The sequence below is a fragment of the Sitophilus oryzae genome, unplaced genomic scaffold (genome assembly GCF_002938485.1).
Source record: "Sitophilus oryzae breed Bouriz unplaced genomic scaffold, Soryzae_2.0 scaffold_1432_pilon_pilon, whole genome shotgun sequence".
NCBI classification, from domain to species: domain Eukaryota; kingdom Metazoa; phylum Arthropoda; class Insecta; order Coleoptera; family Curculionidae; genus Sitophilus; species Sitophilus oryzae.
The window spans coordinates 78,868-223,046 of NW_022146096.1; the positions used below are offsets into that span (position 1 = coordinate 78,868).

Sequence of the window (144,179 nt, forward strand, 5' to 3'; positions counted from 1 at the left end):
CATTTTGTATCAGATGAAATAAATATAGGCCAAAGTTGCCGTAATATAATATATTTCTGTAATAGCATTGTCTGTCATTTTAACTCATATGTAAATTATATTTTCTATAATTTTTTCCAAATTTTCCTCGGTGAAACAATACTCGTTAACTACATAAATATATTTTAAAGATTACATTTCCATTTCAAGGTTTTTATCCTTATACCTAAATGTAAATAGGTGTTATCGTTTTTAATTCCTAATGAATAAGTGTCACTCGTAATTAAGTAAATTATGCATGACAACTGAAAAACTATGAACGTGATACCCAAGCTTGCTAACTTTACTTTTTTAAATAAAATTAACTGATAATGAAACCAACTATAGTCTATCCAGCAAAAAATATTACATTAAAAATGTTGGCATATAATTTTTGAATGTCGTCTTTCCAAATTTTCACTAAAGCTTGATTTTCATGCATCCGTTGTCCCACGACAACTTGATACGATATTAATTTTACACCGTCGGACCAACGTTTCAACGTATGATGCATGAAATTCAAGCTTAAGTCGTTGAAAAGGCTTTAACTACATAAATATATTTTAAAAAGATTGCATTTCAATTTCAAGACTTTTATACTTATACAACAGACTAACCTAAATATTAATTTGTACTTATACACAAATAGGTGTCATCAATTTCAATACCCCATGAATAGGTGTGTATAGTAGTCAAGTAAATTATGCATTAATAACTGAAAAACTATGAAGACATACATGTGCGGTGATACCCAAGCCTTCCAACTTCAGTTTTTTTTTAAATTAGCTGATAATGAAACTTCAGCTATAGTCTATCCAGCAAAAAAGTGACGTGTACAATAGTTGTCTGTCATTTTAATTCAAATGTACCATTGTTTTTCTGTCATTTTTTAGATCTCTTTTGTTAGAATCATATATTTTCTCACTTGGCAGTCTATACTTGCGATGCCTATAAAATAAAAAATGGGAACAATAATGTACATAAATTTCAACTTAACTTAATATTAAAAATGTCGGTTTTCTTAGTGGTATTTAATTTTAATTTCAATTTGTCATTATTTTTTTTTAATATATTTTTGAATAACGACTAATTTTTGTTTCTGACGACACGTGAGGAAATATACCACCTGAAACGTTAAGTATTTTTTGTCGGTTAGGCATATTTGTTTTATTAGTAAAAGTCCACTCACAATCTGGTTTCCGTTTGTAAAAATAACTTTTCTTATTTGTACATCTTTCTTACACTGACGAAAAACCTAGAATATTTCAAGACAGGTTTGACTATTTATAATATTTTTCTGCGCATTATTGCCAAATATCGGCAGATTAATAAATTAAAATTAAGATTAATAATATAATAAGATTAAGATTAATAAAACAAAGAAAATATAACAACAAAAAAATTATTCGAAAATAGTTACAAATTATTTTCTAAAGACCGTTGCCTCAAATAATAATTCTTAAACTACTTTAATCGTTTCTAAGTCTTAAACATCTCTTTACAATTTAAAATTTGCATGGTATTAGGTATGTATGGAATTTTTAAAACCAAGATTTATTGTCTAATTCTTCTTAATTTGGAATAAAAACAATAAAGGATGTTCCATTAAAAAAATGTGTGCGCTATGTGCGCATATTTGAAGTGAAAGTTCTTCTTACATCGGTCTGTTTGTCCGTCTGCCCGTCTGTCAGTCTGTCCGTCTGAGAATTCCATTCGGCTACCACTATCCACGTGCCGTGTTTGGTTCCAATCGATAATTAAGGAAAATCCTGATGATTTCGTCCATTTAGAGGCATCGGTTCGAACCGTCGAGGGTGTCATCCTGTTGCCCGTCCTCAATTATGCCGAAATTTACCCAAATTTTTCTTCAATATCAAATCCTAAGTCCCACCCTGATTAAAATGTAAACCAAACGTCGGCGTCGCGTCTTATCCAACTTTACGGCGGGACTATGTGCACCGTCGCTCACATAGCCTACCCACCAAATTTGGTCGCGATCGGACATCAACTTATGACGTTTCTTACATCAAAACTAACTGTCAAAACTAAAGTAACACGTATCGTACACGGTCAAATTGACCTTGGTCCAATCTATCCACATACCAAATTTTATTTAAATCGGACGATTTTTTTTTCGCATCTACATTCCGAGTTTCAGCCCCCTAGCTTACATACTAATTTTTTTGTAACTTATTTTAACACCCCTTCAATTAACGAAGCCATGTTTCATTATACTGAAATATTCAACCAACCCCTTTAAATATCTCGACAAAATAACCCTTTTAGCAATATTTCTTTTTTTTATAAATTTGAACGCAATTTAAATCTTTTATAGTTTGTTAATCTCTTGAAAGCTATTTAACGATGTCGCTTTTGCATCGTTTAATTACTATCTAAAGAGTACAGACGTTACAGGTACACGTGATTTCAGTATCACGTGTACTAAATTTGTATGGGACTCTAGTTTAATGCCCTCAATAATTCCATTGACTCCTATTTTTGTATCTGTGGTTTAAGAATAATGAATAATGAACTTGAAAATGAAGAGATTGATTTCCATTGTGTGAATGTTCAATAAAATTGTATTTTTTTTGTTCTCGTATTAACTTTTTTTGACACATATGTGACTTTTTTATTAGCGCCATTACATGACAATCTTTGTGTCTATGTAGTTTTGTACCTGTTTGTCCCTTAAGAAAAGACTTCGACTATAACTTGAGAATCAGTAATTATAAAAATCAAGAAAATATATTTGTAGCTAATCGTAGTTCAATTAATTGCACTGAAACCCAAAAATTTGAGGGACCATTATTAACTTTCTTAAATGCACACTTTTGTAACTTACTCTTCAATATCCTTTATAACAAAAAAATAAATTATGATACAAAAGTTACAGCACACCATTTTTTTTAGAAAATCAAGATTGTTTGGAATATCTGAAACATCGTCATGTAATAACCACTAAAAAAATCATGTATCCGCATATACACCGGTGGTCTAAGGAGCTAATAGCAAATACTTACCATTGGTAAAATGAATTTTGCCCCCAATGGGAATTATAAATAACTAGTTATTCTGTGCAACTAACCTACGCTACTTTGAATGTGGTAGACAATAATTCAGTATTAAAACTAAAATAATTTCGGACTTCCATTGTTTATTTTGCTTACACAACGTTTCGGTCAAAAGTATTACTGAGTTCACACTTGATAACGGTCAGTGATACTTCTGACCGAAACGTTGTGTAAGCGAAATGCATGTCAAATACTCGTCAGCGAGTAATGGCAGTAAGTAAGAGAATCAAAATTCAAAAAGAATCAATTTTTTCCGCTAAATATTAAATATCGAGAACTATGCATTTTGTAAATATTCCTCTGATTTTAAAAGTACAGAATTTTTATCCTACAAAATTTTAACCCTGCTTTTAGAAAAGTTTATTTCGAAAAAAGGACACGTGATATCTACGCCACGTTGATCCACGTTTGTTCCTCATAAGCCTCGCGCTCTATTTGCGTCCGATTACGCTAATTCTCGTAATATCCTTCATTTTTCTTTCTTTTCAATCCGTACAAGTCTTTCGAATATTTTCGGACGGTCGTCGGTCGTCTGGAGCGCAAATTGTCGAGCAATCAGAACCCCCATTGATGAAAACAGACCTCCGTTTGTATGGTGGGACACGTGGAGACCACTGGGGTGCGTTTAAATAGGACAGACTACATTCTGAAAAAGAATGTGAAGGTCTTAATAAGGGGGGTCAAAAAACATAATGTGCACCTTTTTATTTAAAAGTACAGAATCAACAATTAAAAAATTGTATGTGCATATTTAAAGTGAGACTTCTTACTAACAGTTATTATGTTGATTTGAAGGACATGTTTGAAAAAGTAACAAATTAAAAATTAATAAATAATTTGATTCAATTTCAACACTCTTTGCAGATGACACTTCAATACTATGGCAGGCCAAGGACATTGAGCATCTTAAGGGAATCATAAGCAAGGACTTATCCTTCATTAAAGAGTGGTTTAACTCAAATCACCTTTGTTTAAATTTATCCAAGACGCATGTTGTTGGGCTTAGGTGTGACATCGCAAATCTACATTTCGAGGGGGGTTTGCTTGCAGGAATTCCTGCGACTAGATTCCTAGGAATTATTATTGATAGAAATCTGCGATTTAAAGACCATATTCTGGCCTTAAGTGGCAAGTTGTCTTCTGGATGCTTTGCTGTTAGGGCAATTAGGGAAGAACTGGGTTCACAAGTGGCAAGGACGGTCTATTTTAGTTTGTTTGAGTCTCATCTACGGTATGGAATACCATTCTGGGGTGTGGCTAATCAGGGTCTACTAAACATTCTTTTTATTTTACAAAAAAAGGCCGTACGATTAGTAGTACAGACTACAGGGTCCTATACCCAATATTGTTACCCGCCAAACCCTGAATCTGCCCTTGCCACTTCCAAAGAGCACATTGGTCAAAAGATCTATAATATATGAGGGCCGAAAGATCTTTAATCATCTGCCGGTTGCTTTAAGATTGGTTAACTAAGGTTCCCGCAATCCTGCATTGCGGCAGCATGTCGCCGCACATCCCGCAAAAACGGATGGTGTTACATCTGCCATGCCATATCATGCAATATTCATACCGCAAAAGGGGACCCGCATTGCGGGACCTGCAAAAACGGACCGTGTAACGCCGCACTTATGCAAATTCCTTCAGAAGATTTATATAACCATATCACCGGCTCGTCTTCAGAGAGTGCAGTTTGGAGTCGATATTCTTTAGTTAATAAATATATGAATTTTACATATAAAATTAGAGCGATCTCCATTTTTTTTCATTTCTGGTCTTGGGTGCCGGTTTTCATGTGTACGAAGAGTACGGTCAACACGCTTAGTAAAATAAGATATACTGAATAAAGACAGAAGGCGAGTATTTTCCCAAGCGCATGGAAACTAGCGTCAGATTAAGTAGTTATGTAATAAATACTCCGTATTTTTGCTCACTCCGACTTACTAGATTGCCATAACGACTCACTCCTGTACATATAAACGCCGACCCAAAGGTTCGCTTGCCAGCGGGGTATAAATATTCTGAAGGAATTTGCATAAGTCGCTCAGTCAGTGCCTTCTAATAAAAGATCAGCCTACGGGCGGACTTTTGTTTACTTCATCAGCTGTACATACTTAGATATTGGGTTAGATTCCGTTTCATATTTTGTCGGTTGATTTTTGGTTTTAACGTGGTTTTAACTCTTTGATTTTTGGTATTATTTATTATTGTAGTGCAAAAAACTAATTATTTTGGTGTTGAAGTGACATAAACTACTACCAGATATATGGTCACTCTCGGTTTCGCATAAAAAATAGAAATTTTAAAAATTACACGTTGTGCAAGTGATTTAACCTAAAAGTGCCCATACATTTTTTACTTATCGTGATTTTTGTGTGTATTTTTTATGACTCTAACAATTCATCAATAAAGCTTAAGTGGAGTGTGTTATTGGTGCTATGCCTCATCTTTGTTGTGTTCCTGGTGGAAAGGATAGTTACTAAGGATAGTTATTATACTAGGCAGCCTAAAGTGTCCGGAAGAGCAAGAAAAGTGGGTACGAGTTATAAATCAAGAGAATTTTATTGAAAATATCTTTAATAAATTTAAAATAATATTCTCCCATGATGGTATTAATGAAAACTGGACAATTATGTTTATTTTATTCATATTGTGGAATCTCCACTCCAAGTGTTGCTGGTTCAGCTTCGATAGATTCAAACACGTAGGTAGGTATTATGATCTAGGGAAAAATAAAGAATATGTGTATTAGAGATCATGAAAAAGATTATTATTTTGAGTTCAAATTTTAAAAAGATTTTTGTAAAGACAAGACTGATACAGTTTAAAAGAAGAATGTGTTTTGTTTGATAATATATAATGTATGTTAAGCATAACATATATTTGTTCAGTAATTTTTAATGAATAGTATTGATTATTTATAATACCAAATTAATATCAAATATTTAAGTGATGGCTGAATACAATATGAATAAAATAACAATAAAATTGGTATATTTGCATAATACAAAATTAAGTTTTAAGAATAAAGGTGTTACTAAAAATACTAAGAAATTCATATTTCTTTGTTTTAATTGGTCTAATGTTATTTACATTTTACGTAAGAATTATACCGTATCATCGAAAAAATCGGCGTCTAGTTGGCTTGGAAATAAACATCGATGACATTCCCTAAATAACTGTACACATAAAATAATTAACTAGAATTTTACAATCTTGGAAAATTTGATATTCTTGAACCTTGATTCTAAATATTCTAAATTTTTTTGATTTTCTTGGAATTTAGGTTCGGGAAAAACGCTGATTGATTTTTCATTTGGTTTTCATTATTTTTATTTGGTTTAAAAAACGGTTCGGCTAACATTATAGCCTCCATCAGTGTTGTGTCATATGAAAAAAATAGTGTCGAATATAATCCAAAAATTGCATATAAAATATTCACACCACGCACATAATGTTTACTGCGTACTCCATAGTCAATGTAGATAATTTTAGTGTTAAGAATAATAATTTTAAAAATATGTGGTCATCTTTTGATAAGTTTATATTAGTTTATTAATTGCAGTAAACATTATGAGGTGTGAATTATATTGTATATGTAATTTTTGGATTATATTCGACACTATTTTTCTCATATGACACAACACTGTGAAGGCTATAGTTAGCCGAAACGTTTTTTTTTAAACCAAATAAAAATAATGAAACCCCAAATGAAAACTTAATCAGCGTTTTTCCCGAACCTAAAATCCCAAGAAAATCAAAATTTTAGAATAATTTAACATATAAAATGCCAGCGATCTTCATTTCATAGCCATCGCTGACGCTTTTTAGATAATATTGTATTATTTGTAAATATAATTTTTCGAACATTGATACTTGCAAAATATACATATAAATTTTGTGAATGCAAATAATAATACATCACTATTAGTAGATATTAAATGTTTTTTGTTAAATTAGATCGATTTTCAAACCCAAAAATTTAAAATATATTTACATTTTACCCATTATCTTATGTACCTATACATTATTTGTACATTGTAAAACATTTGCTGCATTTGTATGGTTCATAGTTTATTTGTCAAAGTATTTATTACTATAAATAGGTATATATGTTGTAGTTATTAACTGTATATTATGTATATTTCATTTAAACTATATCATTTTTAAAATACAAACCAAAAATCTGAGGAATAATTATGTTTTCCATGTATTCTACAACATATTTATTAATCCGTTATATCTAACTAGCGTGACGTCATAAATCTCGCCCGTAGGCTGATCTTTTAATAGAAGGCACTGGCTCAGTTATGCCTGCTCAAGCGTAGTGCGCAAGCCTGGATTTTGAATTATCGATCGGATAACTAGACCAATAAGAGACTAGACGCTAGCACCAGCTGTTCATTCGTACGGCTTCGTCCAACTTCGTGCGGCTTTCGTTTGCGCTCCCGTTCGACAATTGGCTAATTCTCAGAGTAAGGCTAATCGATATTCAGAATTTTGGAGTTGCGCTATTGCGCCAGTGTCTGCCTACAGACGAACTTATGTGAAATATACATGGGCCAACTTGTCTCTAACTTGGCTTCAACTCCAACACTTTCCAAGTATAAACGATAATCTGTATATAGTCTGATATAGTTTATATGTATATGGTTTGAACTCGTAATGTGCAAGCGTGGATTTTGAAATATCGATCAGATAACTACACCAATAAGAGACTAGACACTAGCACCAGCTGTTCGTTCGTACGGCTATCGTTTGCGTGCGACGAATGGCTAATCGATTTTTGGAATTTTAGAGTTGCGCAGTACGCCAGTGCTTGCCTAACAGATGAATTTTTGTGAAATATACATGGGACCCGATGTACCTTGAGCTTCACTAGTGATTTTATAGTGTTTTTTTTTCTTTAAAACAGAAATGGGAAGAAAATTGTGCTTCTTGTGCGATAGGAAAAAGACTGCTGGATTAGCTTTTCACAAGTAGGTTTGTACAATATTGTAGAAAAATAAACGGCGTCAAAGACCGCTGGAAAATGACAATCGATCATAATTTTGGCGAAGTCAATCTCTAGACGTCATTTACTAAAAATTGACATAAAATTTGGCAAACATTAACACTTATAGAAAGGTTTATAAAGGACAGAACGTTTCCAGACTAAAAAAATGAAATCTATTTACAAAAAAAAATATTTTTTTCAGGAACTTACCATTTAAAAATCATTTTTACGCAATATAAAAATAATTACAACCTTCTTAAGGTCAACGGGCAGTAAGGGTCATTAAAAAATAAAGAAGAGTACGGTTCAAGCAAGTGATATCTAGAGCTTGGCCTCGGCAAAATTATCTTACCAAGCCGTCTGACGCTGTTTTTTTTGCATGGCTATACCGTAATTACCGTACGGTATTTTATTACTAGGTATAAGGTTACTATAAAAGAATTTTAGAAATATGTGATTTTATTTATATTTTATAAATTAAGAAATTATACCTATTAATGTCATTTTTGATTTAGGTTACTTTCCTTTCTTAAATACCTGTTTATAATATTAAATTGATTTGTTTGATACGGGGTGTTTCAAAAATTATGTGCCATCTCTCGTGGGGAGATTCTATTTATTTTTCATATCAACATAGGTCCGATTCCGATTCTGCTCTGTTTTGTAGCTACAGGGTGTTAAAGTCTTAATATTTTTTCGATTTATTACAATTTTCTCCCGAGTACTTTTCGAATTAAATTTTGAGCGTGAAAGTTACTATAAATGCAACATATTTTAGAGCTAAAAAAGTGTCGACATATTGACCAGGGACGTGCATATAGGTTATCACTGAAATATTTTTCTAAAAAAGTATGTGCGCCACTGACTTTTTTTTCTCTTGTTAGTGATATAGTGTAAGCAGTTTAATGTCGATTAAATGTTGTCTCGTGATATATTGTCGATTTCGGCCTTTTTTATGAGATAAACGCAATTTTATTAATTTGTGTTAATCCAAGTCTAAAAGCAACCTTAAAAATATTAATATCATTAACTTGCGAAAGTTTTAAATAACTACTGATTGATTCCTTATCAAAAAATATGAAAAAAAGTTCCTATAAACATGGGTATGGAAATGCATAGTTTTAGAGTTACAGGACGTTAATAATTTTTAAAATTAGTTTTTTTGTAATTATCTTAAATACCATTATTTTTCTATTTGAAATTACTGTAGGTTCGACTAATAGTAATCATAAATAATAGTAATAATACTTAATAATAAATTAACTAAAATATATAATTTATTAATTTAATTTTAATTTTATTAATTGTTATTAATAAAATTGCATTTATCTCATCAAGGAGGCCAAATTCGAGAAAATGTCAAGAGATAACTTTTAATTGGCATTAAACGGCCTACACAATTTCAATAACAAAAGAAAAAAGTCAGTGGAGCACATGTTTTTTTTTTGAAAAATATTCCAGTGATAACCCATATGAACGCCCCTGGTGAATTTATCGACACTTTTTTAGCATTAAAATATGTAGCACTTATAGTAACTTGTTAGGGTAAGTAGACTTTTTATTCTGATTGTGTACCTTTTGGGGAGTAGTTTTAGGGGGGAAACTTGTAACACTGTGTTCGGCCAGCTTTAGCCCCAAATGGCCAAGACATCAGTTTTTCGCAAACATCTGCCAAAGTATGCAATTTACAAAAATTTTCTTGGAATAAAATGGAATAATGAAGCTTAGGTAATTACCTATAAAAATGGTCCTTATTATTTTTTAGGTAGAATTATACTAGTTTTTGAGATATTCCGCCTCGAAGATCCCTGAATTTTCTCTCCAAATCTTAACGGCTCCGGAGTTTCATAAGCTAATTATTGATTGATAGGATAAATTGTTTAATAACTCGGTTAAAATTTAATATTTTTAATGATTCAAAGTTCATTTAAAAGGTAGAATCAACAGCTATCACTTGGAACTTGTTTGATTTTTCTCATATTTTGTGATAATAAAAAAACCGGGCAAACAAAAATATTCACATTTTTACAAACTTGTTCATATTGTCACTAATCATAGCTTATTTGTCAATATTTTTTTAACGGTTGTTCCTAGAGTCTCTTTAGCCAGCTCAGAAAATTTGGAGTATTTGTTTAATCACATTTTAATAAAAAAAAAACAATTATTCGTGAGTGGCTTCTCCGCTTTTTGGGGATTTCCGGAAAGTGTCGTAAACAAAAGAAAATTGCATAATAATTTTGTAAGTAACAAACATCAATATGGCGGAGTTGGAAAAAAATAAAAGTTCAAAACTACCTGCAATCATTTTTGCAACTCTTTTCCCGGATATAATGGACTACCTTCACCATTTGGTCTGAAATAGCATAAGAACAGCAAAATCGGAAAATCCCCTGGATCAGATCAAGTCCATATAGAAATCAAAAAACTTTTAGAAGAAGAGCACCACATAAAATTGTGTATGACAATGCTTGTGATATCTGGCACCCGCACAAAAAACCTTGACAAATAAGCTATTATAAGTGAAAATATGAAGTTGAATAAGTTGTTGATTCTACCCTATTCTACCTTTTAAATGAATTTTGAATCATCAAAAATGATACGCTGATGAAATCTATCTCCGAGAAAATTCAGGGATCTTCGAGGCCCCGGAATATCTCAAAAACTACTAATTCTACGACAAAAATGATAGGGACCATTTTTATAGGTAATTACATCACCTAAACATCATTTTACTTTTCATTCAAATTAATTTTTCGGCCATTTGGGTGTTATGGCCGAGCACGGTGTTACAATTTTTTTCCCTAAAACTACTCCCCAAAAGGTACACAATCCGCCTGAAAAATCCCGGTGATAGGTCCCGGTGGACGAATTGGGCCTATAATTTTTCGTGTATCTAAATGTGCATATGCGTAAAATTTTATTTTTTTGATTATTTTAAAATGTGGGGTATTAAAATATTTCTTTGATATAGGTATACCTTCTTTTTAAGCTAGTTTTAAATGATTTTTTTTTATTTAGTAAATATACACAGCAGTTCATTAGCTGCCCATACACGGAAAGACACCCAGGATACAACAATAAAAAAGGGCTTCTCACAAAACTATGGTATTTTGGAGAAAGACCAGGCCTCGAGGCGTATGGACAGCTATTGATTGTTGTATATTTGGCAGATTATTTTATTATGTAATAATTTGTTAAAATACCTAAATTGTTGTTACCTTATTATTGACCTATTAGGTAGATATAAATATAAAATTTTAGGCTTCCAAAGGATCCACGTACACGTATTGCTTGGTTGCAATTCTGTAAAATAGATTTTAATGTTAAAATGGAGAGTAAGGATTTATCAAATTTCCAAATATGCTCTGGACATTTTAAACCAAGTGATTACATTGAGCCTAGGGCATTCGAGCTTGGAAATAGATTGGCTTTGAAGCGTGGTAGTGTACCCTCGATTTTCGCAGTTCACGATCGTTCATCAAAATCAAAAAATAGCTCAGGTTAGAATAAATTTGACTTCCATAATTACTGTTTTTTTTTTATTTGAAACTAATTTAAATCTAATTAGTTTAAAAGTTTCAGTGTAAACTAATAAAGATTTGAAGAATGTTTTCAATTTTAGTAGTTCAATATTTGCTTCAGACTACATTTCTAATATTGTCATAACAATGTAACGAAATTCTTGTAATGAAACTATAACAGAATTATTAATTTTTAAATAGCTCTAATTAAAAAATCGGAAGGTGTAGGTATAGGAACATAATGTATCGTTGAAAATCAATTTTATTAATCCTTTCATTTTTTATAAAATATACATAGTATAGAATTTAAAATAACAAAGTTTTGGGCAATTTTATAACAAACAGAAATATTTTTTTTTGTTGCTGTTAGACATTAGACAGATCGAATAACCCAAATTTCAATTTTTAAAATGTTCCTTTCATAATTTTACCAATTTTTATTCAAGATCATGTTTTGCCAATTTTACACATACTTTATTTTTTACCTCGAATACTATAAGAGATAGGTGTAGGTTGGTATAACAGAAAAATTATGACATATGATAGTAGTTTCCAAAAATGTAATAATATTATTGGTGTTCCATTTAAAATTACAAAGATGCTATCACTTTTCAAATGATCTGGCAACACTGTAACGCTGATAATATATTTATTTGAAAAATGCAAATTTTCAAAAAAATCCCATCACCGGTTCTCCATAAACGTCTAACAGCGCTTTCAGATGGAGTGGACCGTCCGGGTCCACGCGGGCCGTCCGTCGTGTTTTTTCAAGATAGCCGTCGAACAAAATAATCCGGACGGAGCATACGCGACCCATGTGAAATTGTTCATATAAAGCCATGGTACGTGGTCGAAGTCGCGGACGGTCCATCTGAAAGCGGACTAATCCGCTCCATCTGAAAGCGCTGTAAAGTTTTGTGTCCTGGCTGGTTAAAAGATGCCCAAATCGTACCATCATCGCCGTGAATTACCCTATATATTGTATTTTTTCAGTTACATAATTAAAATAAAATTATTAAGAATTTTTGAGTTATTAATTAATTATTATCTGCTTTAATTATTATCGAGTTAAGATCGTCGCAAAGCAGTAGTTATTAACAGACTCATATTAGGACATTATAGGTTTTCTCATCAATTTTTGCTTAAGGGTCAACCACCGCCTCTATGTGATAAATGTAGTAATCCTTTAACTGTCAAACATGTCCTTAAGGAATGTAGTCAGTTAATTAACCTAAGAGAAGTCTACAGAGTCTTTCGTCAGACATGTCAGTTATTTTTTCTACAAGTGAGCAACCAAAACTTTTTGATTTTCTGGAAAGATCGGGATATATGTATATCTAAAATATAGGTATCTAAAAAACTACATTTTGGTTTAAAAGCAACCAATTACTAATTCAATTGTACATATTTTTACGCTTTATTGTTTTATTCTATGTTGTCTGTACCATTTACTTTTTATTTATACAAAATCAATGTCTGTACTGTTAACATATACAATCTGTCTATAAACATGTTGTTTAGTAAAATCTCAAATTTTGTACCGAACTAAAATAGCGGGTGGTACGCCGCTAAATAGCCTTTGATGCTGATGCGGCTTGAAAGCTAAATTTCTTCTTCTTCTTCTTTAGTTAATAATAAAAGTAAGAAAGATCCAGAAAAGATCTAGTGGTTCATAAAATTTAAGCAACAAATTATTTCTTTTTAATTCTCAAAATAAAATAACTCGGTTATTTTCGACTTATTTGCAGAACGTAAAGAGAAAATATGTTTCTTTTATAGAGATCTACCAGCCCTGAAAATATTTGCACTTATTTAAGACTCATCCTGTATACAGAGTGGCGCACCTCATTCGCCTCGGTTGATTATACGAAAACGGAAAAATGTAGAAATCAACTATTTTATGGGTATATGTAGGAAGGCAATGGAAGGCAATGTGCATAATTTAAAATTATTTTGAAATGTACAGGGAGTGTCAGCACTAAGATCTATACCAAAGTTATATTTTTTCTTATGGAACACGTGGTATTTTATTTCATTTTTGGATTCTTGAACATAAAATAAGGCATTTATTATAAGGGTTTAATATGTTTAAAAGCTTTGGTTGGCTAGGCCGTACCATACACGATACCGCATAAACAACATACGATGTCGTCACGTCACGTCAAAGGGCGGAGCGTAAAACTTTTCCAAACGCGAGTGCAAGACCCTAATTTATAATTTTAATTCTTCCATTTTCTCCGAGCAAATAGAGCTTTCAGATATTTACTAGAATTCAACGTATGTTTTAAAGAGATTTTCCTATAATTTGATAAAAGTAAAGTCTATTTTCAATTATATCTAATAATTTTAAGCAGTTTGAGGTTATACCCGTTGTTGTTTTTTTTTACATATCAAGAATAATGTGTGATTTTTATTGTATTTCTAGTTTCAAAAGTAACCAAGATGTGTTTTGCTCCTAACTGTAAACATTATAGCGAGAGACAAAAATGCAATTTTTTTATGTTTCCTGCAGACCCAGCGGAAAGAAGGAATTGGATTAATCTCTTAAGGTATTAGTTACAAATTAATATTGTATTATTGGGATGTTTTACTGTTCAAAATTTACAATAACTTTAAGCAGGTAACCCATTATGAACGCCCGGCCCGGCACAGAACAACACCGGTCAAATTCATAGGAAACATTATGCATAGTACACTAACCGGCACGTTATTTTTTTGTAATTATTTACGCACGTGCAAATGAATTCATTATTACTTATTTTATTTGACTGTATGAACACTCACGAAGTCTAGTCTGTCTGAAAGGAAGAGGTAAATTTATATTAAATTTTCCTAAATTTCACGCCAGACAGTCCATGTCCATTATAAGGAGTATCCGTTATTTAGAGGTGTACATATTGTAGTAGTGAAATTCAAGAAGTTCACTTCATTCACTCTGTTCTTTCAATTTGTGTATCTCTAGAATGGTGGAGAAACTCACCAGGGAAGAGACAGCCGAAAAAGTTCATATAATAGAACATTCGCCAAAGTTTACGGTAGACCTGATAAGCAAGGACAGAAAGACAGTCAAAGCTGTAGTGGGTCTACTAACAGGGCGTTGTAAGCTAAATAGGCACCTAAAGATAACGGGGTTGGCAGACGAAGCCATGTGCAGGTTCTGCCAATCTGATAACACTGAGCGGAGCGTTCGCGACGGACCGTCCGCGACTTCGAGCAAGTACCACGAGAATATATTTATATTTATATGAACAAGTAGCATGAGAATATATTTATATTTATATGAACGATTTCACATGGGTCGCGTATGCTCCGTCTGGATGAGCTATATTGAAAAAACATCCGCGCGGACGCTCCGCGCGTACGGTCTGCTCCATCTGAAAGCGCTGTAATTGAATAGCTAACCAAAATCCCAGCCTTTGGCCGTTCAGTCCGCCGGACTTAGCGCCTGTGGATTTTTATCTTTGCAGAAGAATAAAGGTTCTTATTTTTAAATTGCCCGTATCTAGACAAGAATTAGAAGTACTTACCGGTTATGCGAAGGTATCTTTCACATCTACTATAGAAAAGACTTCTAAAGACTAAAAGTCCCTTTAGAAGCGTCCAATTTGACCCGCCCTGTACATTCCAGGATAAAATATACTTTTTTTTATAAGCTAAGAAAATATTTTAATATCAAAGTAATGCATACATATTATAGAAAAACAAATTATTTTAACATAATTTGTTACTATTATATTATACCATACTAGTGATAAGCCAATGGAAAACCAAGACCCCCATGGTTTTGGTCTGGCAGGATCCAGCATTGGTTGTGGTACTTATTCTGTAAGGGTCTGAAAGAGAGCACGTATAGACATGGGTTTGTTTGCACATTTTTGATAGATTTCTAAGACAATTTCTACATAGAAGATCTTTAAAAAAATGTTTTTAAAGTATTTTAGAGCAAATGAAACTCTAAAGAAATAAATAATATTTGTATGTATTGTATCTGTCTTTCTATGTGCCAATAAAAAAGTTTTTGTGGTTTATTGTTCATGGCTACTAAAATCACCTATTCGCCGGCAATCGTTTCAGAGGAAACTTCTTAAATATTTGTTTTATTTAATAAATTAAAATTAATGGGATGTAATAAAATATTAGTATGTAATAAAAGTCTCTGCTTGCACTGGTTTGTCTTGCTATTAGTCCTGTAGATCGAACACTAGTCTTGACCAAGACCAGTCTTGCTCTTTATTAATTATTACACTCATCATTCTTACATACTACGTATTTATTTTTATTTTACAGAAGAAAAGATCGTGATCCATCAAGGTATTCTAGAGTTTGTAGCTGCCACTTCAAAGATAGTTCTAGACAAAATTGGCCCACAATTTTTGAGCATAACAGGTAAAGGTCTATATTAACTTTTACTTCTACTGAGGGAAAGTACCGCATGATTAAAAAAATGGCATCAAAGACGGCTGGGTAGTGACAATCTGTGATTTTGGCCTGGTCAATCTCTAGACGTCATTTACTAAAAATTGACATAAACTTTTTTTTTAATTTTACGTTGAGCATATGTTTGTTCAGATCACTGCAAAAATATGATCTATTAGAGAAACCGTCAAGGAAAATTCGTCTCAAGAAGATGATGTTCCATTTTTGAGTGACGAATTTAGAATTAAATTTTATTTTAAAATTAATAGGTGTCTCTACTACTGCTTTTTTAGACGACGACATAGTTTCAGTTCAATGATCAAATCTGAAATAGATGAATCTTCATTCAATTTGACAGTTCCAGAACTTATTGAGCTCTCATATGTATAAATAAACACAATGGATAATTCTGCAATTTATTTTACCGGTACAGGTAAAAATAGACCTGGGAACTTTTGATCACATTTATATTAGAGAAAATAACCATAAAAATTTACAATTGTTTTAATATTTTACTTATTTTCTAGTAATGAAGTCCAGCTGTACATTAACTCATTCTAAAACATCAATTAGGTTGTTTCCAGTGGCGTCGCCAGATATTTTTTTCAGGGTGGGCCAGCACTGGGACCAGGTTTTATTCGGGTGGGCCAGATAATTTACCATATCATAGTTGTTGATTATATTTTCTGGACATTGCGCGGGTGGGCCGTTAGTGGGCCCAAGCTAATCAAGGGTGGCCCACGGCCCACCCTGCCCCCCTCGGGCGATGCCACTGGTTGTTTCATTTACATTGAGTCAAAACTCTATTTCCAGTGTAGTTAAATTAGAACAGGTACAAGGTATGCAGACATTGATTTTTTACCTGTTTTGCAGTTTTTTTATATTTACTTCAAAACAAGCACTAGAGTAGATTTTTAATAATATCTGTTAAAATACTTATAACTATATTAAGTTATTATACGAGCCTAAGCTTACACTTCTTTTATTTCAAACATAAGTTTATGAAGTGGTATGATGATGGCTAAACGAAATGTTATATAAAATAGGTCTTTAAGATTAAAACCTCCATATTGTTTTTCGCAGAAAACATCCAAAATTCAAGTCCTAATTATTCATTTCGGTCATTTTATTTTTTTAACTGTCAAGATCAAAGTCCGCTTGATACTGAAACTTTTGGGTACTTTATATTAGAGAAATTAACAATTTACTTATTTATTTTCTAGTGATGCAGTTATTCAGACAAGCAGTTCATTAACGGACTCCAAAATATCAACTAGTGTGTTTGATTTAGGGCCTGTAAGTCAAGATCCTCTTTCCAGTGTCGTTAAATTAGAACAGGAGGAAGAAATACATACAAGGTATTTTTATAAGTACTTTTGCATAATAAGCATTTTTTGCAATAAAAATAACTAATATTTTTAAAATTTTAATAACTATTGCAAAATAGTTACAAGGCTAAGTTTAAACTTATTTTCTTGGAAGTACAATGTGATCAAAAAGTTTTCTAATCAAGTGTGCTGTGTGCTTCGTAGCATGACAAATAATAAATTACTATGGAAAATTATGTTACAAATTAACTGTTAATATTAATGTCCACTTTATCTTAATAGTTTTTGATAATACTGTCTATACTCCATATCAGGGAAAATAGGCTTTAGCCTGGTGTATCATAGAGGTATGGAGAAACATCTTTTATTGAACTGTATTTTAAAAACTAGTCCCAAAATGAGAAAAATAAGGGTTCACTAAATGACCACAGTAGCGTTAACAAGCAATAAAGGATTGAACTAAACTTAACAGTTATAAATAATGTGAAGTTAGTCAAAAAGCGCATTCAGAAATCACATATTTATCATCTCTTTTTAATTATTTTACTTTTTTTAAAAATTTTTAGCGCTTTTTTCAAATGTAAAACTTTTTCTACAGCAACGCCATCTTAAGTCTTCCCTCTTTGATCACCACTTTTGGATAGACGAAAGATATTTCTCCTTACCTCTACCCTTCATGTGCCGGTGTTTGCGGTTGCAGTAAAAACGCATGCGTTTTAACGGCACCGGTACCAATCTTATACATCAACCTATCATGTCATACTGTGTTGCATTATGCGTTTTTGCGGCTGCAATAAAAAGAGTTACGCATATACATATCAAATACTTATAATTTTTTACTTTATAAATATATGCAGTTAACATAAGGATATTCGTGTCGGCGCTACATTTCAGTGCTGCCGTCAAACCGATGAGCCGCATGAAATTGTGGGAGGGTTGGTGATGCGGAAAAAAAGCATTTACGTTTCATATAAGCTTTTTATTCAAAGATATAAAGTAATGTCCGATTAACACAGATGTATCAGAAGTGCCACATCTGAAAGTTCATCTGTGGTAATGTGTTGTCGTCATCCCTGGTCCCTGCATTTTTACTGCAGCCGTAAAACGCACTGTGTAACATCGGGCTTAAAAAATACAGTCTGACAAATGGATCTGAAACAATGGGGCAACGGTAAGAGGAACACAGTTTTCGAAAAACATGGCCGATTTTATTCATAGAATATTCAGGGGGTGTTTTATAAAAATTTATCAAGAATTTCTGTAATATTTTCCAGTAAACTTTATAATATTATTATGCTTTAAATGCATCTACATATTGTTAGGTGAATTTGTTAGAGTATATTTTCAATATCTTGTTACTATCTATTAAGTTATTATAGATAGTAGTTATAAGGTATACAGTCAGAAAAAGTATATTGTTAGATTGGACACTCAAACTGAAGGTCGAGATGTTTCTTCAACTTCTCGCCGAAGCGCTAATGACGCTAGCGCGGGCTTCCCAAATTAATTAACAATTTTACATTTAGTAGCTATAATTAAATTATTTAATTTTACATACACTGACATAATCTCCAGTCTTAGAACAATTTTTCAAATATTAATGGCGACTGGGAACATAAAGAAAATTAATTAACAGCGATATAATATTTATTTGTTTATGAGCCTTACATCCCTTATTACTCCTTCATGAACAATTGGGCACACAACAATAACTAGTAAATAACGGCTATAGCGTGGAATTATTAGTTTTTTACCCCAATACTATAATACACAAATACATATAATTCTAAAAATAGGCTTTATGAATATAATTATTACACTTGATTTTTTTTAACTACCAAGATCATAGTCTAACCATGAAACTTTTATGTACTTTATATTAAGCGACCCACAAATTATCAAACAAATTGCGCAACAAAGCGATGCCCAACGTTGCGTTGCACAACTTTTGTGTACAAAGTTGTGTATTGTTCGAGAAAAAAGCGACGTCGCTAAACAACTAAAATGTTGCACAGCGAAGCACAACACACACATACAATGCACAACGCGTTGCGCAAACAGTCCCGTTGCATAAAAGAATTCAAACATTTTGAAACTTTTCAAACAATTGCGCAATGCATCAAACAAGGCCATACATTAGCATCTCGTTGCGCAACAGCTTATGTTGCGCAATTTGTTTGATAATGTATGGGCCGCTTAAGAGAAATTTAACATAAAAATAAGTATTATTTTACAATTTACTTATTTATTTTCTAGTGATACATTTGCTCAGCCAAGCAGTTCACTAACGGACTCCATAATATCAACTAATGTGTTTGATTTAAATCCTATGAGTCAAAACCATTTTTCCAGTGTTGTTAAATTAGAACAGGAGGAAGAAATACCAACAAGGTATTTTTATATGTACTTTTATGCATAAGTATTTTTTTTTCATAAAAATAGCTAAGGTTTTTGGATTTTTAATAACTATCGCAAAATATTTACAAGGCTAAGTTTACACTTATTTCATGTAGTATTCATGTAGTGTTAGTATCATGTCTCATATAAAGTAATGTGTTGTCACCATTACTATTTTTACTGCAGTCGCGTAAAAACCCGCAGTGTAACATCGGGCTTAGAAATTAACAGTCTGACAAAATGGATCTGAAACAATGGGACAATGGTAAGGGAAACGCAGTTTTCGAAAAACATGACCGATTACATTCATAGAATATTCAGGGGTGTGTAGTGTTTTATGAAAATATATCAGGAATTTCTGTAATATTTTCCAGTATACTTTATAATATAATTTTACCTTAAACGTACCTCCATATTGATTTTTTTGCGAAAAACATCTGTAATTCAAATTCTAAAACTGGGCTTTATCGATAATTACACTTGATTTTTTTTTAACTGTCAGGATCAAAGTCCGCTTGATCATAACACTTTTATGTACTTTATTAAACATAAAAATTAAGTTTAATTTTACAATATACTTATTTATTTTCTAGTGATACATTTGCTCAGACAAGCACTTTATTAGCGGACTCTAAAACATCACCTACTGTGTTTGATTTAGATCCTTTAAATCAAAACCCCCTTTCCGGTGTGGTTAAATTAGAACAGGAGGAAGAAATACAAATAAGGTAACTTTATAAGTACTTTCATGCAATAAAGATTTAGATTATTTATTTTTTAGACCTGAATTTGCTCAATCCTGTGGTGCCTTAACCGACTCTAACAAATCGATTAGTTTGTTTGATTCGGACCCTATGAGTCAAATCTCTATTTCTAGTGTAGTTAAATTAGAAGAGGATCTAGAACAGGGACAAGAAATACAAACAATTACACGGTATTTTTTTCTGTTGGAATAAAAATATCTGATTATTATTATTAATTATTTTTTTCAATAATAATATCTGCGATAGTACTTATATATATACAGTGTGGTTCATTAAAGTATGCAACATATGGGATTTTTTTATTAAAGCCCTATCTAAATGGGAATACTGTCAAAAGTTAGTGAATGTGCGATAACCATATCAAAGGTACTTACAATGATTGCAAGTCAAACAACCTACAGGGTAGGCAAAAAACGTACGTAAGTTTCGCGGGTGTCCGGGTAAAAACGAATGAACGAGAAATTTTGTATAACTATTTTTCACATATTGAGCTTGAATTAGTGAATAATCTAGCATATGCAACATGCAATCAGTGAAATCGAAAAATGAACTTCCCAGAAGCACTGTCTTGGCTGCGTCAAGGCTACTCTCTACTGGGTGCCAGGCCACAGTGCCACACCACAATGTGGTGGGCAATCAAGAAGCAGACAGACTCGCCAAAGAGGGGACCATGGGAGAGGCCTTGGTAGATGACATATATACCACTTGTGACGATCAACACACTGAAGGAAGCTATAGGAACTACCATCAAGGCCAAGCAGCAAGAGACGTGGCAACACCGTGAGGACTGCGCTAGAGCTCGAAGACTATGGTCAGTTGTAGATAGCAAAAAGACAAAAGAACTTAGTACGCATAATTGTAGGTGGCATCACTGGAAACTGCCCCACGAGGGTAAACCTCGTGAGATGGAAGATTTCCAACGACGACTACTGCAATGCGGAGAGGAAGAAGAAACCATAGTGCACCTGCTGTACTACTGCCCGGCACTGGAATAACGACGCTTTAAAACTTTAGGGCATATATACGATCATACACGTTGCATACTTAGTGAACCACACTATATTTATAAGTATCTCAATAATTACAAGTCTATGCTTACACTTGTTTTATTTCAAATAGGTACCATATTATGGAAAATAAAAAACCGATTACCTTAAGCAGGGTCTCCACCAAAGCAACATAATGTCGACGACATTGTCATCAACTTTTGTTACTATTTTCATAAATATTTTCGAGAAATGTAGATAGTACCTACCAAAGAAATATTGTTGATCGACTTCATTTTTCGACTAAAGAGCGAAAGTTTATTTAGTGTTTATCAACATGTGGAACGACGAGGATGTAATTATAATCTCATCCGTATTCCTTATTATTTCGCGAAATGGAGCGTCGTCCAGCCAGACGGCAACGTCGTTTTTGGATACGTCCTAGCCTCCGGAAGAGAAATAGTGATAGTGACTTGCTCACTGATCTTTGTACAGATGACTTAAATCTGCTCCACAATGAAATAAGAAGTAGTTTCAAGAATTTTCTAAGAATGAGTTCAGCTGACTTTGAATCATTGCTCCAAATAATTGGTCCTAGGATTCGTAAAATGGACACAAATTATCGAGATGCAATTCCGATATTTTTCACCCTCTCCACTTCTAAACTAGTTGCAATATCATTCCAGGCATTATACTTTCTATTTCTGTTCTTATACCAAGTAGTATGCTTAGTGTCCCAAAGTTCAGGGTGGACATCTTGTTTTATCATTGCTCCACTCCATACCAAATTTATTTTTAGCAACAGAATAAAAAACAAACTTCTGGCCTTGTGAACTACACAAGTACAAATGGCGAAATAGACCCGATAAAGTTACTGATGGGAGTTGATTCGGTGGAGATGTCTTTCGACATGTTTGTAAACATTGTCGTCGACACGATTTTTCTTTGATGTACCGCTCCTCAAGCGAAACATGAAACAAAGTCGGCGACTTAAATCTGCGACATAAAATGTCGACGACTTTACTGAATTTTCAGCAACATTGTCGACAGCACTAGTCGGTGACACAGTCGCCGACAAATGTTGCTTTGGTGGAGACCCGGCTTTAGAAATGACGATCGATGACGGTCGCTAGTAAAACTTTAGATTTAAAATGGTCATCAATTCTCATTTCTAAGGTGACTTGATGTTAGTGTTTTTTTCGACTTTACAATAGAATATGATCAGTAATCAGTACATACAACTATTTTTATTATTATTTATTATATTTTTAGAGATACATCACCTTCTGCAATAGACATTAAGACTGAATGTGTATTCTTTATAGAAAACGATAAAATAATCCTAAACGAAACAATTGTAGAGCCTACGAAAAAAAAGAGGTATCTAGTAATTTCTTTAAATTATATTATTATCTTTTGGTTATAAAAATATGACTTAGGTGGCTTCTTTCTCATTGAGTCTTGTAAACATATTTAGGAGAGAATTGAGGCTGTAAGACGCAAATGAGTGTAAGTGCTTTTGATTTCAAGCATAATTTCAAGAAAAAAAGTTAAAGTGTTATAGAAAAGTCAATATGTACTATTTACTTTTTCTACCAACTAATAGATGTCGCTTGTGTTCATTTATTTATGATATATCTCTTTGCCACCAAATCAAATATTAATTACTTCAGGCCTGTGTCTACGCATATAACTCATTTTTTTTAAAGGTCACGGACACACCTTTGCATCTTACCGCCTCAATTAATTATTCGTTCACTCTTTGCTCCTCTCTACTACGTATTAATGCTAAACTTTATTGAAATTTTTGTCTTCAAAAATTAGTTTGACTTAATGAATGCAACTAATGTCTTTTACAAATGGTACCGTAAAATGGGGTGAATAGAAACATAGGGGTGAATAGAAACAACATTTCTGAAAAAAATCAAATCACGATTAAAAATATTCAAAGTAAAAAGAGTCGACATATCTAATTTTTCTATCATTGGTAATACACAACTTTGAATAAGAAGACTAAGGAAGGAGCATATTAAAAATCTTAGGTACACCGCGATGGGCCTCAAATATGGCCGACTTAAATTCCGGTTTATCAGTGTCGTTCTAATTTTATTTAAAAAATGTAAAACTATGATGTAGGGTAGACGTGGGGTAGACACAATAATTTGTTGTTTTATTTTACGTTGTGAATAAATGTTGGTAGTTATTAAAATTTTTATAAAAATATATAATTCTAATAAAAATAGATAAGTTATAATAAGTATTTATTAACACAAACATCCGATACGCTACTGAAGCAGGTAAGTCAAATTAACGTATCTAAATTCTTTGACAAGTAATAAATAAAAGCTAAAATGCAAGAAAAATATATAATTTAGTTAATTTAAGTGAATTTCATAAATGATCGGTTTACTACACGTATGTATATTATATAGTCACTTACTAGCGAAAAGTTGTTCCATTATTTCACTCAATTTTTGCCGAGATCTACGCACGCTAAACAACCAACTATTTTAGAGTCTTTTTCGATAAATCGCGATAGTGTCACTGTTAATTTATGTTCTGCCACAATTTCCATCTAGATTTACTACCTTTATACAACTATCAGTAGTAGAATAAATAATAAATAACATAAAATAAGCTCCGTAAAGACTGACAAATCCACAAAATTTCAAATCAAATTCAAATGTGTCAAATGAATCGTCAAACAGAACTGTCAAGGATCCCCACCCTAGAGAGCTTTTATGGTGCCTTTTCCGCCCACCATGCATGAATACATGGATAGCATTATGCTCCTTCCTTAGTCTTCTTATTCAAAGATACCATAAAAGATACTCAATAAAATGTAAAAACTATATTTTTATCTGTGGCAGCACTGTTTCTGTCAATCAGCTGATCAATAAATGTGAGATCGATTTATCACCTATTTTGTATGGCGCGAAAACTTTATAAATAAAATATTTATTTTTAAAGTAATACTTAAGCTGGTACATGTAAGTTGTTATATTATATGTTTTGCTAATTATTGTTAAACCTACTTAAATATGTAATAATTTACTGTTTCTAATCACCTTGTTGGAAATAGAATAGATAAAAACATTAACATCAATGTGTGTTTCTATTCTCCCGAACAGCAGGTGAATAGAAACACAAAAGTTATTTTTATTTAATATTTATATGCATATTTTTCAAAAATCAAATTATATGTATACGCAAAGAACAAACAAAGACCCATGTTTTAAAATATTCGGGAACATAATACCACATTTTTATCAACCGGTATATCGCTAATAGCCTACGAAACTGTTTCTATTCACCCCATTTTACGGTATGTCTTATAAAAGCATATTTTAAATTTAATTTTAGAAGAAAACTGATTAGGAAACATTATGTAGGAGACTTTACTAGAGATGGCTTACTGAAATCTAGAGGATATAAAAAGGCATTTCAAGCTGCTAGAGTTAAAATAGCAGAACAAAAACGACAAATGGAAAGATATAAGAAGCAAATTACAAGACTAAAATGTGAAGTTAAGGACTTGACTGCTTCACTTCGTCCTTCCTTAAAAACTGATGAAGCAAACATGGGGGTAAGTAAATAAATCTTATTTTTATTAAAAATTCATTTTTATGAAACTAATTAGTGTATTAATCATTTGCATAAAAAGACCGAGGAAGGAACATATCAACAAAATTAGCCCGACCGCGATGGGGGTTTAATATGGCCGAATTAAATTGCATAAACCGCAGTAGCATTTAAATTTTATTTAAAACGTGTTACAATATAAAGTATGATAGACTCAATAATTTGCTGGTTTCGTTTTATGTTGAGCCAATTACTTGTTAAAATTTTTAAAATATATATTTATAATAGAAATATATAATCTAATTATTTAATTACAAAAACTACAGATGTGGTACTGAAACATCAAACTAAAGTATTCTCATTATGTTTGACAAACGAAACTTCATAATTGACTTACTACTTATAACGAATATTGTTACGGGTAATACGCGAAATTAATTAATTCCCGAGTTATCCGGTTAAAACGCAACCTAGCCAAAAGCGATGGATAAACCCCGAATATTTTTTAGTTTCGCCCTTCAGTGCAAACCATAGACTTAAAATAAAATATAGACTGAGCATCTCATTCATAAATAGCTGGAACATGCGGTCAGACACTGTCTTGTTATTGTTGTGTTATTGTTTTAGGTTATAACGAGTGCGACACGAGCGATAGATAGGTTGTCTCTGTCGTAACGGTCGTTCCCTGACGACTGTGCCAAGAAACACAACACTGTCTTTCGTTTCTCAAGTACACCTGAACTCTCCCTATCATAGCCGGGTAATTTTTTTATTTTAATGAAGCTATAATTAAATTAAAAATATATCGTATTTAAACTTTTTTATATTTTATTAAGATTTAGGACAGGTTTTTTAAATAAAAGTTTAGAAAAAACAATTTAGAGTTCAAAAAGGATAAAAATAATAAAATACACGTTATAGAAAAAATTTTATAATCGAAATTAGGTAATTTTTGAAATTAATAATAAATTATTAATTTTAGTCAAACATTTACAACCCCTAATATTAATCAAAACAGGATCTATTCCACAGATATAATAGAATCGGCGACAGGGAGAGAAAAAAAAATATGATTGTTGTAATTTTTTTCTGGTTAAGTGATGTCTTATTATGTAAATTAGAGAAAACATAAATCTGTTCCATTAAAGCAAGGAAGGTGATAGGAAGTGGATAAAATAAAAACTACATTTATTTAACTCGGTACTGTCTTATTATCTTACTATCTATTATACCGGGTGCGTCTCAAAAGTGGCTCATCCCCATAATTTTTTTATATTTTCAAATAAAAAAACAAGATTTAGTATGTTAGTATATGAAATAAATTTGGATTGACGCATTCCATTGTTTTTGGTCACTTCCTGTTTCACCGGAAATAACTATAACTTTTAATTTTTAAACGGCACCCTCGGTATATTTCTACTTTATTCGATAGAAAATGACACTCTGAATAGAATGACATATCATATGTCAACTTTTGACATTTTCGCATATGGTTTAATTGTAATTGTAACACGCGGTTCATAACGACAATTTGACTCGAAATACCAAGTGTGTGGTATCATATATTCATAAAAAAATGCTTTTTCCAAATATGCTAATGAGTCACCCTTGTTCCATTTGAAAAAATTGACATATGTATGATTAAAAATACGATTTGTACATATTTTAACCGACTTAGACAAGACACGAAACCTATTAGACGATCAAAACTATTTTTCCAAGGCTCCTTGATTAAAACTTAGTGTTTTTAACAACACCATGGCACCCTGGATTGAAATTTAAAATACGATTTGTTTTTCAGCGACAATGTCAAAAGTTGACATATGATATGTCATTCTATTCAGAGTGTCATTTTTTATCGAATAAAGTAGCAATATACCGAGGTTGCCTTTAAAAATAAAAAGATGTAATCATTTCGGTGAAACAGGAAGAGACCAAAAACAACTGAATACATCAATAAATCCTAATTTATGTCATATACCTATAACATACAAATCTGTTTTTTTTATCTGAAAAAATAAAAAAGTTATAGGGGGTGAGCCACTTTTGAGACGACCCGGTATATTAAAAAATATTGTTTCATAATGTAATATCAATTTAAAATTCTTGTATGTTATTTTATATGCTCAAGATAATTTTAGAATAAACCATATTTTTAATAAAATCATTATTAATTATTAACAGGGTTATAATTATGACTTTGTTACAATGTAAGTAAGTAAATAATGTAATGAGAAAAAATTCAGATTTTACATTTTACTAAAATATTATCTAAATAAGCGCCTTTCTACAACAACGCCACTGGCTCCCAATGGGCAAATTGAGAGTTGTCTACCGGTCGAAAGTCGTTTCAAGACTTAAATGGATTATTTAAGTCAAATTTCTTGCAAATTTGGCACTGGCGAACCATATTTTATAGTTCTTGAACAGAAAAAGTCAATAAAATAAACACTTAAGGACTACAAACTAAGAAAATGCGTTAATACAGCCGGGGACATAGCGGCATCAAAGCTTTACCGCACACTTGCCACGCGTACTACAAGGTAATAAATGAATGAATAGGCTCCCTCGCCTCTAATCGGTGTTATCATATTGTAAAGAACTTATCCTTTTTAAACAGTATCCGACTTATAATTTAGTAGTATAAGGACTATTTAATACATCTATGGAATATTAAAACCTACTTTATTAAACTGTAGTATTAATATCTCAATATATGTGTATAACAAGAAAAAAAATATTGATAATATTAAAGACGTGACAACATAGGCTGGATGAGGAAGGCTCGGTCGACTGTACCCAGAAGTAAACATGTGTACAAAAAAGGTTGTTTGTCCGCGTTGAGATGTAAATAGTGTAGTCTATATTTTATTTTAAGTCTATGGTGCAAACAGATTAAAACGCGAATTACCCAAGAGCAACAAGAGAGAAAGAGAGAGAGAGAGAGAGAGAGAGAGAGAGAGAGAGAGAGAGATATTGTTGAAATGAAAATTGAGAGATTTTTAATAATCTTAAAAAATTAAAGTGTCACGTGATATCTTTTTTTTAATAGCAAATTAGTTTAAAAATAGCGCCACTAAAAATTAAGATTGACGTGTCCGAGCGTTTTCCAAAAAAAAACGGTTGAATTTTAAATGAATTTATCTGTTACTTTACGGACACACTGGATAATCTATTACTGCTGTAGTAAAATGAATAACTAATTGTGAAAAATTAAAGTTCCAACCCCAGATGCCACATTTTTCCTAAGCGCCTACTTGTGCGGTTTGATGTTTTGATGCAAAATTTGGCAATACCGCATAGAAGAAATGTATCAACCCAACTTTTATCTCTTTTTAATACATTTAATTTTTCATCAAGCTGTATACAATAGTGTACATCACTATCGGACACATTAAAATCCAGATCACGCTTTTACGGTGACCCGATCGGTATACATATAATTACTTACTAATGTAGAATGTAGAATTCTACACTATGTAGAAAGTCTACATTCTAGTACTAGTGAAAAGATATTCCATTATTTTTGCTGGGCAGCGATCGCATGCTGTACATACAGGGTGAGTCAACGATAGAGTAAAGTCCATTATCTCATTTGTTTCGAGGTTTACAAAAAAATATTAAATATAAAAGTTATAGGGACGGTTAAAATACACATTTTAAAATTATTACAGAATATACAGGGTGCTTCAAAAAAGTGTGGCGAATATAACATGTTTTTTTTAAAGGCAACACCCTATTTTTATATAATTTTTAGATTCTGCGTTAAATTTTATAACTTTTTTATATATAATGTTATATACCTAAAATTAATAGTTTTTGTAATATTTAAATTTGTTTAAACAAATGTTAGATTACAGTCTGATAAAAAATTGTCAGTGGTGCCATTGTTTCTGAAGTTGGAAAACTAAAATTTGGTAGGAGAATTTTATAGACATATAGAAAAAGACCTATGAAAAGATATTTTAGTTAGATGCTACAGGGTGTTCAAAATATATTTATGAATTTAAACTACTTAAAATTAAGAAATTTTAAATTTTTTAAACGGTATGCCCTATATATTATCATTTTTTCTGATAGATTTTACAAAACTCTTCAACTTTTATGAAGTATGTCATAGACCTATTTTTAATAGTTTGCGATTTATTCCAATTTTTTTTATTTTTACCCATATTTTTAATACAATTACGCTATAACATCATAGTTCCCATGACAAAAAGTAATAATTATCAAAATTTCATGTCTGTTAAGCAAGTTAAGAACAAAATTTGAGATTTAGTTTAGGTTCTTGTAATAAGTAGAAATGGTACAGATAATAGTTACAGATTTTCCTGAAATGAATTATACACTAACAAACCAAGAGAAACATATTTTTTGGTTCATTACTATATATTATATAGTACTTTGCTAAGTACTATAAGAATAGATGTAGATTATCATATTCAGTGTGTAATGGGACGGTTTCACGGCAGTAGTAATATTGGCTTTACGAAATGAATTATAAACTAGAATTACTATGAGAAAAAAAACTTTACTATATGTCGAAGAAAATTCCTATATCAGTAGTCTTCAACAAATAGGTAATCTAGTACTCTGTCTAGTATTACTCTAATATGTGGCTATTCGCCCCGACGGAAAATCCAAGTGTCAACTTTCATAATATAGAAATACACCAAGAAATTCAGGACTGCGATTTTAGTTTATTTAAGTAAAGTGAATTAATCTTAACTAATACCAGCAATTGTAACTAATTATTAAGCTACTTGTTAAGGATAAGTAATAAATAGTTTTGTTTTGTCATGGTAACTATGATTTTATAGCGTAAATATATTAAAAAATATGGGTAAAAATAGAAAAAATTGAAATAAATCGCAAACTATTAAAAATAGGTATATGACATACTTAATAAAAGTTGGAGAGTTTTGTAAAATCTAATAGAAAAAATGGTAATATATAGGGGGTACCATTTAAAAAATTTGAGATTTTTTAATTTTAAATAGTTGAAATTCATAAATATATTTTGAACACCCTGTATCATTTAACTAAAATATCTTTAAATATATCTTTTTTTTCATCACTGTAAAACTCTCCTACCAAATTTTGGTTCTCCAACTTCAGAAACCATGGCAGCACTGACAATTTTTTACCACACTGCAATTTAACATTTATTTAAACAATTTGAAATATTACAAAAACGAGTAATTTTAGGTATGTAACATTATATATAAAAAAGTTATGGACTTTTACGCAGAATCTAAAAATAAAATAAAAAATAGGGTGTTGCATTTAAAAAAACATATGTTTTACTCGCCAGACTTTTTTGAAGCACCTTGTATACTCTATAATAATTTTAAAATTTGTATCTTAACCTTCCCTATAACTTTTATATTTAATTTTTTTTTTGTAAACCTCGAAATAAATGAGATAATGGACTTTACTCTATCGTTGACTCCCCCGTACAAGCAAATATTTTTAAAGCCTTTGTTGTTCTAAGATTCGGAATATTGTATCTTGAATTCAAGTCCTGACACTATGTCTTTCCAAATTTGTACACAGTACATTTTGCACAAAACCACAGTTATAATATACACAAGAAATTAAGGAAAATAAATTCAAAACATCCAAACAAATCTTAGTCCAGCAAATGAAGGTTGAAACAATGGCTTAATTTGTCGACAAGATCTTTTCAGGATTGTGTACCTTTTGGGGAGTAGATTGGGGGAAACATTTACCCCCCAACCGAAGACTACTTCCCAAAAGGTACAGAAACCGCCTAAAAAGTCAATTTCGACCAATTACGCCGAGACTTGAGTCTTTTCCTGTCGTTATTTACTGGACTATCTGTCAAAGTTCAAATGTGTCAAGTAAACTGGTAAAATAAGCATTTATGATCTTGATTCCGTCACTAATGCATAAACAAATAAAAATGGTATTACACCTCTTCTTTAGACTTTTTATTCAATAGTTTTGACAGACATTTTAAAAAATAATAAAATCTTATAAATTAACGTTTTTATGTCATTTTTAGCCTGTATGTCCTGCTTCGTCAAGAGATCTTATAGATATATTAATAAAAGGTTGTAAAAACGAAAAGTTTACTCCTGGAGAAAGAGAATTTGCTCTAACCCTTCACTTTTATTCTCCTCGCGCCTATAATTATGTTCGACAGCAATATAACAAAGCATTACCTGATACAACAACTATTACAAAATGGTATCAAGAGTCTATTAATCATAGTGAAAAGTCTGTGATGCCTTGAATTATTTCTGATATAGGTGTGTCTAAAGAATGAAAGATTTGTAAATTATTAATTTATTTTTAAATTTCAGAAATAAATATTCTAATTACAAGTTCGAAAAAGCAACAGTGCACTGTCATTAGAAACTGAAAAAGACTTCTTTGGGTGCTGATTTCCATGTGTGCGAGAAGACCAAGAATATCGCCAAATGTATGAAATAAACGGTCGCATTATGGAGATATGTAATAAATATCGTTACATTTTGCACTCTCCGACTTGGAGAGATTTATCTCTAGACATCTATAAACATATGGTGTTCCAAAAAACATGTGCTATCTCTCGTGGGGAGATCCTCACGTAAAAATAAGGTTTATTTTTTATATTAACATAGGTACGATTCTGCTTTGTTGGGTAGCTACAGGGAGTTAAAATTTAATATTTTTTTTCATATGATTATAATTTTCTCCCAAGTACTTTTAGCGATTCGAATTAAATTTTGAGAGTAAAAGTTATTATAAGTGCGACATATTTTAAAATAAATATTCTCTACGTGGTTTGACTGCTGTATACAGGGTGACTCAGTCTTCCGAAAAAAAGCGTTAACCTTTTTCGCCAATCTACAAATTATTTTTAAAATGTGCGGACAGGCTCTATTTATGAAGTAACTTTGTATATGCGCTATATTTGCACTCATATTTTGTAGATGGAGAGAAGATCTCAAATAGAAAACTTCATATAGAAGTTTTTCGGACCAGTCTGTGCCACCCTGTATATATATAATATATATAAGGCGTCGCGTCGACGCACGACAAGATATTTACATTTCAGTTGTAAATTCGTAAACATTAATAACTCCTAGAAGATTAATTATCATGTTTTGTTAAGTTATTTTTTTTTTTGTTCATATTTAATCTTAGTTTCATTTGTTTAATAAATAAGTTTGTGTGATGAATTTGTTTAATTGAAGAACCTCTAACTCTGTATCTAAATGCTCATTTACATTTGTCACTTTGGATGTACAACTTGGATGAATCATCCAAAGCGATAAGTATAAATTGCCTTTCATCACTGTTTCATCCAAAGTGTACACTTAAATTGAACGATGAAACAAGTTGACGATCTTCCTACTTTTGTTGAAAGAAGCGTTCAATGAACCGTTGATTCATCCAGTGAACGGCAAGTGAAAAATGTAAACAGGCGACGCCGACCCGTGCGGCCATCCTCGATATAGAAAGCACTGGGAGAGGTGGCAGCCTGCAGAAGATGAAACAGTGAACTGGATGAATATATGTAAACATATGATGTAAACAAGGATGTTCAATTTGGATGAATTCAATCTGAGTGATTCATTTTGGTTGTACATCCAAAGTGACACAGTGTAAACCCTGCTTAAACTTTACGTTTTTTTAAGCGTCCGTATACGTTGATACGATGGTTCGACGGTGCTCTGATTGGTCATAGCGTTTTCGCTCCACTATCGGTAAATATTTTACTTCAACCCGTCAACGGACCCGTTCATACCATGATACAAAGAATACAAGGTATGATATTGCGCAGGTTGGTTACTACGTCACAGGTGATAAACGGCACCATTGGTCGGCAAGCTCCGCGCGCCAATTTCAAATTGTCAAACAGATGACACAATAAACGCGAAAATAATTTTTCAAATGTCAAGGTCGATAATTTGACATAACTTTTGGGGTTATGTCCTGATTCTTCCCTATTTTAGGTCTTTTTTTTATTAGTGGCAATTGAACAATATGGATATTTTTCTGTATGGCGTATGACGTCACAGGTGATATGCGCAAACTTAACGGAATTGGAGCCGCTATCGATCATACCTTGTTTTCTTTGTACCATGCGTTCATACGATAACGGACGTTTTGACACTTTTTTGACAAATTTAATCTAACCTTAATAAAAATATAAGTAAAATAGCAAAATCGTTATGGAAACGAAAATATAAAATGACACCAACGTATATCCGATAAACGGAGGCATGAAAATGCAATAAATTTAAAAACTGCGTTATTTTCTAACCAATCAGTCTTTAAATTCTACCAATAAAATTAATATCGTATCAACGTATCGTCGGACAACGGATGCATGAAAATCAAGCTTTATTTTACAATTTAAAAAAGGAACTATAGGTCAAAAACAAAGCTGTGAACGTATCTTTTAAATCAAATAGTAGACAAGGCGAACAAAAAAGTTTATTGATTGCCTTTTACAACCACATAACCGGTGGTCGCTTTTATAATCATTTTCACTGAAATGACGAATACACGATTTTAATTTAGTAATAATATTCAAAATATGCTTTGGAATTCCCCTTTCAATAGTTTTTAATTTTTCTGAATACACCATAGAACTGAAGGATGATTGCAAAATTATTTCTATTTTACAGCCACACTCAGAATCGGTCATTACGACGATATTTTTTATTTTATACACACATTAAATAATCGAAATTGAATTTAATTATTTGAATAAATTTACTGAGAATTTTAATTTATTATAGATCTGTGACATTTTTAAATAAAAACGTATTATAATACAATATTTTGAAGGGATGCGACGCATCACCCGCATCAATGGAAGCTTCGCAACTGTTTTTAAGAAATTTCTAAACAGTTGATCCAAAATATAAAATGAATGTTAAAAAAGCAGACTCTGAAGATAACTGTACTTATATAGGTACTTTCCTCTATTATTAATTACCATTGAATAAAAGTAGTTTGGCGTTCAAGGAATAATGTATCTATAATGTATCTGACAAAGATATTTTATTATTATTTTACAAATGCATTTATATAATTATAATTAATCTGCTAATTTTATAAAAAAAAATCAAGGTGCTATTTGTTAAAATATTATTAAGAAAAGATTAGAAAAATTGATGCCCAATCAGTTTTTAGTCTGTGTGCCCTATTCCTATTAATAAGAAACTAATAATATCATGGTTTTATTCCTGTTGTGTTTTCAATAATAATGCATATTTTGTAACACTAGCAATGCTAGTATATTGAAAGCTATTTTGAAATTCTTTCTTACTAGCAAAACAAAAAAAAATAATATCGGGTGTTTGAAAGTCTTTAAAAAGTTAAGTCTGTTATGTAACTTTTTTTGGGGACACCCGATAGATATCAACAAGGTATACCCCTCAACAATAATTTTCGATACTACTCTAATCTCAAACCAAGTATCGAAATTTTGTTTTTTATATGCAAACATCTCTACAAAATTGTTTGCTTGGAAACATTAGGCAACCAGAAATATACATAGTCCCAACTAATGATGTCAGAAAATGTCTAGAAACGTCTAATAACTAATAAGCATGTTAATGTAACCTCAAAACTTGTTCATTAATTTAATTTTTTAGATATTTAATATTTTCCTATTAATAAAAGTGTAACATATATAATGTCGTGGTTATTCGGTTATGGAAAAAATCGGGAACAGGGTCCAGACTTGGCTCAGTTGGGACTCGGTGTACCGGCCAGTGCCGGGGGTGGAGGATCCGATGATGGGGCTCCAAAAGAACCTAATTTAACTAAAGCCGAAAGAAAACAAATGGAAGCATATAGGTTTGATTCTTCTGCTCTGGAGAGAGCTGCCCAAGCTGCTAGGGAGTTGGAGAGATCTAGTAAGTTAGCTCTTAGGTTATGTAATATAAGCCTTATATCATTAAGAAGATACATTGTTTTAAAGATATTTATACCTGTATATAATTCTTAGAGCATGCAAAAGAAGCTTTGGAACTATCTAAGCTTCAAGAAACAACGAAGCAAACTGAGCAACATGCCAAAATTAAAGAATACGAGGCCCATATTGCCCAAATGCAAATTGATGCTAAAAGAGCTGAGGCAGAAGAAAAAAGGAAACTACTTCAAGAAGAAACAAGACAACATCAAGCCAGAGCTCAGTATCAAGATCAATTAGCTAGAAAACGATATGATGACCAGTTGGCACAACAACAGAGAATGAATGAAGAAAGTTTAAGAAGGTAGGTACACAATTATATCTAGTTTATGTATTAAATTAGTAGATCCTGTGTAGACAAGAAGAATCAGTGGCTAAACAAGAAGCTATGCGAAAAGCTACAATCGAGCACGAAATGGAACTTAGGCACAAAAATGAAATGAAAAGAGTAGAAGCAGAACTTAAAGCTAAAGCAAAAGTTGATAGAGAAAATAGAGATCTCACGCTTGAACAAATTAGACTTAAAGCTCAAGAAAACCGTGTTACTGTTTTAGAAAGTATAAAGTAAGCAGTGTAGTAACTTTAATTTTGATTTTAATTTTACTTTATAATGTACTTTAGAACTGCAGGTACTGTTATAGGGGCTGGAGCCCAAGCCATGCTTACAGATTGGAATAAAGTACTAACAGCTGCTGGTGGTCTTACTTTATTAGCTCTTGGTGTTTATTCAGCCAAAGGAGCGACCTCTGTAACAGCACGTTATATAGAATCTCAGTTAGGTATTCTTATAGAAATTAAAAAAGAAATGCATTACATTATTTAAAATGTCATATATTTACAGGAAAGCCATCATTAGTTAGAGAGACTTCCAAGTTTTCTTTGCTGGAAGCAGTGAAACATCCTGTAACAACTCTAAAAAAATTAAAAACCAAAGAGGGTGATGTACTTCAAGGTGTAGTACTTGCTCCAAAATTGGAAGAGAGGTTGAGGGATATTGCTATTGCAACTAAAAATACAAGACAAAATAGGGGTATGTACAGTAATGTACTCATGCATGGGCCTCCTGGTACTGGTAAAACTATGTTTACAAAGGTTAGATAAATAAGATTTAAACTAGACTAGATTAGATTCTTGGAGGTGGCTTTCAGCCTGATCCACTGCGACCTTCTCAGATCTATCGTGGTCCAAGATTTTAACTATGTCATTTAAATAAATAACCTCACATCTATAGATTCTTAAGCTGGATCTTCACTGGTAAAAATTTATGTCAAACTGTCCATCAGAAATAATTGCTTGCTCGAAATAAATTTTCCATAATAAAGAGTCGACAATGTGGACTTGGCTCCAGAATTTTTTTTGCTAGTTATTTATTTACACTATTATTCTCTTATTTATGCTTCAAAACAAAATACACAGAGGCGTATTTATTTATTTGTCATTAATTCACTATAAAAATTTTTGTTAAAACATATATTTTTACAGAAATTAGCCCACCATGCTGGAATGGATTATGCCATTTTAACTGGAGGAGATTTTGCACCTTTAAGGAAAGATGGTGTTACTGCTATACATAAAGTTTTTGACTGGGCAAACAATTCTAGAAAAGGTCTCCTGCTATTCATAGATGAAGCAGATGCATTTTTAAGAAAAAGATCATCTGAAAATATTTCTGAAGATTTGAGGTCCATGTTAAATGCATTTTTGTATAGAACTGGTAAGTTAGTATATACAAAAACACTATACTATCGGAAAAAGGGCGTCCAAGTTAGCTTGGAATTAACAATTGACTCATCATATAATTTTACATATTGTTACAGATCTTGTGAGTCCTTATATTTAAATACACGAACTAATTTATTAAACAACTACAATACACTACTTAATAACACTACATACTAGCTCTGGTCACTATTTCCGTGTTCTGTACTTTAATGCATATGACAGAGATAAATATATACAACCAGTTGACAGACAGAGAGACAAAATAAAAAACGGCATACAGTGTTGCCGGTTCATCCGAAAAATAAAATAAAGAACGAAGATAATATTTCTAAGCTATTCAATAATGCTCATTTCTGTTAGACAATTGTTTAAGAATCTATTATAGCTGCAGTAAAATGAAGTTTTTTAAGGGAGGTTGAAAAATGGGGAAAAAATATGTAAAGGGATCTGAAAGAAAGCCAAAAATGCAATAATATACATACAATAAATATACATTTAAAAAAATAATTCCGGTCCAATCACACTTTTGAGCCACCCTATAGAAATTAAAATATTTTCTTGAAATACAACCTCGTACATACTTTAGGTTTGCACTTAAACAAAATTCTCAAGTTTTTTATCCTAGGAGCTACAGATGCCCGACGCACTATTGCCGGACACTGTATACACTTTCGCTGAGAGATGTCGACGGTTCTACAGTAACAATATAAAATGCAATTAAACGTAGTTTCCAAGCCAACTCTGACGCAATTTTTTTTTTGATCATATGTTTTGTTATTACATAATAATCTTTAGGTGAACAGAGCAATAAAGTTATGTTGGTTTTGGCGTCCAATACACCAGAACAGTTTGACTGGGCAGTAAACGATCGTTTAGACGAAATGGTGGAGTTCATTCTGCCAGGATTGGAAGAAAGAGAGCGTCTGATTCGATTATACTTCCAAAAGTTCGTGTTAGAACCTGCTGCAGAAGGGGCTAGGTAATTTAAGCACTGGGCTCTAATTTAGAGTATTATTTTTAGTATTTTATTATACTACTATTTTTTTACTTTGTCAGGAGATTAAAGGTGGACAACTTTGACTACAGTGCCATTTGTTCGAAGATTGCAAGAGTAGCGGCAGGTATGTCCGGTCGTGAAATTGCTAAATTGGGTGTAGCATGGCAGAGGGCAGCATACGCGTCTCAAGACGGCGTTTTAACGGAAAAAATGATCTGGAACATTGTAGACGATCATATTAGGCAGCATAAACAAAAGGTAAACTCCAAAAAAATATCGATAATGTAGAGCGTTTCAGGATAACTAAGAACTAATTCGGAAATTTAAATCTTTATTTCACTACCTCTTAAACAGTTTTACAGCACCATTAGTAAAACAACACTGGTTTTACCAGTAATATCAATCTATGTGCTATCCAATGACTAAAGAAGTCAAGGATTAATAACATCAGAGACCAAATTGTTACCATAACTTTTTCATATTTTTATTTTTTAATCAAACTTTTTTTGATATCTGACAAATGTGACAATATTACGAATTGCTGGTATAAAATATTTTTCTTGTGTAATTATCGCATTTTTTCCTCTTTAGGTCAACTGGCAATCAGAACAAGAAAGACTTGAATCGAAAAGCATTTATCGCTCGGAAAAAGAAGAATCCTATATACCTGTTACACCAAAAGACGTACAAATATCCGAAAATAAGGAAACTAGCGAACAGAAATAGACTGAATAAATTGTAAGTTTAGTATAGATTGTTTAACAACACTGGATTTTTCACAGAACCTGTTTATTCAGAGTTTTTTTGGGATATTAATTTAGATACAAATCTCAATGTATTAAGTTAATGATATTTCAAGGTATACTTTCTTTTTATAATATATTTTATATATTTCTTTTTATAATCTTTTCCGCTTTGGTAGGTACTTCTAGTTTAACAAGAGCTTGTTTGTTAAATGGGACCATTTATAAATAACTATCCTCAAATGAGAGAATAAAAGGCACAAATACTCAATCTTATAAGATTGTGAGTAATAATTTTTATAGGTTTAAATAAGTTGCAAATTTAGTTTAATAACATTATTTTGAAAACCACTCGGTGTAGAATATGAGCCAAATCCACTGATCTTTGATTTGAAAACTAATTTGAATTGCCCTCTATATTGACAAAAAATGTAGTTGAAATGTCAAACGAGTCAGGAAGAATTTAATAGGTAATATCTATCTAAAACATGATAGAAAATACAATTTACCTGTCAGTAAAATGACGGGCATTAAGTGTTACTCATAGATAAAGGAAACAAGTTTAGATTGGAATGCTCGGCTTGCCGCCAAAACTTATAATTGTTTTGCAGCACATACGTTGTAGGGCGCTGCTGTAGCGATTGCTAAGAACAACCGCCAAACAAGAACAGAAATAATTTTCTTTTGTCAAAGTCAGAATCTTCAAAAATTATAAAATCTTTCCAAATTTAAACCGCCCTCATTGAAAAAATACCGAAAAGTTTTTAAAGCGTCCATTTTCAAAGTAATTATTGCTATCTTGTGAGTTTAATTTAAATTTGATTTACTCTAACCTGTAATAATTGTATAAAAGTGGCATTTTAAAAACTTAAAAAGTTGTGTGAAAAACTTAAGAGTTGTGTTCTGTGAACTGCAAAAAAACCATCGTGGATCGTGGCATAACCTCGGTTTCCAATGTTTCATAGCTATTTCATACATGCCCTTATATAAAATAAAGTTTCTTATATACAACTGTATTTTATTTAAAAAATTAAAATAAAATAATAAATTTGAAGAATTAATATTTGGCGACATAATTCCGGAAAAAGCCGAACCGCTCCGAAATTATCAAAAGCTTTGGAGAATGACCGTTGTAAGAATAGCATCAAATAGTATTTACATTGCCCTTATGGGCACTTTCCGATCTAAACTTGTTTCTTTTATCTATGCTGTTACTGTCGTGTATTCTCTTGGACAGAGTTTAGCTGTTTCCTATTAAACCAGAAGTGCAAAATATTTTAAAAAGAAGTACACCTCGTAGTATTTTTCAATTCAAACATTGATTTTTTTATCTAAATTACATACACTCTATCTAAAAAAACGTATTGTGTGAGAAATCCTGTAGATGTCATCTACTTTTAATACTATTACTAAGTAATAAAATATTTTTCAGGTATATATTCCATGTGTAAACCAAGTGATTCTTGGTCGGTTTACCTGAAAGACGAATACAACCTAGTTGCAAAGCAAATTAGGAAAAATAAAAGAGGCATTTACGTGTTTTTGTATGAATGAACTCTTTTTATATGTTTTTTAGATTAAAGTGGTTTTTATATGTACATTGACAAAATATAATTGTTATCCTCGGTAAAAGTGGAATTTTCAAATTAGAATTTACATTTTTTCTAATTATGGAACACGGAAATTGTTACAAATCTATTTGTTTAATGTACACTAGCTGTGGTCATTCCAATGTGATATTATCAGGGCAAGACAAGATGTTCTTGTTTTATAGTTTGCATAAACCGTTTACAGCGCTTTCAGATGGAGCGGAGCGTCCGCGACTTCGAGTAAGTACCATAAGTTTATATGAACAATTTCACGTGGGTTGCGTCTGCTCCATCTGAAAGCGCTGTTAGTATAACGTACTATATTTTTTTCCTTTCAAAATTATAATCATATGGAAATGTTGAAATAAATGACATTTAATTAATAAAAAGTTTCTGTATTTTATTTCGGAAAAAAATATGTACCTATTTATGATATAATAAAAAAAAAATTGGGCGTGTGCACTATGTGCGCATATTTGAAGTGAAACTTACCAACAGCTATTAAATTGAATGAGTTGAAGGACATGTTTGAAAAAGTGTAGTTTGGAATGTTGAAAAAGTAATAAATTAAAAAATATTTTTTACGCGAAAAGAAAGTTTTTTACGTGTAACAAATAGTTTGAAAAGTGTAAAAAATGTTTTTGTACGTAAAATATAGTTTTTTACGTGTAACAAATAGTTTTACACGTAATAATTTGATTCACTTTCACAAAATTTGTATAGTAAACGGCACGAATGTTTGGGAGTGATTCATCCTGGTCGCTACCAGGTGAACTAATCTGTTCAAGGTAACATAAAACTTAATTCCAGTGCTGTGGTGTTTCAAGTCATATAATAATCAATATATAATCTGTTGTAATTTGTTGTTTTAACTGTCAAAGTCTTGTCAAAACATATTTGGTTATAAATATAAAATGGAATGCCCCATTGGTCGCACTGCAAGCACACCAATGGACTGACGCACAAAAACGAATCAATCAAAGAAACGCGATATAGTATCGTCTTTGTCAATCATGCTAACATTTTAGAATAAGTAGGAGGAGCGCAGGTAGATAATTAGACCCGGCCTTTAAAAACCTACGTCTGCGGTAAAAATTTACGTTTTTAATGTAAAAATGATAGCGCGCGTGACGATTCTAACTTCATCAAGCGATGATTCACTCCCAAACATTCGTGGCGTTTACTTTATTAAAATATCAATATTTTTGAAAAACACGTGGACTGCTCACAAATACACGTCGCGTCACTACATATTTCTAAGCTGTAGGCTGTCCCTGCCACTTTTTCGATCATTTACCACCTTTTTACCACTAACTCACGGCCCTGAATTTTTATTCCCAGCGCGGATAAAGAAGTTTTACATCAAAAATAATTTTAAAATTCCCAGCAGCTTTCTTATAATTTTCATCTCTGAATGATTGTAACAATCTACATTACTAAAATTTGTTTATTAGCTCATAGATTAAATAAACTAAAACATACAGTATGCTACCACAGTAGCATTGGAAATGGAAGTTTTGGTTGTGAGAGAAACCTTACTTTTGGTAATGTTAAAAACTGTTTTGTTCTGAATTACAGAAATATGCATTTGCTACAAAACTTTGAAGAGATGATTAAAAAGGGTGTAATACAGTTTGCTAGATAATTCTGCATACGATGCTCGCAAAATATAAAGGGTGTTCCATTTAAACTAAATAAATGAATAATTAGTAACTATTTATCATTAATTTTTCGGCACCCTATATTAGCTTTAGCTGGTATTATGGCTCATTCTCACGACTCGTGTACTTGACAACATTTGTTATTGATATGTATACAGGGTATACAAGGTGCGTCGGGCATCAGTTATTTATTATAGGAATTATATACGCCGCATTCTCGCCAGACCCTGTATGCCAATAAAAAATACTTGCCAAGTACACGAGTCGTGAGAATGCGCCTTTATGTTTATTGTGGCAACATAGAAAAAATCAACATACAATACATTGGTGATTTTATGATTCAATAGTTCATCCGGTTTTACCCGCCTTCTATTTGATTTCTGAAATAATAATAATAATGTAAGTCCAATGGTAGGGCATTTTTCAACTGGACACAATTGGAGAAAATTAGGAATTGAATACGCTGTGACTAAACCATAAATATTTATTAAAAAGCTAATATTTAAAAATGTATTACAATTTCTATATTTGGTTGAACAAAGAATTTTACACCTGGGTTAAACTTAAAATATATAAATAATAATATAAGAAATAAATATAAAATCTGACATAGGAATTATTATCATTATTTCACATTATACTATTATCTCAATTCATTTCTAAATCAACAACCAATGCTAAATGATCAGATGGGAAATATTCGTTTGGCAGCCCTTCATACTTTTCTAGTTCTTCTGGACTGGTAACCGGCACATTTTGAGTAACTTTCAATTTATTGGTTTCTATAAAAATGTAATCTAAGCAGCCCTTATAATCGTCGGTATAATTGGTATACTTAGGGGTACCACTCGCACTTTTCAAAAAGAATTTGTGATAGATTACAGCATCTCCTGATGGGGAAACTACAAAATCAAAATTGTAAATTATAGTCATATATCAATAAATTAATACTATAGAATGTTCAGCCATCGTTCAAAGTCACGTCATATATTTTGTCGAACTCTCTCAATCACTTGCCTACCAGATGAAAGAGATTGGTAACGTCACTACGGCATTTCGTAAATTACTGCATATTCTTTTTAGTAATTGTCAATTGATTTGGGGTTTTCAATTTTATTGGCGGGCATCATAAATATACTTATAAACTCTATAGGCTTGGTGCATTTCAGTTGATGTCAACAAATTCCGACGGCAGAAACGGCAGAAATCATATATCATTATGTACTTGACGCCGCCGTCATGTTGATCGCATTAAAATAATATTAAAATCGTGGTTTTATCATAATATTTAAGTATTTTAGTTTTTTGCTAGTGCATCTATTGAGACTATAAAACACTCAGGTATGACGTTTGTGTTATGTAACGCTATTTCGGGTAGTAAAAAATAAGTGAAAAAGAATTCGAACTAGGCGTCGTGTTGTGTTGTCACAATTTCAAAACGTAATAAAATTGCCGAAAAAATGCTAACGCGTAAAGGAGAGCGTAATTAGGTCGTTGTTGGGTGCAATAATATTCAATAACTCAACTTTCTCGGATATTCAACTCCTCCTAAACAACATTTTATAGGTTCATAGTTTCTCATACCAATTTGATCAAAAGCAAAAATAAATTCAAGATTCAAGGAATTCGAAACCAAACAAGTAAACAAAGTGTTCCTTACATAATCAAAAAATTAAATAGACATATACTAGGAGAGGATAAAATATAATTTGCAATATTAATGGTATACTTTTTTTAATCAACTAGATTAAATGTTTTATGAACATCTTCTAAAATTATAATTATGTACCTTTAAAAAATTTCGTTATAGCCAAAATAGCCCCAATTATGCCCCACTAGCAAAACCGGTAATTAAAACTATAGTCGCTACCGTAGTTAAACTCATCTAAAAAGTGTTTTTAACTAGAATAATAAATTATAATATAAGTTGGACGTTCCGCAGATATCAAAACATTTACTTTTTTATGTCTATTTTTAGAATTTTTACAAATTATACTTCGTAACACTTTTAGAATAGCTAAATAATACATTTTTCGTATACTTGCTATTTAAACCTGTGTATTTGTATATATCGATTGTTTACGATATTCTCCGATGGTGGCAGCACCGGCGGAATGCACCAAGCCTATACAGATTATTATCGCCTATCCCTGCAAATGTGTTGTAATTAGGGCGTTGTTGGGTGCAATAATATTCAATAACTCAACTTTCTCGGATATTCAACTTCTCCTAAACAACATTTTATAGGTTCATAGTTTATCGCCTATCCCTGCAAATGTGTTGGAGTTGAAGCCGAGTTCAGCTTGCCACGCACTCATGCAAAACGCAGCGCGGCGAAAAACCGTGCATCGGATTAATTGTATGTAATATAATGTCGGTGCTAACGTCTAGTCTCTTATTGGTCTTGTTATCCGATCGAAAATTCAAAGTCCAGTCTTGCTCACTACGCTTGAGCACGCCTAACCGAGCGACTTATGCCAAATTCCATCAGAAAATTTATATACCCATTTCACGGGCTCGGCTTCACAGAATGCAGTTTGGAGACGATATATGTAGTTACTTTATACCGGCGGACATAGACCAATGTCCGAATTAAAATTTGATTGTTGCTGTAAAACAAAATTCAATTTGTCTTATTGCAAAAATGGCTCAAATATTTTACCAAAATGAACAAGAGCTCATTTATTCAGCTTATAAATTATTTTTCTCGGCGTTTTTCGATTTATGTGACGCAAGTACAGTGCAAAGGTGTAATTATTATTATTAATTAGTGTAAAATGCAAACTGATAGCGTTTTTAAATAATATAGCGAGTTGCTGATGCTTTAGAATTAGGAATTTCAACAGTTCAAAAGATTGGAATTAAAGGAATCGTAACTGATGAAGAGTTCGATTAAAAATTAATAAATGCCGAAAAAAAAAGGAACTCGCTCAATCAATAATATAGGAACGGAATCATTTAACTATTCTCATACACACACATATCTCAGACACACCCTAAAACTCATTTTTGACAAATAATGATGACGTAACGATGAACGATGACTGAAGAGTCTTAGTGAGAGCGCCCACCAAAGTGACGTGCATCTGTCGTGGCACGTGATCTGGCAAGTAACATGCATCTAGCAAGTTACGTCGAATTGAACAAACGATAAGTGTCAGCGCACACTGAAGTAGCGCTGTTAGAAACGTGTCATTCGTCGTTGTAGTATGTCAAAAAAAAAGATGCATGTTACTTGCCAGATCACGTGCCACGTCAGATGCTACGTCACTTTGGTGGACGCTCTCACTTAGATAAATAACAGTCAGAAATAAAGATAGATACATACTTTTCAAACAATCATTGTGTTGTGGATCTATCGTACCTTGAGTCATAAAACCATAGAGAGACTTTTCAAAATGACTATTAAAATCGCCACAAAATATAACTGCAACATTTTTATGTTCCTATAAAATCGCTATTAAATAATGACCACTTTAAAATCTGAAAACAATTTTACCCTAAGTAGTCTCTGTTTTATTTTATTTAAAAATGTCGTTGCCATAAAAGCCTGTATCAGTCTTATGTGATCAGCATTTGGGTGATAGTATAAATGCGTGTTTCCAATAATAGTTACATTCTTTGTCGACTGGTCCATTAAAACTGTGACTTGAAGAGAAGTATTCTGTGCTTTAAACTCCTTTTTTACCTCACTATTATTGTCCAGCATTTGACATATATGAGAAAATTCTTTCCTGCGTTCAAGCTCTCTAGTAAATACAATATGTTTGAATTCTAAAAGTCTGCATGATATTAATTATAATAATAAAAAACTATTATTTTAAAAATCAAACCTATATCTATCTCTTTTAAATGCAGTTAAAAGTCCTTCGGGAATGCAGTTACCTTTCCTATTATAAAAACTCTTATAACCCATTTCGTTAAACTCGTTCTTATAATAGCTTGAATAATATTGATTATCGACCTCTTGGAGAACAATAATATCGGCTTTATATCCTTAAAAATTATATAAAAAAAACTGAATGAATGATTAACGTAGGTAATAAAATCTCGAGACACCCCATTGCTCACTTGATCGCGTAATTCAACTTCACGAAACTTTAACTTAAATGCTTTTTATTGTAAATTTTTAGAGCCGACTAGTTGTTTAAAGATTCGTTATATTAAAATTGTTAATTATATGTCCATACCTAGAAAATTAGTTTTGTATATTGTGAGCCGTTTTTTGAGTTTATATTTATTTCAAATACTTTAATCACAACGATTAGTACAAGAAATAAACTAATAACGATATCTCTAATTGTTATTTATTATTTAACAAATGGATTGTATACCGGGTGCGTCTCAAAAATGTCTAACCCTATACCTCGTGGGCGTACAGCGAAAATCCACTAAGTCACATCTTGGTCGAATTTCGGCATCCTTATATTATAAGGATGCCGAAATTGGACTTAATGGATTTTTCATGTTAAAGACCGTGAAAAACTGGACCATAGTGGTGTGTTTAATCCAATTCAACCAAAAATGTGACTTAGTGGATTTTCGCTGTACGCCCACGACCTGGGGCTATAACTTTCTTTTTTTTTCACATAGAAAATCCAGATTTGGTATGTTAGTATATGACATAAATTAGAATTTATTGACGTATTCAATTGTTTTTGGTCACTTCCTGTTTCACAGGAAACGACTACAACATTTGATTTTTAAATGACACCCTCCGTATTTTGTTACTTTATTCGATCGAAAATGACATTCTGAATAGATTGACATCATATGTCAACTTTTGACATTTTCGAATATGGTTTATTTGAAATTGCGACATGTGGTTCATAATGACATTTTGACTCGAAATACCAAGTGTGTGGTACCAAATTATTCGTAAAAAAATGCTTATTCCAAATATGCCGATGGGCCCTCGTTCCATTTAAAAAATTGAGAAATTAGTAAAAATGCGATTTGGGCAACTTTTAACTGGCCATGACAAGACACTAAAGACATTAGAGGATCAAATGTATTTTCCCAAGGCTCCTAATTAAAAATTGCAGTTTTTAACACATTCATGGCAGTCTAGATTGAAATTAAAAATACAATTTTGTTTTAAGCGAAAATGTCAAAAGTTGACACATCATTATTCATTCTATTCAGTGTCATTTTCTATTGAATAAAGTATAATAATATGCCGGGGGTGCCATTTAAAAATCAAAAGTTGTAGTCATTTTCGGTGAAAAAACAAGTGGGCGAAAAGAATTGAATACGTCAGTCAATCCTAATTTATGTTATACAGGGTGCTACAAATTCGAGGTACGAGCATTGGTATCTCGGTAACCGTAATAGATACAAACATGGTTAAAGTGGGGCAAAGTTGGGCTTTGGGATGTTCACCACGACGCCATCAAAATAGTTTCAAAAATTTCAAGGATTGCTGAGTTTTTAGGAAAAAAACGGATTTTTTTGAAAACCAATTTTATTTTTTCCTGTCGCTACTTTTTAGAAAATCAAAAAACTAATTGCACATTCTCATAGCCACTTTATTAGGGCTATCTGATCAAATTAGCTGATAATTTGTGAGATACAGAGACTTATTTCAGGTTTTGAAAAAACTCGATCTCCTGAGTGCGAAGCTTATCTTATGAATTAAAAACTTATCAATATTGTACCGATGAATAGATTAAACCAGTGGCGGCTCGTCAGGGTAAGCAAGGTAGGCGGCGCCTACCCTAAAATCTTGGCAGAATTTAAGCGGTTATTACATTACATTATTTACTATTAATGTTGCCAATACATAAAAATACTGTTAATTCAGGGAAGTGTGTTGTAATAATCAATATTATTTTAATATTTGTGGTCTTGTATATTAAAATATTCACTACGGCTTGTGTACGCTGACTATGCCGCTGCGTTAGAAAACAAAATAATTTTGACCGTTGGAGTAATGCAAACGCCTTTGTTCGGCGATTTATACATCGCGTACTATCAGAGTCGATGCTCGACGTACGGCAGTCTTCTGTCTCTGTCTGACTCAACGTGCTGTAGCGACGCGACGTAAGCCGGAGTTGTATCGTATTAAGGGGTTAGGCGAAATCTCCGGTCGCCATCGCATGAAGTCTTGGAGGCTCGGTAGGTTTAGAAGTTAGGATAGTCCCGATATTTCTTAAGGGGATATATCACAATTTGTTAAGGGGATATTTCATATGATTCATTATACGTAGAATTTAAAACTTTTATATGAAAATTCAAAAAGCGTTTAAAACAAATTGGAAACGTCATTCAAAATGATATAACCGGTTGTATTTCAGAATACGCCACAGAAATAAAAGAATCCGAAATAAAAGAGAGCGTTATTTTATTCAGTGTAAGAAGACGATACAACAGGTATTACAGAAAAGTCTAAATGAATGTTTTTAACCCAGAGACAACATATTTACGAACTGGGTTAGGGTATTATGTAAATTTAGGAGAGGGGGGGGGGGGCAAATAGATGCAACTAAAATTTTGTCGCCTACCCAGTCACACGGGTCACGAGCCACCACTGGATTAAACGTTTAAAAAAACAGAGCCGGACTTGTGAATTTAATTTAAATACATTGTGTTAAAATATCCGAAACAAAAAAAATATTAAGCGTGGCATATAATTGTACTCAGGATATAAACAATTTACATTTAAAAATATAAAAAAATATATTATTTTTTTTATATAAATATAACATTTAGTAGATAATTTTAAGTTTTGAATTTCTTTTAGCGAAATATGAATAATTGTTAGAAACCAAGAATTTCATGAAAATTTTCATAAAAATATCTCTTGGCCATTTTTGAAATCGGTTTTTGATAAAAGTTCTGAAAATTTTTGTAGTAAAAAATGGTCTTAAAATTTTGAAAAACTTATAAGGTTCCCACTGAATATTTTATTTACATTAAAATATGCCAATTTGCATGTCATTAACAAGTTAGGCAATGGGGGTTAACAAGTTGATCTTGTAAATAAGTGAAATACCTTTCAATTCCTTAATAGTTAAATGTTTTCGATAATGAATGTTTAAAACATGTGGAGGGCAGTATTCAAACTGATTGTTGCCCACATATCTGTCTGCGAGAATATTATATGAAACAACTCTAAAACTAAATAAAATATTAAGTATATAAAAAAAACAACAACCTCAATCAGTAGTAAGTGTATGTTGATAAAAATATCATACAATAGAAAAAAACGGCGTCAAACTTGGCACAGAAATGAGGATTGATGATATTTGGCATATATATTTTTACATATTTCATCTCTTCTCATTTTGTATGTATCTTGATGCCTTTTTTTTTCATTCGTATATTATTAAATGCACGAATCAAAGAGCATCCTTACCGCTTTCTACTGAGTTCCCTTGTTGTTAAACAATGTCTCTTTTCAAATGGACATGATGGAAAAGGTGGCAATGTATCGACTGGATTTTCTGAAATACTCTCTAATTCAAGTATATGCAACATATTTAAACTATACAATTTACAATAGAATTTTAAATAATGATTTAGATCATTCTCTTTTACATCGTATTGTATTGTATCCCCTACTTTTATCCATTGTTTTTTGTCTATTGACTTATACCAAAAAAACTTTGACTCTTTCATATTGGTAAAGAGAGGATGAAACTTGACAGGTTCTACACCAAAGTTCACAAAAATAGCTGATGGTAATTGTATGTTATGTACCAAAGGTGCATTTACCATTATTTTATATTTCTCTTCAAAAAGTTGCACATACACTTCATGATTATGTTTTGTTATGTTTTCTATCAATTGATTTAGGATCATACCAGGCTTATACTTTTTTGCATCTACAGCATGTCTAATAAAACTGACTGGTATTTCACTCAATCTTAATGCTAATTCATCATCAGTTTTCGTAATGCAATTTTCTGTTCCATTGTTCTTATTTTCTTTAACATTCTTACCCATATGATCAAGGATTTTCTTTTGTATCTTTTTTATAAATATCGACAAAGGATCTGTTATATCAGAAAACACTGTAATTTGGGTGTCGCTAATTTCGTTATCCACTTTCAATGGAATAGTAACACGAAAATCACATTTTCCTGTATAATAAGCTCTTATCTGAGCAGAGGCATTTAAATTTAATTTACTCATTTCCGTAAAATTATATATACATTCCTATATCACTTAATAAACCAAATACTTTACTATCTTTGGAATAGAGAATCGGAAGTAATAAAACAGCAGTAGAAATTCAATCGGGTACACTGTAAACAAAAATTATTTGACTTGGTGTCATAGAACACACCTACTTTTGAAGTTACTCTGTACTTTGGACTTAATGATAGACACTAAAGTACCTACAAGTATCCTCAGATAGCTGAGCAAATTGTTTGGTCAGCTGGGTTTATCATAGCATTCTAGTTATAGGCAGCCACTAGTACTAGTGTTAGCTGGTGTTAGGATTTTATGTTCCAAAGAGGTCTAATTTATGCGTTGTTGCTAACTAGAATTACTAAAATATCTGGTTCAAACCTCTTAACCTCTAGATATATTTGCAACAAAGAAGAAAATTTTGCTTCTAGTCTAATTCTAACTGGTTCTTCATTTATGCTTCTAGCACATATTACCAATGCTCTTGGTCTGTGCTCTTAGTTAGGAATTGTATTTATCGGATTTTTTTTAACAATAAATTTAGGGCCACAAACCACAATAAATAAATAAACTTCTGTTGTGTCACTCTCACTGTCAATTTCTGACGTTAAAATATGTAATCCATCTGTGGTCTATGATCTCTTTCCATAATCTCTTTATCTATGGTCTATGATACATGATATATCTCAAGCTTTGATCTCAAGATTGTCTCAAGTCTCAAGAGATGTATTCCTATATTGATATAATTTTTGATATAATTGTTGATAGGAATACATATTACATAAAGTCGTTGGACTTGATTCCTATTCCCTTTGTATCTGTTTTCAGTCTTGTTTTTCAGCTGGTTATGATTGAATGGATTATGATCACTTTTTTATATATGATCATGATCAAAAATCAAAATAAAGGCGAAAAAACTTGGCGAAAAAAGAATGAACAAAAAATTAATAACCTAAAATCAAAAACAAAGCAATATCAGGCAATATTTTTTCCTATGATTTTTTCAAATAATATGTTTAAAAATGGGCTCAAAGTACTTTATGGTGAATCTGATCGTAAGTTCCGCATTAATTATCAAACATATTCATTTTAATCAAGGCTATATAGATTCAGAAATAAAAGGAGGCAGGTACATTAAGAAAAAATTCATTTTATAAAAAATATTAACATTTAATTCATAAAAAAAACATTATTTAACATAATGAAAAACAAAATCAAAATGTTACTTTTCATTTCTTCAACGTTAAACCTCTGGTTAAACATTAAAATAATAAACAATATCAAAAGTTCAACTTTAAAACCAAGAAAATGTACATAATCTCTGCGAGAAACTAAAACAAGACCCAGTGATTCTAAAGTTCTCTTAATTAGTTTAGAACAATACATATAGATTCTGCATTTTGTCCATTTTTGTCCATTTTTTTCGAATTTGACAAACAAAGAAAAACTGCCACGCTTTTTGCAAGAAACTTACTGAAAAACTAGTACCTATACTTGAAAAATGAATAAAAAATCATAAAAATAGTACACCTACATAAGGTACATGTGAAAAATCTAGTTTTAATGATATCTGAAAAAATTGAAAAATAAACTGTTGACTGTTTTAGACGTGAAATTTCTCTTTATTTTTCTGCCACCACAGTCCGTATCCCCAACTACATGGTCCCCAGTCATAGTTCGATTCATTATTTTAACAAGTACCTATTATTCAAAATATAGAGAAGTTGTAGTACAAATAAAAACTATTCATTTGGCAATGGCAAACACATAGATAAAAGACTTATGGGCAAACAGCATGCCAAACAGCAGTATGTCCACAGCACACCAGGACATTAATATTATAAAATATATTAATATTTTGGTTTAAAGTCAAGTGCATTTGAGCCTTTATATCCATATAACGTTGCTGTAGTATATCAAACATAAAAATATAACATTTATCTGCTACCCTGATAGTTATGGAAAAACAATAGTTGAGCGACTAATAGTTTGACATATTCGCTCAAAAACAAATTGTATTTTAAATCTCAATCTAGAGTGCCATGTCTGTGTTTAAAACACTAATTTTTAATCAAGGTTAAAAGATGCCCAAATCGTCCAATTTGATCATATCTCAATTTTTTTCAAATGGAACGATGGTGGCTCATTAGCATATTTCGAAAAATAATTTTTTTACGGATAATTTGATACCACACACTTGGTATTTCGAGTCAAATTGTCGTTATGAACCGCATGTTACAATTTCAAATAACCCATATGCGAAAATGTCAAAAGTTGACATGTGATATGTCATTCTATTCAGAGTGTCATTTTCTACCGAATAAAGTAAAAAAATACCGAGGGTGCCATTTAAAAATCATAAGTTGTAGTCATTTCCGGTAAAACCGGAAGTGACCGAAAATAATTGAATATGTCAATCAATCCTAATTTATGTCATATACTAACACACCAAATCTCGTTGTTTCATCTGAAAAAATAAAAAAGTTATAGGGGGTGAGCCACTTTTGAGACGCACCCTGTATAACTTATTATGTTTTCAAGTATAAAAATCTGTTTTTATTGTCATAAATGCAAATATAAGTATACATTTTCTAAAATATCAAAATGTCTCTCTCTGTCCTCATATAGCCGTTCCACTGTGCGTCGGGACAAAGAAATTAAGACTCTCAGAACTTCCAATTGACTTCGGAAATAAAAATATATTATTTGTATTTTTTAGATCTACTATATTATAATCAAACAGTCCCAGAATTTCCTGCAACAGATATAGACTCCAAATTTCCTTTCCAGTTTTTCAGAAAATATGTCTCCAGAAATTATCCATTATTAATCAAAGGTGGTGCCAAAGATTTTCCTGCTGTAAAAAAATGGAATTCCCAATATTTTAGGTTTGTAATAGGTATTACTATTTTAATTAAGTTAAAAAATTGTAGTAAGTAAAAAGATATATAAAATTCATCTCAAATTTTAGAAAACATTACAGCGAAAAACGTGTTACAGTCACTGTTACACCTAATGGTTACGCTGATGGTGTAGCAAGTTATGAAGGAAAGGAATATTTCTTTTTACCAGAAGAGACTGAAATGGAATTTAAGGACTTTTTAAACGTTTTACATGAGCAACCGTAAGTCTTCATTTGCATAACAAAGTTATATCTGAATTTGTCCGATTTTTAGATTAAATTATGTAGCTTACATTCAACAACAAAATTCAAACTTAACAACTCACTTTTCAGAACTCTTAGTGGATATAGAAAAAGAAATTGACTGGGCCTCAGAAGCATTTGACAAAGAACCTGACGCTGTTAATTTTTGGATGGGAGATGGCAGAGCAATTACTAGTAGTATGTATACTAATATTTATTTTTGGTAAAATAAGCTGATCCGAAATCAGACAACCGTTTTTAAAGTTAGTGATTGATATTATAAAATCCTATATATTTTCCGTCTACTCCATAATTCTTGCAGACTATTGAACATAGAATGACCTAGATGAGCAATCATAATTTTATTCTATATTAGCGTGTACAAGCGACTTCGTTCGCGTCGAATTAATCATTTGTAATGATGATGATAAAGCAAAGCAAGAATTTCCATTAACATACAAACTGGATAAAATTTTCTCACATTTATGTCAGCATGAGAGAAAACAATATGGCGATATTATTATACAGGGTGGTCCGAATTGTATTCCGGAAACTTCGGCAGCATATTCTGCAGATAAAAATAAGTAAAAAAGTTCCTATAAATGTATGTCCTAAAATGCTTAGTTTCGGAGATACAGGGTGTAGAAGTTTAATTTTTATTTCGAATTTTTCCAAGTAATTTATGAAGTAACGTCAATATTTGGATGAAAATTGATGTCTATGAGTTTTTTGACATAAGAAATTTGATTTTGATGTCAATATAACTCCTATTTGTAGAGGGCGCCACCTACATGTGTTTAAACTGTTTTGAAGAGTAATAACTTTTCGTCCGTACCTGTATATAACTACTGAGTCAAAAAATATACATTTTCGTGACTTCTTACGTAAAAAATGTCTCTTGGTAAAAATCGCTATGAGCAACCGTTCTCAAGATATTTAGAATGGAAATAGTCGATACATGTCATTATATTGACAAAAAATAAAATGGTTGTGTAGATAGTTATTTGACTGAAATAATAAATTTGGGAAATTTTAATTTTTTTAAATTAATCATAGATTTTTCTGCGGAAAATGATGATAAAACAGTTTCTATAGAACTTTTGCGTTACAAAAACATTTCATATTTATGATTTCAGTCTAATAACTATTTAGTTAACATGTTTAATTTGTCAATGGTGACAGGTATTGATAATTTTGATTCAAAATATCTCGAGAACCATTACTCGTAGCGATTTTTACCAAGAAACCTTTTTTGCGTAAAAAACGTCGTAAATGTATATTTTTTTACTCAATAGTTTTATACAGGTACGGACGAAAAATTATTACTCTTCAAAACGGTTAAAAACACATGTAGGTGGCGCCCCCTACAAATAGGAGTCATATTGACATCAAAATCCAAATTTCTTATGTCAAAAAACTCCCAGACACCAATTTTCAGCCCAATATTGACGTTAGTTTAGAAATTATTTGGTAAAAATCGAAATAAAAATGAAATTTCTACACCCTGTATCTCCGAAACTAAGCATTTTAGGACATACATTTTTACGAACTTTTTTACTTATTTTTGTCTGCAGAATATGCTGCTGAAGTTTCCGGAATACAGTTCGGACCACCCTGTATAACTTGGTAATATTTGAGGGGTAGTTTCATCTCGTTGGAATTTGACTTTCGAAAAATCCGTTTGCCAAAAATAAGCTTTTTACGTCAAGCAGTTTAAGCAGAATCGTGGTTAAGAAATTACCCAACTTTTTGGAACACCTGTATGATTTTTTAAAAATTTTCAAAATATGTAAAAAAAACAAATAAATTATGCTTGTCCAAGCGTTTTCCCGAAAGACAAACCGTTTTTTAAATAACAAATATTGTAATATTTGAGGGGCGTTTTCACCCTCTTGGAATTTGAGATTCGAGAAACCCCTCCTTATCGAACCTCTACACCCCACAGTCAATCCGTTTGCCAAAAATCAGCTTTAAACGTCAAGCAGTTTAAGCAGAATTGTGATTACTCAATGGTCATATTTTATGAAACACCCTGTATAAATTTATAAAAAATCTTAAAATATGCAAAACAACAAAATAAAATATACGTGTTTAAGAGTTTTTCCGAAAAACTCACCGGTTTTTAAATAAAAAATATTTTAATATTTGAGGGATAGTTTCACCCCCTTAGAATTCGAGTTTCGAAAAATCCCTTCTTATTGAACCTCTACACCCTAAAGTCAATCTGTTTTCCAAAAATCAGCTTTTTACGTCAAGCGCTTTAAGCAGGATCGTGATTAATCAATGGCCAGATTTTTCGAAACACCCTGTATACATTTTTAAAAAATCTTAAAATATGTAAAAAAACAAAATAAAATATACGTGTTTAAGCGTTTTTTCGGAAACTTGACCGTTTTTTTAAATAAAAAATATTGTAATATTTGAGGGGTGGTTTCACCCTCTTGGAACTGGAATTTCGAAAAATCCCTTCTTATCGACCCTCTACACCCTAGAATCAACCTGTATGCCAAAATTGAGCTTCTTCCGTTGAGTGGTTTGAGCAGGATCGTGATTAATCAGTATGTCAGTCACTTAAGGATTCTATATATTAGTATAGATAGACCTAATTTCCTATCTTCCATACAGAGCTGCAACAAGTGAGTTTTAAAAAGACTTAAGTCTTAAGTCATTTCTAAAATCAAACCGATTTAAGTCTTAGGTCAAATTCAACATAAAGTTCAAATGATTTAAGTCTTAAATCTTTGATTTAAATCATTTTATTTCAAGTCAAGTCATTTTTGTAAAGACTTAAATCAATATAACGTTATTTAAGTCGTTTCTGTGACTTAAGTCTATATTTTTACTTAAATCATGATTATCTGCAAGTTAAGTCAGTAAAATTACTTAAATCAATATAATTACCCTCAAGTCAAACCAAACAGAATTCAATTTAAGTACTTTTTTTAAATGTTAATATTAATTTTCTTGTATTACCAATTAGCGATTTTCTTATTATCATATTATTAATTTATTGTAGGTACAGATGAACTAACTAAAACCACATAAAATAAAACGGTTAATTTTCAGAACAACTGCAAACACAAAAATATGTTTTGTTTTATAAAATTTAACCAATTTTTTAGTACTTTATATGTATCCATTAAAGCTAAATGTCACCGAATATTATGTCTATTAAAAAGTGGTGATGTGTTTTGATCACTATGTAATATATCGATGGCATAAGTTAAGAGCTGGAGGATTTTAAGGTACTCTTCAATATATTAAAGATAAATTTCTTTCGTTCGTCTTTCGAGCCACATAACGGAGTCGGGGATTCACTTGAAGAAGAACTTGAACATATTTATACCAAACAGACTCACTACGCACGCGTAACACGACAAATAATTAAAGCCGGCTCCGAAAAAGTAATATTTTACTTGCTAGTGGTATCGAGCATTGTTTTTTATTCTGCTGCTTCGCTTCTTAAGACTTTTCTAAAAGTCTAAAATCTTTTTCTACTTCGGAATAAAGATTTAAATTACAAATCATTTTGAAAAAGACTTAAATTTTAAGTCTTAAGTCAGCTTTCGAAAAATGACTTAAAATCAAATGACTTAAGTCATTAAAATGATTTAAATCAATTTAAATCTTACCTAAGTTTTCTATGAGCTGGCAGCTCTGCTTCTATATCCTAGAGATCCACCAGTGTGTGTGTCTTATTTGAAAATTATGATTAAGAGATGTAATAATTTTAAATTATCAACCAGTTTGTTTCATAGAGGAAGAATACAATTATTGTATAAAAAATTAAGCATAAAATCACTGCATATAATCAGGCATCCTTTTAAAAATGTCTATTTTTATATATTTTTTTTTTAGTGCACAAGGACCCCTACGAGAATATTTATTGTGTCATTGATGGCTACAAAGATTTTATTCTCATCCCCCCTCTTGATTTGCCTTATGTGCCATATAAAGATTATTCAGTAAGGCAGTATCAAAATGTAACAACAGATTCTTTTGATATAGCGCCTGTAAATAATCAAGAGGATATATCTTGGATTGCTGTCGATCCTTTACAATATAATTTGATAAGAGAATATCCGGACTTTTTTAAGAAAACTAGAAAATTTCAGGTCCGAGTCGAAAAAGGAGATATTTTATATTTGCCTAGTCTATGGTTTCATCATGTTAGACAAAGTCATGAATGTATAGCAGTAAATTATTGGTATGATATTGAATATTCTGATCCTAAATACTGTTATTATCAGATGTTGAACGAATTATGTCGAAAGTCAGATAGAGTTTAAATGTTTTACTATATTTTATAATATATTGTAATGTAAGAATGAAATAAAGTATACATTTGATTTAATTTTTCTTTGTATTTTTTTTTAATTTGTAAAATGACTACACTATAATATAATTTGATAATATTTGGACAACGTTCTGTTCACGATGATATCCGATCATCAGTAATGGAAAAATCGTCTATACTACATAAATGTATATTTATATGATAATAGACTTTGACATGACCAACTTTATTATACATAATTTATCCGATTACGATAGACACGTTTTTGAGGTCAAAAGTTAATGAGATTCTACCGTGACCAAATTCGGTGGAAAGACTATACTCATAATGGCAATGATGGCTTCCACGAAAGTTTTACTGGACGTTTCATTTACAAGTTCAACAGGGCGCGAGAGAAAATGTCCTATTAAAGAGAAAAATGGGGTTTTGCCGGTATAATAAAGGACGAGATATAGGTTGACAATGATACAGATTATAAACTTATCGTCAAAAGCATTGTCTTTCGTGGATCCAATTTTCGGAGTCGCGCACTAGTTAGGTTACTAGTTTGCGCACATGGCACGCCCACTTATGGCCTCTAAAATTGAGCACAGCGCCTGACCGGCCCAGTTATTACGCTGTTTAAACGCGAGATTATTTTTACGCCCAGGAAATTTTACTCGTTTGCTCATCGTCATAAAAAACAATTTTCGTGCCACGAATTAGGGACAAGATTTTTATCTGTATACTTATAGTATACCCATAGTATACCTAATCTGTGACAATGATGACATTTCAATTCTACCTTTCTAGATGTGCGCAGGTATCAGGAATCAGGAATTTTCTTATTTACTGGTAGATTGGAGCAAAATTTGTCATGTGAATAGTACGATCCTATTGTGACTCAGTTCTAAAATAACTCCATTTCACAGCCGTTTTTAACAACTCATGCCTGTTTCTGCTCCTAGCTGGGCAGGTACACATAACGTGATTCATAGTTTCGTTACTCCCCATGAGACGGCATTCGGCATTTTCCACCAGTCCCATTTCCCATTCTCTCCAGATGGGATCTTAGCCTGAGTGGCCCATACAGCATATGCGCGCCATTTCTACCCGCCTTTAAGAGTTCTCCGGTTCTGTATTTGGATGGCCCCGCCAATATTCTTTTGCCATTTTCTTACGTGCCGTAGTAAGAGTTGAAACTAGTGATGGGAAAAACCGATTAATTTCGATAATCGAATACCCGAGTGTTAAGCGATCGCTCGAGCGAAATTTCGCTCGTATTTAAAAACACGGTTTTTTGCCCGTCGCTGTTGTACTCGCAACTCGTAACGCCAAGCCGTAAGTTGCGTGCGCAGAGCACATATTCTTTCGGTGACGAATGGCGAGTGGCAAGTAGCAAGCGACGAGTAATTCGCTTGATTTAGTTTAGTTTAAAGCATTGTCGATGGAGGTCGTAAAATGTTGTCACTCTGATACGCAACGGATAACGGGTATAAATTTGCTACCTGCAATGTATGTAGAAGAGTATGTCACATTAAAATCGGATTTCAATTTATTTCATTCTAGGAGTTCGTCGCTCGTAACTCGTCACTTGCATCGCTCGTTCATAATCGAGCGATCTCGGTTATTTGAATAATCGAGCATTCGGGCGAATTTTCGTTAGAATTATCTCATCACTAGTTGAAACTTTACAGCAGGCTATTTTTGGGGAGAGCCCGCTTCAGTTTCACCCACTCTATAGACGTGATCATCAAAAGATCCTTGCGATGTAGCACGAGTTACGTCCTTCGGACTTCCGTCAGCTTCGGTAATAAGGCATTTAACTTAATTATTTAATGCTTAACCATATGCTCCAAAACATCCTTTACAAAATTCTATGATTATTACATATGACTCTTTCATTTAAAATATATTTTTTACATTTTTTTCCCCGATAAGCTCAAATCATTCAAACGATTGTAATGAAAATTTGGGTTGTTCTGTGTATTGCAGAATAGGTTTCTATAAAAAAAATTGAAGATATTTGGACAAGGGTTTGCTTACGATGAAATACCATCAACAGTAACGAAAAAATCGACTATACTGGATAAAATTTGATAGGGTAATAGGCATGATCATTAGCTTCACTATACATAATTTATCCGATTATGATTCACACATTTTTGACGCCAAGAGTTCCGATTCTGCTTTGTTTCGTAGGTACAGGAGGTTAAAATCTTCATTTTTTTTCTCGATTTATTATAATTTTCTTCCAAGTGCTTTTAGCGATTCGAATAAAATTTGGAGGGTAAAAGTACTATGAGTGCTACATATTTTAATGCTAAAGAAAATGTGGACATATTCACTCACCAGGGACGTGCATATGGGGAATAAATGGAACATTTTTCTAAAAAAACATATGCGCCACTTACTTTTCTCTTATTAGCAAAATTATTTAGGCTTTTTAACTCTGATTAGAAGTAGTATCTTAATATTTTGCCCATTTCGATCTCATCGATGAGATAAACGCAATTTTATTAATGACAAAAATTAATAAACTATTTATTTAATGTAATTTATTACTAAAATGTTATTAAAATTTATAACACTGACCTACAGTGCTATCTACAGCAAATTCCCCAAAAAATAACAGTGTTTAAGATAATTACAAAATGCCTATTTTTTAGAAGTTTTAACATCCTGTAACTTTAAAAACTACTTCCGCACTTATGTTTTTAGGAACTTTTGTTTAAAAAAGAAATTTTGATAAGGAGTACTTATTTAACATTTTGGCAAATTAATGAAATTAATTTTTTTTGAATGTTGCTATTAGAATTGGATTAAGGCAAATTAATTAAATTGCATTTATCTCATCAAGACGACCGAAATCAACAAAATATTAAGAAACAACTTTAATCAGCATTTAACGGTTTACACAATTTTGCCAACAAAAGAAATAGTCGGTGGCGCACATATTTTTTTAGACAAATATTCCATAGATAGCTCATATGAACGTCCCTGGTGAATATGTAGAGTGTAGACACTTTTTTAGCATAAAAATAAGTCGCACTTATAGCCTTTACCCTCAAATTTTCATTCGAATCGCTAAAAGCACTTAGAAGAAAATTATAATAAGTCGAAAAAAGATGAAGACTTTAACTCCTTGTAAGAAAGCAGAATCGGACCTATGTTGATATAATTCTAATAAATAAGGAATCTCTCCACGAGATGGCACATGTTTTTTGACGCACCCTGTATAGGGCCCTCCACAAACGTTTAGAACCGCCCCCGTAGATAAGTGTAAAATTTGGTGTCTATATTATTAGAAATATCATGTCAATAGAGGAAATCTTATTATACCTATAAATAACGCAGTCAGGTGAATAATCTGTCAGTTGGCCCAAATGTTTGAAAGAAAATTTCATGTTTATATATACACTAGCATCTAAATTATGGCGGAAGATGAATTTTATGTCGCCTTATTTTCATCATACTATGAAAACTTTACGACGTCTTAGCAAGATCCAGTCAATGGGCCAACTATACTACTTTAAAAAACCGGTAGTATTTTTTCTAACATGTAGCCCCCCTATGATCACAAATTCATCTCCAAATTCTGGTCTTCAATATGACGTCGAAGAGAATATTTCTCACCTGATGACGTTGGCCAGACTAGCTCTGGAAAAGGGCGATTTCGAACGTGCAACTGCTATTTTGGAAATGGGATTGAAAGTATGTGAAGAATACGAATCTTATGTATCACTGCCTTACATATACGACATATTAGCGTCCATTTCATTCGCTTTAGGCAATATGAACAAAGCAGAACATATTTTAGTTAGCGCTATTGAAAAATTAGTTCAAATTGGAACTCCAGATGATGATACACAAATGGTAGACTTCCAGTTGCGTCTAGCAAGAATCTATAGCGCATACGACGAAACCGTTCTGGCTGAAATTGGGTTTAGGGATTGCCTCAATAAACAAAAAAACAAAATCTTGGATGGAGACACTTCAACAAAAACAGGCATGCTTTATGTAAACGTCCTTTTTTGGTATGGCTTACACAAAATCAGGAGTTCTGAACATCTTACTGCCAAAGATCTTATTACATCTGCCTATGATTATTCACTAAAAATCAAAGGTTTAAGTCCCTATCAGGAAATGGTTATTTTATATACATTGGCTGACTTACACATGCAATTGGGGGAAAGTAATATTGCCTTGCAGAATATGAAAAGTGCCATTTTATTAGGCAAAGGTATTGGTAGTACTGATATGCCTCGCTGTTACTTAAAATTGGCAAAAATTTACATAAATTTGGGTGCATGGATAAACGCTCGTGATTCCTGTAAAGAAGCAATTAAACTAGCTGGACTATTTCATGACAGTATGGTGAAAAGTGAAGCAGAATATCTATTAAATACTATCAATGATGAGCTTGCGTAGAAGTCCTTTGTTCTATGTAGATTATCTTAAGGACAAGAGCTAATAAAACCAAGTGTAGTCTTTTAATTTGATATTTAATTTTAAAAATAATTATCTAGTGCTGATTAACATTTTATTAAGTCTAATTATCATAAGTTATCACAAGTTTTCCTCTTGCATGGCCAGACTTAAGAGTTTCTATAGCACAAGGCAAATCATCAAAACCAAACTGTTTTTGAATAACTGGATTTATCTAAAAAATTATATTGTAATTTGATATCTTTAATGTCTAAAAACTTATTTATTTACTTTGCCTTCACACACTAGTCTATGTAAAAACTGAAATCCAAAGTTTGATGGAACAAAATAACCCCATCTTACAGTTTTTCCATTACATATATTGGTAATATTTGCTTCAAACAAGTCTTTTGCACTCTTCAAAAGACCAAAAGTTAACCCATAGTTATCATTATTTACTAAAAGTGGTGAATTTAATGTAATATAGGATTCAAAATTCCATGATTTTGGAATGTTATGAATTCCCATATTAGCTGCATCTAAGATGACATGATATCTAAAAGTAAAATATATAAGAAAAAATATGTGGCCCATAACAACAACCATACTTTCCTTCTAATTCTACATTTTTAATAAAATTTGGATCACTTCTATCAAATACAAAATCTGGTTTCAATAAAGAGACGAAGTCTACAGCATCTTTTGAGCAAGTGGTGTATACTATGCATCCTTGAGACTTTAGTAGCTGAATTGCGGCAGTTCCTACTCCACCAGAACCGCCCAATACTAATACCCTTAAACCTTCCTTCTGTCTCATTAGAAGATTTCCAGCTATAAATAGTCCACTCCATGCAGTCATTGAGGCATAAACCAGTGATGCACTTTGTTCATGTGTCAAGTGCTTTGGCTTTGGTAATATCTATAAATGATTCTACCCATTTAAGTAATGCTGTACACTACTAAAGAGCTATATTACATGACAACCTGATGCCAGCACAAACTCAGCAAAACTTCCTTGTTTGTGAATAGGTACAAAACCGTAAACTTCATCTCCAACATTGAACTTATTGCTAACTCCATGGCCCTTAGATATTATTGTACCTGTTTTTTTATATTACTCACAAAGGACATCTAGTATATATGTTAAAACTTACCTGAAAAATCTCTTCCAAGGGTCAAAGGAAACTCTAATTCTGCCTTTCTTAATACTTGAAAAGATGTTTTCCCGTAACCGCCTAGAGTATTTTATTTTTAATTATCACAACATGAACAATTTATCAGTACCTATTACGAACCCAGCATAAATAAATCTATTGGATTTAACGAGGCTGCTTTAACTTGTACTAAAACTTCTTCAGGATTGTATATAATAGGAAGTCTTTTAGATTCCAGTTGAAGTTCGTTTATATCACCGTACGAATGTATTAACCAGGATAACATTTTTTGGCTTTCCTTTAACTTTAGAGATTTTTGGGAAAAGCATCTTTGAGAAATTAATACGGTTCTATTTAACATAATTTTTAACCAGTTTTTTTAGATTTAGTTAGGTTATATCCGGTGTTTACATTTATTTTAGGAATGTGTTCATAAGTCATAGATAATATGAACTGATTCAAAAGAACTATTTGTTAGGGATGGCAACAATATATCGATATATTAATGAAAATATATCGATGTACTTCTCTTGGCGGTTATAATACCGGTATAACAATATTCTCAAAAAGAATCACGCTGTAGGCGTGTTTTGATTGCCTTGGTTATTCTCTGGGGTAAGTTTTTTGTAGATTACATGCGAAATACCCGACCGATAATGTTAATTTATTATAATTTGGCAATAAATTATATATAACTTGCATATTTGTACATTTGTTATAGCATTTTCTTTAAGATATATCTTTATATATCGATTGAAGTTTGGAATTCTTACGCGTTGGTTAAAAAATGTCAAATTATTTATTGCGGTTTTTTAAATCAACATGCATTCAAAGAAATACCTCTCTGTTAATGAAATAAAACATGAAGGAATTAAATGAAACAAAATAAAGGTCCACTATATTATATTTCAAAAGTGCAAATAATATTTTTTAAATATTATATGGTGAGATAAATATAAATAGTGTAAGGATGAGGTAATACAAATACCGCTAATATAACAATAAAAGAGTCGTCACATTATAACGATAAATAAATAAAAATTTTAAGTGCAAAGTAAAGTTTTTACATTATAAAAACTAAATTTACACTATCAATAATTTAAGATGGAATAATACTTAAAGCATAGAAAATATCACAAAGAAAGTGGAAGTGTATAAAGAATATTGTGCCCTGCTAAATAAAATATATTTAGGGTAGACATAACATACAAATTTGAGCATACATGTATTCTTTTAAGTCAATAGAACAACTACACAACATCAGTCATACAATAGGGAACATTTTTGGAAATAATAACTCTAAATTATTTTTTTCGGTTACTCCTCTTGTAATACTATTTTTTTCACATAAGATTACTGTTACTTATTCCCAGCTTTACCAGTAGAAAACATGCAAAAACTTAATATCGCCCCCTGTATATCTATTTGAAGGCCTATGAAGCAAAACAGCAACCTTAATAATTTAGATCTTAAAGCCCATTGCTTAAAATAGAAATATCACTTTGCTTACATTGTCTGGACTTTTCGATTTTTGTTTTTAGAGTTTACCTAGTGTTTAACGGTAAAATTTAACTTCAGTTTCAACACAATCTTTCAGTAATTCATCAAATTCAGATAGATCCTCTCCTACAGTCGATATTACTTGGTCTAATTCTTTTACACAATCTGACTCCATGCCGTGAAGCAAGTCTTGGACTCCCTTGTATTCAGCGTCTTTATACAAAGTATACAGCATGTGAGGGGACTAAAAAATCAATAGATGTTTAACCTTATAAAAAGTTTGAAAAAATCTAACTTACATTTTTATCTGGGCAGATGGTATGTTTAGAAATTTTAACGTTTTTAGTAAAAATAAACGGTTTAAATACAGATCTTGATGGATCAGGAGTAGCGGTAAACCAGTGTACACTGGGTCTTGTTGAGCTTAAAGTCGACACCTATAATTTTTTCGATTATATATATAAATATTTTGTTCTAAACTAACTTATATAACCCATACTTGACTTCCAGCTGTAGGGAAGGCATCGTCACAGTCGCGACAAATTCCAGATTCCTTATCGCGAAGTACTTTAAACATATCCGTTTCTCGAAAACCGTTAGAACAGGCGTACTTCTCTAATAATGCTTTACCTTTCAAGTAGCGAATATCGCCAGGTTTTTTTTCACCAGAAAATATTTCGCAAAAATTAAATTCACCCTAAAATTCAATTAAAAATGTTAACATTCAAAAATGTGTAAAAATAGAATGCTACTATCACAATAAATAGATACTAGACTGCGCTAGATCACACTAGACTGCTGATATCACAACTAACTAGTTCAGTTCGGAAGCACATTTACGAGAGATTTAGATAATATCTTCCCTTTAATTTTACTTTTAGTGAAAATGCAAATAGTAATTTTAATGTAATTCTTGTTATATAAATATATCGTCGGCTTCCACACAGTGGATATACTCACACAGTCACATACTACACAGTCATAACCTACATTGCATCATGCGACGATATGTACCATACGATCGAAAAAAACGGTGTCAAAGACGGCTGAGGAATGACAATCGATAATTTTGGCGAGGTCAAGCTCTAGGCGTTATTTATTTGGCGCGTACTCTTCTTTATTCTCTAAGTTGATGGACTTTTCGTCGGTGGTGTGTCAGAACTAAAATCCATACCAAAGTTACATTTTTTCTTATGGAACACCCGGTATTTTATTTAATTTTTGGATTCTTGGGCGTTAAATAAGGCATTTATTATACGGGTTTAATATGTTTAAATGCTTTGGTTTTTGAGACACCAGCCATCTTGATTACAATTTTATTGAAAAATCGCTTTTTATTCAAAATCTAACCCAGATAGGTATAGGAAACCCTAATCTAGTTTGAAAGAGCATTTAAATCTGCTTCGACTTATTTAAAAAAACACATAGTGTCGTATTTGAAATAACGAAGTTTTTATCTAAAATAAATATTTAAAATAGACCAGCAATTTTTGATACCCTTGTATAAATTTAAGGAAGCAATCAGATTTTTTAATAAAGTTTATTTCTCTGGCTCGAAAGTTAGCACAAGAATTAATTCTGAAAAGTAATGTACAATGTTGACAAACTTTTTTATTATAGCATGCACATACAGGGTGAGTCTTAAATAAGTGCAAATATTTTCAGGGGTGGTATATTTCGACCCCAGGAACACGTCTATGATTTTTTTTTCCGCAAAAAAAGATGTTGAAAATCGTGCATTTTCTTTTAAACTTCCCTGTATATTTTTCGAAAACTTTTTAGAACTGCCTGTTCACCGCAAATTTTCCCACAGTATAATTTCTTAATCTCTGATATTACCATAGTTACGGCTTTACTCTATGGTTACGGCACTAAAAGGAATGCAATTACAGAAAAAATCCGGTGGCTCTCAAATTTTTTTCAAAAAAGTCATTTTTTTTTTAAATTTTCAAACTTAAATAACTCGGTTATTTTGGACTTATCTGAAAAATGGTAAAGAGAAAATATGTTTCTTTTATCGAGATCTACCAGCCCTGAAAATATTTGCACTTATTTAAAACTCACCCTGTATAAATATCTCAAAAATCAAAGCTTCTAAACATATTAAACCCTTATAATAAATGCTATATTTGATGTCCAAGAATCGAAAAATGAAATAAAATACCGGGTGTTACATAACAAAAAATATAACTTTGGTATGGATCTTAGTTCTCACACACCCTGTACATTTCAAAATAATTTGAAATTATGCACATTGCCTTCCCACATAAACCCATAAAATATTTTGTGTCTATATCTTTCCATTCTCGTATTATTAAACGAGGCGAATGAGGTGCGCCACCCTGTAGAAGGCTGAGTAGCCACTAACCATCCCTAACATAATAACAATTATGTATACTTGTATTATTTGTTTTTTACATGCTGTTCATTATTAAAACTTCACTTGAAAAATCACTTAGCTTATGTGACATTTTTGTATATTGACATTTATTGTTAAGTTTCTGAACCCTCCATACATCTATCAGATTTTTTTTATACAAAGTAATTTCCTAATATAATAGTATAGTTTCGTTTAATATTAAATACTTACAGCGCCATCCCAAAGATTTTTTGATTTAGCATACTCTTCTATTCCTTTAGATTTACGGTCTATCTTTGTTGTAATAGTTAGAATATTTGAGATATTTCTAAATCCACCTAAAACCAGCAATAGTTACACAAATTAATAGAATGTAACTGATTTCCAACAAATATTACTGGTTATTTTCTCAGCTACCCAATGCTTTCCACAAGTTTCTAAAACCCAAGCACAAGCAGGGTCGGCAATTAAAAATGAATTAAAATAGGCAAACGAATTATCAGTTTTAGAACAGGGGCCTCCTTGGCCATATTTTTCTAGAAGATCGGTAATAACGTCTAAGGCTTCTACTGCACTGCAGCTTCTCTCTAAACCTAGCCTGCAGAATGAGGAAAAATTATTATATATTCTTGATACCAATTAAACTTTTTGTTACGTAATCGAGGGCGCAATTTTTAAATTCATTATTGCCAACCATGGACATTTTTGGCGCCAGACTGACTAACTGGAATTTAAATATCCCGAGTCTAAAGTCAAACATTGTTCTTTTTAGAACCTCTTTTGCTCCGAAGTGTACAAGATAGCTTAATAGCCATAAAGTCATCGTAACTTTATTAGAATATTTTGGATGAGAAAGTGGTAGTAATGGCCCTTTATGTCCCTTAAGTGCTGTTAAGAAGGTGAGTTTTGTTGATGTTAATAATAACTGTTTATTTATTTATAATTAATTTATTGTGTTTGTTGTTTCCTAAAATATTTTGATTAAAAGAAAATATGTAAAAGTGGGCAAAGCTGTGCCAGTTAAGTTTAATCACGTGACTCAAAGTTATTTGGTGTGAACTATACATAAGGTATAATAATTTTTTATTGTAGTTTACCGAACTAAATCCATTCCAAGAAGTCTTTTAACATTAGGATTATTATCTCCATCCATATCATTGGTCCAGATTGCTTCATTTCCAATAACAACTCCACATTCATTTGCACCCATTTCAGCACCCCACATCCAATTTGGTTTACTCAGTATAACTGCTTTTGTTACATCAACAGGTTCAATTTCTATGTAAGTACACTGAAGTGGATAATTGTAGTAATAAATATACAGTAAAGTATTGTTTATTTTACCTTTGTAGGGCCTGATTTTTCAGTTGCTGGTATGTAAATAACTTCTTGAATTTCACCTTGCGGTCTATCAGAATTCTTCCCGAAAACCACTCCATGTTGTGTTAATGGTGGAAGTACCACAAATGTATCACAAGATCGCGGTTTGGCCATTCTGTAAGAATATATAAAAATGGTAAAGTGTATAACTCTTATTTTTTTCTATGCATGATTTTTAAAAAGTAGCTTGTATTAAAACATTCCATACTGTCACCACCTAATAATGTATAAAAAGAGGTATTATATTTAAAATAATACTACCTTGCCAGTATTCTGCTAACTTTAATTACAGATATACCAAAAAACAATTTTTTCAGAAGTTAATTTTGGTGTTTTTTCAGTGGTTTTTCACGTGTCAATGTCAAATAAACTAAAACTTCAAAATCAGCTGTTTGGCATCACATGTTATAAGAGTTTTCAATTTAATAGATAATGTTATCTAGGTATCTAGGCTAAGTTCTTTTTGAATCATATATTGTATATGATTCCACTGACAAAAATATATCATAGTTTACTATAATTTTAAATCATACTGCATGATCTGAACCATAAATACCTCAACTTTAAATAAATAAAATTATATACGTCCAAAGCTATTTTAAATGTAAAATTAAGAACATTTTGTAAATGTACCGCCCAAGGTACCGCCTTTGTTCTGAATATAATCTTTGTTGCCAAGTCACTACAGTTTCGAAATTTTGGGGTAGTATTAAATACCTACACACAGTATTTTTCAATGAAAGGACACGTTCTGATTTATTATTAGAATTTATTACTTCATTAACTTGATATTGAGCAATCACTTCAAGAATATAATAATATACATTTCGAGGTTCAAAACTGTGAAGATTTTAAATATTTTATCGATTTCTCTCTTTATTCTTTCACCATTTGGCAACGTTGCACCGTTTATCATTGAAGAATTAATCAGTGGTGTGCCACTATATCGTCATAAGTAACTTTAAATTGTGCTTTAAATTTTTCACTTTTTTAGTTCAGTTCTCCAGATAGGAACTGTCGATTGTGTGGGGGTTGTTAGAAAAAGGAATTGTTTTCACAAGGATGGGAATATTTCGCATAACTACAGCTAAATTAGCTGAAACTCAAGTATGTATTACATTTATTATCTAACATAGGTTTCTCTTAAAACAACCCTTACAAAAGGCATTATTCCGTTATACCGAATATTTATTTGTAGTCATACCTTTTAGGTCTTTACGAGTACGTTATACTGGCCCTTTAATTGAGATATAATATATATAATATCAATTAATTTTAGAAAAATATTGCTGGTTACGTAAGGAGACAGTTTGATTTTATAGGTTATCAGGGCAGGTAATGTTGTATCTTCTCCATGTACCTACGTACCTACCTGTAAAATTCCAAGTCTTTTTTTCAAGGCCCCGGTTTTTTTTATTATGTAAAGTATTGGATTCGGACATCAAGCATACTATGTTTATTTAAAATTACATTTTTTTATTCCGCGGGAGCTTAAATTATCGGTCAATCACAGGATGTTCTACGGTAAATAATAAAATTTAAAATCTGGCCTTGGCAGTTATTTTTTTAAAGCAACACCAGTTATTTTTTAAAGCTTTCTACAATTTAGAATTTTTGCTATTTCTTTTAATAATTTATAAGGTAAATCTCTTACTTATAATGAAATTGCAATATTTTAACAGTTATCTTTTATATAACCTTGCTAAGTAAAATGGTATGACCTACAGTAGATTTTTTTAAATAGTTTAGTAAAAGTCCAGTTTATCAGTTACATATTGACCATTCTTTGATGCAACATTGTTTAGATACGAGATTTGCGCTGCGGACAAACATATTGTTTTGATTTTAGGAGTAAAATATTTTGAAGATAATTCTTAATAGCAATGATATTTGATACAGGTTGTTTTAAGAGTATTGAAGAGAGTATTTTGTATTTCTGATTCTACTAATCTTATTGTAAATGTTTTATGATACTTGTAGCTTTGAGTTAATTATTATGTGTGTAATAACAAAGATATTCTTAGGATATGTTTACCATAGAAGTAGACATGATTTAAATATATGTTTTTCTTGTTAATTTTTGTTTAAAAGGAATATGTTATAGAGAGATTTTTATCTATCACACTTCAGTTGAAATCACATGATTAGTGGCTTTTATAGTGTCAATTATGCCTTATATCAGCAGTTGTCAGCAGTATATAGCAAAATAGTTAAAATTCCAGTATTTTTATGTATATGTTTCTGGAGGATTTTTTTATAATTATAAGAGCTGAGTTAAGAGCTTATATACATTTTTTTGTTCACTGTTCTTCAACAGATATCACATGACATTTACAAATTATTTACAAAATGTAGTAATCTAAACTCATGATTAGATATGTATAGGTAATAGGTAGATAATGTACCTATTCTCTAGGTAGATAGTTATAGTTATAAGATATCAAACTTTAGCTTCCTTTCGGATCACTTTACATAATCCTAAGAGCATAAATATATTTCGATAGTTTCAGACATATTAATAAATAAATTTAAAATATATATTTTCAGCCCTTAAAAAATTATTAAAAATACAAGAACTGTCTTGAAATCAAAACTATACCGGGTGCGTCACAAAAGTGGCTCACCCCTATAACTTTTTTATTTTTTAAAATAAAAAAATGAGTTTTTATATGTTAGTATATTACATAAATTAGGATTGATTGACGTATTCAATTGTTTTCGGTCACTTCCTGTTTCACTGGAAATTTTTGATTTTTGATTTTTAAATGTCACCCTCGGTATTTTTTTACTTTATTCGATAGAAAATAACACTCTGAATCGAATGACATATCATATGTCAACTTTTGACATATTTGCTCAAAAAAATTGTATTTTAAATTTCAATCTAGAGTGCCGTGTTAAAAACACTAATTTTTAATCAAGGAGGCTTGGAAAAATAGATTTGATCGTCTAATGTTTTTAGTGTCTTCTCCTGGCCGGTTAAAAGATGCCTAAATCGTATTTTTAATCATATCTCATTTTTTTCAAATGGAACGAGGGTGGCTCATTAGCATATTTGGGAAAAGCATTTTTTTACGAGTAATTTGATACTACACTCTTGGTATTTCGAGTCAAATTATCGTTATGAACCGCAGGTTACAATTTCAAATAAACCATATGCGAAAATGTCAAAAGTTGACATATGATATGTCATTCTATTCAGAGTGTCATTTTCTATGGAACAAAATAAAAAAATACCAAGCGTGCCATTTAAAAATCAAAAGTTGTAGTCATTTCCGGTGAAACCGGAAGTGACCGAAAACAATTGAATATGTCAATCAATCCTAATTTATGTCATATACTAACATACCAAATCTCGTTATTTTATCTGAAAAAGTAAAAAGGTTATACGAGTGAGCCACTTTTGAGACGCACGGCACCCGGTATTAGTTATTTACTTTAGATGGTCTGTACTTACTTTGCTATAAATATGGTAATCGTAAATTATACAGGATGTTCAAAATTCTACGCCAAACTTTCTAAAATATAAAACAATTTTTCTTATTTTTTTTTTAAAGGAACACCCTGTATATTATTTTTCCAATGAATAGAGAATTAAAAAATTAATATTTTTTGTATGTATTTAGAGTATTTCAAAATTTTTATTTTGAAATACGCAATACGGTTTTGCAGATATTCCCGATTTTATATTTCATATGGCATTTTCCATTGTAAATTTTTATCAAAGCCACCCATTGATTTTTCTCTTGTATTTTAACGTTGAAAGAGCCGTATGAAACAATACTACGTGTATCTGAGAAACCATTAAAATTTTCAACAAACAAAACATGTTCTTTTTTTAACTCTCCATCAATAAATAAATAATATACATGGCGTAGAATTTTGAACATCCCGTATGATTTTAAGATTACGATATTTATAGCAAAGTAAGTATAGACCATCTAAAGTAAATACCTAATATAGTTTTGATTTCAGGACAGTTCTCGTATTTTTAATATTTTTATAAGGTTGAAAAATATATATTTTTTATTTATTTATTAATATCTCTGAAATTACTAATATATTTATTCATATCTTAGTATTATGTAAAGTGACCTGAAAGGAAGCCAAAAATGAAATAATATACAGGGTGTTTAATTAAAAAAAATCATCCAGATACACTCACACGCTTTTCAACCACCCTATAGAAGTTTTATAGAAATATTTTCCTGAAATACATCCTCGTACATACTTTAAGTTTGCACTTCACAAAATTCTCAAGTTTTTTATTCGAGCTACAGATGTCCGCTACATTCGGTTACGAGCTACAGATGTCCGACGCAATATTGCCGAACCCTGTATTATAACTGTAACTGAAAAATAATTGTAACTTGTAACTGAAAAAACTCGGAAAATTTGGAAAAGTATAAACGGGATTACCTAACCATTCTAGAACAAGCAAACATTTTATGAAGAATGTAATTTTCTCAAAATGTCAATAATAAAAAAGTTTTTCTTCTGTAAAGACAATCCGGGGAGATACTGAATAACCCTATAACTAAACCAAATCAATCTTGGGAATATTTTTAATAAATAAATGGATTTTTAGTAAATTTTCAGTTCTTTATTAATCATTTTCGATATCAACGGTAATCATTATTAGCAGATTAATAATATAATATTTAATGTAAATCTTATTTTGAATATCGCACGACCTTTTTTTTCAATACGATACTTTTAAAAATAAAGCCATCGATTTTGAAGTTGTATTTTGGCGCTCAATAAATATCTCGATCTCCTGTTGTAAGTTTTCTTATATAATGTTTTGGAATCCCTGGACCAAACCTAAAAATAAGATTAGTGCGTCAAGATTGACGATCGAGTGGGAACTGCGAACTGCGTGTGGAAAATTACTTTTTGTCGCATTTATTTTGATAATTTTTTTTTTCGCTGGCCGTCTCCAGACGCGTGACGATGGCTTATTTGTTCGGGGTTAATAGAATTAAAATTTATTGTCGGACTTTGGTCGTACGGATTCTCTCTACCGACCGCTTAAATTGATATTCTGCGTCATTGCACTTATCTTAAGATTTAGATGTCTACGAACTTGTAGTTTATAATTATTTATGTTATAATGTAAGAATTGGAACTTGAAAATCTCTCGACTAAAAATGCATTTTGTGTAGAAGGCCTCTATACTCTGTTTCTTAAAAGTCTATTACGCTGTACTGTTCGGGTCGTTCTCAGGGGTCGGGTAAGCGGGTGTGCGGCCGAAGAAAATATATATTATACAGGGTGAGTTTTCTACGATGTTCTCTATGGGTATCTCGGAAACTACTGGAGATAGACAGTCGGTTAAATGGGGAAAGAATTGTAGTTTTGTGGGGTCATAAATATGCGCCTTTCAGATTTTTGAAAAAGTTCGTGGCTTGTTAGATATTTCGAAAAAAACAAATATCGGCGGATATTAAATTTTAAAAATGGTCCCTAATTCCATTATAATCTATTTTAGACAAAAAAAATTCAGATAAAAGTTTTAGATAATCATATCCTTAATGAGATTGTGTCCTTCGTTTTTTTCTAAAGACTCTCATTTTTAACATATGACACAAACTTATGTTTTTTTTAAATGGAAACCATAGTTGGCCATGACTTCATAAAAAGCGCCATTTTTTAAGCTTTTTAGCGATATAAGCTATAATATGTATTTTTTTCGAAAAATTACTCTTTCTTGATTAATTTCACTTAGTTGGCATGATATTCTTATTCTGTTAATTATTTAATTATTATAATTTATAACTTATAAAAAGAATTTTTTATTAAACGGTTCTTTACAATTTACATTACACAAACTAAAACTTAAAAAAATAATATCTCTACATACACTTTAAGTTATTTTAGAAAATGTTCAAAAAATATACCGCATAAAATCTAAAATGGATAGGTCAGGTGATCGAGGATACCCATGCAATTCGTCCAACTCTTCCTATTCCTGAGTTTGAATAATTATGATATAAATAATTTTTAACATTTCTTTCATTATGGGGGGGATTGATGCGCGAGTCTCTAAATTTAAGTTTTCTAACATGTCTTGAAAACCGTTCTCTATAAAGCGTATGTAACGTGTAACGTATTCTCGAAAATGTATGGCCAAGGAAAGTTGAACCAATAATCCTACACGATTTTCTTCATTTGAAAAATTCATATTTACAATTTTTGGTTATTATAATTTACAAAGTTTGGAAGTGACAGTTTGACATTTCTGAGAGCAAAGACTATTGAACTTGTTTCCATGGCTAACTAAGTGAAATTGTTTAAAAATGATAAGAATTGGCTATAACTTAGCAATTTTTGGAAAAACCCATATTATAGCTTATATCGCTAAAAAGCTTAAACAATGGCGCTTTTTATGAAGTCATGGCCAACTATGGTTTCCATTTAAAAAAAAAGCATAAGTTTTTGTCATATGTCAAAAATTACAGGCTTTACAAAAAAGCGGAGAACACAATCTCATTAAGGATGTGATTATCTACAAGTTTTATCTGAAAACTTTTTGTCTAAAATGTATTATAATGGAATTAGGGACTATTTTTAAAATAGCCAAAATTAGTTTTTTTTGAAATATCTAGTAGGTCATGAACTTTTTCAAAAATCTGAAAGGGGCATATTTATGGCTGCACAAAACTGCAATTCTTTCCCTATTTATTCAAACCATAGAGAACATCGTAGAAAACTCACCCTGTATTTCAGAAACCTGCCTAAAGCTTAGCCCGATCCTGTCGTGTTAAGCCGCACACAAAATTTCAAGCACACGTGCTTTGATTAAGGCTTGCAGAGCTTCATCATTTGCCATAAAATAGCGACCAATTTGTCACAAAATCATATAAATTATATATCACTGTAATCACAAAACTTCAATCTATATCCTTATTGTAACGGAATTTTAAATTATGTCGTTATGTTATTTTCGAAAAAATTGTTGATGTTTGACCATCAAAATCTTAAAAATAAAGTTGTCTAAAAATGTGCTACAATACGGATATAGTATAATCCTTTATCTTTAATTTCCTTCTTCATTTGTGTAAAACTACCTAGCCAGTTTTACATAAAACGTTAAATGCCGGACGCTTGCTATTTTTCCGGACTGGTGAAATGGACTCTTAAGGAGAGATCTTTCTTTCATACCAGGAAATCGTACCACTCATACCAGCTTTAACATTGGACGCCAATATTTTAAGGAAAATATATTATATTCAAGGATATTACGGTTGTAATATGTATTTAAATTCTAAATGGTTTATAACCGGTTCATACTTTCGTTCTTATTAGGCATTTCACAAAAAGATTAATTTATTAGTCTCGATATTTTTCATTAGTTTGGAGTGTGACCTTAACCGAGAACTTAAATTTTTAAGAGTACATTTAACATTAGATATGCATTAGATTATTCACGTGTCACTCAACAGAAGTGTCTTATTAATATTTACGTTACTATAATGTTAATATGTCATATACAGGTGTCCCTATATTCCGTGTACATAGAACTATTATATATTTTTGGAACCAAAATACATAAGTTCATTAGACACAGTTTACCTCTATACAAAAGTGCTTCGTTTGTCCGTTAGAGGGCATCAATAAAAATAAATCCGAACGTTAATTCAACATTCCATATTTTCGCGAACGGGATTATTATCGCATACAATATTATACGCGCCAATAGACAAGACAATAAAATCTTAAAAAGTATACGCGGTGGCGTTTTTTTTACAAGAGAAAAGAAATGTAATAAATACTAGAAGAGCCATTTCACGAAAAAAAAATCATTTTATCCATTCATCCTTTCCGTATTTTTTATTGTTTGTTTTGTAAAAGTCAAATGTTAAAGCGCGTTGGAAAACATAGGCACCTCAAATCTCATTCAAATTGGAATAACGGTTCTTAAAATATCTTAAAAAATGTGTTTTTTTAAGTTTGATGCACTCTAACGGACAAACGAAGCACTTTTATATTGTGGTAAATTGTGTAATCACTTTAAATACCATACGATCGAAAAAAAAACGATGTCAAAGACGGATAAGGAACGACAATCGATGATAATTTTGGCGAAGTCAAGCCCTAGACGTCATTACCTTGTATTATTCTTTAGTTTTTAATGACACTTACTGCTAGTTGGCCTTCAGAAGGTTGTAATTTATTAACGACTAAAAAAAGAGTTTTGAATGGTGTAGTTTAAAATTCGAGGAAAAATATTTTTTTGGAAATAGATTTTTGTTCCTGGAAACGTTCTATCCTTTTTTAATCTGCCTATAATTGGTGTTAATTTTTGACAAATTTCACGTCAATTTGTGGTAAACGACGTCTAGAGAATGACCTCACCAAAATGATCATCGATTGACATTCCCCAGGCGGCTTTGACGCAGTTTTTTTTTCGATCATGCGGCATTTATTTTTCGGTTTCCCTTTTTGTTACGAACTCTACAGTAGGGGCCGGGATAGGCTATAAAAATGAAAAAGTGTTTTAAAATCTTAGTTCTTTTGACCTGTGTTACTTATATAGGATACCTTGACAGAACTTTATTACATAATAAATTTTTAAAACCTTTTTTTTTTCTCAAGAGAACTTTCTTCTTTATTACCTACTTTAAAACCTGTAAAAATGGTGATTATTGATGATTTTGTTGACTTTTTTCTATTGTTACGGATTCTGTGGTTCCTCAATTAAAAAATACACGATAAAACTCTTAACGAATTTATTTTCCAATTATTATACACACAATTCTAGTGAAATATAACCACAAATAACTATTTGAAAACCCTTCGCTAATTTGTCACATTTTGCTTATTACAGACAGGACTCTATGCAAAAAACTTACTAACTTGGCGCTTTTTGAACGTATCGTATATATCCCAACGGTCTTCTCGCAATTTCTATTCTAGAACTCTGTTGAATTCTTTTGGTTTCCAGAAGTTTCCGTTGTCTCATTCGGAATTTTCCACCATTATCTAAGAGATCGCGCTACTCAATTCCCGAAAAATGTGGCCACGCTTCCTGACAATATAAACACGCTTAGTGGTTTTTTGCCCTTCCAACAGATGTCGCCATACGCCTTGACACTATTAATTTTTAAATCAAATCCATTTTTCATTGAGCTTTTTAGCCGACCATACCAACAGGTTTGGTAGGCTATTAAGATCGGAAAAAAAAGTTTTTTTAATTTCACTCAAAATGTGTTATTTGGGTCATAAATGACCTAAATACAAAATATTTTCATGGTGTCTGTCTGTCTGTCCGTCTGTAACACGATAACTCAAAAACCGCTAAACCGATTTTAACCAAATTTGGTACAAAAATACTGTGACACCCGAGAATGTGGTCATTAGTTTTTGGTGGGGGTGGGTGGTTGGTAAGGGGGTATGGGAGGGGGTTAAAAATTTTAAAAAATCGTAACTCCAAAATTACAGTAGCTAGAGAAACGCGGTTTTTAATTTAAGATTAGGAATAATATTTGCAACAAAATTTGTAATAACTTCAAAATCAGTCAAAGTCGCAGTTTTTGAGAAAATCCGTGTGGAGAACTCCAAACTCCCATCGGACGCGACCCCCAGGTGGCGGATAAGGGAAATAACCGCGGACCAAAATTGGAAAAATTCCTTTACTTTGAAACTAAAAGAACTGCCTACCAACTTTTTATTAACATATTTCAGTATGGGCGGCTATACGTGCCTCCCGGCGCCAATTTTTTTTAATTCTATTAGCTATGTGGTTATACCATAGACTTAAAATAAAATATAGACTACACTATTTACATCTCAACGCGGACAAACAACCTTTTTTGTACACATGTTTACTTCTGGGTACAGTCGACCGAGCCTTCCTCATCCAGCCTATGTTGTCACGTCTTTAATATTATCAATTTTTTTTTCTTGTTATACACATATATTGATATATTAATACTACAGTTTAATAAAGTAGGTTTTAATATTCCATAGATGTATTAAATAGTCCTTATACTACTAAATTATAAGTCGGATACTGTTTAATAAGGATAAGTTCTTTACAATATGACAACACCGATTAGAGGCGAGGGAGCCTATTCATTCATTTATTACCTTGTAGTACGTGTCGCACGTGTGCGGTAAAGCTTTGTTGCCGCTATCTCCCCGGCTGTATTAACGCATTTTCTTAGCTTGTAGTGCTTAAGTGTTTATTTTATTGACTTTTTCTGTTCAAGAACTATAAAATATGGTTCGCCAGTGCCAAATTTGCAAGAAATTTGACTTAAATAATCCATTTAAGTCTTGAAACGACTTTTGACCGGTAGGCAACTCTCAATTTACCCATTGGGAGTCAGTGGCGTTGTTGTAGAAAGGCGCTTATTTAGATAATATTTTAGTAAAATGTAAAATCTGAATTTTTTCTCTTACATTACATTATTTACTTACTTACATTGTAACAAAATCATAATTATAACCCTGTTAATAATTAATAATGTTTTTATTAAAAATATATTCCGGTTTATTCTAAAATTATCTTCAGAATCTAAAATAACATACAAGAATTTTAAAATGATATTACATTATGAAACAATATTTTTTAATATACCGGGTCGTCTCAAAAGTGGCTAACCCTATAACTTTTTAATTTTTCAGATAAAAAACAGATTTGTATGTTAGTAGGTATATGACATAAATTAGGATTTATTGACGAATTCAATTGTTTTTGGTCTCTTTCTGTTTCACCGAAATGATTACATCTTTTGATTTTTAAAGGCACCCTCGGTATATTGCTACTTTATTCGATAAAAAATGACACTCTGAATAGAATGACATATCATATGTCAACTTTTGACATTGTCGCTTAAAAACATATCCTATTTTAAATTTCAATCCAGTTTTTTTCAATCCACTAAGTTTTAATCAAGGAGCCTTGGAAAAATAGTTTTGATCGTCTAATTGGTTTCGTGTCTTGTCTAGGCCGGTTAAAAGATGTACAAATCGTATTTTTAATCATACATATGTCAATTTTTTCAAATGGAACAAGGGTGACTCATTAGCATATTTGGAAAAAGCATTTCTTTATGAATATATTGATACCACACACTTGGTATTTTGAGTCAAATTGTCATTATGAACCGCGTGTTACAATTACAATTAAACCATATGCGAAAATGTCAAAAGTTGACATATGATATGTCACTCTATTCAGAGTGTCATTTTCTATCGAATAAAGTAGAAATATACCGAGGGTGCCGTTTAAAAATTAAAAGTTATAGTCATTTCCGGTGAAACAGGAAGTGACCAAAAACAATTGAATGCGTCAATCAATCCTAATTTATTTCATATACTAACATACTAAATCTTGTTTTTTATTTGAAAATATAAAAAAATTATGGGGATGAGCCACTTTTGAGACCCGGTATAATAAAGACAGTACCGAGTTAAATAAATGTAGTTTTTATTTTATCCACTTCCTATCACCTTCCTTGCTTTAATGGAACAGATTTATGTTTTCTCTAATTTACATAATAAGACATCACTTAACCAGAAAAAAAATTACAACAATCATATTTTTTTTTTCTCTCCCTGTCGCCGATTCTATTATATCTGTGGAATAGATCCTGTTTTGATTAATATTAGGGGTTGTAAATGTTTGACTAAAATTAATAATTTATTATTAATTTCAAAAATTACCTAATTTGATTATAAAATTTCTTCTATAACGTGTATTTTATTATTTTTATCCTTTTTGGACTCTAAATTGTTTTTTCTAAACTTTTATTTAAAAAACCTGTCCTAAATCTTAACAAAATATAAAAAAGTTTAAATACGATATATTTTTAATTTAATTATAGCTTCATTAAAATAAAAAAATTACCCGGCTATGATACGGAGAGTTCAGGTGTACTTGAGAAACGAAAGACAGTGTTGTGTTTTTCGGCAGAGTCGTCAGGGAACGACCGTTATGACAGAGACAACCTATCTATCGCTCGTGTCGCACTCGTTATAACCTAAAACAATAACACAACAATAACAAGACAGTGTCTGACCGCATGTTCCAGCTATTTATGAATGAGATGCTCAGTCTATATTTTATTTTAAGTCTATGGGTTATACCTATGTACAGCTAATACCAGTATATTCACTTATTGATTTAACTAAAATGTATTTAATAACAGTCGATTTTTATTTACTGATGTTTTATCGATGATTTGGTTTTTACAGAGATGCGTACCACAATTCTCGGCTTTCTTACGACAGCTCACCGAAGGCTCAACTGATCTCAAGGCCATATTGGCCGCGAAAATTCCCAAGGAACAGGAACGAGTGAAGGCTTTCCGCAAAGCTCACGGGGCTACCAAAGTTGGTGATGTCACCGTCGATATGGTAAGTTGAATATAAAGCAACTTTTTTTTTAACGATGTACTTAAACAGCTGTTAAACGATAGCCTACTAAAATGCCGTTAATAGATATTGTGACGTCGTTCATGTCGGCGGAAAGTAATGCCTACCTATAAGCATCTGTATTATCTGTCGTGGAAAATGTCCTTGTACCTTTTGAATTGTCCACCCGGCTTCCTCCGAGGCCTCCTCTTACCGTCTACAAGCTCACCGTAAAGCAGAGGTTTTGGTATGCGGTTTTCTTGCATTCTGCATACGTGACCAGCCCGTCTTAAGCGGGATTTTGTAACCATGACTTCAATACTCTCGCAGTTAGCTTTTTCAAAGACCGATACGTTTGAGACATGATGGAACCACCTGATTCTTAAGAGTTGTCTAAGGTGTCTCTGTTGCAACTTGTTTAATGCCTACATGTGTCGGCGGTACGGCATCCAGGTTTCGCTCCCATATAACATGGTGGGGATTATAATTGCTCGGTACACTGCCAGTTTCGTTTTTGTATTCAAGTCATGATTGTAGAAAACCGTGTCTTTTAATTTCCAGAATGCTCTTGAGGCGCTGCTAATCCTGTGCTGAATTTCAGAGTCGATATTGGCCTTTTCCGAAATGAAACTGCCGAGGTAATTAAATTCCGCTACATATTCCAATTGTTCCTCTCCGATTTTTACAGCATTGTTATGATCTTCCGGGGGAGTGCACATGATTTTGGTTTTGTCGATGTTTAGCTTAAGGCCCAAAGCCTCGTATGCCCAGGTATGTGTGTTCAACATTTCTTGTAATTGTTGTAACGTGTTTGCAACTAGAGCGCAGTCATTAGCGCATTACAGTACTATTTTACTGAGTGAAAAAAATATGCATTTCGTTGTTTTTACCCAAAAAAGTCTCCTGGTAAAAATCATTACGAGTAATGGTTCTCAGTATGGAATCGAAAGAATCAATACATTATTAGAGTGAGATAATAAATTTGGAAATGTTTTTGTGCCAGAGGTTCAACAGAAACTGTTTTACCGAAATTTCTTCTAGTAATATTTAAAATTAATTTAGAAAAATAAAAAGTGTCCAAATTTATAATTTCAGTGAAATAACAATTACAACGTGTTATTTTATGTCAATGAGATGACATTTATTGATTATTTCCATTGCAAATATCTTGACAACCGTTGCTCGTCTCGGTTTTTACCAAGAGGCATTTTTTACGTAAAAAACGGCGGAAACGCATATTTTTTACACTTTAGTTTAATACAGATATGGACAAAAAGTTATTACTCTTCAAAACAGTTAAAAACATATAGTTGGCGCTTCCGACCAGTAAGAGCCATATTGACATCGAAATGAAATATGTCAAAAAATACCAAATTTTCATCAAAATATCGACGATAGTTCAGAATTATTTGGAAAAAATCGCAATAAAAATGAAACCTCTACACCTGTATGTCCGAAACAGCATTTTCGGACATAAATTTATACGAACTTTTTTACTTATTTTTATCAGCAGAATATGATGCCGAAGTTTCTCGAATACAATTCAGACCACCCTGTATACTAGAACGGAGAGTCATAACTTTACAAATAATAATCCTAAAAATGAACTAGGATGAAGCAAAGTTGCATTGCAAAAGTTATCATAACCTCACGAAAGTCTTGCATATCTAAACGTTCTCTAACCCAGTGTGAGTTCATCATAAATGCAAAACCTCTAGCGAGGGGAAGGGAGACTCAAAATTCACAATCTTTTCAAATTATTTATTTCAAAAAATAATTTTTGTTGAATGGGGTAACATGTTTCGGGAATAGTTACTTCCCACCATCAGGACAAAAAGTTAACATTATCGTAAAACACAGTCAGTCTAGGTAAATAAACTTCTCTCAAAAATATTTACCTAGATTGACTGTGTTTTACGATTATATTTTAGCTTTTGGGCATTGATTTTTTGAAATAAATAATTTGAAAAGATTGTGAGATTTGAGTCTCCCTCCCCCTCGCTTGAGGTTTTGCATTCTTGCATATCTGTTAAAAATCGAGATTATTGAAATGTAGGTCAACCAGGTTTACTACTAGTTTTCTGAGTTGTAGATAATTGGCGACTTTCTTGTACCAGGATATTCCAGAACATACAAAAATATCTCAAAATATTCAAAATTGGTCTATCATTTTTAAATACAAACTTTATAGTATTAAATATAAACCAAAAATAGCACTTTAGCTTCTATTTTTAGACGATTAATGTCAAACGAAGATGTACGTTAAATTAAAAAGATAAATATTAAAAAGTCTACTTATATCGAATTTTACTGGCAGGGTTAACTTTTGATATGAAATGTCGAAACCAGCATATCTAATAAATTATAAAAATATTTGTTATATATCTTATTAGTATCTAAATATTTTTTAGCAAAGTTGAATTTGATATTTTTGTTTCTAAATAAAAATAAGACAGTAATAACAAGATAGACTAAAAATAAATTTAAGATAAAAATTTGCGGATTTATTATAAATTCACTTTTTGTTGCAATATGATATCAAAAAAGACCAACTTTTCAGAGAGGTGAATTACCTAATTAATTTAGATAATTCCTAATTACTTTAAATACCAGCTTTCTAAGTATTTTTGTATTAACCGAAGATTTATATCCCACGACGTCATGATTGATTCTAACATTTAACAATGGTAAATGTCGAAACCAGAGGCTTTTTGTATGGTTATTTGCAAAAATATACAGTTGAGGTTGGAACCTTTGGCATTGCAACAGCAAAATAAATCACTTATTTACCGCTATACACGATAACTTTAATTTTTAACTTTGTACGACTATTTCGTTAACCATTTTAGCATTATTTGCAGATGGTTAAAAGTGAGTTGTAGTTATCTGCTGATGCTGCTAATATGATTAGCGAAACGCGCGTCCAATGTTTAAAACAGTGTTTTAATGTATAGTATAGTATATATATTTTTAAATACATTTCTTCAAAATACGACATTCACTAGATCAGTGCGTAATCGTTAGCATTTCCTAGTGATTGTTAACAGTTACTGGATTTCCGACTTTCACTAAAACCGGCATACAGTGTTGCCGGTTTTTACGTGTGTAGGAAATTTGGTTGAAAAAAATAAACTGTTTAAAAAAATTAACCTACTAAAATGTAGATAATCTATAATCTTAGCTAAATATCTAAGCTAAATATAATCTCTTACAGCTGTAGTAAAATGAGTAACTAATTGTGAAAAATAAAGTTTCAACCCTAGATGCAACGTTTTTCGTAAACGCCTACTTGTGCGGTTTGAAATTTTGAACAAGTAACTGAGTTGGGGAAGAATAATAATATCTTAGCTAATTCTAAGTACAATGTAGTTTTTTGTTTTTTATTTTTGTATGATTTTTTGAGTGCATATATATTAATTTTTAAAAAGTAACTCTTATTTTAACGATGCGTTGAGAATTAAAACATAACACAACAATGCAGTCGCGCGCTTAAAGTAATTTTTTTGTTATAAAGTTGCACGAATTCTGTTGTTTCGGATTATCCTGATAGATAATTATTTTTCATTGCCAACTTAAATTTATAACACATAATTATGTAGTTATATAGTAGTGTGGGTATTACTCAGTCATACGAGTCACGAGAATGTTATAGATATTTTTGATAATGCTTTTTTTTCTCAGAATTACTGTTTTAATTTTCTGACAGGAGGGGTAAAATTGCAAGATTTCTGATTTTATTACAATTATTACTATGATTTCACTTATTTCTTAAAACATAGTATTTTAGAACTTTTTCGAGAACCAATTATTCCATCCGTGATGTAAGAAAATAAATCTAGTATTAAAAGGAAGTTGATAATTTGTGTGTTTTACATAAACCTATACCGATCTGGTCATCGAAGCTGCGTGGTCCGGATTTTAACGTGTAAGACAGTGATGTAGACAGCTTAATTGAAAATCTATACCATAAAATGCATACCATGGAAAATGGTATTAAAAAGAGATAAAAGTTGATACATTTCTTCTATGTGGTATTGCCGGATTGTGTATCAAAACTTCAAACCGCACAAGTAGGCATTTACGAAAAATGTTGCATCTAGGGTTGGAACTCATTTTACTACAAAACTGTAATAGATTATATTTAGCTTAGGTATATTATCTTCGTTTCAGTAGTATACATGAAAGTTTTTGAAATAGTTTATTTTTTCTATATACATATTCCTACACACGTAAAAAACCGGCAATACTGTATACCGCTTTTTATTTTGTCTCTCTGTCTGTCAACAGGTCATTTAAATTTATCTCTGTCGCACACATTAAAATACAGACCATGCAGATGAAGTGACCAGGATGGTATTTGCATCTACGTGTATAATGTTGGTACATTACTGATGTAAAATGGGAGGGACTCAAAGAAATTAACAGTTTTATATATTTATCTTTTAAGCCTTTCACTCTGTCTATACATGTATTAAAAAGTCCACTCACGAATACGAGTATTAATAAGAATATAATTATAGTAATATTCAGACTGTTTTCTAAGGTTTGAATAAAACAGTTTTTTAATAAAATTTTTATTAAAGATCTTTCAGAAGTCTAACTCATCTCTAGATTTAGGTCAAAAAAGTGCTTCAATATGCACTTTTAAAAATGAACAATGAGTATATAGATATTAAAAAAATGTAAAGATCCTTGCAATTGTAGTAAGTAAATATTTTTTACAATCTACGTTCATAAACCGATATCTGTTTTCAAGTGTTTTCAACAATACATGTACTGTCAGCGTAAATTTATAAACTATGAATTATGCACCGGCATTGAAGAAGTAAGTCAGGAGATTATATATAATTTAAAAATAAATCATATTTGGCATTTTTTCAATAAAATTTCTCTAAAAAATAGTTTGTTTTTATTTAATGTACGTAACTTAAATGTACTAACTAAGTATTCGGCATTCATTTGAAGTAGACTTGTGTTATTATGATGTCAATAAATTTAAATTGCATATTGCATGTATAATTATCACTAGAATACAATCATAAAACAAAGAAATTCACACAACGGTTATTCCCTTTAAAACATTGTGGTGTATCTATAAAAAAATGGGGATTTCTGTATGTATTACTTGTAGCAAACCACTAACTTGTTTTAAGTTACAAATCTAATTAAATATCGAGTACAATACAAGAGCATGCCTATTCTAAGGGAACTCTATTTTTTCACTTTCGATACTTTAATGTGATGGTTAATATGGTAATTATAATTGCGTTACGGTTTTCTTACTTTCTAAACAACTCACAATGCCTTTTCTTGGCTTCAGAATATTAATTATTCATCAGAAATTAGATTGAATTGCATTATAACGTAAATATGGACTAGTTAATGATGTCAAATTGATGTTTTATTACATTTGGAATGACAGGAATATGGCTCAAGTTTAAATTCCATTTTTTGGGGGAATTTATTTTTAGGAACTAATTTAAGGGAATGCCATAAACCATTAGTTTCTAATGTTTTAAGAATTAGTAGAAATGTACGTAGGGATTATACAGCGTAACCTAGCAATTGTGCTTTGCAGGGCTTTGGCAATGACAGAGTTAGTATATAGGCGGATGTAGAATACGTTAATCTATTTAAATATTTTATGGGTCATGTGGTATACAGGGTTTGATACAACAAATTGATACACAACGTGGAACAAAGATGATTGTTAATAAAGGTAATTATTCTTTCCAAAAAAGTCCTATGGGTATTTCGCCACTGTACGAAAATCTACAAAATCAAATAGTTAGTCTCTTCTCTAGTAGAGACTCGTTTGTCAGCAGTGATTTACTAATAAACAAATTTGCCTAATGGACAAAAAAATGCTTAACGTTTCGGGAAGGATATTTCTTCCCGTCCAGTCGTCAGAAGCAAAAAAAAAAACACAAAGAACAAATTAAAAAACTATTGATTATATATATATTATAAATAAATTTGATTATGAAGATTAGATGCATCATAACTAATTATTATATACTATTTTAAATAATTCTAGTCTATCTTTACATATTTTACGTATTATTTACAAATCAAAACATATACAGATACATAGAATTAAATATATTGCAATGCAGCTATTTCATGCAATAGAGGTACCAAACAGAATTATATTATGTGCACAGTGTATGCATTTATCTGCAAGTTATTCATTGCAGAAATTCTCTATACTGATAGCTGATAGGTGTTTGTTTAAAATGCTTATTTAACATTTATGTTGTTGTAAACAAACTATATTAATAAACAAGTATACTCGTTCAATTTAAAGATCGATGAACATATGTATATGTTTTTTTTTTAATTTTTTATATTAACAAGAATAATCTCATTCTATCTTCGTGCAACACTGCAGCATAAAGACTTCTTGAACTTAATTTGTATCTTTCTTTTTTCACACTGGCTAGTAATTAAAAAGAGCTGTGTTCACTTTTGTTGAAGTCCGAGAATTGGTACCATATAAAATAATAGAGATATATTATTTCCCTTTTACACTGTTTTATTATCTTCTGAAATCACTATAAGGTACTAAGGCAGTAATATTACTATTATTATTACTATCTCGATTACAAAAACTCGATAGATTCACATAGATACTAGACTACTCAGAATAATATCCTTATCTTGTCGAATATACCTATAAATTCAAATTCTTCTTTTTCAAACTACATATATATTTGTATGTCAACATTAGCAGATTTGTCTATAATAAACTTTTTATTTAAACATATTCAAATCTCATGATTATCGTTGAACTAGTAGCCTAATCTAATTAGCAAGTCTATAAAATAACCATATATGATGTAAGCTGCTACGTGTATCATTTTAAAAAGATAATTTTTCGCCGCAGTACATGGAATTTTATGTTTTTATAAATAAATACGGGAGACACGTAATAATCGTAATCGTCTGAGGAGCGTGACAAGATAATTATTTTCCAGGAAACTGTAGAGAATTAGCTAGATATCTCATTTGATGCGACAGTAATAAATAAAACTGCCGTTCTGATAAGGTTTTATTTTATAATTATATTATATTAAATATTTTAGGACCGGCCATTTCCAGCCTAATTGTCTATTGCAACGGCGACAGATAGAAATCAAAGACATTAGCCTATAAAACTTTTAAGAAGTACTGGGATTAAATAGAAGGACAATTATTTTTTAGCGATATCCAGAAGTGTCCAGGTTTTGAACAGCAACTGACATAGTAACTGGATATTCTCAATGTAAATAGTTCAACACGTGCTACGCGAGTGTCCGGTCCTATCAGAGTCCAACTTGGGCTAAGTCTGGACTACTGTAGCCAATCAGGAGGCCTTTGTGTAACATCCACCTTCTTTACAACATTAGGTTGACTGTTGGCGTTGGCTTAGATGAGATGTCCAATTTTGTCTAAGTGGTGTAGCCTTTTTGAATTGCACTTTAATCGGATTAAAAGGACACTCAGTAAAAATGCTCTTGTGCTAGTGTTAACGATATAACTTTATATTAACGGGTAATTAATTGATCTACGTATTTTATTAATAGGTTTATCATTAACTAGCGTGTACCCGCGACTTTAATCATTTGTAATGGTGATGATAAAGCAAAGCAAGAATTTCCATGAACTGGATAAAATTTTCTCACATTTATGTCAGCATGAGAAAAATCAATCGAGAAACCCCCTATATCGAACCTCTACACCCCACAGTCAATCCGTTTGCCAAAAAATCAGCTTTAAACGTCAAGCAGTTTAAGCAGAATCGTGATTACTCAATAGTCATATTTTATGAAACACCCTGTATAAATTTTTAAAAAATCTTAAAATATGTAAAGCAACAAAATAAAGTATACGTGTTTAAAAGTTTTTCCGAAAAACTCACCGGTTTTTGATTAAAAAATATTCTAATATTTGAGGGGTGGTTTCACCCCCTTAGAATTCGAGTTTCGAAAAATCCCTTCTTATCGAACCTCTATACCCTAAAGTCAATCCGTTTTCCAAAAATCAGCTTTTTACGTCAAGCGCTTTAAGCAGGATCGTGATTAATCAATGACCAGATTTTTCGAAACACCCTGTATACATTTTTTAAAAATCTTAAAATATGTAAAAAAACAAAATAAAATATACGTGTTTAAGCGTTTTTTCGGAAACTTGACCGTTTCTTAAATAAAAAAATATTGTAATATTTGAGGGGTGGTTTCACCCCCTTGGAACTGGAATTTCTAAAAATCCGTTCACATCGAATCTCTACACCCTAGAATCAACCTGTATGCCAAAATTGAGCTTCTTACGTTGAGTGGTTTGAGCAGGATCGTGATTAATCAGTGATTAATTCAGTCACTTACATCATTAGGATTTTATATATTAGTATAGATACGTTGTTTAATAAGTATTAAAAAACGGACATTAACGGCATTATATGCAAATATTTAAATGATGATACTACTTAGTCAAAATTAAAGAAGGAACCTTTTAATATGTGTCCAAAAGATTTAATTTTAATTTCATGTTGAAGATTCGCCAAATCTCTTATCTGTCCATAGCCGTACTTTGTACATAAACGTTGTTTATTGGAATCCCTATACTAAAAGGTTAAATGTCATTCAAATGATATAAGCCATCATTAGTTAATATTATTATGAGTAATTAATTTTTTCCTGATTTTTTTTTCGGTGGAATAATTTACTGTATAAATATAGATGTCATATTACGTTTATATTTTTTAACTTAATAAATACATTCGTATCGTTTATTTGCCAAATACGTATTAAAAGTCATTGATAAAAATTAAATATTGCCGAATAAGATTTGTTATAAAAACATAGATTTTTTTATTGTTGTAACTGAATTAATCTGGATTTGTACATATAAATGTTGTAGATATGTTCGAGAGTATTAGACAAAATTTGACTATTAACTTTGTCGATTCCTTTCCAAATAACTCATGAAGGCTATATGACTTTCTAATAATCTCTGATATAAATTGCGTTTCTATGAGAACTTGGTTCTGTATATTGTTATATTATATACATATCTGGTTTCATAGCGTTCTATGCCTTCCGGTTCCCAGTTCTCCTTCGATCTTCCCAATCTGGAAGTAAATTTCTTTCGGACATGGCTCGGTTAATTTTTTTTCCATTTTTGGCTACTTGTCTATTACGACATTCAGCCAAATTAATTCTTTATTAATTATGAGCGTTTAAAATCGGACAAATACAGACTCACACACACACATTTAACATCCATGTCCGGGCCCGGATTCGAACCGGCGACCTTGCGTCTACTATAAAGCGGCGCAATCATTTCGACCACAAGGCCGACTCGGCTAATGCCCTCAATCCAGGTAACTTTAGGTCTTCCTTTCTTTCTTCTTTCCGTTGGTGTCCATTTTAGGATTTGTTTTGGTAGACGTTCGTCAGCCATTCTCTCTACATGTCCATACCATATTAGTTGGCGTTGTTCGATTTCATCGAGGATAGTTTTCTTTACCGCCCATAATCTCTCTAATTCTCCCTTGGTTATTCGTTCTATTCTTGACTATCGCTGCTCGCCAGGATGCTAGCCGCGATGCATCCTACGCGCACTGTTTTAAAACGGCGAGTAAGTGCGCGTAGGATGCATCGCGACTATCGTACAAACATAGTGCGGGGCATTTCACCTCGATGCGATGCGCGCCATTCACCTCGCCATCCGGCGATGCTGAATCAACAGCTTGCACTTTCAATTTAGCTGAACTTGAATTAATAATTATTGATCACTGAAACCTAATTAAATTTATGCATTTTCTAGTCCAAACCAAACCTAATAGTTACGACTAGAAAGTTTCAGCTTTTCTGTAATAATATTTACTCTTAAAATGTAACTGTGGAAAGCAGTTACCATATATCTCGAGTTGTAGGCAATATTTAGAAATTCTACAAACACCGTTTCATTTATAAAAAAATATTTCAAGGTGAATCTTAATTAAAATAATATTTTTTTAATATCACAGACATAAGAAATTTTATATTGTATAGAATACCGGAATAATGGAAATTTTGCCTTATCTTGTTACTTTACTAAAAGTATCGAAAAGATAATTTTACAACTGGCGACAAGTTTAAAAAATCATTTTATTTAATTTTCGAAATATAATTAAAACAGAAAATGTTTATGATTAAAAATTGTTTAATAACATTCATATTTATGGAACACTTTATTTCATAGAAATTTGAATTTTACACAAATACAGGGGAAGTAGACCCGAACCTGTTGAGAATTATTGTTTTTTTGGCTATTTTACATAATCAATTGTATTATTGTAAAAAAATCTGCATATATAGTAAAATTGGTATGTATTTCTAAGCATTGAATGGATATATTTCTATGAACTTGCTATGACTATAAATCATAAACAAGTTACAGTCAAATGATTCAAATTAACATAATCAACTAAAGCGGGAGCTAACTAATGGTATGTACTGTTTTTTTTTATTTCCTATGGATAGACCTAGGTGTTCTTGTCTTGCTGTGGAAAATGTTTTTCAACGATAGGAGATTTTAATTACAACAGAATAGACCAGCAAAATAAAACACTAAATCACCACAATACACCAAAACACTTTTACATTTACACTGGACGCGCTTTTCACTAACCATGTTAGCATCATCAGCAGATGATTAAAACTTTTTGGCAGATTAAAACTAAAAAAAAACTTTTGAAAACAGATGATTAAAAAAGTTTTATTCATCTGCTGGTGATGCTAACATGGTTAACGAAACGCGCGTCCAGTGTAAAAGTGTTTTGGTGTATTGTGGCGATTTAGTGTTTTATTTTGCTGTTGTAACACCAACGGTTCCAACCCCCAACTGTAAGAATAGACCAATTTTTTATAAATCTTTATATAATATGTATATTTAACATTACTAATTATAACCATATAATCAGTATGGTATACCTATTGATGTGTAGCATCATATATTTCTATAAATATTGATATGGATAAATAGATAAGTTATCAAACATCCGTTACTTTTGTAATTTTCAACGAGCGGTAAAGCTACGTATACAGGGTCAAAAATAGTTAACATGAAATTGGTGTTCGAAATTTAGCAGTAATAATTTTTAGTTGTAATCTTTGAATAAGAAGACTAAGGAAGGAGCATAATGCTATCCATGTATTCATGCATGGTGGGCGGAAAAGGCACCATAAAAGCTCTCTAGGGTGGGGATCATTGACAGTTCTGTTTGACGATTCATTTGACACATTTGAATTTGATTTGAAATTTTGTGGATTTGTCAGTCTTTATGGAGCTTATTTTATGTTATTTATTATATATTCTACTACTGATAGTTATATAAAGGTAGTAAATCTAGATGGAAATTGTGGCAGAACTTAAATTAACAGTGACACTATCGCGATTTATCGAAAAAGACTTTAAAATAGTTGGTTGTGTAGCGTGCGGTAGATCTCGGCAAAAATTGAGTGAAATAATGGAACAACTTTTCGCTAGTAAGTGACTATATAATATACATACGTGTAGTAAACCGATCATTTATGAAATTCGCTTAAATTAACTAAATTATATATTTTTCTTGCATTTTAGATTTTATTTATTACTTGTCAAAGATTAGATGTCAAAGAATTTAGATACGTTAATTTGACTTACCTGCTTCAGTAGCGTATCGGATGTTTGTGTTAATAAATACTTATTATAACTTATCTATTTTTATTAGAATTATATATTTTATAACAATTTTAATAACTACCAACATTTATTCACAACGTAAAATAAAACAACAAATTATTGAGTCTACCCCACGTCTACCCTACATCATAGTTTTACATTTTTTAAATAAAATTAGAACGACACTGATAAACCGGAATTTAAGTCGGCCATATTTGAGGCCCATCGCAGTGTACCTAAGATTTTTGATATGCTCCTTCCTTAGTCTTCTTATTCAAAGGTTGTAATCTTTGGTTGTAATACTAAATTTCTAGGTTATTAGAAACTATGAATTAACATTAATGAATCATTCCTTTTTTCAGATGTACGGTGGTATGAGAGGAATCAAAGGTATGGTCTGGGAACCATCAGTGCTGGATCCCGATGAGGGTATTCGTTTCAGAGGCCTATCAATTCCAGAATGCCAACAACAATTACCTAAAGCCCCCGGCGGAACCGAACCTATTCCAGAGGGTCTTTTCTGGTTGTTGATTACCGGAGATGTACCAACTCAGGCCCAGGTAAGGAGGATCATAAATGCCGACTATTCAGAAAATTTTTTGCTACAATGTTCTTTCATACTTTTGAAATTTTTAGTATTGACTGAGTATTATTTTATTATAAGTTAGTTTTTACTTAAGTTTTTAGATTATTATTTGCTAACTTTTTAAAAATAAATTTCTCAGAATACCGCCACAAAGTACTTAAAAGTAATGTGCGAGTACATGTTTAAATACCTGTTTTATATATTAAAAAAACCGCATGATGTCTATGGAATTCTTTTAGTGGCTCTTTGCCAGAATAATCCAGTAACACTTAAGATATCGACAAAGGAAAAATTATTACTTATTACTGTAAGATCAGGGAATCAACTAAAACCGAAACTCATTATCAATTTTCTGTTTTAATTATCATTTTTTATGAAGTACCTACCGGGTGCGTCTCAAAAAAGGTTTACCCCTATAACTTTTTTATTTTTTTTAGATAAAAAACGAGATTTCGTTTGTTAGTGTATGATATAAATTAGGACTGATTGACGTATTCAGTTGTTTTCAGTCGCTTCCTGTTTTACCGGAAATGTCTACAACTTTTGATTTTTAAATGGCACCCTCCGTATTTTTTGACCTTATTTGATAGAAAATTACATTCTGAATAGAATGACATATCATATGTCAACTTTTGACATTTTCGCTTTAAAAAACATAGTATTTTAAATTTCAATCTAGAGTGCCATGGCTGTATTAAAAACACTAATTTTTAATCAAGGAGCCTTGGAAAAATAGATTTGATCGTCTAATGTTTTTAGTGTCTTCCTGGCCGGTTAAAATATGCCCAAATCGTAGTTTTAATCATATCACAATTTTTTCAAATGAAACGAGGGTGGTTCATTAGCATATTTCGAAAAAGCAATTTTTACGAATAATTTGGCACCACACACTTGGTATTTCGAGTCAAATTGTCGTTATGAACCGTATGTTGCAATGTCAAATAACCCACATGCGAAAATGTCCAAAGTTGACATATGATATGTCATTCTACTCAGAGTGTCATTTTCTATCGAATAAAGTAAAAAAACACCGAGGGTGTCATTTAAAAATCAAAACTTATAGTTATTTCCGGTGAAACCGGAAGTGACCAAAAACAATTGGATACACTCAGTCAATCCTACTTTATATCATATACTAACATACCAAATCTCGTTTTTCTATCTGAAAAAATAAAAAAGTTATAGGGGTGAGCCACTTTTGAGACGGTATATTTTTAATTATAAAAATTAAAATATTGCCAAATTAATTCAGGTGATAATCCGGTCCTGGTCAAATAAATATTCATGTCACATTATAACAAATACATATGTCATTAATTTGTTTTCTACCAGTTTATTTAAAACGTCCTAAATGATATTCTGTATAGAGCATTACAAAAGGCATACCGCATAGTTGATACTATCATTAAAAAATGTTTGTTGAATAAAACTAATTTTATATTTGGTAACTAAAAAAAAAGGAATTAGAAATCATTCAAATCAAAATGATCAATTTGCTTCACTCTAATGAATTCTTTACAAAGATTTATACAAGTTTTCTATTAAAATATAATGGGAAAATTCATAATTTTTAAAATTTACACGGATTTCCTGATTTTCTCTGTTCAGATCGGCAACTATATTTCATTCAACAACTGAAATTGGCGAAATAACAAACTTATTTATAATTACATTCTATTTTTGCTAACATTTGATATTATTAGTACAAAAACATATTTTGAAGAGAGTAATGGTTGCACTTAGAACTTTGGCCTAGTGCATATGTATTCTTTATGATAATCAAAAGCAAAACATTGATAATCTGAGCCGTTAATTTAATTAAGCTGTTAATATAGGCTTATTCATTTTAACTCTATGTTAAGCCCCGTCTAAACATAACGTTTTACCTTAAGCGTCGCCTAGACATAACTTTTTTATATATCAGTTATATATAATTCAGTTCCCGTAAAACATCCACTTTTTCGTCTATACACTCAATGTTTTACTTGATACATTTGACTGAACATGTAAGACGTAAGGTAAAACGGTATACCGGGTGCTTACCCCTATATCTTTTTTTATTTTTTTCAGATAGAAAAACGAGATTTGATATGTTAGTATATGACATAAATTAGGATTGATTGACGTATTCAATTGTTTTCGGTCACTTCCTGTTTCACCGATATATGACATAAATTAGGATTGATTGACGTATTTAATTGAAGAGCACACGGGAAAAACGACGAAAGTCCATTTTTTGCTAATTTGATGTTAATGCATAATATTTTTCGTCGTACAAAGCTACACCTTTTGGTACCTAAATAAAGGGGAATATCGATAACGGTTATAGAAACAGGCAAAACAGGCAGAAACATTTATCCCCTTTTTAGACTTTCATCGTTTTTCTTATGTGCTCTTCAACTGTTTTCGGTTAGTTCCTGTTTTACCGGAAATGACTACAAGTTTTGATTTTTAAATAGCACCCTCAGTATTTTTTTACTTTATTCGATAGAAAATGACATTCTGAATAGAATGACATATCACATGTCAACTTTTGACATTTTCTCATATGGTTTATTTTTTACGATTTGGGCATCTTTTAACCGGTCAGGACAAGACACTAAAAACATTAGACGATCAAATCTATTTTTCCAAGGCTCTTTGATTAAAAATTAGTGTTTAACATCGCCATGGCACTCTAGATTGAAATTTAAAATACTATATAATATATTAAGCGAGAATGTCAAAAGTTGACATATGATATGTCGTTTTCTATCGAATAATCTAAAAAAATACGAAGGGTGCCATTTAAAAATCAAAAGTTCTGGTGAAACAGGAAGTGACCAAAAACAATTAAATACGTCAATCAATCCTAATTTATGTCATATACTAACATACCAAATCTCATGTTTTTATCTGAAAATATAAAAGTTATAGGGGTGAGCTACTTTTGAGACGCACCCGGTATCTAAACCAGGCTTTACGTATACGGAAATAAATACGTCATCATTTTAGGAATATTTTTCTTTGTAGATGGATAATAATTTTATTCTGTATTTTAAAGGAGTTTTATTTGTTTGCTGTAAATCCAGGCGGCTTTTCCTTTTGTTAAAGAATTAAATTTTATAATGGCTGACGTAAGATATTGTAATATAATTAAAGGAAATCACGCAATAATGTAATAGTTAAATAAAGGTTTTTATTAATTTGTTACAAATTACACAAATTTATCATAATATTAAGTTGTATCAATATTTACATATTCTTGTGTCCGATGAAGGATATATTTTTATATACTTTATACTAATACATAATAATAATAATACTGAAATATTTCTGTAAAGCTAAATCTAATAACCTGTCAGTTATTTCTAAACAATTTTGTAAATTTACTTTATTTTTGAAACAATGCTAATGTAGTATATTTCTAAAAGCATCTTGTTAAAACTGCTGTAATAGTGTATGACCGAAAAAAAAAGCTTTCCAGTTGGCTTGGAACTGACGATCGATGACATTCCTTATCATTCTACAAATAAATAAAATGATAGCGATCTGCATGTCTAAAACACTTGTGGCGCTACGAATATGTTAATTTATTTTTTTCGGATTTAAACTATGTGTAAGCATGTAATGATGAAGTGCCAAAAAGGCTAGAATTTTCTGTTTTTTTTGTATACCCTTTTATACTGAATACCAATTCCACAAAATTTGTAATTACCAATATTGATAAAGTATAATTATGCTTAATTATAATATTATTTATTAAATCCTAATTTGTGATCATTATTCCTAGGCTAACGCTATCTCAAAGGAATGGTCTGAGCGCGCCGAACTGCCCCCACACGTGGTCAATTTACTTAACAGCTTACCCACCAACGTCCACCCCATGACCCAATTCTCTGCGGCCATCACGGTACTGAACAGCGAAAGCAAGTTCGCTAAAGCCTACGCCAGCGGTGTGCACAAGTCGAAATATTGGGAATACGTCTATGAAGACTCCATGGATTTAATTGCCAAGTTGCCCGTTATAGCGGCAACTATTTACAGGAATACTTACAAAGAAGGATCAGGTAAATTTTGTCATATATTATTGTTTATTCCGAAAGAGACAAGACGTATAATTGCCAGTCATACCATCCTCACTCATCCTTAATTATTATCTGTAGATAATTATGAAAGTGCACAATTTAAAATTTCCGAACGATTTACTCCACACAAACTCACAAGCAAAAGTACCGTAAAATGGAGTGAATAGAAACATAGTGGTGAATAGAAACAAAATTTCTGAAAAAAATCAAATCACGATTAAAAATGTTCAAAGTAAAAAGAGTCGACATATCTAATTTTTCTATCATTGGTAATACACAATAAAATGTAGATATAATATTTTTATCTGTGGCAGCACTGTTTCTGTCAATCAGCTGATCAATAAATGTGAGATCGATTTATCACCTATTTTGTATGGCGCGAAAACTTTATAAATAAAATGTTTATTTTTAAAGTAATACATAAGCTGGTACATGTAAGTTGTCATATTATATGTATTGTTATTTATTGTTAAACCTACTTAAATATGTAATAATTTACTGTTTCTAATCACCTTGTTGGAAGTAGAATAGATAAAAACCTAAACATCAATGTGTGTTTCTATTCTCCCCAATAGCAGGTGAATAGAAACACAAATGTTATTTTTATTTAATATTTATATGCATATTTTTCAAAAATCAAATTATATGTACACGCAAAGAACAAACAAAGACCCATGTTTTAAAATATTCGGGAAAATAATACCACATTTTTATCAACCGGTATATCGCTAATAGCCTACGAAACTGTTTCTATTCACCCCATTTTACGGTATAACGCACACGTATTCGAATTCGTAAAAAATAACCAAGACAGAAGCATCAGCCGGACGCCGGACCAGAATCAGCTGTTAAAAATCGATAATCCATGCCAATATGCTTTAAGGTCTGTTCCCAGAAGGAATCACTGACTAGTCAGCACGTTTCTCATTGATTAACATACATAGAAACCTGATTGTTAGTCTGGTTTCTACACATTTCAACCAATAAGAAACGCGCTGACTAATCAGGGATTCTTCTGGGAACGGGCCCTTAATGCGCAAGTCAACCCAAACAGTTCTCAAATTGGATCATGTACCGAAATTATCGTTCTGAAATCGTAACTAAACGATCCCAAGGTAGGTTGGTACGCAAATAGAATCGTCCGATAACCGTCAAATCTCGGTTGGAACACATTTGAATTACTGCGCACGAGCGTGATCGTTCGGTAACGGTTCTGCGGCGGGTTGGAACAGACCTTAGTTTACGTACGGATCGGACAGCGCGAGACGGGACTGGAGAGTGTCATCCGTATGTTACTGTCTCAGACCGCAGGGACTGAGAGGAACTAGATGAACTAATTAAATGACTAGTTCACGGGAATCTATTCAGTCGGCAGATCCGAGATATAATACAAGGCGACGACGATGGATTCGGCCTTGCCACAGTATATTGTACTGTCTATTGCCACAGTATTTGCCGGTGTAATTATCACAGAAAATTGTCATGGATACTGTTTTTGATTTTTAGTTTGTTTATAAATATATAAATAGATTATTTTATGGGAATGTTTCACTTTAGGTCCCTAAAATTAAGAAATATGTTATAAAACGAAGTAGATATTCTGAATTTTTAGACAAAAATAAAAAAGCTTGAAGTAAGGAAAAATGCATTTTTTCGTAAAATTTTCGTATTATTTGCTCCAATTTATTTGTGATATAGTTTTTTAAACTCTGATTTGAGTTTCTTTTTTATTTTTTTTTTATTTGCAATAAAACTTACCTATATGTTTTTAACATACGCAATTACACGTCTCGTTATATTTCGTAGATTATAAAAATTATACAGATCATACTGTGAATAGTTCTGACTGACAACGATACCCATTAGCAAGCAACGGGGATCTCAATATTAGTCGGGAACTATTGTGAACTAAAGACCTAGTTCAAGGAACTATTCCTCTAGAGGAACTAGAATTCCCACCTCTAACTGGGATATCGTTTCTTAAATTACGTATCTTAATAATGTGTTAATATTTTTAAAATTTGATGCCTTCTAACAAGACAAACGAAGCATTTTTTACATAGGTAAATCGCGTTAAATTAACTTATTTTATATTGCAGCAACTTGTATTAATGCTGAAATTTTACGAAACTTGAATAAGTATATTTATTTTTGAATTACAGGAATTGGAGCCATCGACTGCTCCAAAGATTGGTCTTTCAACTTCTCGCAAATGTTGGGATTCGACAATCCCGAATTCATCGAATTGATGAGGCTGTACCTGACGATCCACAGTGACCACGAGGGTGGTAACGTCTCCGCTCACACCACTCACTTGGTCGGATCCGCCCTTAGCGATCCATACTTGTCTTTCGCAGCTGGTATGAACGGTTTGGCCGGTCCCCTTCACGGTTTAGCCAACCAGGAGGTAAGTTCCTGGGTGACGTGAATAATATACAGCGTGGTCCGAATTGTATTCTGGAAATTTCGGCATCATATTCTGCAGATAAAAATAAGTAAAAAAGTCAATATGACTCCTACTTGTAGATGGCGCCACCTACATATTTTTTAACTAGTTTGAAGAGTAATAAGAGCTACGAGTAATGGTTCTCGAGATATTTGGAATCAAAATTATCAATACCTGTCGCCACTGATATAAATTGAACATGTTGATCAAATAGTTATTAGACTGAAATCATAAATTTGGAATATTTTTGTGCCAAAAGTTTAACAGAAACTGTTTTATCACCATTTTTCCGAAGAAACATTTATGATTAATTTGAAAAAATAAAAAAATTCCCAAATTTATCATTTCAGTCAAATAACTATCTACTTTTATATGTTTATTTTCTTGTCAATAATGACATGTATTGACTATTTCCATTCTAAATATCTTGAGAATGGTTGCTCGTAGCGATTTTTAAGAAGAAACATTTTTTACGTAAAAAATCAGGAAAATGTATATTTTTTCACCCAGTAGTTATATACAGGTAGGGACGAAAAGTTATTACTCTTCAAAACAGTTAAAACACATGTAGGTGGCGCCCTACAAATAAGAGTCATATTGACATCAAAATCAAATTTCTGATGTCAAAAAACTCCCAGACTCCAATTTTCATCTAAATATTGACGTTACTTCAGAAATTATTTTGAAAAAATTAAAATAATAATTAAATTTCTACACCTTGTATCTCCGAAGCTAAGCATTTTAGGACATTATATTTATACGAACTTTTTTTATTTATTTTTATATGTGGAATATGCTGCCGAAGTTTCGGGAATACAGTTCGGACCACCCTGTATAGACAATATAGTAGACATAGGCAATATACAATAGACAATCAGTAGAACAAATTATTTTCTCTTATACCGGGTATTTTCAAAAGTGGCTATCAATTGTTTATTTTTTCAGATAAAAAGACGAGATTTGGTATGTTAGTTATATGACATAAATGAGGAGTGATTGACGTATTTGATTAGTTTCGTTTGCATCTTCCTGTTTCACCAGAAATGGCTATAACTTTTGATTTTTAAATCAAAATCCTTGGTATTTTTTTACGTTATTTGATAGAAAATGACATTCTGAAGAGAATAGTATTTTCAATATCAATCTAGTGTGTCATAGCTTTGTTAAATCCACTAATTTTTAATCAAGGAACCTCGGAAAATAGATTTGATTGTATAATGTTTTTTGTGTCTCTTCCTTGCAGGATAAAAGATGTCCAAATCAACTTTTTCAAATGCAACGAGGGTGGCAACGAATATGCTAGTAAAGGCAATAATAATAATAATATTTAGAAAAGGCACATTCTTAAAAAATTAAATAAAAATAAAAATAATTTGGTACCACATACTTGATATTTCGAGTTAAATCGTCGTTATATTTATTGTCGTGAGAGTCTAGATTGAATTTTAAAATATTATTTTTAAGCGAAAGTGTCAAAAGTTGACATACTATATGTCATTCTATTCAGAATGTAATGAAAATGAATGAAAAAATACCGAGGGTACCATTAAAAAGTCAAAAGCTCTAGTCATTTCTGGTGAAACAGGAAGTGACTAAGTTATTGAATACATCAATCAGTCCTGATTTATGTCATATATTAACATACCAAATCTCGTTTTTTTATTTGAAAAAAAAAGGGGTGAGCAACTTTTGAAAAACATCCTGTATATAATAACATTTACCAATATTTTCAAGAATTTTTTTTGAAATAAGTTCAAAATATAATCAAAATTATATTTACTTTCAGTTCTAAATGTCTTCCCTAGAAATATATTAATTTAAGAATAGTAATTAATAACTAATATTTGTATCTTATGCTTGCAGGTGCTCTTGTGGTTGATCAAATTGCGCGAACAAGTCGGTGACAAATACACCGAGGCTCAATTGAAAGATTTCATCTGGAAAACGCTCAAATCCGGCCAGGTGGTACCCGGTTACGGACACGCCGTATTGAGGAAAACGGATCCACGTTACTCGTGCCAACGAGAGTTCGCCCTCAAACGCTTGCCAGAAGATCCTTTGTTCAAGGTAAGTACCAGGGCAAAACCTGTGTCAATAGACTTGTTACCAGCAAAATATGAAATTCGACATTGTATAGAATTCTAAGATATTTTATAAAATTCCAAGAACTATCAGGCATTGTATGAAATAAATTATATTGTACACGTCCCCTAGGTATTTTATAGAATACCGATTTGATAATCGGTAACGTACGGAATATAATGCGTGCATTAGGCAGTAGCGAATAAAGTCTGCCTTTCTACTCATGGGTGTTGAGTATCCTGTCTCGATACTCGCGGATATCAAGACAAAATCGTATTAAATATAAACAAAAAAAAAGATGAAAAAAAAGGTTGAAACCAAAACAATCAAAACTTATTCGTGCAACTAGCGGCAAAGTTTTATGGTACGTGCTGAAAATGAAGAAAAAACAAAAGCAGCAAAACACTTGCACTAATGAGTTTTCATTGCTTTGGTTTGAACATTTTTTTCCTGATTTTTTTATCCTTTTTACCGGAACAACCCGATTTGGTCTGAGTATCTGAATAGAACGGCATCAGACTTTATTCTCTAGTAAATTTGGCAAATATGCTTGTAACGCAACAAGTGTTGACATTCAAGTAATAGTTTATCTTGCAAAAACAAATAAAAAATCGGTTTCAATAGGTTTGAAGGAATATTTCTGCGATATTTATTACGTTCCTGTTACCTTTTTTTAAGTTAAAAGTTTCTTTAATTTAAGGTAAAGTTTAATTAATACTTTTAAATATTTTTATTTCACACCTTTTCTTAGGTATTCTATGAAATTCCTAGGTATTTCATGACATGTCACAGGTATATAAAATCACACAGGTAAAATATACACAAACTTATACCGTGCTGGCAACTGTTACTTTTGGGTCGGTATTAACATGTGTGGAAATAAATTGCATAGGAATCTTATTAAGTCGGAGTGAGAGAAATGCGACGGTGTTCTGTTGCGGCGTTGCCACATTTCTCCGGTACGCCTTTCCCTATCAAGTAAATTAAAATCACGATCGCAAACCGCTTATTTTTAAAACTTTTTTTTTTCAAAAAGATAAGTAGATAAAATCATTGAATATGTTTCTGACCATCTGAAATGGAATTATAAGGATATTGTGGGAGTGTCCATTTTTTTATAACGAGAATACGTCAGTAATCGCGATAATTTAAAATCTCATCTGTTTAACACATAACACGCGATAACTCGATCAAGAACTACTTTAGATATTGAAACTTTTTTTATTTTGAAGTTTATTCGGATCTTTTACAAGATATTTAAATAAGAAAAAAATCGATAGGTTTTTTTTCATTCTTGTTTTTTTCATTTCATTTTTTCAAATTTTAAAAAACCCATCGTGTAACTTTTTATAAAGATTTTCACATACTGTCTGCGAAGAGAATATAGCAGAAATATTAAGAAAATTTTTGAGAAAAACTACAATCAATTGTTGGAGATATCGATTTTTGAATTCAGAGTTCTAATAGTGCAACTCAACTCAATTCCACTTATTTTTACCAAAAAAAGCGCAAGTGTTTCTTTCTAACTTGCACTCGAAAATTTACAAGCTATAGGGAAAATTACAAAGACTCGTTAATAAATTAACAAATAAAATATCAAGAGTATCACGAGATAGCAATGTGCCTTCCACGTCTCTTAGCAATGTGCACAGTTTCTCGGTTTATTTCATACGTTTGGCAACGTTTTTACTGTTCTCTCTTTGTTCAGTACATCATAAACACATTGTAACTCTTCTTACATACGGAAATCTCGACCCAAAACTAACCTTTGCCAGCTCTTAGTATATATTGTTAGTCATTTTATAGAGTGCCTAGAATTTATACAGAATACCTTAATTTTATACTTTGCCGGTAACAGACACTCTTTTAATGAAGTTTAAAGGTTAATTTTTTTTATTGGACACTGTCAGCGTTCTTTCTTTAAGAATTGTAAACATTTTAACCATTAATACGTTAAGATGTATTATATTACAAATGTAATACACCTAATTAAGTAAGCTTTAAAAATAGTATAAGATAATTATTTTGAAGACATTAAAATTTGTGTCTTATTAGTCTGTTATATTTTACCACAATTGTATTTTTAGTTGGTATCCGATGTTTACAAAGTGGTTCCTCCAATCCTTACTGAATTGGGCAAAGTTAAGAACCCATGGCCCAATGTAGATGCCCATTCTGGAGTTCTTTTGCAGGTAAGATTTTTGTTTAATCACCTATCCGACTCTTTGTATTTATTATTTTTATTGAACTTTAATGTTTTTTAACCGTATGTCTTTATATTTCTGTCAACTGGTTATAACCTAAATCAACTACATTTATCTTTGTCTTACTCGTTAAAAAAATCCCCAATTTAGTCAGGCCGATATACGATTTTGATTAATCAAAATTAGTGAAATACACGGCAAATGTTAAATTTGGAGAAAATGATCTATTTTTAAATGTATACCGGTCTAGTAATTCTATATCTGTGGTCTGTATCTTAATGAGCAAGACAAAGAGTTATAAAATTGTCTTATGTTAAACCAGTATATTATACAGAAAGGTCCACAGACTTCGAGACATAGGAAAAATCAAGTCCATTTAGTGTGTGTCGCAATTTTCACACCTTAAAAAATTAGTTTTTTATAGCTATAGCAACTGCAGCGACTATGAAAAAAGTTGTGTGGCTTTCATAGAAAATAAGGGCACCTGCAATTCATTTGAGAATGTTATAAATCGCTAAAGGAGGTTTCAAATCTCTTGGATTCTATTAATATTAAATAAATTTTATTAAAAATTGAACTAAAATTGTTAGTATCATTAAAAACAATTCAAATTCAAAAATTGTATCAGTCAAATTCCCTCATTTAAGGTGAATATTAAAGTAAATATAAATACAGCTCATTCTAAGCTCTACTTATCTTTAAGAAAAATTTAAATCATTGGTGCAATTGGGCCTTAATGCCATTTCGAATGAATAATAGTATTAATAATGTACAGCTGGTTCCAATAAAATTGAATACGATTTAAAACATATTTTTATTATTTCGGGCAGTATATTCTATGATACCAGTCACCCATTTCTCTACTCATGTCATGCTGACGTTCTGAAAAATTTATTTGGCACTTTGTCAAAAGCAAAGTTGTTTTATACAATGTCACAATAACCTTAACATGCCAAAATACTTGACACATAAATATACACTGCCCAAATATTCGAAAAAAATGTGTAAAGAGTCGTATTCATTTTTTTTGGAACCAGCTGTACATTATAATAATAATAAATTTTATATCATAGTGTGTATTAAAACTACTAAAACACTTTTAAACTGGTATTATATTAACAACTTTTGTTTTTTTAATTCAAAAGAAATAAAAGTAACAAATTTCTCAATCAAAATATTTGTGGTGAAGTTGTTTATGTCTCGAAGTCTGTGGACTTTTCTGTATAGACAAACAAATAATGCAGGGTTGTCGGTTCCTACGTATAGTAGGCAATATTTAAGATTGGGGAGATAGAAATAAAAATCGAATAAAGTGAAACACGGAGAGAATGTATAATTTTATGAATAATTTAATTATGCGACTTGTATGGGGTATTAGAATTGTAGTAAAATCACTTTATATTTTAATTATTGATATTTAACGGTTTAATCTTTATTGTATTACTACCCGAAACGCTTTCTGGATCAGTATTTAACCTTTTAATTCAAAATAGGCAGCAAAACCACATAGTAATATATCACCCCACTCTTTATCTCGCTTTAACACGTTTTAATTTCCATTAGGGTATCTTCATAATTATCTGACACGTTAAAATCCGGATTTTGGATGGCTAGTTCTGTATATTTCGTAATTAGTTGTCTTCTAGTATTATACTAAATTTTATAACAAATTTTGAAAATTCAGCAAAAGTGATAATGGTACCAGAACAATCGTTACAATTGTTACTGTAGCATATTAATTGAAAACTTGTTTTTATAAATCTCTTTTACAATGTAATTTTGTGATATTTTAGTAAACAATCAAAATGCTGGTTTTTCGAAGGACGCTTTTACTTTTAAAAATATTTTATTATACAAGGTTAAGAAAACTATAAGGTATATTTGATTAGATAGTTAAATTCAACATATCTTTCAATCATTAGGTTGATAAGAAGTCACTTTTCCTGTTAATATATTAATCTTAAATTTTTTCAATTTTATTTTTCGGTAAACTTTTTGTAGAAATCTCGTTCCTGAATAATAATAACTAAAATTTATATTTTTTTTTCAGTATTATGGTTTGAAAGAAATGAACTACTACACCGTGTTGTTCGGCGTTTCGAGAGCGTTGGGTGTATTGGCCGCCCTCGTCTGGGACAGAGCTCTTGGTTTGCCCATCGAAAGACCAAAATCCTTATCCACCGATGGACTTATGGCCTCCCTCAAGTACAAATAGATTCATCAATTATTGTAAATAAGTTCCAACACCGTTAGATTCGTCGCTCAGAACGGGGTTTGCTGAACTTGCCGTTTCTGAACGTAGAATCGATCTCGTCTAAAATCGTTTCCCATGTGATCGTTAGAGTGATTAGATGGCAAAATGATTCCGGTAATTTTTTCCGTTCGACCCCCAGTGTTAATATTGTCAATCGTTTTACTATTTTATTTATTTATTCCGTTTTTGGGAACAGTGTAAATTTTTATTTGGCGCATCGTGGTGCGGCTTTTTGGTTAAGTATCACTTTATTTTTAATTTATGACCGGACGGTACAAGCTAAACGCCTGTTACTTTGTAAGTATTTAAACGTGTTGTACAGTAATTTTTGTAAATTAATTATTATTCCGTAAAATGTAATTAGAGATCAATAAACAAGACAATACTTATTATTAAATCAAAACAGAACAAAATATTTTTTTTTTTAATTTTAATACCTTTCCTAATTCCCTATTACTTTTATTATGTGATATCAAGAAATATACAGGGTTGTTCACCACATACGACACGGAGTATTGTAGCTAAACGATGAGATTTTTACAAATTGTAAAGTTTTGGGTTCGTTGGGAAACTATTATAATATAAAACTACAATTTAAAAATATTTTTACAAGATACAGAGTGTCCCAAACAAGTAAAAAATATTATAGTTGTATTTTTTTAAATGGAACACCCTTTATATTGTTCTATTTTTAGATTCTACGATTGAAATAAAGGTAAATTTTCAATTTTATGAAATTGGAGTAAAAATTTTAAGATTATTTATTGATCAAATATTGTGTTGCAATAATAAAAATTAGACTAGGTTAGGTACCTTATGCAGAGTGTTCAAAAATTTATATTAAATAATTACTAGCTTTAAATGGCAAAAACTTGTTTAATTTAAATGGCACACCCTGTATAGTTTACGTTAATCAGATGCACAATTTAATTGTGTATCAAATTGTATTATGCCATTTTTTTTCTATCTCTTCAAGTCTTCGTAGAAAAAGCATTTTTTTATATGTGTGACAGATATTACTTTTTTGATAGAATTTTCAAAATTTGGGTGTATATCCTTGTTTATATACAGGGTGGTCCGAATTGTATTCCGGAAACTTCGGCAGCATATTCTGCAGATAAAAATAAGTAAAAAAGTTCGTATAAATGTATGTCCTAAAATACTTAGATCAGAGATACAGAGATCCATGGTGTAGAAGTTTCATTTTTATTTCGATTTTTTTCAAATAATTTCTGAAGTACCGTCAATATTTGGATGAAAATTGCTGTCTCGGAGTTTTTTGACATAAGAAATTTGATTTTGATGTCAATATGACTCCTACTAGTAGAGGGCACCACCTACATATTTTTTAACTAGTTTGAAGAGTAATAAGAGCTACGAGTAATGGTTTTCGAGATATTTGGAATCGAAATTATCAGTACCTGTCATCATTGACATTAATTAAACATTTTGACTAAATAGTTATTAGACTGAAACCATAAATTTGAAAGGTTTTTGTGCCAAAAGTTCAACAGAAACTGTTTTATCATCATTTTTTGCAGAAAAATTTATGATTAATTAAAAAAAATAAAAATTTCCCAAATTTATTATTTCAGTAAAATAACTATCTACTCAACGTGTTTATTTTTCGTCAATAATGATATGTATTGACTATTTCCATTCTAAATATCTTAAGAACGGTTGCTCGTAGCGATTTTTACCAAGGGATGTTTTTTAGGTAAAAAGTCACAGAGATGTATATTTTTTCGCTCGGTAGTTTTATACAGGTACAGACAAAAAGTTATTACGCTTCAAAAGAGTTAAAACACATGTAGGTGGCGCCCTCTACTAGTAGGAGTCATATTGACACCAAAATCAAATTTCTCATGTCAAAAAACTCCCAGACACTAATTTCCATCCAAATAATGATGTTTCCTCATAACCCAAGCAGCATTTGGACGTCGGGACAACGTTGTGTCACGCGACCAAACGTCGGGGCGCGACGTCGGCACAACCTCGTGCCAACCCTAGTCTGCACTAGTTTGGAGAATAATTTTTGGGTCGAAACGACGTTGGATACCGACGTTGGCTAGCAGCCTAATTTAGTACAAACTGCAACTTTGTTTAAAATCCTAATTCACAGAAATACAAAACTAATATGGCGTCTAAGTCGCGTTTTAGCCTAAATTGGGATAATTATAGTAAAAATATTATTTTTATGATTTAGTTAGAGACATATGTCAGATGGCAGTGAAGGAAAACAAAACAAAAGTATTTAAGTGTGGAGGATGTTTGAAGATCATAATTATTGAAACACTTTAACCGACTCTGTAACTCGTTGCCCAAGGCAAAAAAGTTAAACGCAAACAACTTTATTGATAAATGTATTGTTCCTACTTTGAAAAATACCTAAATGGGCTAAAAATTAAAGAAGTTTTAAAATTTTTCTTGAATTTTTTTTTAGTAAAATGAGAATAATTTATTCGCAGTCGAAAAAATTGTTTCCGCGTGTTCAAAAAGCAGGAATTGATATTTTAGGAACGAAACATTTTCTTATTTAACAACATGGCGGCTTTCACTTTGTTGTTTTGGAGATTAAGATGGAGTAGTTCGAGTAGTCGCATACTGGACTAATAAAGTCGCAGTTCGGCCTTAACAGGTAGTATACTAGTCGCAAGATTGCCTAATTTAGTCATCCTAGAGTCTAGCTTGTGCCGCCCTCTATAATCTAAATAAACGAGGGAGTGGATAAACTATCGGTAATATATGTCGATGTATATTTAAATTTAGTTTTATATGTACCTTTCTTATGTCCCATTTTAATTAAGTTTTTTTTTATAAAAAGAAAAACAGTTGCAGAAAGGTAGTGACTCGACGTCCTACCAACGTAAGAATAAGGAAATCTAAACAACGTTGGAATTAGTAAAACAGACGACGTTTGCATAACGTTGGAATAGGTCCTGAAACTGACGTCGGAAAACTCTATATTGTCCAACGTTGTAACTACGTTGTCCGAGTCACCTAAAGATCACTTAAGCAAAAATGGTTACAAGACAACGTTTATTCGACGTCGCAGAAGCTTCTACTTTGCTGTAGTACTAGTCCAACGTCGGCACAACGTTATAAAAACGTTTAAATTTATTTTAATATCTAAGGTAGGGAGCTAACTATTTTTTGTAACTAATCCAACGTTGTGTTTAGTAAACATGTGGTCGCAAGTCGTGAAAATGCTACTTGGGAAATTATTTGGAAAAAATCGAAATAAAAATGAAACTTCTACAGCCTGTATCTCCGAAACTAAGCATTTTAGTACATACATTCATACAAACTTTTTTACTTATTTTTATCTGCAGAATGTACCGCGGAAGTTTCCGGATTTTTTTTTGTTTCACTTTTATTTCGATTTTTTCCAAATAATTTCTAAAGTAACGTCAATATTTTGATGAAAATTAGAATCTGGGTGTTTTTTGACATGATAAATTTGATTTTGATGTGATTATGAGTCCTGTTTGTATAGGGCGCCACATACATGGTGTTATAACTGTTTTGAAAAGTAATAACTTCGTCCGTACCTGTATAAATCTAATGAGTGAAAAAATATACATTTGTGATGATACATTACGTGAAAAAATGATGATAAAGTATTTGAAATTTATGATTTCAGTGTAATATCTATTTAGTCAATATGTTTAATTTATGTCAAAGCTGACAGGTATACCGGGTGCGTCTCAAAAGTGGTCCACCCCCTATAAGTTTTTTATTTTTTCAAATAAAAAATCACGATTTGGTATGTTAGCATATGACATAAATTATATTGGGGATTGATTGACGTATTCAATCCTTTTCGGTCATTTCTTGTTTCACAGTAAATGACTACAACTTTTGATTTTTAAATGGCATCCTCTATATTGTGTTACTCCATAGAAAATGACACTCTGAATAGAATGGCATATCATATGTCAACTTTTGACATTTCGAATATGGTTTATTTGAAATTGCAACATGGGACTCATAACGACAATTTGGCTCGAAATACCAAGTGTGCGGTACCAAATTATTTGTAAAAAAATGATTTTTCTAAATATGCTAAAGACCAAACCACCCTCGTTCCATTTGAAAGAAATAAGATTTGATTAAAAATACGATTTGGGTATCTTTTAACCAGCCAGGAGAAGACACTAAAAACATTAGATGTTGAAATCTATTTTCCAAGGGTTCTTGATTAAAAATTAGTATTTTTAACACAGCTATGGCACCCTAGATTGAAAATTAAAATACAATTTTGTTTTAAGCAAAAATGTCAAAAGTTGACATATGATATGTCATTCTATTCAGAGTGCCATTTTCTATCAAATAAAGTAAAAAATACCGAGGGTGTCATTTAAAAATCAAAAGTTGCAGTTTATCTGAAAAAAAGTAATAGGGGTGAGCCACTTTTGAGACGCACCCGGTAGATAATTTTGATTCCAAATATCTCGAGAACCATTAGTCGTAGCGATTTTTACCAAGAGACCTTTTTTCGTAAAAGACGACGTAAATGTATATTTTTTACACAGTTGTTTTATACAGGTACGGACGAAAAGTTATTACTCTTCAAACCATTTAAAAATATGTAGGTGGCGCCCTCTACAGGTAGGAATCATATTGACATCAAAATCCAATTTCTCATGTCAAAAAACTGCCAGACACAAATTTTTACCGAAATTGTTTGGAAAAAATCGAAATAAAAATGAAACTTCTACACCCTGTATCTCAGAAAGTAAACATTTTAGGACATATGTTTATAAGAACTTTTTTACTTATTTTCATCTGCAGAATATGCTGCAGAAGTTTCCGGAATACAGTTCGGACCACCCTGTATAGAAAGAGATAGAATTTGACGCGAAATCTAAAAGTAAAATAAAAAATATTGCTGTTGTATTTAGAAAAACATCCGCCACACTTTTTTGAACAACTTTTTGTACTCAAAAATACTTTTGAATTGTGTATCTTAACGTTCCCTATATTTTTTAATATTGTAATTTTCAAAACAAACTAGATAATAAATTTTATCGTTACTCACCCTGTACACCATTTGGACCACATCTTTTACAATCAAATGTTTAGAACGTGATACGTGATTGTAAATACGTTTTACAAACCCTACTGGGATGAATGATGACAGAATTAATTTTTCTGGGACTGATTTTGTGTTGATTTTCGAATGAGAAAATCGAGAGAATTTAACTCGAATGAGATATTTGTTATTATTCATTTGTTATTAGCTGGCCTACAAGCTAGCGCGGTTTTAGACGAGGGGTAATGGGGTAATTACACCCCCCCTAGACTCATCAAACTTCAAAAAAATAATTTAGTAAATTTTACATTAATTTAAACGTCAAATGAAAAATTCCCCCTTAGCAATTTATTATATCGCCGGTGAAATGTAATAACTGCTAACTCCATTATTCCTAATTTTACAGGAGAGAAAAAAACGGTACAAAAAAATATGTACACATGTAGGAAGTATTTTCATGCGTTAATATGATAAAGAGATAAGAATTTTATTTGTTGGGAAACAATATAACTCATTATTTCGTGTTACATAATTTTTTTCACACACAATAGGGAGTTAGCAGATATTCGTCTTGCAGAAATAAGAAATAAAAATATACTTCTGGAGATAGCAACCTTTATTCTTTGAAATTTTGAAAATGGAATTGAATATCACCCAAACAGATCTAGAAATAATCAATTAAATTTAAAAAATATGATATTCATAACCATATATTTATAATATCGTCGGTCTAGAAGCAAAACATGCAAGTCCAAAAACGAATAAATTTTTGTTAAGTGTTATAATTTGTGGTGATAAGAAAAATGAAAAGACTTGACAGTTGAGAGTAAGAATATGGCGCGAATAAAAAAGTACCATTTTTTGTTTAAAGTGTTTGTAACTTTACTATTAATATATTAAGTTCAGTATTAGTAGATACAGTTTTGATTCCTAAACACGACCCAAATCCAACAATTTTTAATGCATTTTTAAAGATCTGAAGTAGCAGCATTTTGGACTTAATGAATATGAAAATAATTTAAAAATTAAACTTATAATTCTTAGAAGATATGGTAGAATCCTTCCATTCTTATCCTAATTTTTATATAACGGTAGTAGACCGAGCTTGGAAAACCAGTGCGTGATTTTATTAAATTTTTATTACTTTTCCTTATTTTTTTCCTTATTTTTTTAATTTTTATGAAAATTATATATCATTTACGTGGAAAACGTTGAAAAAAAAAATAAAACTGATTAGGTATTATGGAAATTCTTGTACAAATAAGTAATGTTACTTAAACTATTTATAGCACGCCAATGAATTGCTCGTATATAGAGATTTCGTTTTCCCCCTTACCCTATACGGATACCCCGTATTTACAGAACGGATCGACGCAGGGTCGGATTGACAATATTATATGTATAACTATTAGGGGGGCCTCAGCCTTCGCGGGCCCCCTTTATAGTTCATTATTTATTCTTAACAACATATGCTTTTGAATTGCATTATGGCATTTGCATTGCATCGGTTTACCTTGCATTAGGGTAGTTCCCTGATTTCTATACAGGGTGAGTCTTAAATAAGTGCAAATATTTTAGGGCTGGTAAATATCGATAAAAGAAACATAATAATTTTTCTCTACCGTTTTTTCAAATAAATCCAAAACAACCGAGTTATTTCACTTTTAAAATTTCCAATTTTTTGCTATAATTTTGAGAATCATTGGATTTTCTTTCTTGTAAATTTAATCTACTACCTATATTGCCATATTACAAAGTATGTTTTTAAACTAAAAATTAAAAAAAAAATCATTTTTTTTTTAAAAATTCCAAATTTTCAAGAAAAAAATTTCGCCCAAAAAACCTCAAAATCGTGTTTCTTGGGTCGAAATATACTACCCCTAAAAATATTTGCATTTATTTAAGACACACCCTGTATATAATAGGGAAAAATTGACCAAAATATAAGGCGAAAAAATAGACCTAGACCTTCTTACATTACCACCCGGGCCCCTTTGGTCTAGTGCGACCCTGGATCGAAGTACTGTCCTAAAGAAATATACGAGTAAGAATCCGTGTGTTTGCTTTAGCGTGATCGTAACGGAAATTATGGACTTAGCATTATTTCGGTGGCTATTTCAGATCACTGGGAGTTAGCAGATATTATTGAGTTAAAATTGCAAATTTTCTTTAATGGAAAAAAATGTATTTGCTTTCCCTACTTATAGAGTATTTTTTTCTCTTTCTAATGGTATAAAAAACTTATTAACGTAAAAAATGGAGTTAGCAGGTTATCACGTTTCACTGACGATATATCACATTTCTGAAAAAATGTCTATACTGGTCTATACCTATGTGGGCCGGATTCATCTCTCCAAAAAATCCTATATGGGTATTTCGCCACTGCATTTTTTTAAGAGAACGTCAACGGTTTTTGTAGACGTATCTGTTTTAAAAAACTAAAGTGTTGTCGAATAGCTGAATTTAATTTTTTTTCTTTATTCTTTGTATTTTTTTGCTTCCGATGACGGAAAGGGATAAACTTTCCGAAACGTTAAGCATTTTTTTGTTCGTTAGGCAAATTTGTATATCTGTAAACCGAACTTCTGACAAGTAGTTTCCGTTTGGGATTAACGCAGAAGTGTTTACAAAAAATAACTATTTTATTTTGTAGATTTTCTTGCAGTAGCGATATACCCATATAGGATTTTTTGGAGTAATAAATAATATTCTTAATTTTAAATCGGTGTACCTATCTGAAATCGTACTCGAAATATAACTGTGTGATCGACGCAACATTACGTATGTATCCGACCCCATAGGGCGTCACGTGAACGTATATCCATTCCGAATATCCGATCGAATCAAGAACAAGCGGATGAGAGGATCCGCTTGTTTCGTGATCGTCGTGAGGCAAATTAGTATTCTCATTCGAACCACCAGTCGAAGGGTCCCAATAACCACTGCGGCGTGTGGTAGTAGGAAGTAGGAGTAAACATTTTTACAAGAATTCTTTGTTTTCAGATTCGGGAGTATGAAATCCTACACAAAGCTTCCTTAATTGATGCAATTGAACACAAAGAAGCGACTTTTATTCACTTTTAAAGCACGTAGGTATTTTTAAATGATATTACTTTTTTAGCTAGATTATGCGATTTTAGGAAATCCATCCCCTTAGAGGGTGAAACGGGGTTTGAAAATTTGTTGTATGAAAATTCCTTACTATCTGGTCTAGACGTACGAAATTCTGCAAAAAGGTTCCCTAAGTGATTCAATTGAAGACTAAGAAACAATTTTTGCCAATTTATACAATAATAATAATGAAGTTAAAGTTGAGAATTTCTGTGAGACTGTTACCCCTGGCTTTAGCGCTAAATCATGCTTGATTGAGCGCCTCGTACGGAGAATACGAAGCAGACACACGAGAACAGGTGCTTGATTAGGTAAAAATAGGTTCATTACCGATATTTAAGTTCACAGCATAGTAACAGCTGACATGAAATTCAGATGTATACTATATATTCAGAGAGACTGCTATATTCAAATATGTATAAGTTTTGTAAGTTCAAACTGTAAAGGAAATGTATCGAAAATTCGATGTTTACGCAGACTGTCATGTCGCGGTCAGAAGCTAGTATAGAAAGCAAATAAATTTATAAAGTACCACCAAATCGAAAAACTATTTAAAAACTCTTTATTTTTGGAAAAACACCTGTCACAATTATTTTCTTTTACTAATTTTCACTCTCAATAATAATTAATAATAATATACTGAAAACAGATTTCACCTCTAAACCTAAGAAGGACTAAAACAAAAACTTATTTTTTTCAAATACATTTCATTTATTAATAAATAAATTAGAATTACACGTTTTTTAAGCTAGTGACATTATTCTAGTGATACAAAAACAACTGTTTATAATATAAATGAGAGTTAAAATATACAGACTAAAAATCAATATTAAACAAAGAAGTTTTTAAATTGTTGTAGAGCTAAAAAAATATAAATAAATGTAGATAATAACTCATCTAGGATCTGGAGCTGGGTATGGAAAAGATATGCTAGGTATGACTATAGGTTCTGCTGGTGGATAAGGCAATGATTGAGATTGAACATACGGTACAACAGGAGGGTATGGAAAAGATGTAGTGGGTACTACAGGTTCAGCTGGTGGATAGGGATGTGATTCAACCAGTGTATGAGATTCAGGAACATCATTGACTACAAGAGGTGCAGATGGTGGATGTACGACTATAGGTTCTGCTGGTGGGTAAGGAAATGATTGAGATGGAACATACGGTTCCGCAGGAGGGTATGGAAAAGATGTAGCGGGTACGACAGGTTCAGCTGGTGGATAGGGATGTAATTCAGCGGGTGTATGAGATTCAGGAACATCATTGACTACAAGAGGTGCAGATGGTGGATGTACGACTATAGGTTCTGCAGGTGGGTAAGGAAATGATTGAGATGGAACATACGGTTCTGCAGGAGGGTATGGAAAAGATGTAGTGGGTACTACAGGTTCAGCTGGTGGATAGGGATGTAATTCAGCCGGTGTATGAGATTCAGGAACATCATTGACTACAAGAGGTGCAGATGGTGGATGTAAGACTATAGGTTCTGCTGGTGGGTAAGGGAATGATTGAGACGGAACATATGGTTCCGCAGGAGGGTATGGAAAAGATGTAGTGGGTACTACAGGTTCAGCTGGTGGATAGGGATGTAATTCAGCCGGTGTATGAGATATAGGAACATCATTGACAAGAGGTGCAGATGGTGGATGTACGACTATAGGTTCTGCAGGTGGGTAAGGAAATGATTGAGACGGAACATACGGTTCCGCAGGAGGGTATGGGAAAGATGTAGTGGATACTACAGGTTCAGCTGGTGGATAGGGATGCAATTCGGCCAGTGTATGAGATTCAGGAATATCATTGACTACAAGAGGTGCAGATGGTGGATGTATGACTATAGGTTCTGCTGGTGGGTAAGGAAATGATTGAGATGGAACATACGGTTCCGCTGGAGGGTATGGAAAAGATGTAGTGGGTACTACAGGTTCAGCTGGTGGATAAGGATGCAATTCGGCTGGTTTATGAGATTCAGGAACATCATTGACTACAAGAGGTGCAGATGGTGGATGTACAACTATAGGTTCTGCTGGTGGGTAAGGAAATGATTGAGACGGAACATATGATTCCGCTGGAGGGTATGGGAATGATATAGTGGGTACTACGGGTTCAGCTGGTGGATAGGGATGTAATTCAGCCGGTGTATGAGATTCAGGAACATCATTGACTACAAGAGGTGCAGATGTAGGTGCTATTCGAATATCCACGGACACCGCTGGAATTTTAATTATTGGTTCCTTCAACTCTGCAGGAGGATATGGATACGATACTTGTGATATTTGAGATCCTGTTGTAATATCCACTGGCAATGCAGGAATTTTAATTACTGGTTCCTTAGGCTCTGCGGGGGGATATGGATATAGCTGTGGTATTTCTGCTGGAACTACATTATGAATCACTGGCTTATGTATAGGTTCAGCTGGCGGGTATGGATAATAATGATCTGCCACAACATCATAGATCAGTAATATCGCAGCAAGTGCGAATAAGTGTGCTCGAATCTAAAAACAATAAATTTGATTATCTATAAATATATTTCGACTAGTAACTTACCATCATCGCCTTAAAAAATAAGACATGTGAATGGAGACAGTTTTATTAGAACCTATTATAAATAGGTCAAATTCAACAATTACTTTCGAATGTCTGTGTTTTAAACACGTTTGTCCTAATTATATATAAATAGGCCAAAATTCCTTGATATGATAGTAAAATAATGGATTTGCTTAATTGTATTTCTTTTAAATGGCTTAGTAGTTACACAATACATATTTTACACACTCATAAAAAATATTTACTAATTAATTCTAGCACAAAAAGTATTTACTAATTCAATAAATTTAACCAAATAAAATTATACATAATTTTGGAGGCAAATTTTTCTTTACACCTGTACCATATAAAACGACTTCCATGTAAAACGTTATAAAATAAAATAAAAAATATAAATTGAAGAATGCTTATTACTTTTTTAAACGATATATACCTATATACAGAGTCCGAAAATAAAGAACTTAGAAATTTCATTTAACACATTGAGCGCCAGGGCGGACTTCCTTACAGGGCGTAATTGTCCGCTTTTGTCCTATACCGGGTGCGTCTCCAAAGTGGCTCACCCTTATACCTTTTTTATTTTTTCATATAAAAATTGAGATTTGGTACGTAAGCATATGATAAATTAGGATTGATTGACGTATTCAATTGTTTTCGGTCACTTCCTGTTTCACCGGAAATGACTACGACTTTTGATTTTTAAATGGCACTCTCGGTATTTTACTACTTTATTCGATAGAAAATGACACACTGAATAGAATGACATATCATTGAAAAATCAGTTTTATTTTTCAATTGATCGAACTGATTTCTAAAATTCGAGACGCTTCAAGTAGTTTCTCAGACCTTTGAAACCACATCTGAGAGATAATAGTATTTTCTAAAAATATTTAAACAAATATATTTCGTGCATTTATAATGTTATAATGTTTGGCCTCCAGATTTTTCTTCATAGACTTCTGTTTTCTTATTGGATGTTATTATATGATATTTGTGAACGCGTCTTCAAAATAATCGATAACCGGATCACAACACCATTCTGCGTAAACGCGAACTTTGAAATCGCGCCAATATCCGCAAAAGGTTGGAAACACTTTAACTTTCCCGCCCCCCAAATTTTAAATCTTGCGAATCGCCAAAAAATGGTGGGTGCAATTTAAAAATTCTTAAAACTTTATCATAACTTTTTTAGGACACCCTGTATACAACAAATATTTTAAGGATATGCCCCTTTATAAACCATGGAACATGTATATAACTTTTATTCATATTTTAGACGACGACGATGATATTGGACTTCCTCGCACTAATAGGCCACCCTGTATATTTTTGCATTATTTTATTTCCCTGGAACTAATCAAAACTAATTTAACTTTAACTTAGGATTATGTAAAGTGATCACAAAACGAACCCAAAAATGCAATAATAGATAGGGTATTTCATTTAAAATATACCCTCATACACTCATACTTTTTACAGTGGCTACCTATAAGCCTTGTTTATAAGGCTATAAGTGAACATATTTTTCTAAAATTCGTCCAGTATTCCGGGTGCGTCTCAAAAGTGGCTCACCCCTATAACTTTTTTATTTCTTCAGTTAAAAATACGAGATTTGGTATGTTAGTATATGACATAAATTAGGATCGATTGACGTATTCAATTGTTTTCGGTCACTTCCTGTCTCACCGGAAATGACTACAATTTTTGATTTTTAAATGGTACCCTCGGGGGGGGGGGGGGTTACTTTATTCGATAAAAAATGACACTCTGAATAGATTGACTTATCGTATGTCAACTTTTGACATTTTCGTATATGGTTTATTTGAAATTATAATTTGCGGTTCGTAACGAAAATTTGACTCGAAATACTAAATGTGTGGTATCAAATTATTCATAAAAAAATGCTTTTTCCAAATATGCTAATGAGCCACCCTCGTTCCATTTGAAAAAATTGAGATATGATTAAAAATACGATTTGAGCATTTTCTAACTGGCCAGGACAAAAGACACTATAAACATTAGACGATCAAATCTACTTTTCCAAGGCTCCTTGATTTCACATAGCCATGGCACTCTAGATTGAGTTTTAAAATACGATTTTTTATTAAGCGAGAATGTCAAAAGTTGACATATGATACATCATTCTATTCAGGATGTCATTTTCTATCAAATAAAGTAAAAAAATACCGAGGGTGTCATTTAAAAATCAAAAATTGTAGTCATTTCCGGTGAAACAGGAAGTGGCCGAAAACAATTGAATACGTCAATAGATCCTAATTTATGTCATATACTAATATACCAAATCTCGTATTTTTAACCGAAGAAATAAAAAAGTTATAGGGGTGAGCCACTTTTGAGACACACCCGGTATATTTATGTCAGAATAACTTGTATTCAGACATAAACGATTTCTTCTCTTATTTTTGTTTGTCTTATTTATAAACCTTTAGGTATACCAGAGTGATTATGGATTGTTAAATGTAAAAATCGCTACGAGTAATGTCATCATTGACAACAATTAAACATGTTATTACTAGTAGACTAGACTGAAATATTAAATTTGGAAATGTTTTTGAGCCAAATGTGGAACAGAAACTGTTCCATCAAAATTGTTTTTAGTAAAATTTATGATTAATTTAAAAAAATAAAAAGTTCACAAATTTATAATTTCAGTCAAATAACTATCTAGTCAACATGTTTATTTTTTGTCAATGATGACATGTATTGATATTCTATATCTATTTCTATTCTAAATATCTTGAGAACGGTTGCTCGTAGCGACTTTTACCAAGTGACCATTTTTATGCAGTAAATGGCGAAAATGTATATTATTTCCCTTAATAGTTTAATACAGGGGTGGACGAAAATTTATTACTCTTCAAAAAAGTTTAAAAATATGTAAGTGTCGACCTCTACAAGTAGGAGATATATTGACCTCGAAATCAAATTTGTCACGTCAAAAAATACCCAGACACCAATTTTCATCCAGTTCGGGAATTTATTTGCAAAACATAAAAATAAAAATGAAATATAAATGAACTACACCTTGTATCTCCGGAAAGAAGCGTTTTAGGACAGAAATTAAAAAATAATAATAATAACTTAAATATTTTTTTTAGATATTATCCGCATAATAATAATAATGCAGTTATTTATTCCTGTTAATATTAATTATATGAAATATATATAATTTATATGAAATCAATTAAACGTTTGAAGTACTTAAGTACTACATAACAGTTACATCTATTTTAAATGCAATCTCTACTAATGTGTTGCTGTTGATAAGATATTTAACTGAGCTTAGGGAAATAATCAACATATTGTAAAATAGAGCTTTTTACAAATTTCCTATTTTCATAAGTACATTCAGTTGGGAAAGTACACATTGCAGGGTCTACTTATCTAACATTGACAACTTTTTGATTTTCTCATTAAGAAGCCCATTAACATTAGATTTAACATACATTAGGTTTTCGAACCTATAAATAAAAAATAATTTCTTTACTTTTAACATTTACACACTGTTAGTCATGAAAAACGTAAGTATATTTATTTAAAGATAAATTGACCTGTTATTAATTATTTTATATTTATTTTTAGATATTTATATTAAGTTTAGCTGTCACATTGTGCACGGGATTACGTATCCCTGTGCCACATTCGGAATATGGAGTGCCATTAGAGTATCGTACAGTTGCGCCGGTTACCGAATCACATGTAGCTCCCGTAATTAATGAAAACTATGGGGTACCTTCTGGATCACAACCATTGGGAGAATATGGTGTTCCACAGATTCCTCAGGTACCAGTTAGTGAAACTCCAATACTTCCTGTCGTTCGTGATGATGTTGTTCCTCTTATACCGCATGAAGAATATGGTGTGCCACAAACGCCAGTAATTTCACAAGAACTTTCTAAACCTATTGAGACTATCTACAACTACAATATTCCTCATGTACCAGTTACTCAAGCTCCAATAACCCCTCTAATTCGTGAGGAATATGGTGTTCCTCTTACACCATTGGGAGAATATGGTATCCCTCAGGTACCAATAAGTGAAGCTCCAATACTTCCTGTCGTTCATGATGAAGTTGTTCCTCTTATACCGCATGAAGAATATGGTGTACCACAAGCTCCAGTAATTTCACAAGAACTTTCTAAACCTATTGAGACTATCTACAACTACAATATTCCTCATGTACCAGTTACTCAAGCTCCAGTAACTCCTCTAATTCATGAGGAATATGGTGTTCCTCTTAAACCATTGGGAGAATATGGTGTTCCACAAATTCCTCAGTTATTAGTAACCGAAGCCCCAATTCTTCCTATAGTTCACGATGCAGTTCTTCCTGTTAAACCTCATGAAGAATATGGTGTGCCACAAGTTCCAGTAATTTCACCAGAACTTTCTAAACCTATTGAAACTATCTATAACTACAATATTCCTCATGTACCAGTTACTCAAGCTCCAATAACTCCACTAATTTATGAGGAATATGGTGTTCCTCTTAGACCATTGGGAGAATATGGTATCCCCCAGGTACCAGTTAGTGAAGCTCCGATACTTCCTGTCGTTCATGATGAAGTTGTTCCTCTTATACCGCATGAAGTATATGGTGTGCCACAAGCTCCAGTAATTTCACAAGAACTTTCTAAACCTATTGAGACTATCTACAACTACAATATTCCTCATGTACCAGTTACTCAAGCTCCAATAACTCCTCTAATTCATGAGGAATATGGTGTTCCTCTTAAACCATTGGGAGAATATGGTATCCCCCAGGTACCAATTAGTGAAGCTCCAATACTTCCTGTCGTCTATGATGAGCATGTGGTTCCACTTAAGCCACATGAAGAATATGGCGTACCACAAGTTCCAGTTGTTCCTCAAGAATCAGTTGAGACACATTATGATTATAGCATCCCCCATGTAGATTTACCAGTAACCCAAACTCCTGTAGCTCCTATTATTCATGAAGAATATGGAGTTCCACAAATTCCTCAGTTATTAGTAACCGAAGCTCCAATTCTTCCTATAGTTCATGATGAAGTTGTTCCTGTGAAACCACATGAAGAATATGGTGTGCCACAAACTCCAATAATATTACAAGAACTTTCTAAACCTATTGAGACTATTTACAACTACAATATTCCTCATGTACCAGTTACTCAAGCTCCAATAACTCCTCTAATACATGAGGAATATGGTGTTCCTCTTAAACCATTGGGAGAATATGGCGTCCCTCAGTTACCAATCAGTGAAGCTCCTATACTTCCTGTCGTCTACGACGAGCATGTGGTTCCACTTAAGCCTCATGAAGAATATGGCGTACCACAAGTTCCAGTTGTTCCTCAAGAATTAGTTGAGACACATTATGATTATAGCATCCCCCATGTAGATGTACCAGTAACCCAAACCCCTGTAGCACCTATTATTCATGAATATGGTGTTCCACAACAGCCTCAGAGAGAGTATGGCCTACCACAATCTCATCACGTAGAAGTACCAGTAAGTCCAGTTCCCGTAGTTGGTGAAGAATATGGTGTCCCTCTTGTGACAGAAGCTGCAGAAATACCTCATGAAGTTCCACAATCAACTTTGCCAGTTGTGTATAGTCCAGTTCATAACGACCAGATTATTCCACTGATACCGCTCGCAGGATATGGAATTCCTCATATTCCTGTTGTTGCCCAATCGATAGTTCCAGTACCTGTTCAAGGTTATGGTTTACCCCAGGTTCAAAATATACCGAAGCCTCAAGATAATGTACAAAAAGTAGTTGTACCCCACGCTGTGTATGGTGTTCCGTCAGAATATTTGTAATCTACAGAACTATTTATTCTTGTAATAGTAGAAACGCTATTTAATAAAAAAATAATAAATAACATTTTTGTTGTCATTTTTGTTTGATCAGATAAAATATGTCTCCGAAAACAGAACCGTCTAAAGCAGGGGCGGATTTAGACTAAATTTTTGGACGGGCAAATAGTTACAAGAAAAGAGGTTTTTTATTAAAAACATTACCGTATATTTATAAAATGCAATAAAAACAAGCAATATTTTTTTAAAAATTTTTGAATGTTTTTTTTATTCAATTGCATATAAAATAGAGAGCAATAAATAAAATTATATTCAATAACTTATCTACTACTCTTGTAAATTATATTCTATACAGGGTGATTCACGGCCATGGTACGTTGGACGTTTATGGATGATGAGTGATTGTTTTTTGTGATTAGTGCGTTGGATTTTGCTAAGGATTTTGCACCTGCTCCATCTGTCTAAATATGTATTTTCAGCATTGCATTGTTGTCGCTTTATACTAAGTGGAAGCATCTTTGTTATTTTAAACGAAACGGTATACCTATTATTTAATTTTGCGAAACTACTTTCATATTTCATAATTTTTCTATTATACTAACCTATACATATCTCTAATAATTTCTGAGATAAAAAATAAAACATATGTACAATTGACAAAAACATGTTCTTGAGTAACATTGGTTAAATTATAAAATCGGCATATTGAAAGCTGAAATTTGGTTTATAGGGTAATGAAAGTCGACATTATTTGATCTGCCTAAATCTAGTCCCAGTCTTTAGTTCAGTGGACTGTCTGTCTAAGTGGAGCAGGTGCCTTTGTGTAAAAATCCAAATTTCCAAAAAAAATTCTATCCGCCAAGGTCTAACGTATCATCGCCGTGAATCACCCTATATACTGCTAATTATCTTTTTTATTTTTTAATTCATTCAAAATCGAGATTGGGTATGAAAAAATCGAGATTTGGTATATTAATATATGACATAAATTAAGGATTGATTGAAGTATTCAACTGTTGTCTGTCACTTCCTGTTTCACCGAAAATTACTACAACTTTAATTTTTTTTTAAATGGTACCCTGGGTTTTTTGGTGCTTTATTCGATAGAAGATTACACTCACAAAAATCACAACATTGATTAATCAAATTTAATTTTTAGTTAGAATACTTATGCGAGCATGGTCATATACAGGGTGTTTAAACAGTTACTCCATCACTTGCAATGCTGTACTATATTTTTCTTTCATGAGTTTAATTTTATGTTACAATTACCAGTAATTGCAATTATAAGATATAGTAATATAAATTGATATTACAAAAGATAAGGTAGTATACATCCCCAATAAGACATACTATACCGGGTGCGTCTCAAAAGTGGCTCACCTCTATAACTTTTTTTAATTTTTTCAGGACATTCCTAATTTATGTCATATACTAACATACCAAATCTTATTCTTTTATAAAAAATAAAAAAGTTATAGGGGTGAGCAACTTTTGAGATGCACTCGGTATAGAATTTTGATTTGATTGAAAAAACATTTTAAAATTGGTACCTAGTGGAAATATAAAAAAAAGTAGTACAATACTTCAAGTGATATTGCAAAATAAGTAAATTTATTTTATCAGTCAGTTATATTTATGGTGACTAAAGTTAGGGAGACTAGGCCCCCATGCCCCATAGTTCCGTCTATGTTTTGAAGAAGTATCCTAGATAAAATAATATTACAGAATGTAATTTGCATAAATTATAACTGAGTACTGTTGAAACATCGAGGAAGATTTAAATTCCAGTGCAAAAAATAGGAATTCTTACTAGTATCGTGCATTGAGTTTATGTCTCTTGGGGGCATAATAAAGACCAAGTGTTCATTCATGTTAACATATTTTTTGTTATGTTAATTTATTTCGTTATAATCACGTTTACAAAAATGCGAAAGTTTATGCTTTATACAAAGAACAACAATTTTTGGAACATTAATCTTGTGATATGTTTTAAATTGATTTTTCCATTACTAAAATGGTTTTTCAGGTTAACCTTTCACGCCGTTTGTCAGGCCTTGAATAGAACCCAGTATTATTACAAGTAGTAATAAGAAATAAGAATATGCTCGGAATCTTAATAGGTCCAACCTGGAGTGTACTTAAGATTCATATTTTATAGGGTGTGTCGTAGGTCAGATGGTTCATCGTAATAATTATAGCTTTCGATATGTCTTGCTTCAGTTATATTCAAATTTATTTTGTGCAGAACTGGAGTCAAGAGCGAATAGGTACCCCCGGTATTGTAACAAAATAATTAACAACACAACAATCTGACAAACTCTTATAATCTAGAGTGATAAATGTGCAAATACTGTTTTAATAAAGATATAGATAAACAAGCGAGATTTCGTATGTTAGTATATGACATAAATTAGGATTGATTGGCGTATTCAATTGTTTTTGGTCACTTCCTGTTTTACCGGAAATGACTACAACTTTAGATAATTGGCTTCATTGGTATTTTTTTATTTTATTCTATAGAATATGAAATTCTCAAGTGAACAGGATTCTAAATCAAAGGGTGGATGCATACATCACCGCGACGGTCAAAAAATAATATTCTTCAGCGAAGAAAATTTCCAGTAACTTTCCTTATTTTTGTTATACTTACAGTTAAAAGTAAATCGAGGACAACTAGATGATCGTAATATTGTCCTGTTTGTAATGGACAAATGAAGCTAAATTTTTGCTGTCCTCAACTAAACACGGTTTACAACACATTAAAACGCATTTTTCTCCAATATTTTTTTTAAATAATCTATTGCAAATGGTTTTTATATCTGAAATGGTTTGAAAAGCTCTCGTTTTTAAAAAAATGGACACCCACATTCTACATTTCTTTTTCTTATTTTTTTCTTTTCTCTTAAATGCAACATTATCACAACAAATAAAGCACAGTTTGACAAATAAAGCGACAATTTATTTTTTATTTTGGTGTGTATTCACCTTTAGGTATGACACATCTTGTATTTTACAAAAACATATTTTAAAACACACCTGTCTCAATGTTATACATAAATACTCTCTTTATTACATTATATTTATGTCTTTTTATTAAATAAAAACCTCATTCTTTTGAACTATTATAATACTATCCTTGAACTTGTTAACGAAATGGCCAAGGAGGATACACATATTTTAAGAATAAAGGACGCGTTAAAACTAAGATAATTTCGTAATAAAGAAAATATCGTACGAGTTTAGAAGAATTAAATCACAGAATTAAATGATTTGGAGAAAGTTTATGAGGTTAAGGATAATTCGCCATAATGCCCACCTACAAATATATTAGAAAAATAGAGTTAGAATATTAACGATCGCTCGAAGGCAAAAGATGACAGTGAGTAGGCAAAAAACAATAACAAAAATACCATAAAGGTGATTATAATAATTGGTCAAGATGAAACGATGTCATGATGGTGACTATTTTTGCGAAATTAAATTAATTTCATTAGGTATAGTAAAGATTAAATCGACTCGTATATTCACTGTCGCACTGAATTATTGTGTTTATTTTTTTAATTCGCAATAATATTTATTACGTTATTACTAAACTGTTATAACTTACTATTACTGGATTATGTAGCTGGTATAGTTTATTTTTTTACATAAATTGTCTTAATTAGACTTTATTCTTGTCGTAGAGGGCTAGTTAAATGGTTAGTTGCAGAGCTGTAAGCTCGCAGAAAAAGTTGACATATACCGAGTGCGTCTCAAAAGTGGCTCACCCCTATAACTTTTTTATTTCTTCAGATAAAAAAACGAGATTTGGTATGTTAGTATATGACATAAATTAGGATTGATTGGCGTATTCAATTGTTTTCGGTCACTTCCTGTTTCACCGGAAATGACTACAAGTTTTGATTTTTAAATGGCGCCCTCGGTATTCTTTCACTTTATTCGATAGAAAATGACATTCTGAATAGAATGACATATCATATGTCAACTTGATCTAAAAATAAAAAAGTTATAGGGGTGAGTCACTTTTGAGACGCACCCGGTATATAGACATATATATATATATATATATATATATATATATATATATATATATATATATATATATATATATATATATATATATATATATATATAGATAACAAAACTCGCAGAAAAAGTTGACATATGATACGTCATTCTAATCAGAATGTCATTTTCTATCGAATAAAGTAAAAAAATACCGAGGGTGTCATTTAAAAATCAAAAGTTGTAGTCCATTTCCGGTGAAACAGTGATCAAATACAATTAAATAAGTCAATCAATCCTAATTTATGTCATATACTAACATACCAAATCTCGTTGTTTTATCTGAAAAAATAAAAAAGTTGTAGGGGGTGAACCACTTTTGAGACGCACCCGGTATATTGCATAATATGATTTATGGGAGAAACATTAGAACGACTATAAAACAGGTTACAGGTATTCAATCGTAAAGTGATCTTTGGCACATTACAAAGTAATAAAAGTAAGTATTTGATAATGCCAAAACGAAAGTGTGTAGTACGAGTAGTAATTAATGAAATGCTCAAAGTTTTCTTTTCTCAACTCAGATAGAACGCAATGGAAACATTTTTCGTTCAGTTTAAAATGTTAAATTTTCTTGATTTTTAGCCCTATTTTCTTAATTTTTTTAGCAAACTGTATATAAATACATCAACTTTAATTGTCTTTATAAACTTTAGTATTTGACTTATTATACAGAGTTAATCGAAGAGTTGTTTTTTACCCTTTCTTTAATTGTTTGTATACTTAGTTATTACAGTTATTTTTTTAATATCCTTAGTTCTGTTAGGATTACTAATATTATTTATTAAAACCAAGCCTAAATCGTTACTTTTTAAAGTTTCTTAAATTTTAATATAGAGTTCTAATCAGTGTCGATATGACATTACGACAATAGTCACCAAAACCATCTCGTGAGATTGAGATTAAAAAATAACATCGTAAAGTAATGATAGTTGACAAAATTACAAACTGTTGGTTGCAAAGAAATTCATGAAAATAGAGCTAAAAGTAAAAAAAATGACACTTTAAATTTGACGAAAAAACCTCTGCGTTTCGTTTTTTTTGCATCTGAGTGTATTAAAAAAGAAAATCCAATTCCAATGTTTTTTGTAAGGTATGCAGTACAAATCACAAAGACAAAAGATTGTAATTAATACTTTTTCCAATGCCTTTAATTTCCCCTTTAAAGTAAAGTCTGTTTGTCTGTCCAACGAGAGAGGAAAGAATATCTTCAGACGATATCCCATGATTGACAGACAGTTTACTTTTGTATTAAAATGACAGACAACTCTCACTATCAGGTATTCTCTCGTTAGTATCCTCTATTTTATATCAATAAATATAATTTATTATTCGACGAAGACCCGATTTTGTCCGGATGTCAGAATTAACTTCTTTAACCGGAACTTCCAAAAATGGAAACTCTAGATAAGGGTAAAGAATGGCCATACCCTGCTGGAGAGCGAAACCTTGGGTCGGCGTTTACATGTATAGGTGAACCGCTATGGCAATATATCAAGTCTTACCACTTCTAGATTCCATGCGCTTGGGAAAATACTTGCCTTCTGTCTGTATTCAGTACATCTTATTTTACTAAGCGTGTTGACCGTACTCTTCGTACACACGAAAATCGGCATCCAAGGACAGACATGCCGACCCTGATATGAAGAATGATGTATATAATATATCCGGTTCTACAGCGTGATCCGCCTTCCGGTTCCTTGCCGCCATTGCCTTCTGTCCATCCAGTCATCGGCTTGTAAATTGTGCATTGACATTGCCTTTGTTACCCCCTTTAACCATGTCTCTCGGGGTCTTCCTCGTTTTCTTTTTCCAGTTAGGATCCATTTCATTATATTCTTTGGTAGCCTTTCTTCTCCCATTGTGTTTACATGCCCATACCAGATTAATTGTTTTTTTTGAAGAATGATATATAATAATTGATATACCTGGTGCATCTCAAATATGGTTCACCCCTATGATAATATTTTTTATTATTTCAGATAAAATAACGAGCTTTGGTATGTTAGAATATGACATAAATTAGGATTGATTGACGTATTCAATTCTTTTCGGCCATTTCCTGTTTCACCGAAAATGACTACAACTTTTGACTTTTAAATGGCACTCTGGTATTTTTTTTTACTTTATTCGATAGAAAATGACACTCTGAATATAATAACATATCAAATGTCAACTTTTGACATTTTCGCTTAAAACAAAATTGTATTTTAAATTTGAATCTAGAGGGCCATGGTTGTGTCAAAAACACTAATTTTTAATCAAGGAGCCTTGGAAAAATAGATTTGATCGTCTAATGTTTTTACCGAGGTTTTTACTGTATTGTCCTGGCCGGTTAAAAGATGGCCAAATCGTATTTTTAATCATATCTCATTTTTTTCAAATGGAAGAGGGTGGCTCATTAGCGTATTTGGAAAAAGCATTCTTAAAGCACGAATAATTTGGTACCACACACTTAGTATTTCGAGTCAAATTTTCGTTATGAACAGCATGTTGCAATTTCAAATAAACCATATGCAAAAATGTCAAAAGACATACGATGCGTCATTCTGTGTCATTCATGTTGACATTCATGTTGACACATGATATGTCATTCTATTCAGAGTGTCATTTTCTGTCAAATAAAGTAACAAAATACCGAGGGTGCCATTTAAAAATCAAAAGTTGTAGTCATTTCCAGTGAAACAGGAAGTGACCGAAAACAATTGAATACGTCAATCAATCCTAATTTGTATCATATACTAACATAACAAATCTCGTCTTTTCATTTGAAAAAATAAAAAAGTTATAGGGGTCAACCACTTTTGAGACGCACCTGGTATAAATACGAAGAATAGAACGAAGTTACGGTGTCTAAAATTATTCACATTTGAGAACAAATAAAAAATTAAAGAAATAAGACAAATATTCAAGGTCTACCAGAAAGTCGTTACTTTTGATTACTGCACGTATACCGGGTGCGTCTCAAGAGTAGCTCACCCCTATAACTTCTTTATATTTTCAAATAATCAGCATCTATCAAAGAATGACGTCGAAAATATTACCATAGAAACGCCTTTTGATTTTTAGCATTTGCTGGAGAAAATTCAACTATATTTTTTTACTTAACATAACTTTTCTCTAACAAACAAAAAAGTTTTTTTCCTCTTGTAAGGACAATCCGGGGACATACTGTATATTGTATAATAAAAAAACAGTGTGACCGATAGTTAAAAGTTATCTTAGAAATCCCATCAATATACCTGAAGTACCGTATGTTAAAAATATTATATATTTTAAACTATGTATTATCTATAGTAATGCTATTTTGATAATGTTTCGAAAAAAGACAACCGAAAAAAAATGGATACAAATAGGTACCGGCACCCTTGAAGGGTTTTGGCGTTGTCGCAATAATCAAATAATGGACTGGTGCTATCTCGAATAGGAATCGCCAACATACGTTCCAAAAACCCTAAAAATCACCGAGCATGGCCTGCCTATTGTTTGGCAATTGCATCGAAACACGCCCAACGTAAAAACGGACGATAATTACTATTTTTCGATTAGGAATCTTAAAATAGCGTCAAATTTCACAGCGATTAAAATCTTCTATATGAATAACTTGTTTATTTTCTTTAAAATGAAATTTGTTTTACACAAATGTTCTCTATATTATACAGGGTGAGTTTTCTACGATGTTCTCTATGGGTATCTCGGAAACTACTGGAGAAAGAGAGTCGGTTAAATGGGGAAAAAATCGCAGTTTTGTAAAAAAATATCCGCTTTTAAAATTTTTGAAAAAGTTCATGGCTTACTAGATATTTCGAAAAAAACGAATTTCGGTTATTTTAAAAATTGTCTCTAATTTCATTATAATCTATTTTAGACAAAAACATTTCAGATAAAAGTTGCAGATAATCACATCCTTAATGAGATTGCGTTCTACGTTTTTTTTTAAAGCCTGTCATTTTTGACATACTCTTGACACAAACATATGTTTCTTTAAATGGAAACCATAGTTGGCCATGACTTTATAAAAAGCGCCATTTTTAAGCTTTTCAGCGATATAAGCTATAATATGTTTTTTTTTCGAAAAAATACTGAGTTATAGCCAATTTTTATCTTTTTTGACTAATTTCACTTAATTGGCATGGTAATCTTGTTTTGTTATGATTTATAACGTATAAAAAGAACCCCTTTCTAAAATAAAACAATATCACTACATACACTTTAAGTTATTTTAGAAAATGTTCAAAAAATCCGCGATTGTTTTGAGTACATACATGAATCTTTTTAAAACTGAATTACTAGCTTTTTTCACAGAACGACGGGTCGACTTTTACCGCCTCCTGTACCGCCTCTTCGAGTGCCTCTCTTAATTCATAAGTTCTTTTGTGAACCTTATTGTTAACTATATCGCATAAAAAATCTAAAGTATATAGTTCAGGCCATCGAGGAGGCTCATGCAATTGGTTCATCTCTTCCTATCCCTGAGTTTGCATAATTATGATATAAATAATTTTTAACATTTCGTTTGGGGGGGGGGGAGTGTCATAATAAACGTCATGTTAGTCTGTAAAATTGTCTTAAAAACCGTTCTCTAAAAAGCGTAAGTAACGTTCACCGGCCAACGTATCCTCGAAAATGTATGGTCAAGAAAAGTTGAATGAATAATCCTACACCGCTTTTTTTTGTTTGAAAAATTCATATTTAGAATTTTTGTTTATTTTAATTTACTAAGTTTGGATGTGTCAGTTTGACATTTCTGAAAGCAACGACGATTGAACTTGTTTCCATGGCTAACTAAGTGAAATTGTTTAAAAATGATAAGAATTGGCTATAACTCAGTAATTTTTCGAAGAAAAGATATTATAGCTTATATCACTAAAAAGCTTAAAAAAACCTATATATGTTTGTGTCATATGTCAAAAATGACAGGCTTTAGAAAAAAAACGGAGAACACAATCTCATTCAGGATGTGATTATCTACAACTATTATCTGAAAACTTTTTGTTTAAAATAGATTATAATGGAATTAGGGACAATTTTTAAAATAGCCGAGATTAGTTTTTTTTCGAAATATCCATTAAGCCCTGAATTTTTTGGAAAGTCTCAAAGGCGCATATTTATGACTACAAAACTGCAATTCTTTCCCCATTTAACCGACTTCCTATCTCCAGTACTTTTCGAGATACCCATAGAGAATATCGTAAAAAACTCACCCTGTATAGAGACACCTAGAAAAATCGATTGCTTATTTTTTTAATGCAGCTCTTATTTAATGCGTTCTCTACTTACTACTTACAGTATGTCCCCGGATTGTCTTTACAAGAGGAAAAACTTTTTTATTATTGATATTTTGAGAAAAATACATTCTTCATAAAAAATTTTGCTTGTTCTAAAATGGTTAATACCGTTTACACTTTTCCAAAATTTCATACGGTTTTAGAGAAGATTAAAAAAAACATGAAAATATAATTGAATTTTAGTCTATCCTAAAAATTAAAAGGTGTTTCTATGGTAATATCATTCCGATTTCATTCTTCCGGAACAAGAGTAGACAACTTCACCAAAAACCTAAATCCTATGATGGCGGGACCAGGTCAAATGGATGGCGTGGCTAGATAGTAGATAGATTTGCGTCTACTGGTCTCAACCTTGGGGCACCAGGGGGCAACCCATTGTATTCTCGTCTCCCTTACTTCAACATGCGGGACTATGTAGAAGTGGACAAATTAAATATTATAATTTATTGTTGTATAGATGCAACCCTTGCTTTTATATTCTTATCTGATGCTGATCTTAAAAAATTGAAATTTACTAAATAAAACTGTTATTACGTTAGACATAAAACAATTTTAATCAACTATAAGGTTGGATAATAACTGTTTTAATAACAGAGTGTTCCATTTGATTTAGTACAAAAAATACAATAGAACGACAACAATTTATTTTTAATAATTACACTAATGTTGCCCATAGTAAATCATACGAAAATGACAAAAATTGTAAATTATTTGTTATTGTATTTGTAAGAAGGGATTATGAATACTTTTAATGTACGAGTTTGGAATAATTGTTGTGTGATAAATTGACTTTTGTATGTTAATTTTGCTATAACAATTGAAATATTTTTACGTTTTCACTTACAGCAGGTTTGATATTAATTGTCAAAGTCATTATCGAATACCAAACCGATAAGATGCGGTAATGAATTTTATTAAATAATAAGACGCACGTATTTAATATATTTCATGAATTCGAGGTATCTTTGATATAATTTATAAAATACCGAGTGGTCAAGAAGCTGTAAACACTTGTTATTTATACAGGGTGTTTTAAAAAACATGTGCCATCTCTCGTGGGGAGATTCCTCACGTAAAAATAAGATTTATGTCCGATTCTGCTTTGTTTCGTGTAGCTACGAAACAAAGGTGTTAAAATCTTAATATTTTTTCGATTTATTATAATTTTCTTCCAAGTACTTTTAGCGTTTCGAATGAAATTTTGAGAGTAAAAGTTTCTAAAAATGCGACATATTTCAAAGTTAAAAAAGTGTCGACATATTCACCAGGGACGTGCATATGGGTTTTCACTGGAATATTTTTCTAAAAAAAGCATGTACGCCACTGACTCTTTTTTTCTTTTGTTAGCGAAATAGTGTAAGCAGTTTAATGCCGATTAAAAGTTGTCTCTTGATATTTTGTCGATATCAGCCTCCTTGATGAATCACAATTAATAAAATTAATATAAAAATAAAATTAATAAATTATATATTTTACCTAATTTATTATTAAATGTTATTACCATTAGTTATTATTACTATTAGTCCAACCTAGAGTAATTTAAAATAAAAAAATAATAGTATTTAAGATAATTATACACAAAACCTATAATTTAAAAAAAATTTAACATCCTGTAACTCTAAAACTATGCATTTCCATACCCATGTTTATATGAACTTTTTTTCATATTTTTTGATGAAGAATCAAAGTACTTATTTAAAACTTTTGCAAGTTAATGATATTAAAATGTTTTAAAGGTTGCTATTCGACTTGATCAAGACAAATTAATAAGATTGCGTTTATCTCATGAAGGAGGCTGAAATTGACAAAATATCGACAACTTTCAATCGGCATAAAATTTTTTACACTATTTCGCCAACAAGCGAAAAAAAGTCAGTGGCGTACATAACTTTTTTTAGAAAAATATTCCAGTGATAACCCATATGCACGTCCCTGGTGAATATATCGACGCTTTTTTAGCATTAAAATATGTCGCATTTATAGTATTTATAGTAAACTTTTACCCTCAAAATTTCATTCTAAACGCTAAAAGTACTTGGAAGAAAATTATAATAAATCGAAAAAATATTAAGACTTTAACACCCTGTAGCTACGAAACAAAAATCTTATTTTTACGTGAGGAATCTCCCCACGAGAGATGGCATATGTTTTTTGAAACACCCTGTATATTGCCTCCCAAACTTTATTGATTTCTGTGTAGTGCAGTAAGAAATGCAATGCAGTTTGAATTAATTTTTTGCTTGATGATTATGATTTAATTATGTTTTATTTTCAGGGCTTTTTGTAGCGATTTTTTTAAGATAAGTCTTTGGTTTGGTTTGATCTTGATTTCAGCACTCTGTATAAAAATGTCCTTAATATAAGTAAAATATTTATGCTTGCCAAGAGCTAAAATGTTGGTTTTAAAATCTAAATTAAGATATAAATTAATGATGCAAAAATAATTAAAGAAAAGTTTAAAATTACAATTAGCAACTTAGAAAGTCGTCAGAAATATCTATACAGGGTGCTGCAAATTCGGGGTACGAGCATTGGTATCTCGGAAACCGTAATAGATACGAAGATGCTTAAATTGGGGCAAAGTTGCGCCTTGGGATTTCACCAAGACGCCATGAAAAAAGTTTTTTGGATTGTTTGATTGGAAAGGGTTTTTTGGATTAAACGATTTTTTTATTTTTTCCTGCCATAACTTTTTAGAAAATCAAAAAAAAAAAAATTGCACAAGAAAAAAATAAATAAAATTACTTTTTTATATTGTCAATCACGTCGCAAAAATGAATACTTCTGTAACGTTTGAAAAAAAATCAGTTTTTTAGTATTAGGAGCAGTTATTATTAATCAACGCAAACAGTCAATTAATATAGTTCGAATACTGAGATCAACATATTAGCATCTGTACTCTTTGAAAATTTGTTAATCTTTAAAAATAATGCATGAAAACTTGAAAAGATAGGTAAAAAATCGTATAATACAATTTGATAGACAAATAAACTGTGCATCTGTGCACTGATTCTCGTAAAATATACAGGGTGTTATATTTAAATTAAATAATGTTAATAATTAGTAATATTAATGTCATAATTAATAATGTTGTTTAAAGCTAGTAATTATTTAACTAAATTTTTAGACACTTTGTATAAGGCAGTGGCGCATCTAGAGATTGAGTCTGGGAGGGCAATATTGAAGTAAAATACTACTAGCTTTAAATTAAATTTACGATGAAAAGTTTTGTGAGTGTGGAAAAAAATAAACTTGGATTGACATACATTTTCTATTTTGATTGGTATTATTAATTTCTTTTATGACATTTTATCTTATGCCACATTTTATCTTACTTTTAAATTACTTCCCGGGAGGGGTAATTACCTCCATTACCCCTCCCATATATGCGCCACTGGTATAAGGTAGTATTATTTTTATTATTGCAACACAAAATTTAGTAAATAGAAAAACTTCAGTACGATATTTGGTTTTAAAAACTTAAATACACTTAGAGAAATGAAGCATTAAAATTGTTTCTGTATTTTCACAAAAACGTAAATATTGCAATAACGGTAAGATTAAAGTGTGGTAAACCTTTATCAAATTTACCTTTATTTTAATCGTAGAAACTAAAAATGTTATAATATACAGCGTATTATATTAAAAATAGAACTTTGATATTTTTTATTTATTTGGTACCTACAGTCTGTACGTTTTGAAAATAATTTTAAATTGGAGCTTAGTAGTCCTCCAACAATGCCACCACTCACAATTTCTAAAAATTTAATCGTGTGGCTACAATACTCCGTGTCGAATGTAGGAGTGAACAAGCCTGTATATTTTAATATGCCATTTTTTTTAAATATCTTTTGCATATACTACTATTCTTTTTTTTTTAAGATTCAACATCCATGAATAGACAGAAATTTTTAAACACACTAACATTTCCGTCCTAAAGATACCAATCTCTTCAAAAATTGCAATACCGAAAAAATAAAACAGGTGTAACATTGCATAATGGTACCGTCGTTTGGCGCGATGGTACGGATCCGAGTCTCACCTACCCATTATACCCATTAAAACAGAAAATTTGATGTGTCCTTGCGCATAGATCTTCTTTAATGGATGCATAACTTTGGGAAGGGTGTGTCAATAAGAGAGATGATCCATCCACGATGGGTCAAATGGGGGGCTTCTATATAAATCTACATGCCCATCTTTTGTAGCATCACAAAATTCGGTGTGCTTCAGTTGGGTGTAAAATAAAACAGTTTTAATATTTTGAAATTATGATGATTGTGGTGTGTATTATTCAGTTTTGGTTTTAGTGAACAGTGAAATTTTTTAAGACTGGAATTTTCGAATTTATTTTACTAATTATTTTTCGCCCGGGTTATTATAACTAAACCTTAATTAATTAGTATATATTTCTCAGAAGTGATAATAACTAATCAAGTTAAAGTGTTTACTTAACTAGTTTATAAACTAGTTGAATATATTATGAACTATCCAAATGTCTGGTTATTTTGATGGAAAACCAGTTATATGTGAAAATCTGATTTTCTTCAAAGTTTTGTACTTTTATAAACAAGGAAGAAAATTTATTTTAGCATAATAATAAGTTTAACTTGACTTTTCTATAAATTAACTTTTTTATTTTTATTTTTAATTTGGTTATTGTTGTCTAACAATTTTTATTATTATTTTATTTTTTATAATTCTTAATATTATTGTTTTTATTAATATTTTATTAGTGAAAGATAATTTTTTTACTATTATTTTATTATAGATCATACTAGGCTGCATTTTTGCTACAGCTTTAGCTGCTCCACAAAATTTTTACAGGCCACAACAACCTCAGAATCAGCAGAGCTACAGTAACAAACCAATTATTCCTATCGTTTCCGAATCAAATGAACTGAATCCTGATGGATCATTCAGCTACAGGTAATAATATAATAAATTTATTAAGTAATCTTAGGTTTCTTAAAAAATATTTTCACTGTATGTATAGCTTTCTGAGATATATATGGTGCGATACCTGCAGGCTTACCTATCGGAGGGAGTAAAAAAGTTTACCTGGATTTCGTCTGTCGAAATCTTAAAGAAGTTAAGTAAAAACAAACAAATGACGCTCAGAAAGTTAAGAAACGTGTCAGCTAGCTAGTTCATTAGCTAGCTCATCAGCTTCGTTTTTTTTAATGGAACGCCTTGTATATTTAAGACTGTAGTTGTGTTAAATCGTGTAAATTTTGTTAAAAGATCTTTTTCTTCCGATTGCTAATATAGTATATGGTTTGTCTATATTTTCGTGAGTTTTTTAATTAGTGTGTTTTTTAATTATATGCAAAATAATTAAAAAATGGTTCAAGCAAATATAGACAAACTTTTTTTTCCAATATCAAGGGGCCGCACAGTGGGGTATTTGACACAGGTAGTTGACCGAAATTTTTTTATGTAGACCTTACATAAATTATTGCTATTTTCAATTAAAGAGGAAATAATATGAACAAAATAAAGGATAATTCGTCGATTCTAAAAAAAGAAAGAAAAATCACTGTTACAGTGTTTCCACGGTCAATGCCACTAATGCCAGTAGTAATATCGCAACTAATACTACTAATGCTACGACTGATCCGCGAGCAATGCCCATACCACTAAAGTCGCTACTAATGTCAAATTGTGCTATACAGCTAATGGCACTAATGCGATCGCTTTGTACACAACAATGCCATCGCGGTTTACACCTCGCATTAGTATATCACTGATTGGCAAATTAGAGGAAACCAAGAATGTTTTTCTCATTTTATCTGCAAAATAGCAAAAAGTCGCAGTATTTTATTTTACTGTATGAAAGCCCAATGTTTACTAAGTAAAACGTATATAGACAATATGCTGAATTCTTCGAAATGCGCAACTAAATCTCTAAGTATAATAAAAATGTCACAAATTTAATCAAATTTTCTGAACGCCTAACTTTTGTTGAAAAAAAATCGTTAGTATAGAGAATATCAAAATAAATAATACGTTTATGTAGAATACATACCTGCAGCTTGCTGAGCCATTTTCAATCAAAACAATAATATAAACGTAAAAAGAGCACAAGAACAACAACAATTTATAATTTTAAACATAAAATTTAGCCATTTACCTCTTATCTGTGAGAAGTAACAACTTTGACGTTTCGTTGAAACAAACGAATGCAACTAAACACACCCATAGCAACGCCATTCATGGCAGACATGATTTAACTTATCATTTATCTTTTTGTGGGAAATCTTAAACACATTTGCTTTTTCGAATTTCGATCACCTTTTTCCTGCTAATACCCCACCGTGGGCCGTCCTCTGCCGAAAAAGGTCGTAAATAAATAAAATAACTTAGGTAGTTGTTTTTTATAATCTCAAATAAATGATAAATTCCAATAAAATTATTTTTCTTTGTGTAGCTACGTTTCTGGAGATGGTTCACAGGCTCAAGCTCAAGGCTACCTGAAGAACCAAGGTCAGAAAGATGCCGAGGCTGAAGTTATCCAGGGCTCCTACTCTTATACCGCGCCTGATGGTACAAAACACTTTTTTACAATTCAGTAGCTTTGTTAATAATTCCCATTTTTCAGGCACACCAATCACGGTAAACTGGATCGCTGATGAAAACGGCTTCAGGGCAGAAGGCTCCCATATTCCCACACCGCCACCAATTCCTGCTGAAATTCAAAAGTCTCTGGTGCAGATTTCGCAAGGTCAAGGCGCTCAGCCTCAGGGGCAGTACAGGCCTAATCCTTTCCAAGGACAAGGGGGTTTCTCCAGACCGTCTAGACCTTCGTATCGATTTTAGAATGTGTTATGTATTTTGAATGAAGAAATGCTCATATATCGAGTGAATGCTTTGTAAACAACTGTACCTATATTTGTAATATAATTCAACAAAATACTTCGTTTAATTTTTTTTTGAAATTATTCAACAAACGTATAGTTTCTCTCTTGTAAATTTTGCAAAATAATGTATACATGGCGTTTCAAGAAAGATGTGCCATCTCTTGTGGGAAGATTCTTCACGTAAAAATAAGATTTATTTTTCATATCAACATAGTTCCGGTTCTGCTTTGTTTCGTAGCTACAGGGTGTTAAAGTCTTAATAATCTTTCGATTTATTATAATTTTCTTCCAAGTATAAATTAAATTTTGAGGGTAAAAGTTTGGTTTGGTTTGCACGTCCCTGGTGAATATGTCGGCACTTTTCTAGCTTTAAAATATGTCGCATTTATAGTAACTTTTACCCGAGCTTTTACCCTAGAAATGTAATTTGAAACGCTAAAAGTACTTGGAAGAAAATTATAATAAATCGAAAAAATATTAAGTCTTTAACACCCTGTAGCTACGAAACAAAGCAGAATTGGACATACATATGTTGATGTGAAATTAAATCTTATTTTTACGTGAGGAATCTCCCCACGAGAGATGGCACATGTTTTTTGAAACACCCTGTATAACATAAAAATAACAATTGGTTATTATTCTAAACATAAAAATGATAAGAATACGATCAGAGCCAGACTTTGAATAAGAAGACTAAGGAAGGAGCATAATGCTGTCCATGTATTCATGCATGGTGGGCGGAAAAAGGACTCTAGGGTGGGGATCCTTGACAGTTCTGTTTGACGATTCATTTGACACATTTGAATTTGATTTGAAATTTTGTGGATTTGTCAGTCTTTACGGAGCTTATTTTATGTTATTTATTATTTATTCTACTACTGATCGTTGTATAAAGGTAGTAAATCTAGATGGAAATTGTGGCAGAACTCAAATTAACAGTGACGCTATCGCGATTTATCGAAAAAGACGCTAAAATAGTTGGTTGTGTAGCGTGCGGTAGATCTCGGCAATAAATAATTATTATAAGGTTATAACTTATCTATTTTTGTTAGAATTTTATATTTTTATAACAATTTTAATAACTACCAACATTTATTCACAACGTAAAATAAAAAAAAAATATTGAGTCTACCCCACGTCTACCCTACATCATAGTTTTACATTTTTTAAATAAAATTAGAACGGCACTGATAAACCGGAATTTAAGTCGGCCATATTTGAGGCCCATCGCGGTGGACCTAAGATTTTTGATATGCTCCTTCCATAATCTTCTTATTCAAAGGAGCCAGACTTAATTTAAAGCAATTAAAATAAAAAATATATCTCTTTTTTAAATATACTATTAAAATGATTTTACTAAAAAGTACTAATGTGGCAGTGTGAAAACTAATGAAGTTCAAAAGTAAATTACATTAAACACTAAAATATTAACTTAAATATGTTAAATTAATTTATACAGACAGTAACCCCTATAAAGATTCGTATTTTCAGAATACACATTGCGTTTCAAATATTGACTTAATGGCTTAATATCTTATTTATAAATATGGAAACGTGTTACAATGAATTTAACTTGTATTAAAAGATCAATAATAATTAATAATATGGCCTATTTTTCAGTATAATATAAAATAATTATAAATTTTTTATGAAAGAAATTATGTGTGCATTTAATAGGTCATTTTAAGCTATTTTACCCGCAGCACCTAAAATTTCACCCTTTGAGGTAGGGTTGCAACCCTTACTTATTTTTTAAGAGGTTAAAATTTTTCACAAATTTATTTCAATATTTTTTTTTAATTTCCGTGTCTTTTTTGACTAATTCGAACATGAAGATTTCAAAAAAAAATACGCCAATTTTGTATAACTTAGCGTTTAGGCTCTACGGCTGTAATATTTGATTTAAGTGTCAAAATTTCATTTTTTAACATATTTACCGTATCTTGACCAAAATGATGGATATTTTTGTAAGTTTTGGTACGAAAAATGTAATTAAATTTGTGACAAGACTATGGGCACACCCATGGGGGGAGAAGGAATGTTATCCCCCCCCCCCATTGGATGCGCCGTCAAGGATTCTTTATACCAATTTGGGCAATACTACACTACTAGAAACTAGGACTAAGTTAAACAAAAAAAAAGTTTATATTTAATCTTAATTAGTTTGTTTATAGTTACGTAATAACAATAAAAAAACAAGTATAAGCTGGCTTCTTAAACGGTATTTAAAATTCATTGAAATCTCGAGCTGCAACAAAAAATAGTTTTATTATAACTTTTACTTTCTTCAGAATCGTTTACCTCCTATTACTGCATTCTCACTTGCAGTTCTTGCAGGCGATTGTACAAGGTAAGTCATGTTTTTTGCAGGAACACCACATTGTTTCACATTGCGTGTGACACCCACACGTATCGAGTGACCTGCATGACTCCCAAACTTGGGCTTTTTTCGACCACAGTGGTACCCATTTTCGACCTCCATCCATCCCCAGCTAATTGGAGCAGGTAGATCATCTTGATATATTTGGTCAGTTCTACCTCAAATATGACCCGCCTGGTATGTGTGTTCATGTAGAGCAGCTCGAGTTGGTGGTATAGCCGTAAGTGGCCTATTTTCAGTTGCAAACAAGTGTTTCCTGGCCATAGTTATGCTATTAGTAGACTGAACATTATACATATAGGCGTACCACATATTTTCCAGTTCTTGAAGCACATTATCTTCTAACTTCTCGCGGGAGAAAGATATTGCAAGGAAAGCCGCTGTTGTCCAAGTTTTCCAAGCCGACCGTTTGCCCTTTGATGACAGAAAAGACACAGTGTCACATCCAGAGAAGGCATGAAAGCCGCGTAGAGCTTCTGATTTTCTGTCACCAAGAACTTCCATAATACAGTGAACAGAAATGTATCGCAAATTTTTTGGAGAGCTATAGAGCAATCAGAAGTTTTCTAGGCCTAGGCGTTTAAATTGAGGAAAAAAGATATAGCTAAAACCAAAATGTCACTGTCAGCACAACGAATTAACAGTTCGATTTGGCTCCGTTAATAATCATGTCTTTAACGTGCATGATTATTCGTCCATCTGCAAATTGTCTCAGTAGCACACAAATGTAAAACATTTTTTTTATTACCTGGTTCAGTGCATATGAAACTTCATATGCACTGAAGCATCTTCATTCAGTGCATATGAAATATTTTTTTACATTTACCAATGGTGCAGTTGATCTTGTTGCTCGATCAGAATTATCCCCCCCCCTTTGTTGTGAAATATATGCCTGAGATTGTTCTTGAGACTCATAGCAACATGCTGCCTCATTAGATTTACATAATCAAGAGAGGAGTATGTCAAATTTTGGTGAAACGTATTTTAAGTTGCATGCTTTGTGCTACAGTGCTTTTTTTTCGATTGTTGTTTGCTCAACTTCTTCTTCCCCTTTCAGACAATTAATTTGCATTCCAGATGGAAGTACGTGATTGTAATTAGTTAAAAGTAGTAAATTAGAAGCTAAAGTACCATATCCCTTATTTCGAAGCGAAACAACTGGATTATTTGCAGGACAGTTTTTCCACCACCAATCTGACAGATACAACATTTTTTCCAATCTATTAAGCTCTCTAGAGGATACTGCTACCGTTATTTTATATTTATATTTTTTCATTTTTTTATGCTACAAAGAAGCAAATATTACATTAAAAAACAAAAATATAAAACCGAAGCCATGTAGTTAGTGTAGGTACCTATTGTAATAAAAGATCTACTCACCGGTAAACGATTTAATGATTAATATTTTGTTCGTTGCTCAACATAAATTATTATAATATATTAATTTATATTGCTTCTTTTGTTTATTCCACTAGACACAGTCAGTGGCGTCACTTAAAGCAGGTTAAAAATTATTAAAAGTATAAAAATTACGATATTGCGTTTATTTCTAGGGTACGGATGCTAAACATATCAGTTTAGCTTTGTTTATTAATAATAATAATATTAATAACAATAATTAATAATTGAGTTATTAAAAAAAAAGTTCGAAAAATATACAGAGAAATTTAAAAGAAAATGCACGATTTTCGACATCTTTTTTTAGCGAAAAAAAACTAATAGACGTGTTTCTGGGATCGAAATATACCACCCCTGAAAATATTTGCATTTATTTAAGACTCACCCTGAATGTATAAAATTTCGTTACAGTTTTATTTTATACCGCATTTTATCTTATTTATAAATTTCTTTCCTAGGTAATTTCTGTTTGAAAATCTCTCTAAACTTCATTAAATTGGAATAAAATGTAGGTATGTTAGAGTTGATATTAGCATTTATTCTACTTGGGGCGTTTCTACTAAAAAGCGTCCAGATGGCTGGGAGATACACTTACATATAAAATGACAGCGATCTTCATTTCATAGCCATCGCTGACGCTGTTTTTTTTTCGATCCTACGATATAATAACACCAAAAAATTAAATCGGTTATAAAGATTTATGTTTTTTAAATTATAACTTATAAAGATTAAGAAAAGCTTACTATTTCATATAAAAGTAAAACTGAGCATTATTGCTAAAATACAGCTACAAAAGTGTAGTAAGTGCTCTACTAAGTATAAAGTTTTCTTTCAAATAAACATTCTTTAGCCATCTACAGTACACCGGTCTTCATTAAACAACATTAACTAAAGAAAATATACTATAAACAGAGTATGTTACGTGCGCATTCCAAAAGATGGCGACTCTAGTCTGTCTTTAGCTTTTACTATTTTCTGTCACTTTGTAAGTGATTCAAACTCATTATAGTTGTTTATGTAAACTATGAAGACAATGTCCTAGATAGACAGTTAAAGAAAGTTAATGGAATTATACTTATTCTCTGTTTATGATCTTGCAATAAAAGTTAAAAATTTTTGTGAATAATTAATGGGGCAATTCTTAAACCTATTCTAAGAAAAAACTTCGTATAAGTGTATGTCCTAAACATCTTAACTTTTTAGATACAAGGTGGTAAATTTTTTCCAAAAATAAATGTTTTTCATAATAACTCTGATGTTACTATAGATATCTTTATTAAACTTGATCCACGTCTTGTATGCAGCAAAACGTCTTTTTTGATGTTGAAAAAAATTATTTATTTTAACCAGTGGCGTCCGCACGGGTTTTATATAGAATATATTTTGAGAAAAAATGGTAAGTCACTGACTTGTTTTAAAATAAAGATAATTTTCAAAATATTTATCTATTTCTAAACAATTTTCATCTCTTCATTTTTTCGTTGGACGCATAGTTTTTGCTTAAAAAATTAAAGTACTTCAGGGTCAAATCGCTAAAAATCTTATGTGGTGACTTGTGTTAAAATCGTTTCTGCTTCAACTGGATGGAAATTGAGAGATGCAAGAAACTTTTTTGTACTTAAATATAATAATTTTTATGCATAGAAGCTGCTCTTTACCATCAGTTTATCTCAGTAATTAAGATGTTTAAGATATACTTGTTTAATTTATGCCACACCCTAATGTGTAGAAAAACATTAATTTGTGAAAAGCATATTCAAGTACACGTTTTATTTATATTTATTTCAAGTGAACTTTATGAAAAATTCATTAACATGGAGAATTCATGGAGATTTGAAATTTATAATTATCTATGTTTGGCCGTTAA

At 31.6% G+C, this 144,179-nt stretch overlaps 10 protein-coding genes across 13 annotated transcripts; 6 read left to right on the forward strand and 4 right to left on the reverse strand.

The window, feature by feature from the left end:
• Positions 1–7,661: 7,661 nt before the first annotated feature.
• Positions 7,662–32,157, forward strand: LOC115876343. Of its 3 annotated transcripts, XM_030892077.1 has the most exons (13): positions 7,662–7,834; positions 7,888–8,068; positions 11,347–11,585; positions 14,032–14,155; positions 15,894–15,992; positions 17,246–17,380; positions 19,607–19,741; positions 20,341–20,475; positions 20,529–20,681; positions 22,770–22,877; positions 24,861–25,083; positions 31,108–31,354; positions 31,409–32,157. In XM_030892077.1, the coding sequence occupies exons 2-12, from the start codon at positions 8,007–8,009 to the stop codon at positions 31,336–31,338; spliced, it is 1,644 nt and encodes a 547-aa protein (XP_030747937.1). In that variant the 5' UTR covers positions 7,662–7,834; positions 7,888–8,006; the 3' UTR covers positions 31,339–31,354; positions 31,409–32,157. The 3 variants fall into 3 exon arrangements, with proteins under 3 accessions (XP_030747937.1, XP_030747938.1, XP_030747939.1); XM_030892078.1 differs by having other exon boundaries at positions 7,662–8,072; XM_030892079.1 differs by lacking the exon at positions 31,108–31,354 and having other exon boundaries at positions 7,662–8,068.
• A 2,453-nt stretch (positions 32,158–34,610) lies between these two features.
• LOC115876342 (ATPase family AAA domain-containing protein 3A homolog) lies at positions 34,611–40,460 on the forward strand. The gene is made up of 10 exons (XM_030892076.1): positions 34,611–34,963; positions 35,056–35,323; positions 35,377–35,583; positions 35,641–35,798; positions 35,861–36,111; positions 36,502–36,733; positions 37,537–37,720; positions 37,798–37,996; positions 38,330–38,476; positions 39,914–40,460. Exons 1-9 carry the CDS (start codon positions 34,741–34,743, stop codon positions 38,462–38,464), a joined length of 1,857 nt encoding a protein of 618 aa, XP_030747936.1. The 5' UTR covers positions 34,611–34,740; the 3' UTR covers positions 38,465–38,476; positions 39,914–40,460.
• Positions 40,461–42,232: 1,772 nt separating this feature from the next.
• On the reverse strand, positions 42,233–50,457 carry LOC115876345 (2',5'-phosphodiesterase 12-like). Of its 2 annotated transcripts, XM_030892081.1 has the most exons (7): positions 50,078–50,457; positions 49,089–49,980; positions 48,726–48,850; positions 45,565–45,727; positions 45,231–45,513; positions 45,060–45,177; positions 42,233–42,633 (listed from the first exon to the last, which is right to left on the reverse strand). In XM_030892081.1, the coding sequence occupies exons 2-7, from the start codon at positions 49,865–49,867 to the stop codon at positions 42,380–42,382; spliced, it is 1,722 nt and encodes a 573-aa protein (XP_030747941.1). In that variant the 5' UTR covers positions 49,868–49,980; positions 50,078–50,457; the 3' UTR covers positions 42,233–42,379. The 2 variants fall into 2 exon arrangements, with proteins under 2 accessions (XP_030747941.1, XP_030747940.1); XM_030892080.1 differs by having other exon boundaries at positions 49,089–50,457.
• Positions 50,458–50,654: 197 nt separating this feature from the next.
• On the forward strand, positions 50,655–57,366 carry LOC115876346 (bifunctional peptidase and (3S)-lysyl hydroxylase Jmjd7-like). The gene is made up of 5 exons (XM_030892082.1): positions 50,655–50,922; positions 52,587–52,755; positions 52,839–52,991; positions 53,044–53,210; positions 56,871–57,366. Exons 1-5 carry the CDS (start codon positions 50,715–50,717, stop codon positions 57,299–57,301), a joined length of 1,128 nt encoding a protein of 375 aa, XP_030747942.1. The 5' UTR covers positions 50,655–50,714; the 3' UTR covers positions 57,302–57,366.
• A 3,495-nt stretch (positions 57,367–60,861) lies between these two features.
• Positions 60,862–61,719, forward strand: LOC115876363 (tetratricopeptide repeat protein 19, mitochondrial-like). Its single transcript, XM_030892106.1, has one exon. It carries the CDS (start codon positions 60,862–60,864, stop codon positions 61,717–61,719), a length of 858 nt encoding a protein of 285 aa, XP_030747966.1.
• Positions 61,720–61,776: 57 nt separating this feature from the next.
• On the reverse strand, positions 61,777–63,296 carry LOC115876347 (reticulon-4-interacting protein 1 homolog, mitochondrial). The gene is made up of 6 exons (XM_030892083.1): positions 63,012–63,296; positions 62,871–62,951; positions 62,693–62,817; positions 62,325–62,635; positions 62,008–62,272; positions 61,777–61,951 (listed from the first exon to the last, which is right to left on the reverse strand). The coding sequence occupies exons 1-6, from the start codon at positions 63,229–63,231 to the stop codon at positions 61,841–61,843; spliced, it is 1,113 nt and encodes a 370-aa protein (XP_030747943.1). The 5' UTR covers positions 63,232–63,296; the 3' UTR covers positions 61,777–61,840.
• A 786-nt stretch (positions 63,297–64,082) lies between these two features.
• Positions 64,083–68,499, reverse strand: LOC115876348 (secernin-3). The gene is made up of 8 exons (XM_030892085.1): positions 68,371–68,499; positions 68,074–68,224; positions 67,827–68,020; positions 67,128–67,327; positions 66,961–67,067; positions 64,870–65,067; positions 64,670–64,807; positions 64,083–64,614 (listed from the first exon to the last, which is right to left on the reverse strand). The coding sequence occupies exons 2-8, from the start codon at positions 68,221–68,223 to the stop codon at positions 64,426–64,428; spliced, it is 1,176 nt and encodes a 391-aa protein (XP_030747945.1). The 5' UTR covers position 68,224; positions 68,371–68,499; the 3' UTR covers positions 64,083–64,425.
• Positions 68,500–69,045: 546 nt separating this feature from the next.
• On the forward strand, positions 69,046–106,211 carry LOC115876349 (probable citrate synthase 2, mitochondrial). Its single transcript, XM_030892086.1, has 8 exons — positions 69,046–69,216; positions 80,314–80,475; positions 92,520–92,717; positions 96,516–96,792; positions 98,973–99,217; positions 101,120–101,323; positions 103,426–103,530; positions 105,593–106,211. The coding sequence occupies exons 1-8, from the start codon at positions 69,172–69,174 to the stop codon at positions 105,755–105,757; spliced, it is 1,401 nt and encodes a 466-aa protein (XP_030747946.1). The 5' UTR covers positions 69,046–69,171; the 3' UTR covers positions 105,758–106,211.
• Positions 106,212–114,835: 8,624 nt separating this feature from the next.
• On the reverse strand, positions 114,836–116,501 carry LOC115876364 (extensin-like). The gene is made up of 2 exons (XM_030892107.1): positions 116,496–116,501; positions 114,836–116,443 (listed from the first exon to the last, which is right to left on the reverse strand). The coding sequence occupies exons 1-2, from the start codon at positions 116,499–116,501 to the stop codon at positions 114,836–114,838; spliced, it is 1,614 nt and encodes a 537-aa protein (XP_030747967.1).
• Positions 116,502–135,917: 19,416 nt separating this feature from the next.
• On the forward strand, positions 135,918–138,565 carry LOC115876351 (endocuticle structural glycoprotein SgAbd-2-like). The gene is made up of 4 exons (XM_030892088.1): positions 135,918–135,957; positions 136,446–136,603; positions 138,105–138,220; positions 138,276–138,565. The coding sequence occupies exons 1-4, from the start codon at positions 135,946–135,948 to the stop codon at positions 138,491–138,493; spliced, it is 504 nt and encodes a 167-aa protein (XP_030747948.1). The 5' UTR covers positions 135,918–135,945; the 3' UTR covers positions 138,494–138,565.
• The last annotated feature ends 5,614 nt before the right edge of the window (positions 138,566–144,179 follow it).

Bases quoted from the DNA above. Each gene is read 5' to 3' on its own strand.
- LOC115876343 (XM_030892077.1), top strand. From the start codon at position 8,007: ATGGGAAGAAAATTGTGCTTCTTGTGCGATAGGAAAAAGACTGCTGGA. The intron at 15,993-17,245 runs GTAAAGGTCTAT...TTTATTTTCTAG, and splicing joins ACAATTTTTGAGCATAACAG to TGATGCAGTTATTCAGACAA. The intron at 22,878-24,860 runs GTATCTAGTAAT...ATTTAATTTTAG, and splicing joins GAGCCTACGAAAAAAAAGAG to AAGAAAACTGATTAGGAAAC.
- LOC115876342 (XM_030892076.1), top strand. From the start codon at position 34,741: ATGTCGTGGTTATTCGGTTATGGAAAAAATCGGGAACAGGGTCCAGAC. The intron at 34,964-35,055 runs GTAAGTTAGCTC...TATAATTCTTAG, and splicing joins TAGGGAGTTGGAGAGATCTA to AGCATGCAAAAGAAGCTTTG. The intron at 35,799-35,860 runs GTATTCTTATAG...ATATATTTACAG, and splicing joins TTATATAGAATCTCAGTTAG to GAAAGCCATCATTAGTTAGA.
- LOC115876345 (XM_030892081.1), bottom strand. From the start codon at position 49,867: ATGAGTAAATTAAATTTAAATGCCTCTGCTCAGATAAGAGCTTATTAT. The intron at 45,514-45,564 runs GTTTGATTTTTA...AATATCATGCAG, and splicing joins TTTAAAAGAGATAGATATAG to ACTTTTAGAATTCAAACATA. The intron at 45,178-45,230 runs GTAAAATTGTTT...GCGATTTTATAG, and splicing joins TAAAACAGAGACTACTTAGG to GAACATAAAAATGTTGCAGT.
- LOC115876346 (XM_030892082.1), top strand. From the start codon at position 50,715: ATGATTGAATGGATTATGATCACTTTTTTATATATGATCATGATCAAA. The intron at 50,923-52,586 runs GTAAGTTCCGCA...TGTATTTTTTAG, and splicing joins ACTTTATGGTGAATCTGATC to ATCTACTATATTATAATCAA. The intron at 52,992-53,043 runs GTAAGTCTTCAT...TCCGATTTTTAG, and splicing joins AACGTTTTACATGAGCAACC to ATTAAATTATGTAGCTTACA.
- LOC115876363 (XM_030892106.1), top strand. From the start codon at position 60,862: ATGATCACAAATTCATCTCCAAATTCTGGTCTTCAATATGACGTCGAA.
- LOC115876347 (XM_030892083.1), bottom strand. From the start codon at position 63,231: ATGTTAAATAGAACCGTATTAATTTCTCAAAGATGCTTTTCCCAAAAA. The intron at 62,818-62,870 runs GTAAGTTTTAAC...ATAAAAAAACAG, and splicing joins CCTTGGAAGAGATTTTTCAG to GTACAATAATATCTAAGGGC. The intron at 62,273-62,324 runs GTATGGTTGTTG...TTTTACTTTTAG, and splicing joins AATGTAGAATTAGAAGGAAA to ATATCATGTCATCTTAGATG.
- LOC115876348 (XM_030892085.1), bottom strand. From the start codon at position 68,223: ATGGCCAAACCGCGATCTTGTGATACATTTGTGGTACTTCCACCATTA. The intron at 68,021-68,073 runs GTAAAATAAACA...TATCCACTTCAG, and splicing joins AAAAATCAGGCCCTACAAAG to TGTACTTACATAGAAATTGA. The intron at 64,808-64,869 runs GTATGGGTTATA...AAAAAATTATAG, and splicing joins TCCCTACAGCTGGAAGTCAA to GTGTCGACTTTAAGCTCAAC.
- LOC115876349 (XM_030892086.1), top strand. From the start codon at position 69,172: ATGGGAATATTTCGCATAACTACAGCTAAATTAGCTGAAACTCAA. The intron at 92,718-96,515 runs GTAAGGAGGATC...CATTATTCCTAG, and splicing joins ATGTACCAACTCAGGCCCAG to GCTAACGCTATCTCAAAGGA. The intron at 103,531-105,592 runs GTAAGATTTTTG...TTTTTTTTTCAG, and splicing joins ATTCTGGAGTTCTTTTGCAG to TATTATGGTTTGAAAGAAAT.
- LOC115876351 (XM_030892088.1), top strand. The intron at 136,604-138,104 runs GTAATAATATAA...TTCTTTGTGTAG, and splicing joins GATGGATCATTCAGCTACAG to CTACGTTTCTGGAGATGGTT. The intron at 138,221-138,275 runs GTACAAAACACT...CCCATTTTTCAG, and splicing joins CTCTTATACCGCGCCTGATG to GCACACCAATCACGGTAAAC.